The sequence below is a fragment of the Natrix helvetica genome, assembly GCF_964273705.1.
Source record: "Natrix helvetica genome assembly, chromosome: 1".
In the NCBI taxonomy this organism is placed as follows: Eukaryota; Metazoa; Chordata; class Lepidosauria; order Squamata; family Natricidae; genus Natrix; species Natrix helvetica.
The window spans coordinates 192763535-192907713 of NC_138548.1; the positions used below are offsets into that span (position 1 = coordinate 192763535).

General features: G+C 42.1%; 2 protein-coding genes and 1 long non-coding RNA gene across 9 annotated transcripts; 1 reads left to right on the plus strand and 2 right to left on the minus strand.

Annotated features, from left to right (window-relative positions):
* Nucleotides 1–6655: 6655 nt before the first annotated feature.
* QTRT1 (queuine tRNA-ribosyltransferase catalytic subunit 1) lies at nucleotides 6656–49991 on the minus strand. Of its 5 annotated transcripts, none has more exons than XM_081934239.1 (11): nucleotides 49637–49991; nucleotides 47356–47424; nucleotides 27821–27959; nucleotides 23071–23149; nucleotides 20821–20936; nucleotides 19243–19381; nucleotides 19069–19144; nucleotides 18765–18874; nucleotides 17899–17983; nucleotides 17684–17747; nucleotides 6656–7996 (listed from the first exon to the last, which is right to left on the minus strand). In XM_081934239.1, exons 1-11 carry the CDS (start codon nucleotides 49847–49849, stop codon nucleotides 7959–7961), a joined length of 1128 nt encoding a protein of 375 aa, XP_081790365.1. In that variant the 5' UTR covers nucleotides 49850–49991; the 3' UTR covers nucleotides 6656–7958. The 5 variants fall into 5 exon arrangements, with proteins under 5 accessions (XP_081790365.1, XP_081790363.1, XP_081790364.1 ...); XM_081934237.1 differs by lacking the exon at nucleotides 17684–17747 and adding an exon at nucleotides 10833–10928 and having other exon boundaries at nucleotides 6660–7996; XM_081934240.1 differs by lacking the exon at nucleotides 6656–7996 and adding an exon at nucleotides 10906–10928 and having other exon boundaries at nucleotides 49637–49990.
* Nucleotides 49992–63626: 13635 nt separating this feature from the next.
* LOC309389237 lies at nucleotides 63627–76081 on the plus strand. Its single transcript, XR_014174911.1, has 3 exons — nucleotides 63627–63672; nucleotides 74048–74182; nucleotides 75979–76081. It is a non-coding gene; the product is annotated as an uncharacterized lncRNA (long non-coding RNA).
* A 6378-nt stretch (nucleotides 76082–82459) lies between these two features.
* Nucleotides 82460–109396, minus strand: LOC309385187 (phospholipid phosphatase 3-like). 3 transcript variants are annotated; one of them, XM_081939334.1, is made up of 7 exons: nucleotides 108658–109392; nucleotides 108031–108257; nucleotides 97206–97363; nucleotides 96504–96784; nucleotides 94381–94438; nucleotides 91584–91760; nucleotides 82460–83481 (listed from the first exon to the last, which is right to left on the minus strand). In XM_081939334.1, the coding sequence occupies exons 2-7, from the start codon at nucleotides 108197–108199 to the stop codon at nucleotides 83380–83382; spliced, it is 945 nt and encodes a 314-aa protein (XP_081795460.1). In that variant the 5' UTR covers nucleotides 108200–108257; nucleotides 108658–109392; the 3' UTR covers nucleotides 82460–83379. The 3 variants fall into 3 exon arrangements, with proteins under 3 accessions (XP_081795460.1, XP_081795461.1, XP_081795462.1); XM_081939335.1 differs by having other exon boundaries at nucleotides 108381–109392; XM_081939336.1 differs by lacking the exon at nucleotides 82460–83481 and adding an exon at nucleotides 86220–86420 and having other exon boundaries at nucleotides 108031–109396.
* Nucleotides 109397–144179: the final 34783 nt, after the last annotated feature.

A 144179-nucleotide genomic window follows, 5' to 3' on the forward strand; every position in this document is an offset into this window, starting at 1 on the left:
AGAAAAAAATAGATAGCTTCACCACCAGATAGATTTGCAACTGGCTGACAAACTGTACTCAACTTGTAGTCCTTAATGAGTCTAAGTCTACATGGAGAGAAGTAAGCAGTGGCGTACCACAAGGTTCCATCTTAGGCCCAGTACTATTCAATATCTTCATAAATGATTTAGATGAGTGAATAGAAGGGAAACTTACCAAATTTGCAGATGATACTAAGGTGGCAGGAATAGCTAAACCGCTAGAAGATAAGCTCAAGATCCAGATGGATCTTGACAGACTTGAACACTTGGCCCAATCTAACAAAATGAAATTCAATGTAGAGAAAAGTATAATCCTACACCTAGGTAAGAAAAACCAAAAGTACACATATAAATTGGGTGAAACCAGGCTTAATAGCAGTGGCTGTGAGAGGGATCTTGGAGTCTTAGTGGACAACCAGCTAAATATGAGCCAGCAGTGTGCGGCAGCCAAAAAAGCCAATGCAGTCCTAAGTTTCATTAACAAAGGGATACAATCAAGATCAAGTGAGGTACTAATACCACTCTATAAAGCCCTAGTAAGACCACACCTAGAGTACTGCATCCAGTTTTGGTCACCACACTATAAAAAAGATGTTGAGACTCTAGAAAAAGTGCAGAGAAGAGCAAACAGGATGATTAGGGGACTGGAGACTAAGACATATGAAGAAAGGTTATGGGAACTGGGCATTGCTAGTGTAGTGAAGAGAAGGACCAGGCGAGACATGATTGCAGTGTTCCAATATTTGAGGGGCTGCCACAGAGAGGAGGGATTCAAGCTATTTTCCACCTGGCCAAACAAGAAATAATGGATGGAAATTGACCAAAGAGAGATTCAACCTAGAAATAAGGAAGAACTTTCTGTCAATGAGAACAATCAATCAATGGAACAGCTTGCATTCAGAAGTTGTGGGAGCTTCATCACTTGAGACTTTCACTGCCATTTGTCAGAAATTGTGTAGGGTCTCCTGCTTGAGCGGGGGGTTGGATTAGATGACCTACAAGGTCCCTTCCAACTCTGTTAATCTGTTAAACTCTGTTAAACTAATGCCATGAAAGCGAAGAGACAAAAATCCACTAACAATCCAAACTGTCAAGTTTGCAACAACAAAATGAAAACTGTTTCACATTTAATATGTGAATGTGCTCTTAACTAGGCTTCCCCAGCAGCACAAAGCTGAGCCCTCATCCCGATAAACCCCTTTTATTTAAATTACAGTGAATTCCTCTCCAGCAAAGTCCCGGTCCACAGTCTTTCAAGATAGTTCACAATTACTGACCTTTATCAGGCTTGGAGAGTGGCCAGGCCAATATCTTTCAGACGCCACAAAACTTGGCAAGAATGCAGGCATAAATTAATTGTCTCCTGCAAACACCCCTCCCCTTTCACTCCTCTTTTATTCCCTATGGGAGGGGCCATTCACCGTCTACTGTGGCTTTACTCCCAAATTGACCCTTGTTCCTTAGCTGTTCCCTTCATCTGGCAACTGTGGGCATGTGCACACTGGGAACAGGCTCTTGCTGTTTATCTGCCTCACTGATGTCTGACTCCGAAGGCAACTGTTAACTGTCAAGATGGCCCGGGTCCCATCTCTGCCTCTGATGTAGAGCACTCGTAAAAGCTTTCCCCAGACTCCAGGACTGGCCCATGTTCCTCCCCAACCTCCTCAGTATCCAAATCTGCTGCCAGCTCTGTTGGTGGGCCACAACAGAATGCAGCAAAATTGATTCTACTTCCGGTTTCTGTGGACGACGGACATGTTGTCTGCCGCTCGCCGTCCTGGTGGGGCCCCCCTGACTCACGGGGGGGGGGGCACAGGAAGCCTTGTAGGGGCGTCCTGCCGAGGGGGCAGCTTGCTGGAGCCCCCTGGAGCGGTGGCGGCCGCAGGGGGGCTGCCAGCTTTGCCCTAGGCATCGGGAGGCTTTTGGGGGGTGCCATGTGCACCTTCGTCCTGAGGAGATCGGAAGAAAACGCTCCATGTGAAGGCAACAGCAGAAATGCAGTGATCTGGGGATTCCCCCGGGGTCTTTTTCCTACCCCTTTGAACAACTGAGTAACAACTGATTCCTAGAGGAATCTCTTTATATAATCTTCCTTGGATTGGGGAAAATTGACTACAACTAGAGGGGAGCTGTATTGAAGACTGATATCCCACGCTGGATTTTGTGTGCCTTTAGACCCCGCCCGACAACACGCTCCTGTAGATGCCATCTTTTCTGTCCAGACTTATAAACTTTCTCTGAACTTCACAATGCCTGCGAAAAAGGCTCCTATTCCTAAACCAGCATCGGCTCCATCTTCTTCTGTTTCAAGTCCTGTTCCACAACAAACACAGCTATCTTCCTTTTTACAACCAAGGGCCCACGAGGGGGAACAGCAATCTCAAGAAATGTTCCAACAAATGTTCCAGTCAATCTTAAAGGGACAGGACAAAATAAAAAAACAGCTGGCTGACTTAAGGGAAGAACTCAGAGAGAATAAACAACAGACTTTACAAAATAGCCAGAAAATAGAGACTCTTGAGGAGGGGCTGTGGGGGTGGGAGAAGAAATGAAGGCTTTACAAAAAAAAAATGTTGGAATTGAGAATTATATGGAAAAAATGGAATTTGAAAGAATGTCTCTTTTTCTTAGATTTCAAAACATACCTGAAATGGAGGGTGAAGACTTAAGGGAGATTATGATAACAATGCTAGCCGATTATATTAAAAGAGATAAGCAACAGCTAGGGTGGGATATGGATTTGATATACAGAATCAATTCAGCATATGCTAGAACACACAATGTTCCAAGGGAAGTTCATGTTAAAATTTTTAGAAAGACTACAAGAGATGAGATTCTAGGAGTTCAAAGGGGGGAACCTTTAAGATATAAGGACAAAGAAATAACCATTCTGAAACAGATACCAAAAAGAATAAGAGATAAGAGGAAGAAATTCTTCTTTTTAACTAAGAAATTATATGAAAAGAATATCTGGTTTAGGTGGCTAATTCCAGAAGGCTTGTTGATTTTCTGGGAGGGGGGTAGAATGAGAATTAATACAGTAATGGAGGCAGAAGCCTTCATGGAAAAACATAAGAACCTCCTAGATGAAACAAGAGACACTGCACAAGACAGGAAGGGGGAAGGAGCCATGGCTCAGCCAACAGACAGGGGAGACTTAGGTCACAGAAATGATTTAAAAACACATCACAATTGTTAATATAATGAAATGGTTAGAAGTGATATAAAGTATGGTTGAAGATGTCAAAGAATTTGAAGTTAAACTGCTAATATGTATGTAATAATGATATTTTGATATATATAAAATAAGAGAGAGATGTAAGACTCCGGGGAGGTACCAGCTTCCGTATGATGTAGCTGTCAAAATTTTTCTCATTTATGTACCCTTTTCCCCAAAATATTTGAAAAAACCAAAAAAACTTTTTTATAAAAAAAAAAAGAATGCAGCAAAATTGCACAAACTGATTACAAAGCTAGACACGACCGAGTTGCTAAATTAATCCACTGGTCATCATGTAAAAATACAAATTACCTGTATTCAAAACGTCATGTGAACATAAAGTGGAAAAAGTTATCAAAAACGAAAAGGTGAAGATCTTGTGGGACTTTCAATTACAGACGAATCATTATTTGGAATACAACATGCCAGTTGTCGAAAACCAAAATGTACAATTTATTGATATCACGGTACCAGGAGACACTAAAGTTGAAGAAAAAGAACTGGAAAAAATAACGAAATATCGTGACCTGGCCATCAAAACTACGTGATTATGGATGAAACATGTAACAGTGATACCCATTGTCATCAGGACATTTGGTACCATGTCCAAGAATTTTATAGAATACATCAAGAAATTGCAGCTTCCTGCAATAACACCAACGGAACTGAGAAAAACTACTACTCGAAACATCGTACATCTTAAGAAGGTACTTGGTTGGTACCTAGGATGCTGGCAGCAACCCGTATCAACCATTAGCACCAGTCAATAGTTTTTGTGATACATTTTTTAATGTTCAGTTGACTGAGTTGCATGTTTAATGAATAAAGTAAATAATAACAACAACAAACAACAACAAGCAATTGTGGAGGAAGAAATCAATGGTTATACCAATAGTAATAGAAGCCCTTGGAACAATAACCAAAGGGTTGCCAAGATACATGGAAATTTTGAACTTTGCAAAACCCACCTTACTCGGAACTGCCTATATATTCAGACGTTACCTTAATAGTTCTTTTTTTTTTAAACAAAATTTTATTGGTTTTCAAATATATAGGGAAGGGTAAATAGGTATACAAAAATTTGGCAGCTTTCATACTGCTGGTAGAGATCCCAGCACGATACTCATTTATATAACATTGTACAACAAATTTATAGAAGAAAACAGTAAACCAAATTTTACTCTATATTGTTAGTCTTGTGTTCCTACATGTTTCCTTGTCGTTTTCTAATATATCACTAACTGCTATTGTTCCAAATAATTTTATTTTTGAGATCTGAGCCTTATTGATATTGCTTCTTCCTCCCTGTTGCCAGAGAGAGCCTCAGTGCCCCCCTCCTTCCCGTCTTGGATCTTACTGTCTTGTGTTTTACTGTCTCTTTCACTACTCCCACTCAGTTCCTCCTCTGAGAGTGGAATGAAGGCCTCCGCCTCCTGGACTGTATTGATTCTGATCCTATTTCCCTCCCAGGAGATTAACATCCCCTCCGGAATCAGCCATTTAAACCAGATCCCTTTTTCATATAATTTTTTTGCTAGGGAAGAAAATTTCCTCCTTCTATCTCTTATTTTTTTCGGGATCTGTTTGAGAATGGTGATCTCTTCACCCTTGCATTTCAATGGTCCCTTCCTTTGGGTTCCAAGTACCTCGTCCCTTGTGGATCTCCTGACAAACTAAACATGTATCTCCCTTGGAACATTGTGTCTTCTAGCATATGCTGAATTTATCCTATATGCTAGATCCATATCCCACCATATTTGTTTTTTAATCTCTCTTGAGATAATCTGCTAAAATTGTACTCATAATATCTTTAAGGTTTTCATTCTCTGTTTCTGGTAAGTTCTGGAATCTAAGAAAAAAGGACATTCTTTCAAATTCTACTTTTGTCTGAAATTTTTCCATATCTATGTTTCCCTTATGCATTGCTTTCACTTCTTCCCCCAGCCCCGCCATTCCGTCCTCTAACACCAAAATTTGTTGTGTATTTCCAGCTATATGTTCTTTAACCACTTTGAGTTCTTCTTTGATCTCAGCCCTCATTTCATCCTGTCCTTTCATAAGTTCTTTAAACATTTCCGTAACAGATAATTCCTTAGGATCCTTCCCAGCCACTGCTTTCTGCAACATTGACGATATCTTAGACTGTTGCATCGTGGGACTTGGGGCAGCCGATGAGGGGGCTGAGTGCGCTTTGCCGGTAGGGGGTTTCCTTGCCGCCATTTGTTTAAGTTCAGAGATGCAAATCCTTGCCAAGGGAAGTGGTGTCAGAGGGTTTCACAGCTACGCTGGTCTCCAAAGGAAAACAATCGCAACGGCACCCAATTTGCAGTTCCAAGAGTAAAATACACCAAGGTGAATGAAGAGAAAAGTCAGCCAAAGATCAGAAGATCCATACACAGGAGGAGGTCCCAGTTTCCCTTTGGGAGAGTAAACAAACAATCCACTTTTCTTTATTCTCTCTTTGGGAGTAACTTCAGAGGACAGACTTCATTTGCATAAAGACAAAGAAAGAGGGGCGAGCGCCATCTTGGCCCTCCCCTTCGCAGGGAAAGAAGTCGTCAAAAGTTTTTTGTTTTAAAACAACAGTTCAGAGTCATTTCCAGCAATTGTGAAAGTCATTTTCAATTAAGTCAAATAAATCAATCTTTTAACCTCTCTTCCCGAGGGTCCATTTTCAAAGCCTCTTAGTCCGAGGGGGGGAATGGTAACCCCCCCCTAATCTCTCTTCAAGGACAGAAACACAAAAGACTCACAAAGTGACTGTTGCTTTTCTCCTAAGTCCTCCAAGAGCATCGGTCAGGATCCCCACTTTCAGTCTCCAGCTGCACTTCTCCGACTTTTCTTTTAGCCTCCGGAGCCATCCGACGAGAGGGCGGGCAGCACGAAGCTGTCTCTCCCCCCCCCCTGCTCCCCAGCTCCTAGGCGAAGCCGAAAAGCACCCCAGCTGGCTGCCGCCACATGCGGGTTCCTCAGCCAGCCCCCTTCGGCAGGACCCCCTACAAGGGCTCCTGTGTCCCCTAAGGGACCCACCGGGGAGACGAGCGGCGGACAAACACGTCTGTCGTCGTCTGATCCCGGAAGTGACATCTATTACCTTAACAGTTCTGAGGTCCTTTGTTAAGATTTGAATTGTTACCAGTCCCAGACTATGAATCGAATTGAAGATTAAATCTATAACAACCACAACAACATTTTCCCACTATATTCTTATATTTTTCTTTTCGGTAGGTTTTTTAACTTTTAAATTTGTATTAGTTTGTTTTGTTTTTCTTGTAATTAGCATAAATATATAGTATAAAAAGATTCAATAACTTTTGATTATGATTTATTGCAGTAAAGAAGCCATTAGGAACTAGTGCCACTAATTAATTAATTAATTTATTAAATTTATAGACACTAGTTGTAGCAAGATGGCAAATGGAACATTGTAATACAAACACTGCTCTTTTGCAATGCTCTACCATTTTGCTGATATTAATTCACATTCTGGATTGCAAATGCAAGACTTTTTGGTAAAATAAAGAGTCAAATGCTCGTACTTCTTTCTCCTGTCTGCATAATATCATGGGCTACAAGTCAATTTCTTAGAGCAGTGGAGAGAGTTGTAGTAATGAGCTGATGTGGTATCAGGCTGTTTGTTTGGGTCCATGTGAGAAATGTATTTCAGTTTCCCTTGAAAATTCATTTTCTATAGATGCAGAGCTCTGGCTCCATTTTCTGTAAAGCACCAAAGACATTTAGACAAGACACTGGCTCTTATGTGCAAATCATGCTCATGGCCTGATAGCCAGCTTGAAAACAATTTCAGTGAAGGAATATGCATACCATATGCCCAGCATTTCTGAGGTGACAAGAAGGACGCAGGAGGCAATGCTAGCTGAGAATTCTGCTTTTGGTATCTGATGTCAGCAATAATCCTTTTCAAGTTTCAATTTTTCCATGTGAATTCCTTGCTTGTCTGTAACAATGATACCTATGTATCTCAGTGCTGTTCACCAATGCCAACCTCATATTTTTCCCCTCCCCTGGAAGAAGAAAACTGAAATGTTGATCAGGGATAAGGAGCATAGATGTAACTAGTGATTCTACTGAAATAACCGTAAATAGAAAAATCAGGGCAGACATGCTGTTACATATGTACTCATCTCTCCTCTTTATTTTTATCTTCCTTCTATTTCTATATTTCCCTTTGTTATTAAATAAAGCTTTTACAACAGCCCAAGGTCAATGATACAAAGTTAAGCTTATAAATTTTAAACAGTATGCACTGAGGTTATTTTACACATTCAAACAAACCATTTAGCCAGGATAAATTAATTTTAGAAAATTTAACGAGAAGTTTAAAATATCAGCTAGAACTACAAAAGAGATACACCAAAGAATTTCTAGACATATTTAATATAAACTCCAACTACTGTGACAAGACCATTGTGATAGATTACCAGAGAAAGGAACTCAACTTTTCTTCACAACTCCTTGGAAAGAAGTTTTCAAGTTTTATCACTACCCAAGTAATTGTTCGGGAAAGCAAGGCTGAGTCAGCCATGAAAGGGCAACCAAACCCAAGGGAAGTCTGGGATATGGAGTGTTTCTTGATGTCTTTCACTCCAGATTAATTCCAACTGAGGCCAGCGCCTCCATAGCCCACTGGGGATAGCTGCTGGAGTTCCCATACATAGTCTTCATGAAATTCTGAACAAACTGTGGAAACTTTTGGTCAGTTATACTCTTGCGGATCGAATGCATCAAGTTCATCTGGAGGGGAAAAAAACAGGTATTATACTTATTTATTTATTTATTTATTTATTTATTCTTCGCATTTCTAAACCGCCCCCTCTCCCAAAAAGGGACTCGGGGCGGTGTACAGTCCACACAATAAATAACAGATAAAATACAAATATAAATAGAACTATAAATATACGAATATATGTGGAGGAGGTTAAAATTAAGAGTACTGTACAGAAGAATAAATATAGGGCTAAAAGCCCTAAAAACAATTAAAATTAAAACATTGCCCTTAAAATAACCAGATGAGAGTATACTACCAGGAGTTCATAGATGTAACATTTATAATTATGCCAGGCCAGCTAATCGGAACAGGTGAGTCTTCAATTTTTGTCGGAAGGAGCGGAAGTCCAAGGTGGTTCTAATGTCGGGGGGGAGGTCGTTCCAGAGGGTTGGGCCCATCACAGAGAAGGCTCTACTCCTTGGCGCCGCCCGCTGGCATTGCCTAGTGGACGGCACCTGGAGAAGGCCCTCCCTGTGAGAGCGGAAAGAAATATGTTGAATGGGAAGAATAAACAATAATAAACCAATCCAATAGGTAAGTTAGAGACTAGAGCAGGGATCCCCCACCTGTAGTCCGTGGCCTAATGGCCACCATGCCGCATGACCAGCGCATGCATGCCCAAGCACACCCCCAGTTGTGCTAGCATTGTTGTGAGTGTTGTGCACGCGCTTGCGGCCCCATTCGCACATACGGGTGTAAAGGTGCCGGCCCCTCCCTTTTCCTCCAGCCGCCAATTTTTTATTTATTTTATTTTATTTATTTTCTTTGAATTTCTAGACCGCCCCCTCTCCCGAAAAGGACTCGGGGCGGTGTACAGTCCACACAACAAACAATAAGTATCAAATACAAATATAAATACAGATATAAATACACATAGGGAGGAGGTTAAAAATTTAAAAAGAACTGTACGGAAGAATATAAATCTGCTTCTAAAAACCCTAAAATCAGTTAAATTTAAAACCGTACCCTATAAATAACCAGGTAAGAATATGTTTCCAGGAGGTAACAGTTGTCACAATTATAATTATGCCAGGCCAGCTAATCGAAACAGGTGAGTCTTCAATTTTTGTCGGAAGGAGCGGAAGTCTGTGGTGGTTCTGATATCGGGGGGGAGGTCATTCCAGAGGGTTGGGCCCATCACAGAGAAGGCCCTACTCCTTGGCGTCGCCCGCTGGCATTGCCTAGTGGACGGCACCTGGAGAAGCCCCTCCCTGTGAGAGCGGATTGGCCGCAGGGATGTATGTGGGAGGATGCGATCCCGCAAGTAACTAGGTCCTGTGCCATGGAGCGCTTTAAAGATGGTAATCAGGACCTTGAAACGCACCCGAAAAACTACAGGTAGCCAGTGCAGCTCGCGCAGGAGAGGTGTTACATGGGAGTATCTAGAGCTCCCCATGACAACCCGCGCGGCCGCGTTCTGGACTAGCTGCAGTCTCCGGGCGCGTCCCAAGGGAAGCCCCATGTAGAGAGCGTTACAGTAGTCTAGGCGAGACGTCACCAGCGCATGAGTGACTGTGCGTAGGGCATCCCGATCCAGAAGGGGGCGCAATTGGCGCACCAGGCAAACCTGGTGGAACGCCCCCCTTGCCACGGCTGCCACATGGTCATCCATTGACAGCCGGGCATCTAGGAGGACGCCCAAATTGCGCGCCCGTTCCACAGGGGGCAATTGCTCGCCCCCTATGGCCAGCGATGGGGTCAGCTGGCTGAACCGAGGCGCCGGTAGCCACAGCCACTCAGTCTTGGAGGGGTTGAGTTTGAGTCTGTTGTCCCCCATCCAGACCCCGACGGCTTCCAAACACCGGGACATCACTTCAACAGCCTCGTTGGGGTTGCTCGGGGTTGAAATGTACAGCTGAGTGTCGTCAGCGTACAGATGGTATTCAACCCCAAAACCATGGATGATCTCGCCCAGCGGCTTCACATATGTATTGAACAGAAGGGGCGAGAGGACCGACCCCTGCGGCACTCCACAAGAGAGTGGCCTCAGGGTCGATCTCTGCCCCCCCAGAAAGGTTGGGGAACTCCATTGTAGAGCATAGATAAAGGCCTCTAAGAATCATTTGCTTTATATGGACAGCCCTTATTGCCTAATCTGATGTCTCTATCCTTCAAATCTTCAATAGTTTTTAGAGAAATCTCTTTCTCTGTTACCACTGGCTACTCATGTTGTGTTATCCAGTGCTATTCTCAAATGTATGTATCAGGATGTATTGGGCAATCTCTCTGAAGGAGAAGAATGCAAACAGAAGGCATATTCTATAATTACCTTGGCAATTTTAAGGTGTGAGAACTTCAGTTCCCAGAATTCCCTAGCCAGTGAAACCGAGAATCACTGCTAGAAGAAATGCTCAAGAAGCATCCCAACAGCACATTTTCTCTAGCAAGAAACATCCTGGCTACTGCCTATTCATCTGACTTATATCTCTACAGAGCCAGTTTGGTCTAGTGGTTAATTACCAGACTAGAAATCAGGAGACTCTGAGTTCTAGCCCCGCCTTAGGTATGAAAGTCAGCTGGGTGACTTAGGGTAAGTCACCGTCTCTTAGTCTAATCCACTCCACGATTGCTGTTGTGGGGAAAATAGGAAGATGGAATATTATCTTATATTCACCACCTTGAGTTTTTATAAAAATAATAAAGGATAACTATAAATAAATAAAGCATGACTTAATGGTGAAAGTACATGAATTGCTCCATCTCAAATGAAATACAGAGTAATTGCTTCCTGCTTTATCCTATATTATGCATTCATTGTCGTGAAAGGGAACATAGGGAGTAATGGTTTCCATCTTCTCTTACAGAAAAATAAGGATGATAATTTTTGCTTCTTAATTTCCCCCTGCTTTCCAGGGCAAGTACAGGATTCAGCCTCCGAGCAGATCCAGTTCTACATAACTGATGAGAACATCACATCATCTATCTTAATAATACAAACAAAACTGCTGATTTATACGGCAGAATCCTATGTGAGACTATAAGGTAGGCACCTCATCTCAAGGATTTATATTCTACCAGCAGGCACATACTAGCTTATAGATACAATTTGTTTGGATCAGAGTTTGTATGTTGTATGAATGTCCCAAAGGGACTTTTTCAAGAGGCAACAGGATTTTCTGGTTTTTTCTTTGAAGATGTTTCACTTCTCATCCAAGAAGCTTCTTCAGCTCTGATTGGATGGGGAGGAATGGAAGGATTTATACTCCTTGCAGACAGACGGTCATTTGCCTTCTTTTAGTGAGTCGTTCCCCTTCATGGATTACTTCCTTGTCGTGGCAAAGGGGCTTGTGTAGCTCAATTAAGCTATGAGCTATGCCTTGCACAGCCATTGAAGATGGACAGCTCATAGCAAAATGTGATCCACTGGAGAAGGAAATGGCAACCCACTCCAGTATCTTTGGTATGAAAACCCCATGGACAGTACCAAAAGGCAAAAATATATGATGCCAGAAGATGATCCCCTCAGGTCGGAAGGTGTCCAATATGCTACTGGGGAAGAGCAGAGGGCTAGTACTAGTAGTGCCAGAAATAGTGAAGCAGCTGGGCCAAAGCTGAAAGGACGCTCAGCTGTGGATGTATCTGGTGGTGAAAGGAAAGTCCGATACTGTAAAGATCTATACTCTATATATTTCTAAGATGGAATGTAAGATCCATGAATCAAGGCAAGCTAGACGTTGTCAAACAAGAGATGACAAAACTGAATATTGACATCTTAGGAATCAGCGAACTAAAATGGACAGGAATGGGTGAATATAATTCAGATGACCATCAGGTATACTACTGCGGGCAAGAATCCCTCAGAAGAAATGGAGTAGCCTTCATAGTCAATAAAAGAATAGGAAAAGCAATACTAGGATACAATCCCCAAAATGACAGAATGATCTCATTTGAATCCAAGGCAAACCATTCAACCTCACAGAAATCCAAGTCTAGGCCCCAACCACTGAAGAGGATGAAATTGACCGGTTCTATGAGGACCTACAGCACCTTATAGAATTAACACCAACAAGTAATGTCCTTATCATCATGGGGGATTGGAATGCTAAAGTAAGAAGCCAAAAGATAATCGGAATAACAGGCAAGTTTGGCCTTGGAGTACAAAATGAAGCAGGACACAGGCTGATATAATTTTGTCAAGAGAATACGATGGTCATAGGAAACACACTTTTCCAACAACCCAAGAGACTACTCTACACATGGACATCACCAGACGGTCAACACAGAAATCAGATTGACTACGTACTCTGCAGCCAAAGATGGAGAAGCTCTATACAATCAGTAAAAACAAGACCAGGAGCTGACTGTGGCTCAGATCATGAGCTTCTTGTTGCAAAATTTAGGCTTAAATTGAAGAAAGTAGGGAAAAGCACTACGCCACTCAGGGTATGAACTAAATCATATCCCTGGTAAATATACAGTAGAGGTGACAAATAGATTTAAGGAATTAGATCTGATAGAGTTCTTGAAGAACTACGGAGGGATTGCAACATTGTACAAGAGGTAGCAACTAAAACCATCCCAAAGAAAAAGAAATGCAAGAAAGCAAAATGGCTGTCTGAGGAAGCTTTGCAAATAGCTGAGGAAAGAAGGGAAGGAAAAGGCAAGGGAGAAAGAGAAAGATACACCCAATTGAATGCAGAATTCCAGAGAATAGCTAGAAGAGATAAGAATGCCTTCTTAAATGAACAGTGCAAAGAAATAGAAGAAAACAATAGAATAGGGAGGACCAGAGATCTTGTCAAGAAAATTGGAGATATGAAGGGAACGTTTCATGCAAAGGTGGGCATGATAAAAGACCAAAATGGTGGGGACCTAACAGAGGCAGAAGAGTTTAAGGTGAGGTGGCAAAATTATGCAGAAGAACTATACAAGAATGAGCTTAATGTCCCTGATAACCAAGATGGGGTGGTCACTGACCTCGAGCCAGACATTCTAGAATGTGAAGTCAAATGGGCCTTAGAAAATCTGAGCAACAAAAAAATTAGTGGAGGTGACAGTATTTCAGCTGAGCTAATCAAAAACTTAAAAGACGATGCAGTAAAAATGCTAACACTCAATTTGCCAGCAAATTTGGAAAATTCAACAGTAGCCACAGGATTGGAAAAGGTCAGTTTACATTCCAATTCCAAAGAAGGGCAATGCCAAAGAATGTTCAAACTACCATACCATTGCACTCTTCACATGCTGGTAAAGATATGCTCAAAATCCTACAAGCTAGGCTCCAGCAGTATGTGGATTGAGAACTACCAGAAGTACAGGCAGGATTTCAAAGAGGCAGAGGAACTTGAGATCAAATTGCCAACGTACGCTAGATCATGGAGAAAGCTAGGGAATGCCAGAAAAACATCTACTTTTGCTTCATTGATTATGCTAAAGCCTCTGTTTGTGTGGATCACAACAAATAGTAGGAAGTTCTTAAAGAGATGGGAGTATCAGACCATCTTGAGAAACCTATATGCAGATCAAGAAGCAACAGTGAGAACTGGACATGGAACCACTGATTGGTTCAAAATTGGGAAAGGAGTCCGGCAAGGCTGTATACTATCGCCCTGCCTATTTAACTTATATGCAGAGCACATCATGAGAAAGGCGGGGGTAGACGAATCAAAAGTTGGAATTAAGATTGCCAGGAGAAATATCAACAACCTCAGATATGCAGATGATACCACTCTAATGGCAGAAAGTGAAGAGGAACTAAGGAGCCTCTTGATGCCGGTGAAGAAGGAGAGTGCAAAAGTTGGCTTGAAACTCAACATTAAGAAAACTAAGATCATGGCATCCGGCTCTCTCAATTCCTGGCAAATAGAGGGGGAAGAAATTGAGGTAGTGACAGCTTTTATTTTCCTGGGCTCCAAAATCACCACAGATGGGAACTGCAGCCAAGAAATTAAAAGACGCTTGCTCCTGGGCAGGAAAGCTATGACAAATCTAGACAGCATACTAAAAAGCAGAGACATCACCCAACAAAAGTGCGTAGAGTCAAGGCTATGGTTTTTCCAGTTGCAATGTATGGCTGTGAAAGTTGGAGTATAAGAAAGGCTGAGCACCAAAGAATTGAAGCTTTTGAACTGTGGTGCTGGAGAAGATTCCTGCAAGTCCCTTGTACTGCAAGGCGATCAAACCGGTTAGTCCTACAGAAGATCAATCCTGACTGCTCTTTAGAAGGCCAGATCCTGAAGTTAAAACTCAAATATTTGGCCACCTAATGAGAAGGAAGGACTCACTGGAGAAGAGCCTAATGCTGGGAAAGATTGAGGGCAAAAAAAGGAGAGGACGCCAGAGAATGAGGTGGCTCGATGGAGTCACCGAAACAGTAGGTATGAGTTTAAATGAACTCCAGAGGATGGGAGAGAACAGGAAGACCTGGAGAAACATTGGGTTGGACACAACTTCACAACAACAACAAAGTGAGTCGTGGGAGATCACTTCTGGTTCCTGTAGGTGACGGATGTGTTGTCCGCTGCTCGTCTCCCTGTTGGGCTCCGTTCAGGAGCACAGGGGGCCCTGGAGGGGTCTTCTGCCGCAGGGCGGCTTGCTGGAACCCCCCAGACTTGGCGGCAGCCGGCGGGGGTGTTTTCAGCCTCGCCCCAGGAGCCAGGGAGCGGAGGGGGGGCATGAGGCAGCTACGGTCTGTCTGCCCTTTCACCGAATGGGCTCTGGGAGGAAAGAGTTAAGCGAAAGAAGAGCGACTGAAATGCCAGGGGGGGGGGAGAGATCCACCCTAATCTCCTTAATCATCGCTAACAGTTAAGCAGCAGACTGTTGTAAATTTCTGTTCAATCCATTTGAAACTGGAAGATTAGAGGGGGTTGTTTCCTTCTCTTTACCCCCCCTCGGACAAAGCGGCATTTGAACTATCTCTCTCTATATTGGAATGGAGAGAGAATAAAGGCTGACTTGTCACTTGTACTAACTATCTGAGAATGATTGATATCACAGCTGCAAGAGGTGACTGCTGAGCTGTTTTCTTAAAAGGAAAAAAACTTTATGGAACTCCTCGTTCTTTTCCCTGCGAAAGGAGGAGCCAAGATGGCGACCCTCCGTCTTTGTTTTTGTACCTATAAATGAAGCCTGCCTTTTGAAACTACCTTCGGGGAAAAAAAATCTCTGGTAATTGTCTTAATACCCCCTCTGAAGGCGCTCTGGACCTCTCCTGTTACGTGGTCTTCCTGATTAATTCTGACTATTTGACTTTTCCTCTTTCTGGTGTACCTTCATGCCTTGGAACTGTGAAGGAGAACTAACTTTTTACTTTTGGATTTGCCTGCCGCCTGGGACCGACACAGCTGCGCGCTCCACTGACGCCATTCTTTTTGTAAAAGACTTATCACCTCTGAGCGCAGATAAATGGGGCCCAAAAAAACCTCCAATGGGCAAGTCATTCTCAGCTCCTGCCTCTGCCACCTCCAGTCCAAGCATGCAGCAGACAAAGATTACTTCATTGTTACAACAAGAAGGGACTGGAGAGAGCTCAAAAGAACTATCTGTTAACCAAATGTTTCAGGAAATTATGAGGGGTCAAAATGAGTTGAAAAAAGAGGTGACAGATGTTAAATATGAACTCAGAGCTGTACAACAACATTTAACAGACAATAAACAAAGAATTGGGGTTTTGGTGGAGGGGGCAGCTGGATTGGGGGAGGAGGTTAAGGCAGTCCGGAAGGGAAATTTAGAATTGGAAAATTTTATGGCAAAAATAGAACTTGAAAGAATGTCCTTTTTTCTCAGATTCCAGAACCTACCAGAGACAGAAAATGAAGATCTTAAGGATATTATGAGTACAATTTTAGCAGATTATATTAAGAGAAATAAAGAACAGTTGTGGTAGGATATGGATCTGGTTTACAGGATTAATTCAGCATATGCACAATGTTCCAAGGGAGGTACATGTTAAGTTTCTTAGGAGGACCACGAGGGATGAGGTGCTAGGGGCCCAAAGGGAGGGACCATTAAAATATAAAGATAAAGAAATTACCATTCTTAAGCAAATTCCGAAAAAAATAAGGGAAAAAGGAGGAAGTATTCCTCCTTATCAAAGAAATTATATAATAAAGAAGTTTGGTTTAGATGGTTATTGCCAGAGGGAATGTTGATTTTTTGGGAGGGAAACAGAATTAGAATTAATACAGTGGAGGAGGCTTAAGCCTTCATTAAAAAACATAGTTCTCTCCTAGAGGACGAAAATAGGGGAGGTGATGAAAAAGGTAGTAATGTGCAAGATATGAAGGAGGGTGGGCTGTGGCTCCATCTGGGGACAGGGAGGAGGGAGCAATATCGAAAAGGCTCAGGTCACAAAAATAAATGTATTTGAAATACTATGGTAATTGTTGATATACTAGAAAGTGACAAAGAGATGATTGAACATATGGTTGATATAATGTAAAACAAGATTCTGTTTATGCTTATCTTTTATATGTTGTTTTTAACATTGCAAAAATTGTGAGATTTGGGGGGATTTCTACCACTAGCACGGGAGCTGCCAAAATTTTCTTTGTACCCTTTTTACCTTTCCCCATAAATGTTCAAAAACCAATAAAATTCTTTAAAAAAAACACACAAAGTGAGTCGTTAAGGTCACCTGGAGGTTCTCCACCATCCAGTGAGAGCTGAAGAAGCTTCTTGGATAAGAAGCAAAACATATTCAAAGAAAAAACCAGAAAGTACAGTTGCCTCTTTAAAAAGTACTTTTGGGACAACCGTGACCTGGATGACTGAGAATCTCCATAGACATGTATTAATTTAACTATTGTTGTTTATACACTGTGGCTTATGGCTTGGTGTGTTGTACAAATCCAGACATCTAGTGTTCTGCCTCAAGCGTTGCAGGCTTGCTTGGGGCATGCAGTTAACTTCATGCTTAGGAATCTCTTTCAGATCAAGTTTATTATCAGGCATTCTTAATAGCGAAGTTCAGTGTTAAGATACTTCTGACTTTCCATGATCTGTCCCATCATGTAGTGTAAAAAGATGATGATTTTATTCCCATGCTGAGCGGAAATGTAGAACGCTACTATTCCGGTTCACAAAAGCATTTAAACTGCCCAGCTATAAACTTTGCATGTGGGCAAGATGCCCCAGTGGCCAATCATAAACAGATGTGATCACATGTCACGGAACTACATTTCCCATAAGGCAGTCTCTGCCTACATTTCCCATGAGGTAGTTTCTTAACAATAAGCAAATCCCAGCTTACTATAGTTTCTTAACAGTAAGCAAATCCCAGCTTACTATAATGTGTAAGCCTAATTACAGCATGTACATAATAAATTTTATAAACTGTTAAAATTTTGCATAATATACTATACATTCCCTTTCATTGTAAACAATGATTGGCAAAGGATGGAAAAGAATAAACAAAACAAAGGATTAGATAAGGAAAAAAGTAAGAAAACATAACTAAATTGAACTTCCCACATTTAATTAAGAAAATTTTGATTATGATTGCATAGGCAGATGTCATGGAACTTAAGAGAAAATATAGAATTTTAAAAGTGAGCAAGAGAAAAAAGCTTTCTGCTCACTTTGATAAAAGTTATGGTAAAAGATAGAAAAGCAAAGTTAGCACTTATATACTGCTTCATAGTGCTTTATAGCACTCTCTAAGTGATTTACCGAGTCAGCATATAACTCCCAACAATCCTCATTTTACTGACCTTGGAAGGATGAGTCAACTTTGAGCTGGTCAAGATTGAACTCCTGGCAGTGGATAGTGTCAGCCTGCAATACAGCATTCTAACGACTGAACCACCTGAGCTCACCTATTGCACCCATTTTCTTATCCCTATTTCACAGCCCATATGCCACATGTCCCTACTATGAACTGCATTAGCTATTCTGCTGCCCATTTAGCAGATGTTTTATGACTGACCTGGTACGCAATATTATGGATGGTAATGTGGTGCTTGGCAGCTGAATCAATAGGATAAAGAGCATTCAAGAAAGCTCGACTATATCTGTTAAGACAAAAATAAACAAGGAGATTGATCCTCTTGTAACCCGAGGTTTATGGAAGACTCTTGATACATCAAGAGCTAGAGAATAAGGGGAAATGTTTTTGTTTTTTATAATACAAGATAAAATACACAAAATTAGACCTAGTATCAGCTGAGTGAAGTTATATCAGACAATTCAGATATCAGTACTTTTACAATCCATGGAGAATCCAGATGCACTCCTGTGGCCATTAGCAATAGCAATAATAGCACTTAGATTTATATACCGCTTCATAGTGTTTTTACAGCCCTCTTTAAGCGGTTTACTTAAAGCCGTCAGCATATTGCCCCCAACAATCTGGATCCTCATTTTACCCACCTCAGAAGGATGGAAGGCTGAGTCAAGCTAGAGCCGATGAGATTTGAACTGCTGAACTGGAGCTAGCAGTCAGCTGAAGTAGCCTGCAGTAGCTTGCATTAACTCAATAAAAGAAGAATGCAGATTGTTGTGTAGCATAGAGGTCAAATAAAATTTAAGATGCAGCTGGAATTGTCAAACTGAAGACAATTCTAAACTAAATGTTTTATTGCATTTTTATTCCATTCAGAAAGATGTCACGTCATTTTAACCTCACATCACTGAGATCAATTGGTTTGAGAAAGCACATGTAGCTGATAAAGATTATATATTGAGTTTTGTGACTAAATCAAGATCTGAATTTAATTTTTCCTTTAATTTAATTGAGATCTTTTTTGCCATTCCTATTTGTTTAAAAATCCACTCCAACCCAAGCACACAAACCTCTGGCAGGTAGGGCAAGTACAGTTTTCATCAATGGGCCCAAAATCCTTGGCATATTGCTTGTTCTTCAGCTGTAGGGAGCCCCAAGGGACTAAAGCTGAACCAAAGCGCTGGAAATGAAAAAAAGGCCCACATATTTCAGAGATACCACTGAAAACAACACTGGTTCCCTAGGGGGTGGGTATTTCAAATCCCTACAAAATCCCCCCCCCCCTTTACAGTCTTTCAATGCCAATCTGTTTCTTTAATCAACTGGTGAAACTGCATTCAACTTGCCACTCCATTTCCTCCCAGGTGTACTTACTGCTGTCCTTGTGGGATAGACACAGTCAAACATGTCACAGCCCAAGGCTACACACACCACCAGATCAGTAGCATAACTTTGAGCAGAACAAAGATAAGAAACATGCATCAGGTGAGGAACTGCAAAATGTGGCTATCCTTATCCCATTTAATAACACGGTTTGTTTGTTCCTACCCAACTCCCATAAGGTAGCGAGGCTTGTTCCTTGGGAGATGTTTTGTGCTGAGGGCTACCATCCTCCAGAAATGATCTTTGGCCTCACCACCACTCAGACCTCCAATAGCAAAACCTGGCACATCTCGTTTAGTCATCTCTAGCAGGTGGTAGGGGGTGGAAAGAAAAAGAGACAGATGAAGGACACTAGTGTATCTAAAACGTATTATCTATATATTGTTATAAGTTTTACAAACCGTTTTGGCAAACAAATGGCCAGAAGATAATTGAAAAGCTTCAGAGTTTAGCCAGGGGACCTCAAACTACAGCTCACTGACGCAATGTATCTGGCCCATGCACAGTAGTGATATAGCCCCTCCCCCCACCCCTCCCAGCCACTCCTTGTGTGCCTGGATGCGCTGCCCTCATTGCCCCTGCTCCAGCCCTCGCCCTTTTCTTTAGTCACAAAGGGCTGCCTTGAGTCTTCAAGTTTCAAGCAACAAGAAATGTATTACTTTTGGGGAGCCTGCAGGATTTTCCAAACCCCGCTAAGTGGCCAGGGCGGCGGGTAGACTGATGTGTGTGGGGAGGGAGGAGAGCACACTGGAGACAGTGTCATCAGAACCCTCCCTGGCTCTTCCCCAAAGAAGATGAGAAGGGGCAGGGCCAGCCTGATCTGAACTCTGCTTCTTGCAAGGAAAAGCTTGCAAATTTACACTCGTGAGCACACATGCACACACAGAAACTGGCTCTCGCCAGTGCTTTCCAGAAATTAAGAGAGACTAGACTTTTTTTTGGGAGGGGGAAATGTACATGTTGTACACCTTCCTACGCTTCCCGGCTTTTTCTTTTTTGCTATCCGCCAACCAGACCCACCACTTCCTCCGCCCTCCAAAATAACTGCCGCTGTTCACAGGGATGCCACACACTCCCTTCCACCAGCCCTTGTTCCCTTCTTCTCACTAAATCCTCAATTTAGGGCCATTTGTTTAGCGACTGAACAGTCCCAAGTAAGCAAAAGGTTGCTGCTGGGGGAGGGGGGGTGCCTGTTTCCAGGTTCTGGAGTAGACATAAACCTGCTCCTTTGCCTCTCTAAGGAGGCCCAGCCCTTGGGCTGAATCCCTTGCCTCCCACCCAAAAAAAGGAGAGGGAAATCCTGTTTGTTTTATTCTTTTTTTAATGGCCTATTTTAAGGAACCTGAAGCGGCTGTTGTAATAAAGTTAGGCAAGTGGCAAGAAACTTTGTGCTCTTTTTCCCTTCGGGGAGGGGGGGGTCTTATTAAATAAATAGATGCCTTGGGCTGAGCAAGTACAGCAAAGGAAGGACAAAGGCAAAATGGACTGCTAAATTGACCATGCCCACCCAGTCACATGACCACCTAGCCATGCCCACACAGCAGGTCTGGATCCCCAACAGTCTGAGGGATCGTGAATTGGCCCTCTGTTTAAAAATTTTGAGGACCCCTGGTTTAGCCTGTATCACAATCAGAATCACAGATGAAACTTTTAGGTCATCCCAATTCCCTTGTAGCATGTTCTGACATAGTGGCAGTTTAAAAGAGCTGGAATTGACCAGTTTTGAAATAAAAGTGACCTTACCTTCCAGACATTTGTTTCGGAAGGTAGGATCCAGCCCACCCTGAATAATAGCAAATAAATTCTGCTGGTGAGGTTTGCTGTGTGCTGCAATACATCTGTCCAACCAGCGAATAGACCTGCGACAAACATTTTATTAATTGCAATTGTTATTTCATTCTAATTATAGAACTTAAATTCAATCAAATTTGCAACTGGGTGCTTTATAGCAATTTATTTAAATAGATTTTATTTAACTCTTTGATTTGAATGCTGTTGCTGTAGATGAAGTTTCATATTCAATAACATTTTGAAAGTATTGAGATTTCTTTGCCTTTATAAATTTACATTTATAAAGAAGTTGAAAGGAAATAGATAAAGCTAGCATGATTTTATTTATCCAATAACTAGAATACTGTGCTTTAATATATTTTTGTGGACTAATGCCAGGTTGTTTTCAAATTAGTTATTGTTTAGTTATCGCCTAGCTGCCAATGCCAGCACCATATGCTCAATTGTAGCGTTGATGCATGGGGTTTGAGAGAAGGGCAGAAACCAAATGGCTTTAGGAAAGTCAAACGCTCCTTAGGTGAAGGAAAGGGAGAAGGGGTGGAAACTCCCCTGTACCTGATTGTGCTCCCTGATAAAGAGCAGGAAGCAGTTGGAGGGGTGGTAAGTATGCCAGCTTCATCCAAAGGGAGACAGAGAAAGAAAGAAAGAGAGAGAGAGAGAGAGAGACAAGGGAGATAAGAAAGAAAAAAAGAAAAAGAAAGAAAGAGGGTGGGAAGGGAGAAAGAAAAAAGAAAGATAGAGAAAGAAAGAAAGAGGGAGGGAGGGAAGGGAGAAAGAGGGAAGGGAAAGTGAACGAGATATGGATGGATGGATGGACAGAGGTCTTATTTTTTGGGTAGGTCTTATTTTTGGGGAAACATGTTATGTAGGTCATAAAAAATGCCACACATGATCCATGGGCTACCCATCTATTCTATTTATTATAAGGGATCTAAACATGTAGGAATAACCTTTTCAATACTGTCCTATACTACAACATATATGTCCTATAGCATGTAGGTCAATTCAGCCTTTCTGAACTGGAGTCCCACAAGAAATTGCTAAGGGTTCTGCATGGTTGAAAAAAAAAGCACACACACATTTTTGAACTTTGAGCATTGCACAATTTTAGCACAAATTTTGGGAATGTACGTTTTATTATTTATTAAATTTATATGCCACCAATTTTGCTATCAAAAGTGACTGAGTTGCAACTCAGCTGCCAACTTGCTGCTTTGCTGTTGCTGTAAATGTTGTAAAACATGGACTGTGTGGGTTAAAAATGAATTATATTATGAAGTTTTTATATTTTTTGTAATTTTTATGAAGGGGTTCTCAGAGACTGTTACATTGCTAATGGGAATGGAACCAAGCTATCTTGTTGGAAAAAGAGGAAACTATGACTTTCTCCTAACTTTGAATGGTAATTTTGCACTTACTATTTATTTCTTTTTTCAGGTGTTTTATTCTTTCCAACACAATACGTAGAATGTTGGAAATAAATTACATAAAGGGGCTTAGTGCTGTCATCAGGATAGCTCTCCAAAACTTGAACAAACCTGTATAAAATTTAGTGTCAGCAAAACAAAGTTTGAATTTGAAAATGAGTCAAATCCAATTTTCCAGAAAAAATAATCCCACAATGCCCTCAGTGGGAGAGGCCCTTGGTAAGAGTTACTAACTCCTCCATTCTAAGCTCATCTGGTGATATGACTGAATGTATGCAGCTGTCTTGTACTCTTCCATGCACACATACACACAAGAATGTACAAGAGAAGCTCAAAGAGGCAGCAAAAACCCACATAGAGATGCAACATGTAATTTCATATCACCGAAGAAAATATAGGTGCTTCTTATGGCTACTACCAATCAAGAAACTTGAAAGAATTCCTGAAGCCATGCACTGCATGATTTTCCTAATTTGTTTGATTCCACAGAAATCCAAAGATTGTCTCTCAACATTTTGCAACTGATGAGTTTTTTCTGAAGTCATTTCAGAAAAACGTATATGCTTAAAAACAAAATGAAGGGAACGTGTATGATTAAATGGCATAAAGATTATTTTATTGGCTAGCACTAAGAACACTAAGTTTCAAAGCTTCCTGGTAATAGACAAAGTTTACACCAAAAAGCCAAGTCTACAAGCTACACAGAAGCCAAGGATTGGGAGATGCTGAATGGAGCTGGCAATATAATCAAAGAGTTGATTGACACAGCACAAACCTTAACATGGCATCCTCCACACGTGGGCCACTGAGAGTGCTACTGATCACATCATCTAATTGCATTATAATGTCAGAGCCTGGGGGGAAAATACAAGTTAGCTGAGATCAGTCAATAGGGAAATAGAGGATAAAGTTGCCTGAATAAATTTTAACAATATTTAGTTTAGCTTTCTGTACTCTTTTATCTATGAGGCACATATAAGACCTATAATGAGAAAGCCACTAAACAAAAATAAAGCAATAAAATAGGGGGAAAATCTTGTTCTGGCTCATTTCCAGAAAACGTGGAATGAAGATATTAAAAAAAAAACACCCAAAGGAAATTTTACCTTTTATTTACAAATTTATTTTATTTATTTTGATAATTTATATACCATATGGTCCAAACTGGTTCACAGCAGAAAACAAATAGAACTGATAAATGTCAAATCGAACACAAATACAAGTAACCTATGTGATTCTAGGCCGATGCCACCAAGTCAGGAAAAGCTCCCCCAGGGAAAGGTAAAATTGTTAAGGAAACAAAAGGTCAAAAGTTGGGCCTGAGCACATGGCAAGCCCCTCCACAAGTCTCACCATCAAAGGAGCTGGGCCTGCATGGATTAGTTTAGATTAACAGTGTCAGAAGGGACCTTGTAGGTAATCTAGTCCACCTCCCTGCCCAACCCTACACCAGAGGTGGGTTCCTCCCAGTATGCATCAGTACGGCCGTACCGTTAGCAGAAATTGGCCATACGTTTGTGGTCCAGAAGTACAGCGACCTGGCCATGCCACCATACCGGTACGGTCCCCAGGCCTGCTCCCGCTCCCTTCCCCCACCCGCTTGCCACTCTCTCTCTCTCTTTCTTGGCCCGCCCGTTCGCACCATGCTTGCCCCACCCACCCACTTCCTTTGCCCACCCAGCTGGTGGGAGCAGCAGCGGCGCCGGTCATGGCTTAGAGCTTTCTTTGCCAGCTGGCCACCAAAAAGTTCTCCCTTTTAAAAGCATCCATTGATGGCACATTAGGATCCAACCCACACTTTAACCAACTGGGGCTTAGTTTGGAACAAGAAGAAAGAACCAGTGAGTGGCTGCGCCCAGGTGGGGGGTGGGAGGATGTTTGTGGGGGGGACTGGGTGGGTAGGAGCTAGGAGGTCTCTGAGCAAATGCTGGGCAGAAGGAGAATGCTGGGCAGAAGGACCTTGGGGTGGGGGGTGAGCCCAAATTGTGCCCCACTGTGAGTGTCTCTCAGCCATTGTGTGCAGGGAAAAATCTTGCACAGTAAAGAAAAAATTCTCGTGAGTGTGAGGCAATTAACAGCTTCTTGCATTTTTGGGAAGTTTTTCTTTTCTGTGCAAGCATTTTCCCTGCACACAACGGCTGAGAGACTCTCACAGTGGGATGCAATTTGAGGGTGGCAGGTGGGGAAGGGGATGGGGCGAGCCAGGCCGCGAAATGCGCATCTTACCGGAGACTGGCGGATCTGGATCTTGCAGCTTGAAAACCTGAGAGGTTGCTTTGGGAGGGGGCAAATGGGCAACATTAACCCCCCCTCCCTGGGTGCCTGCAGTCTCAGAGCCTGCAGCCTTGGAGCAAGCATTTGCATAGTAAAGAAAATCTTTTCATGAGTGTGAGAACTTCTTAATTGCTTTTACTATGCAAGTTGCTGCAGGCTCCGAGGCTGCAGATGCCCAGGGAGGGGGGGAATGCTACCTGTCTCCTGCCCCCTCCAGAAGCAACCTCGGAAGTTTTCAAGCTCATCTGGACAGCTTTTTAAAAAAAACACAACCCAAAAAAGCCGCATGATCCGGAGCGATGAGGTGCTGGGCAACCTGGTTCTGGAGATCCCCCTCCCAAAAAAAGACCGCCCGGCCCTCTCTCCGTATCTTGCGGCTTTGTGGGGGGGCTTTTTAAAAAACGTTTCTCCAGATGAATTTGAAAACCTGCATAGTTGGCTGGCTGGGCTCATGAACTCCGTTTGCAATTTCGTTTCGGATTTTGTTGTCAGCTGCAGTTGGCTTTCTCCTGGCGATCCTCTCTGTGGCAGCCCTGTCACTCTGGCTTCATGCAGGCGGGCCCTGAAACGGTCAGCAGCCTGCGCGCCGCTACCATGTGACCGCCATCATGTGAAAGCCAACTGAAGCCGTCAATGGGATGTGTGGGGCTGGAGGCAGCAGGGAGGTTGCGCCATGTGAAAGCCACCAAGAGAAAGCCATCAAGAGCCACCTGTCAGAAGGTCCAAATTTGGACCATAGCCACCCTGAAGGGGTGGTGAAGTAAAGGGTAGCCTGGCAGGTAGAGGAGAGCCGCAATTCTCCTCCCTGACTTGGAAAGCCCCCTCATCTGAAGACAAGGAGCAGCGGCAGCCAAAATGGCTGCTATGAAGCCTGAATACACAAGAGTGTGCTGGAGAAAGTGAATAAAGTGTGATCTGGGTGAGAAATATTTTTTATTGGAAGTTCACCCCAGAAATCGAAGGGGGAAGCATATTTAAAACTATTTGTTGAAGCGGCACCTGGGCACACAAAAAAAATACCCTAAATCATCTTGAAGAGATGGTGAAGAAGAGAGGTGACCCGCAGCTCCTTATCTGATCCGGGGGAAGCTCTCAATCCGGCAGGGGAGAAAAGGCAGCCAACTGCGTGCTACCCAAGGCTGTGACAGCTCCAAATGAAGATGTATGGAGAAAGAGTGAAGACAAACAGTGGGAAGGCTGGGTGAGAATTTAAAACTTTTAAACTTCTATTACAGTGATGGCGAACCTATGGCACGCATGCCACAGGTGGCACACGGAGCCATTTGTCAGGGCACGCGAGGTGTTGCCCTGTCAGCTGGCCAGCTGAGTTCACCCTTTTTTAAAGCCATTTTTCGCCCTCCCCAGGCTCCAGAGCCTTTATAGGAGCCTGGGGAGGGTGAAAAAGCTTCCCCGCCCCCCCGAAGGCCCTCCGGAGGCTTCATGAGCTTCCCTGAAGCCTCCGGAGTGCAAAAAAATGGCCCTACGGGCAAACCGGAAGTTCGGGAACGGACTTCCGGTTTGCTCTGAGGGTTGTTTTGACTGCTCCAGAGGCTTCAGGGAAGCGTCCTGAAAGTCCCTCAAGCCTCCAGAGGGCTTCCGGGGGGGGGGGGGGGAGGCTGTTTTCGCCCTCTCCAGGCTCCTATAAAGCCTCTGGAGCCTGGGGAGGGCAAAAAAGCATGCAAACAATGGGGGGTCGCGCCTGTAGTGCACGCATGTGCACTGGAGGGGGTCGCACATTGCATTATGGGTGCGGCACACCTGCACACTATCCCCCTGCGCTCCCCACACTTATGGCACGCAAGCCAAAAATGGTTCGCCATCGCTGTTCTATTAAGACTGCCCCTGTTTAAAAGAGACTGAGTGATAGTGGGGCTGAAAAAGAAAGGGGGTGCTTTGTCGATCTTTCACTCCATGAAATAGCAGCGGACGATTTAAATAAGAACTTTGAAGGGTTTTGCTTATTGGATGTTTTAAATGCCAAAGAAAACAATTGGATTGGCCACAGAGGAAGTTAACTAAGTGGAATTATTAATTTAAAATGTTGTTTTTGGACTTCAACTTGATTCCAGAATTTTAAAAGAGGGGGAAAAAACATGATGTAAGCAAAACAAGTTAAGCGAGACAAGTTTGTTTTCTTTTTCCTCTGTCTTTTTTTTTTGTATTCAGTTGTATATGTACTGTTTATATTATAACACAAATAATATAAACAGTTCATATACAACTGAATACAAAAAAAAGACAAAGGAAAAAGAAAAAAACCCACATATTACAATGCACCCCCCAACCCCTGGAGACCGTTCCCCCCCCTTATATTTCTTAGATATACAATATATTCCAATTGTGCCCTTATACCCTACAAAATAACATATTCTTGAGTAGGTTTATTCCCTTTGCCTTCCACCAACACTAATTTTATAAAATTCCCCCCCCCCCCATATTTCATTATAATTATTTACTTTAATCATCCCTTTTTAAAGTTGAATTTCTGTTGTTAATTTATCATTTTTGCCATACTCCAAATTTCATTAAGCCACACATTTCTTTGAATATCCCAATTTTGTCCCCAATATTTAGCCATCACTAATCTAGATACCATTATCAAATTTACAATCAATTCCTTTTTTGTTTCATTTATATCCCCTTTTTCCATCAGTAACAATAATGCAATCCTCAGTGATCTCTCTAGATTTACATTCAACAGTGCAGAATAGAGCTTTCAAGAATACTATATGGGGGAAGCAGTGACCTCAAGCAGGAGGTGCTTGAGCCATTTGAAGGAATAGATAGGTAACAAATAAAACACCTTGAATGATAGATCTAGAAGGCAAATAGCTTAGCTAAAAGTAGGTGCTGTGTGCTCCCAATGGAATATTCCAGACAGAACATTTTCAAATCATTATAATTTCAGTACCTCTTTCAAGAACTTTATTCCCATACAGATCTAATTGGAAGGCTAGCAGTGCACGGGCAATGGTAACCAGATCATATCTCGTCAAAAAGGAGCACAGTGGATAAATCATTCACTAACAGGAAAATAAGAAATGGGACTAAGTATGCAAATAGAGTCCGGTAGAATGTTTGTGAGCTACTGAATTATTTTCTGCAGTACTATTTTTTTAAAAAAAATTCCTAATCAGGTATTTCTGACATGATGGACAATCATGGAGGTAGAGAACTATTACTACCATTATAAAAACAAAAGGAAGCGTTGGTTTAGCCAGTCATATTATTATACAAAACAGAATAGTTACCAAGAGCATTCTGTATTTCAATGGATTTTTCTGGTGTTAACAGAATCGGCTTGCCATCATAAGGAGAACAGAAATGTACTCCCTCCTCTGTCACCTTGGAGAACTCCACCAGAGATACCATCTGAAAACCACCACTATCCTGCAGAAAAGACACTTTGAAAAGAACTGAGAAGTAAGGAAACTGGTACTGGTAATTATGTAATGGTAACAAGTATCTCTTCACACATGAGCTGCATTCACTACCAGCCCTATAGAAATACATTTACACATTGTACCAAATCAAAATCAAGCAAATTACACTATGGCTTAGCATAATACGTTAAACCAGATTCTTCTGCATACTACCATTATGGATTTTGTATGCCAGTAATATAAAAATGACTGGGTTCATGCATTTTGCTGAGGATATGTTTTTTCAATATTCTTATACAAGTTACAAATGGCTGGATTTGTAATTGCATTAAACAATAAATTATGTTTTATTTAACTTAATGGTTGGTTTAGGGCAAAAAAACACATATTACAACATTACACAGCATTATACAGACCTGGGCAATAGGTAAACAGCATCTCACAATAATCCTTTAACTTTCCAAACAGGTTAAAAACATTACAAAAGAGGAGGAGCTAGTGATGCAACGACACGACGTGCAATCTTGGAGCTCCATGATCGCTGTCAGTACTTTTGTCGCTGGACGGTCCTTTTGGACCTAAACCATCCCACAGAGACGGTGACAGGGAAGAGTACGTCCTGCTGATCTCAGGGACATCGCAAAGTCCCTGATTGATCCAGGAGAACCTCTTCTTGCCGGCAATAGAAGCGCAGCCACTGAAGCTGCTGAAGTTGGGAGGAAAGCGGGAAGAGAAAGTGTGCCGTTTGCTGAGGAAATTTTATTATTAGACAAGAGACTACCCCAAAAAATCGAAGTTAAATTAAATTTAAAAACAGAAGAAAGTAAGCGGCGAAATGAAGCTACGTTAGACAGTATGTTATCTTTGTTTTTTTAGATCTTGGATGGAACTTTTGCAAATGTTTCCTATTTTTTAAACTAAATGGATTAGTTTTTCTTCTTCTACTTTTGTTTGTTTGTTTATTGGATTTATATGCTGCCCTTCTCCCAAAGGACTCAGGGCGGTGTACAACATTAGAAAAAAACACATACTTTTATTTTATTTTATATACCAATGGATTAAGAATTTTTTCCTTTATTTATACAATGCTGGACTGGATGGGTTTTTTCTCCATTTAAGTAGGTTTTTTTTCCTTTTCTCTGTAAGTTTGGATTATAAAGAAGATAATAGAAGGAAAGAAAGTAACACTGCCACTTGGAGACTGGAGGCTGGAAATATTGTTTTTTTTTTTCCTCTTCCCTTTGATCATTTGTTTTACACTTCAAGGTCTCTTAGCTTGTTTACTGTGAGTGATAGCGGGAAGAGTACGGGTTGTTTATACAGGTGCTCTTCGGGAGCTCTTTCAATAACTGGAGTGGAGAGAGGAGAGACCTTGACTTTGAAAGATTATAAATGAACTCACTTCAAATCTTAACAAAAATAGCTGGCAGAACAGTTCAAGTGTAAAACTTAAAACAGTCCAGTCTTAAGTGAAGGTATTACAGTAAGATTCAAACTTACATTTCATAATACTGTGTTTCCCCGGAAATACGACCTGTCCTGAAACTAACGCCTTGCCACATTTTTTGCGTGGGCAAAAATATAAGCCCACCCCTGAAAATAAGCCCCCTGGACACACACCCCTCCGGCCAGGCAGAGCACCGCTCACCAACCTAGAGGTATTCCGAAGGCACCAAGCCGCGGGAGCCGGGGGGGGCACTCACATTGCTTGCCTCCTTCGGGATACTGCTAGGTTGGGGAGTAGCGTTCTGCCTGGCTGGAGTGGGGAGTTGCCGGGCAACTGCTCCCTTGTGAGAGGGCTCCCGAAGAGCCAGGCACAGCCTCAGGGGCGAAGCAGCCATGAGGTGATCACGCTCATGAGCAGTCGCCCGGCAAACCCCCTCTCCAGCCGGGCAGAGCACCATTCATTGATCTAGGGGGTATCGCTAAAGCACCAAGCCATGTGGCGCTCTGCTTGCTCCCCAGCTCCTGCAGCTTGGCACATTAGGGATACCCCCTCTGGATCTCTGCCCGGCTGGAGAAGGGGGTTGCGCGAGCGCCTGTTCCGCCCCCAGCAAGCATGCCTCCCAGCCTCACCATCCCCTGGCCCAGCTCTCCCTGCAGAGCCAGGTGCCGCCGCCACCACGCTCCAAGCATAACTTCTTCTCCGGCTTCCAATCTCCAAAACTCGGTTGCCGAGTCTTCCAGCACCAGTCACTCTAGGAGTGTGCTCTATGGTTGTGGGCTAGCTGCTGGAACATTCTCTGTCTGGAAGACTCTCTTTCCGGCAGCCGGCCCACAATCATAGAACGCACTCCTAGAGCGGCCCTTTTGGTATCAGGAAGGCAGGATCAGGTATGGGGTGGGGGAAGGAAAGCAGCTTATGTATAGTTGATGGTTTATCTTGCCATGTTGGCTTGAGATTTGATATCCTAGTTATGTGTTTCCTAGGATTCTTGTTGTTATTGTTGTTTTCACCGAAACAAGACCCAGTCTTATTTTCCTTTCGGCCCCCAAATAAGCACCAGGTCCTATTTTCAAGGGATGTCTGACCTGCTTACATTAGGACAGTGGCAGCTAGGCCTCCCATGCCTTGACACCTATCACACCGCTGCCCAACTTCTACTGTGACTAATCGTAGCCAGACACCATGTGGCTTATTGCACTGATGATGATGCTCATAGCATGAGGCAGCATGGCACGGTGTGCCAGTGCCACTGCTTGTTGCACCCTGCTGCGAGTGGTGGCACGGCGTGATGTGCCACACACCTCATCACCGGGTCAATAAGGGGCGTGTCAGATGCTATGGCTCCTGGACATCTGTCAAAAAAGGGGGTATAATGTATGTAACTGAACAAAGATTAATGGATCAAAGACGTTTCATCATCCATAATAAAATTTTCACAGATATGGAAATGCAACATCTAGAAATATTGGCTAAAAAGAAAACAGCTAGTATTGATGAACAAGCTGAAGAAACTGTTCTAACACCTGAACAAACTGACTAGCCAGCAGAAGAAACTAACATATAGGATGAAGATCTTCCTGTGCAACCTCGAAGGTGTAGAGTTAAGTGATCTAGTGAAAATGCTGAAAGAAAAGATTGAAAACCACATCAAAGAAAACATACAAAGAAAAAGACTGTCTGCCATTCGCGAAGTGCATAGCAAACGAGTGAAAGATCTATTAACTGCCATGAACAACATTTTAACTTCCATCCCATCCAGCATACTATATGAAACCAACCAACTAATCTATAGCACAGGCACAGCTGCTGTTATAAGTGCAGAACTGGGTTATAAAATGCCAAAAAAGAAACCCACTGGAACACCGAAGTGGAAAATTTGACTTGAAAATAAAATCAAGAAACTACTAGGAGATGTCAGCAATTTGAAGTATTTGAAAGAAGAAAAACTAAAGAACAAAAAGCTGAAAAATAGTTTACACAAAAATACAACCTGGAGGAAAAAAATAATAATGGAAATCGTAGGAGAACTAAAACATCTAATAGCAACAGCAAAAAAATAAATAATAATCAAAAGGTACAAAGAACGAAGAAAACAATATCATGAAAATGTCCCGTTCAGAAGAAACCAACACCTTTTCTACTGGTCCCTTGATGAAAATCGAGTCCAAACTAATGTTCACCTATGTAAAGAAATTTTTTTGACCTTTTGGAAAGAACTATGGGAAAACCCAGTGGAATACAAAAAACTGCCTCATGGATCAAAGACATTAAAAAACAAACAACATGGTGATAGGGGGAGAAGGAGCTGACATTGCGACGATACGGACGTGCATTCTCACAGCTCCGAGATCGCAGCCAATACTTTTACTGCTGGGTGGTCCATCTGGACCTAAACCGTCCTGAAGAGACGGTGATAGGGAAGAGTACGTCTTGCTGATCTTAGGGACATCGCAACATCCGATTGATCCAAGAGAATCTCTTCTAGCTGGCGATAGAAGCGTAGCCCCAAGCTGCTGAAGTCGGGACAGCTCCGCAACCGGAGGAAAGCGGAAAAGTGTGTCCATCTGGTGAGGAAATTTTATTTTTACAAAAGAGACTGCCCCAAAAAGATAAAAACCAAATTAAACTTGTAAAGAAAAGAAAAGAAAATAAGCGGCGAATTTAAGCTATTTTGGACAGTGTGTTATCCTTTTGTAAAATCATCTTCTATGGGTGGAAGTTTTGCAAACACTTCCTACTTTTTAAAGTGACAGTATTGGCTTTTCTTCTACTTTTTTTATACCTATGGATTAATTTTTTTTTTTTTTTTTACTTTCACAATACTGGCTTGGATGGGGTATTTTGTTCCATTTAAGATCCTTGTTTCTTTTAAGCTTGGAATATAAAGAGGATATAAAAGGAATATAAAGAGAGCAGTAACATTAGAAGGAAAAGAAGTTACACTGCCACCTGGAGGTTGGAGGCTGAGTTCTGGAAATATTTCTCTCTCTCTTTTCTCTGATCATTTTGACCTTGCACTTCAAAGGTATTAGCTTGCAAAGAGATAAGATGGGTTGTTTATGCAGGTGCCCTTTGGATGTCTCTTTGGCAGTGAGAGAGAAGTGAAAAACAAAGCTTTGTTTTCCAACTAGAGTGGCAGTGTTTATAAATTGGACAATGACACAATACCAAGAAGAAACCATAACATTACAACAGATTATGTTTGAAATTCAAAAATTATTAGAAACATCAGAGAGAATTGAGAAAAAATTGGAAAATATAGATGGTAATATAGCAAAATTTGATGAAATTAAAGATAGCCAACTAATGGAAAAAGTGGAGGAGGAGTCTCAAAAACCCAAAAGCAAAACAAAGAGGCAAAGTAACTGTGGATATTGACAGTGAACTGAGTGTGGTTGGAAATGGAAAGAATGGAAAGAATGGAACATGGAAAGGGGAGAAAGATAGAAAGGAGCCCTACCCCAGATTTCAAGGTATAGAAGGAGAAAAAAGAGAAGAATTGATGGATTTAAGGAGAGAAACTTTGACAAAAGCACTACTGATAACCAAAGATAAGGTGATTAAAGAAGCTGATGGAGGGTTTCAAGAATTTATAAGACATGTAACAAGCAACAAGGTGCGAAGAGAAGTCCACACAAAGTCGATTAAGGAAATAACCAGAAGATTAATTCCACATAAGGCAAAAGAAATAAGATTGTACTACTACTGGAAAGACACAGGTTGAGATATGAAAACTATTAACAAAATACTAGCTAGATAGTTAAAATTAGAGCATTATGTTAAAAATGAAGTGATAATGTATATAGCTAGATAGATAATTGATAATGATATAATGTATACATATGTATTGATTTGACAAGATAAAATTTGGTATAAATTTTTAAATGGTGACCATGAAAGGAAGTTTAGAAATTTTGTTATGTATGAAAGCCTATAATATCAAAATTGGATTGATCATGTATATAGTTAAATAATTGATAATGATATAATGTATACATATATATTGGTTCACCAAGAGGAAATTTGGTATAAATTTTAAATGGTGACTATGAAAGGAAGTTTTGAAACTTAGTTATGTATAAAAGCTTATAATATTGAAATTGGATATAAATTGCAAACAGTGATTAAGAAAGGAGGTTTAGAAACTTTATCAAACATAATTATTTTTTATTTAGAACGTTTCATAAAGATAGAATGTTGTTGGATGATATTGAAAATAGACAATGGAATGTCATTATGTGGTTTTGCTTTGAATTTTGGAATATTTGTTATAAAGGGATGTTAAAACAACTATAGTCATATGAAGGATGAGGTAAGATGATAGTAATATATATAAACATATTTGATGTAAAATATATAATTTGATATGGATTATAGGTGATGACTGTGGAAGGGATGCACGAAAGTTCTTTGTAACCAATTGACACACTTTTTATAATTTGGAATGGAATATGTTTTTATGGTTGTTGTGTCTTGTTTGTTTGTGTCTATTCAAAAATATTTTTTTAAAAAAACACAACATGAAACAAAATGGAAAATATTGTAATAACAACTGATACGGTTGCAAAACAAACAGAGATGGTCAAGGACTGGAGTGTACCTGGCCTGGACAAACTGATTGGGTACTGGCTAAAACACCTGACCAGACTCCATCACCGCATGGCCACTCAATTTGATGAAATGCTTCAAAATGCAACAAGCGAACAATGGTTAACAGCTGCCCAAACATATTTGATAATGAAAGATCCAGAAAAGGACACAGAACCAAGCAATTGCCCAATTACTTGTCTGCCAATAATGGTCACACTTTTAACAAGAATACTGGGACTTCCGGTTGACGTTGTGGCGAGAACGGCCGGAAAATAGTGGGGCTCTGCCGGGTTCCGTGAAATGCAGCCGGCAACTGCTTGCTGGGAGACCCTACAGGATTAAGACACCCTGGAAGGGTGGTGAAGAAAGGAGAGACGCTTTGTTGATTGTGAGGAAACCACAATTTCCTTGTTGATCCGAAGAAAGTTCTCCTGAACAGCAGCAAGGACGACAGTCATTTTTGGTCAGTCAAAAGCTTGGACAACCAGGACACTAAGATCTTATGCTGGAGTAGTGTGTGGACAGATCACTGAAACTGGGTGAGAAAATTTCCAACTGTCACCTTAGAGATTTAACCTATTAAAAGTTCCCAAAAAATCATCTCCAAATGTTAAAGAAGCAGCAATTGCGTTTATGGAGAAAGATTAGGGACTAAAGAGGAAGATTAAAGATTTAGAAGTAAAAGAAAAACCTAAAGGATGATTAAAATGTAGAAAGCCTGGAAAAGCCAAACATTGTGAAAAGTGACTATAGGGAGAAATTGCTTTTCTAAACTCTATTTCTAACTCCCCTGATTGGATGACAATCAGCTGTTTTTTTACTTTTACACTGTGGAATGCTGGAATTGGGAGCAGGGGAGCCATCTATTAGAGGAAGTGTGACGTATGTAAATCACATTTAATGATGTCTGACCTTTACCCCTGTGCCCCCTCCCCTCTGGCTGAAGTCATCAATCACATTCTCCAACAGGATGTTATGGCAGGGTTCTGGACATGCGCATTCAAATCCCAGTACAGAAATATGAAACTTTTACTCTGGCCAAAAGTATGCATGGAATTTCCCTCCCCTTCTCAAAGTGATAGTAGTCATGGAAACGCCTTAGGCATTGACAGGAAGATTACTGCAACATTTAAAATTCAAAGGAAAGTGATGAGAGAAAGTAAACAACATTTGGAAAGCTACTTGACCTTAACTTTATCTTAGTAGGCGATTCGGATGCTGGGTAATATTTATTGAGCTTTTTGAAGATTCAGAAGGCAAATTAAATTAAACATTAAAATTTTATTGTTACTGTACACTGAAAGGCGCATTTGAAACATTTGAAGAAACTTGGTGGGCTAAGTTGGACTTGGGTCATCATATGATAGATCATCTTACAAAGCAAAAGAAGAAAAGCAACAGAAGGGGGGAAGAAAAAGAAGAAAAGATAAATAAGACTTTAATATCAGGATAATTGGGAAGGTGCAAATTGGAAATTATAAAGACTGAAAAGCACAAATTTATAGCATCAAAGGATTAGAAATTTAGAGGATTTGGAGGAATAACTTGGGGATTGACCAAATCTTATTAACAATTGATTTTTTTCTGGAGTTTTCAGATATTGGGATACTGGGATATTAGAGGTATATTAACTTGCTACGAAGTGACCCAGCAGGAGACAATAAAGTTTTATGAAGAAATGTTAGAAGTAGCGACAAAGAAGTTGATGGGAGTATTTAAAAATAAAGACTTGAAAGTAGAAGGCTCCTAACAAATCAGATGTGGGTTGCTCCCGGTTCGGCCCGGATCAGGCTAACCGGTAGTAGCAGCGGTGGGAGGCTGTGCCCACCCACCCAGACGGTTCTGTGCATGCTCGCATGGGAGCACACCCGAATCGATAGTAAAAAATTGGCAACCCACCACTGCAACAAATGGTGGGAAAAGATGAATATAACACAGAGAAGACAGCTGAGAAATTAGAAGAAGTGCTGGAGGGAACAAAGCAAAATAAATTACAAAAAGATAAAAATAAATTAAAAGTAGATAAAAATACTGAAAAGACAGCAATAATAAATACTAAAAATCAAATAGACAATCCCTTAAGAGCTTATAATAGAGAGAAAAAAGGAAGACCTTTCAAAAATAATGCAAGGGGATGGATATTCAAAAGATGCAGCAGAAGGAGATAAAGGGTAATATAGAGGGAACAATCAGTCTGTGTAAAAATGCTAGAAAGACATATAGGATTCCAAGAGAGAAACATAAAAGAAACCAAAAAATCAATAAATGATGAAATTCTAAAAAGGCTGAGAGATGATGGATAGAAGAACAGTTGGTCTTACCTGAACTGTATTTCTTGGAGTCTTGTGGAAGGGTCCAGGATTGGGTTATTCTCACATCCAATCTGTCCAGAGGCTGAGTTAAATTTGAAGCCACCCCTCTCTGCTTCCTGTGCCTGGCTCCACTTTCAACGAGGTCGCAGCTCCATGGAAAACCTGATAACAAGTCAGAAGGGAAAGGACTCCACCTCCCGCAACCCAGGCGTACTACCCAGACAATCGCTACAGGATCTAGTAATAGGGTGGGACCTGGACACTTCCACAAGACTCCGAGAAATACAGTTCAGGTAAGACCAACTGTTCTTCTCTGGAGTAGCTTGTGAAAGGGTCCAGGATTGGGACATGCTAAAGCTGCAGTCCTAGGGAGGGAACTATGAAACAGGAGAAGGCTGGGATTCCAGCACCCTTTGTAATACCCTCTGGCCAAAGGAGGCCTCAGGGGATATGTAGGCATCACCCCAATAGTGTTTTATAAATGGCATTGGTAATGCCCAGGTAGCAGCCTGACATATTTCCTCAATCAGAGCCTAAGTAGATCAGACTGCCGAAGTTGTGGCACTTCTGGTAGAATGCGTTGTTATACCAGAAGGTACCGGGAGGCCTAGAGCCTCATAGGCCTTAGAGGTAGCTGACCTGATCCAGTGGCCTATTGTTGAAGGAGTAACTCCAGCCCCCAAGGAAGAAGGTTGAAAGGAGACAAATAACACCTCTGTCCACCGGATGAAGGAGATACGTCTCATGTAAATGCGCAACACCCGCCTGACATCTAATTGATGCCACAAGTGTTCCCTATCCCTGGAGGGAGCCGGGCAGAAATCGGGAAGCACCACTTCCTGGCCTCTGTGGAAGGGGGAATTAATTTTAGACAGAAAGGAAGGATTTAAACAAAGATCGACCCGATTGGGGTGGAAGATGCATAAATCCACCCAGGAGGACAAGGCAGTTAATTCCGAGAAGCACCTGGGGAAGTGACCACCACTAGGAAGACCACCGTGAGTGCTAGATACTGCATGCTAAGAGTTCTCAATGGTTCATAGGGTTCCCCCATCAGGGCCTGGAGTACCTGAGGCAAATCCCATGTGGGAAACCTATGAACCACCGGGGGCCTGAGATTAGCAGCCCCTCTAAGGAACTGTTTGATCACCTGATGCTGAGCCAAGGATCGGTTCCCTTCTCCCCCAAGCACGAAAGGGCAGCCAGCTGCCTGCGGATGGTGTTGTGAGAAAGGCCTTTCTCCAACCCATCCTGCAGGAATTCCAGGATTTGAGGAATGAAAGCTAAGGTAGGAGCCATATGTGCTCCCCAGCACCAGTCAGTGAAGGTAGAGCAGGTGGATTGCCTACACGAAGGGAGTGGAAATCGAGAGGTCTACTAGGTCCACAAACCAGGGTCCTTTTGGTCTGCATGGCCAAAAGGGTGCTACCATGATAATCTCCACCCTCTCTGTGACTACCTTCCTGAGGACCCTGGGAATGAGGGGAAGGCGGGGGGAAGCGTAAAGGAGACCTTTCAGCACCAGCAATGGAGAGCATCGATGTCCTCTGCTCCCAAAGCTGGGAATTGGGAGATGAAACTGGGGAGCTGTTTGTTTTTCGGTGATGTGAAGAAATCTACCAGCGGCTGACTGAACCTCTGGCAAATCATGTGGAAGAGTCCAGGGTGCAACTGCCACTCCCCGTGGTTGATGGTGGCCCAACTGAGCCAATCGGCCTGCTTGTTGTCCACTCCTAAGATGTGCTCTGCCATCAGAGATAGGAGACGTCATTCCGCCCAGGACCCCAGCTTGAATGCCTCGTGCCAGAGGGCCAGTGAGTGAGTGCCCCCTTGTTTGTTTATGTGGGACTTGGTGGCCACATTGTGTGTCAGCACTAACACATGACGGTCGGTGATTTGCGAGGCAAAGTGTTGGAGGGCTAAGTGGACTGCTCTGAGTTCCAGCCAATTGATATTGTGTCTCAAGTCCGACGGTGACCACTGACCTTGTGCTAGCTGTAAGTCAAGCAGAGCCTCGCAGCCAAAAAGGCTCCTCCAATGGCAAAGATAAACTGCCACAGCATTAGAAGGCTCAGGAGAAGTAAGGAGGGTAGAAGGGCCCAGGAATGAGGTTTTTGAAGAACAACTCACAGGAGACAAAAAAGGTGTTTCTCTTGAGCAAGACTGAGTTGAAAGTGGGGCCAGGCACAGGAAGCAGAGAGGTGTGGCTTCAAATTTAACTCAGTCTCTGGGCAGATTGGACATGAGAATAACCCAATCTTGGATCTTTCCACAAGCTACTCTGGAGAAATATAATATTTTACAATTTAATAACAATATTGAAAACCAATAAAAACAAATGGAAGGTTTAAATTTGGAAAATAGTAGCACAAATATAGATATATAATAGAATTTATTATAAATACAAATATATTAAGATTAGGAGGTGGAAGACTAGGACTAGGTATATCTAAATGTATTATTTGATTAACAGGATGTAAAAATATTGGAAAATATAGTTTTCAAGGACTATAAATTCAGGAGACTTTGAGATAATTTCGGACTGATTAAATCTTATTTACAAGTGGTTTTATAGGTGTTTGTAGAAAGTTAAGATACTGAAATTTTGGTGGAACACTGAGTGATATTTATAATATTAAATGTTAGGAGTTAATTATATTGTATAAAGAAAGGTTATTGATGTTCACATATACTTATGGACAGTGTGTTATATTATCCATGCAGCAAGGAAAAACGGAAAAAACAGAAGGAATAGAACTGGGAAATGGAAACATAGTGAAAGCATTAGCAAAGAATGATGGCTACAAGTACCTAGGCATATTGGAAGCAGATAACATCTTGAATGGAAAAGTCAGAGACAACACAAAAGGAATACATCAGGAGGGTCCCCAAAATATTAAAATCAAAGCTGAATGCTGGAAACATAATTAAAGCCATTAATACATGGGCAGATCTAATGATACGCTACTCAGCTGGAATTATCAACTGGACTTTGGCTGAACTGGAAAACCTGGAGCAGAAAAGAGACAAACTTTTGAATATGTACCACACTTTACATCCACAAAATGACATCGACAGGTTATACCTGACAAGAAAAATAGGCAGCAGGATGCTTATTGTAGATATATCAAACTGTAGAAGAAGAAAAATGAAGTTTGAATGATTATGTGAACCAAAGTACAGAAAAATTGCTGGAGGCTGTGAAAACAGAGATCATTATAAAAACAACAGAAACAAAGGCAGAATATAAGGAAAAACAGCTGGATGACAAATTAAACAGGTGGAAAACCAAACCTTTGCATGGACAGCACGTGAAAAACATTGAAGGAAAATGTGATGACAACCTTACAAGGGCATGGCTTATGATGGGAAACATCAAGAAAGAAATGGAAGGTTTAATACTCGCTGCTCAAGTACAAGCAATACAAACTAATGCCATGAAAGCAAAGATACAAAAATCCACCGACAATCCAAACAACAACAAAGTCGAAACTGTTTCACACTTAATACATGAATGCAGCAAAATCGCACAAACTGATTACAAAGCTAGACATGACCAAGTTGCTAAATTAATCCATTGGTCATTATGTAAAAAATACGATTTACCTGTATCCAGAAAGTCATGGGAACATAAAGTGGAAAAAGTTACCGAAAATGAGACAGTGAAGATCTTGTGGGACTTTCAAATACAGACAGATCGTTATTTAGAACACAAGGGTGTGTGTTAGGGTTCTAAATACCATGCAGAAATAAATCATTGTCCAAGGCAAAACATCCTTAATGGTGCAATTTATTCCACAGGCATGTTAGTACAGCTATGGAAATTTCAACTCTGAATTACATCCTGTAAGTTCACCAGTTTAAAGTTCATGATCTCTCCCCACACCCACAAATCCATCACATGTTCCAATCATCATCTTCCACGCTGGCATGTACACCCATCTTCTTCCGGCCAGGTGTCGATGTGCGGAGACAAAAGATGACCTTGGCTTCTACAAAAGAATGTCAACAATCCATTCTACAATTCTACTCCTTTCTATTCCCTCCTCCCAACTACTACACTATTGAAACAGCATAGAAAATTATTAAAAAGTGTGGCAGGCCAAAGATCCTAAAAAGAATATAATTACAGGCCTGACAGGCGGCCTCTCCTCAAAAGAAAAACGTTTCCTGCAAAGAGAATAACATAAAAGTTAACATAACAAAATTAACCACCTCTTCTCCACCCAGGGGAACCCCTTGACTTCTCGGAAAACTTCCCATTGAATTGCTTTACTAACTTCTCCACTTTTAGGTTCCCACTGTTCACCCAATTAGCTTCAGACCAAGGGTAACCCTTCCAATGCACTAAGTACTGTAAGCAACCCCTATTCAGCCTGAAATCTACAATTTTTTCCACCTCAGATTGTGTTTCCCCTTCCATCACTAAAGGAGGAGATTGAGCTTGGGTGGATGCTCTTCTGTTAAACCCAATTACTGGTTTCAACAAACTACAATGAAATTCTGGGTCAATTTCCCCTAGACTTCTGGGTAGACTGAGTTGAACTGTAACTGAGTTAACTATCTTCACTATTGGGAATGGACCTAGAAATTTTGGACCCAATTCCTTGCTAAGCATTTCTAATCTTATGTATTTGGTAGATACAAAAACATTGTCCCCCACACGGTAGGGGTTTAGGAGTGAGCGACGTTGATCATCTTGCTTCTGGTAGGCTTCTGCTGCAACTGCTAGAGCCTTCTTCGTATTCTCCCATCCTTTCTTTAGCATGTCCATCCATTCACTCAAAGACATGAAAGAAGGAGGTTCTCTAGGCAACTCAGGCATGGCAACAACTCCCATGCCACTGGTAATCTGTAAACCCGCTAATCCTCTGCTGCTGTGGACCGCATCGTTGTACGCCACTTCGGCGAAGGGTAGCAAGTCCGACCAGTTGTCTCGCTGATAGTCCACAAAACACTGGATGTATTGTTCCACCACCGCATTGGCTCCCTCTGCTGCGCCGTTCATGCTGGGATGAACCTCTGAGCTCAGTTCTTGTGTGGACCCAATGGATCTCAGGACCTCTCTCCAGAACTTGGTTGTGAACTGGACTCCGCGGTCTGAAATGATCCTCTTGGGTACTCCATGCAGGCGATAAATGTGTTTCACAAACATTTTCGCTAATTCGTTTGCGGATGGCAATCCTGAGCAAGCAATGAAGTGTGCCTGCTTAGAAACCAAATCAATAACCGTCCAAATTACTTTATGCCCACTGCTGTCTGGGAGTTCCATGATGAAGTCCATTGCGACCTCTTCCCAAGGCCGTTTCGGGCTCTCTGCTGCAGGTGCTGTAGGTTCTGGGCTCTTGGATTCAATCATCCACGGCTGGCCTTGTTCCTCCTCCGAGGCCTCCCCCTTGGTAGGACTCTTCGTCACCTGAAGTTGGGGGTTCTCTTCCAGAGGTTGGTTGGGCATTTCCCCCTCCGAGGCCTCCCCCTTAGTTGGACTCTTTGTCACCTTCAGTTGGGGATCCTCCTCCGGAGATTGTTTGCCCTTTTCCTCTTCCAAGGCCTCCCTCTTGGTAGGACACTTCGTCACTTTAAGTTGGGGATCCTCTTCCAGAGGTTGTTGGCCCAGATGACTTTTCTGTGCAGGCATCTGGGGCCCTCTCTTAACCACCGTGGCAATTGGTACACACGTTTGTTCTTCGGCAATTCCCTCCTCCGAGGCCTCCCCCTTGGTAGGACTCTTCGCCACCTGAAGTTGGGGATCCTCTTCCAGAGGTCGTTTAGGCTTTTCCCCCTCCGAGGCCTCCCCCTTAGTTGGACTCTTTGTCACCTTAAGTTGGGGATCCTCCTCCGGAGATTGTCTGCCCTTTTCCTCTTCCGAGGCCTCCCTCTTGGTAGGACACTTCCTCACCTTAAGTTGGGGATCCTCTTCCAGAGGTTGTTGGCCCAGATGACTCTTCTGTGGTGGCATCTGGGACCCTCTCTTTACCGCCGTGGTGGTTGGTGCGCACGTTTGTGGCATTGGGGCTGGAGCCAAACACTCTGACGCTCTGTGGCCAAGTTGACAACAATGGTGGCATTTAATTGGCCCCCACGAGGAATGGAACCTAGTTACATCTCTAAACTTAGGAACCGTTTCATCACACTGCCTTGCTCTCCAACTTGCAGCTGCCCCCTTGGTAAACCCTTCTTCCATGGTGGAGATTGCTTCTCTGTAGGAAGGTGGAGTAAGAACCTTTTGGGGCATTGCAGATGCACCTTGTCCCGCTTCCCATCTTGCAGGCCTGGCTTTGGTAATCCCTTCTTCCATGTTGGTGATTGCTACTCTGTAGGAAGGTGGGGTAAGAACCACTTGGGGCCTTACAGGCGCACAATTTCCCGCCATCCATCCCGCAGGCCTCCCTTTGATAATACCTTCTTCCATGGAGATTTCTTCTCTGTAGGAAGGTCTGGTAAGAACCTTTTGGGGCCTTTCAGGGGAGACTGGAACCGGTGGGGAGGTCAATCCCTCGGTTGGCCACTGCCCAGCTTTCTGCCATGGTGCCATCTGCTGAGGGAGGGCAGGTGCCCACTGGCATCCCTCCCATCCATGACCTGGGGTTAAGACCCATCCCGGGGTTGCCTGCTTCACAGGTTGCAGCTCAACCAATGATGGCTGGCTAGGGGGTTTTACGTGCCAAGGACCCTCCTGCTGGCTTGGAGGAGTTATGGGCCAAGTAGGTGCCCTTTGCTGGCTTGGATGAGTTATGGGCCAAGTAGGTGCCCTCTGCTGGCTTGGAGCATTTCCCCATGCTGATGGCAAAGGAGTTTGTAAGTAGCATCTTTTCCATCCAAGTCCTGGGAGGAAAGCCCAATTTACTGCCCAATTTGCTTCATTTACTGGTTGCAGCCCCATTTGTGGTGGCTTGCAAGTGACAGATGCTGGAAAAAATTCCTTCTTCCTGCCTCCTTTGAAATTCCCATTTTGAAAGGGAATCTCTCTCCCATCTAGTTGCAGGGTGATATGCCATTTCATTTATTGCCGTCTGGAAGGAGCCCAAACCTCCGTTCTAAGGGTGTTTTTTTTTTTCCAATCTTGCTTCTAAGCTGGGGGGGAAGGAGGGGGAGCATGCACTCACAATTTTGCTGAAGAAGTCCGTCTGAGATTTCCTTCGTCTTGTCGCGTCTCCTCCTGCATTCCTCCAGATGCAATTAAACTGGAAACAGCATTCCATTGCCTTTGAAGTTCCGTACTCCTCTTCTTATCACCAAAAGCTTCTCATTAATTCTTCGCTGATATTTACGCTGTCCCGGTCAGCATTGGGAATGCCGAGACCCACATCACCAGATCTTCCATCACCAGCCCTTCCCCCTTGGTAGGGGGAGGGAGCTAGTGAAATATTTTTAAAGTAGAGAGTTGAAATAATGTTAGGGTTCTAAATACCATGCAGAAATAAATCATTGTCCAAGGCAAAACATCCTTAATGGTGCAATTTATTCCACAGGCATGTTAGTACAGCTATGGAAATTTCAACTCTGAATTACATCCTGTAAGTTCACCAGTTTAAAGTTCATGATCTCTCCCCACACCCACAAATCCATCACATGTTCCAATCATCATCTTCCACGCTGGCATGTACACCCATCTTCTTCCGGCCAGGTGTCGATGTGCGGAGACAAAAGATGACCTTGGCTTCTACAAAAGAATGTCAACAATCCATTCTACAATTCTACTCCTTTCTATTCCCTCCTCCCAACTACTACACTATTGAAACAGCATAGAAAATTATTAAAAAGTGTGGCAGGCCAAAGATCCTAAAAAGAATATAATTACAGGCCTGACAGTGTGTTTAGAACACAACACAGTTGTCGAGGGCCAAAGAGTACAGTTTATTGATATTGTTGTACTAGGAGACGCCAGAGTAAAAGAAAAAGAATTGGAAAAAATCACAAAATATCGCGACCTGGCCATCGAAACTGCATGATTATGGATTAAACATATAACAGTGATACCCATTGTCATTGGGACACTTGGTACCATGTCCAAGAATTTTACAAAACACATCAACAAATTGCAGCTTTCTGTAATAACACCAGCAGAACTGCAAAAAACTGCGCTACTCAGAACACCATATATTTTAAGAAGATACTTGGTTGAATTGCTGTGGTGGCGCAGCAATTTCCACGTCGCCTTGATGAATCCGTATATCTAGACCCACGCCAGTCCGGCTTCCGACCCGGGCACAGCACAGAGACAGCCTTGGTCGCGTTGGTTGATGATCTCTGGAGGGCCAGAGATAGGGGTTGTTCCTCTATCCTGGTCCTATTAGACCTCTCAGCGGCTTTTGATACCATCGACCATGGTATCCTACTGCGCCGGCTGGAGGGGATGGGAGTCGGAGGCACCGTTTTACGATGGTTCGGCTCCTACCTCTCCGGCCGGATGCAATGTGTGTTGACTGGGGGGCAGAGGTCGACCCTGAGGCCACTCTCTTGTGGGGTGCCGCAAGGGTCGGTCCTCTCGCCCCTTTTGTTCAACGCATATGTGAAGCCGCTGGGTGAGATCATCCGTGGCTTTGGGGTTGAGTACCATCTGTACGCTGACGATACTCAGTTGTACATCTCAACCCCAGGCCACCCCAACGAGGCTGTCGATGTGATGTCCCGGTGTTTGGAAGCCGTCGGGGTCTGGATTGGGGACAACAGACTCAAACTCAACCCCTCCAAGACCGAGTGGCTGTGGCTACCGGCACCTCGGTTCAGCCAGTTAACTCCATCACTGGCCATAGGGGGCGAACAATTGCCCCCTGTGGAACGGGTGCGCAATTTGGGCGTCCTCCTAGATGCCCGGCTGTCAATGGATGACCATGTGGCAGCCGTGGCAAGGGGGGCGTTCCACCAGGTTCGCCTGGTGCGCCAATTGCACCCCCTTCTGGACCGGGATGCCCTACGCACGGTCACTCATGCACTGGTGACGTCTCGCCTGGACTACTGTAACACTCTCTACATGGGGCTTCCCTTGGGACGCGCCCGAAGACTGCAGCTAGTTCAGAACGCAGCCGCGCGGGTAGTCATGGGGAGTACCAGGTACTCCCATGTAACACCTCTCCTGCGCAAGCTGCACTGGCTGCCTGTGGTCTTTCGGGTGCGTTTCAAGGTTCTGGTTACCATCTTTAAAGCGCTCCATGGCACAGGGCCTAGCTACCTGCGGGATCGCATCCTCCCACACACATCCCTGCGGCCAATTCGCTCTCACAGAGAGGGGCTTCTCCTGGTGCCGTCCACTAGGCAATGCCAACGGGCGACACCGAGGAGTAGGGCCTTCTCTGTGATGGGCCCAACCCTCTGGAATGACCTCCCCCCCGACATTAGAACCACTACTGACCTCCACTCCTTCCGACAGAAATTGAAGACTCACCTGTTCCGACTGGCTGGTCTGGCATAATTACGTTTTCCTCCTGGCATACACACTTTTATTGGTTTTTAGAGGGATTGTCTCTTTTAAATTTAATTTTACAGGATATTGGGATTTTAAATTTTGTATATCCTGATTTATTTATTTAGCTGTACAGTTTGGCATATCTTTTATCCTCCTCACATATCTATTTATTTAATAATTTTAACTTGTTGTATTTTTGCTACGGACTGTACACCGCCCCGAGTCCCTTTTGGGAGAGGGGGCGGTCTATAAGCGCTAATAAATAATAAATAATAAATAATAAATAATAATACCTAGGACGCTGGCAGCAACCCATATCAACCATTAGCACCCGTCAATGGTACTTGTGACACATTTTAAATGTTCACTTGACTGAGTTTACTATTTAATGAATAAAAGAGATAATAATAATAGTAATAAAAAATCCTCAGTGAGCGCTACCTTGATGTGGTTGTGGGGCTTGTGTGCTCTGAGGAAGATGAAAGCTTTGCCAGAGGTTAAATAATACTGGACCATAGCAGGAGACAATGAGTGTCTCTCCCATAAAAAAATATGGTGAGACATAAATTACACAAATCCATACTGGCTCGATTATTCCCTGAATTAAAAGGACTGTACTAGGTGTTGGAGTTCCTGGACATCTTGTTAAAACAGGCTACAGGACCAAGGACTATTGGCTAAGTAAACAGAGTCAGTAGCTGCAGATCTACTGGAAGAAAAGCAATACCAAGGATTATTGCTGGTTATTATTGCCGACAGGGTTTGGAAATGGGGCACAATGATTAAATATTGTGGCCACTGGTTTTCTTCAAGCAGTGCATTTTGCTTATCTTCTCTGCTCAACATGATGTAGCACATCTTTCAGTTTATGGGTAATAAGGGTAAATCTCTCCCCATACGCACCTCTCACATTTACTTACTAAGATTCCAATTTCTCCGGTCAGATATGCAACTAATGGCTGAGGCTGAAATTCTATATACACTGCTTAAGGCAACAAGTTAAAAAGCCAGAGATTCTGAGTTCTAGTCCTGCCTTAGCCATGAAAGCCAGCTGAATGATCTTCGGCCAGTCATTTTCTCTCAGTCCAACCCATCTCACAGACTTGTAGGGAAAGTAGGAAGAGGAAGGTATATTGGGTATGTTTGTTGCCTTGAGTTGTTTGTAAAAATAATAAAAGCTGGATTCAAATAAATAAATAAATCCCTCTGAAAGGAATATTTGCTTTTAAGGAAATCAGGATCAGGATGTATGCCCAATCAGGATCAGGGTGTAGGCCCAAGACCTCCATTTATAAAACACAATATGTATTTATTTATCAAGAACTTAAATGAATGCATAAGCTTTTCATGTAACTACTGTACATGATGAACAAAATTTTGCCAGTTCTGTTTTCCTGCGTTTTTTATTGGATGCAGAGTGTACTAAAAATCTTTTCACCACTTGGAAAGACAAAAGAATTACGTGGTTTATCAAGCACTGTAACAATACAATTCCATATGCATGTGCTTACCATCTCTCACACCCTGCTTTTAATTCCATACCTGTGATATAGGTCACTGTTTTCTATTTTTCGTAACTATAACAAAGCTCAATTATAGCAAAATGATTGATTTTCCAGGTAAAAACAACTTCCTCAGTCATACTCACTGTGAGCAGGTTTCTTGGCCAGTTCATAAAGCTATGGAGTCCATTAGCTTTTTTGATAAGCTCTGGTCCCTGGAACAGCATGAAAGATTGTCATGAGTGCCCATCACATTACTAGTGCCAAGATCTTTAGCATGTTGCATGAACCGATCCATTATTGCTTACAAACTATGAATTATGATTTAGTATGTTGGGTGTTATCAATAAATTATAGCTAAGCTATACTAAATGCAATATTGAGCTGTTTTGCCAATCTTGGCAAGTTCACACTAAACTAGTTCCATGATAGATGCATTATACATTGTGATTTTAATGCAAACCCAAAAGGGCAAGGGAATAAACACAAATCTCTGGTTATTTGTGCCACTATAACATCTGTGTGTATGCTTTAGAGGCCAAACACAGGCAGGCTACTTGGGATAAATGATAAAGTAATTATCAAGCTAAACTAGAAACTAAGAAATTTCTGGTTATATTTGTTACCTTTTCTATATTCTTACTACGAATCCTGGGTAAGTAATTCTGAAATGCTCATAATCAGTTGCAATAAAATGATTCTACTTTAAAGAGGAGATATAGCATAAGATGCTTATAAAGTGTTTGAAACTACAATATACAAATTAATTATTTCTTTAACTGAGTTATAATCTATCCATGTAACTGTAATTGGAAGCAAAAGCCATAATCAGAACAGGGATATATACTGATGGGATGTACAAACAGACAATTTAACTTAATCAAATCCAAAACATTTTAAGAATAGAAATCTGATGAAGACAAGTATCTTGCTGGCTATGCTGTTGTAAGAGAAGTGGCAGAATTTGGGAGTAGGGTTAGAAAAGGAATCAGCTTAGAATCATTATGTACATTCCCACCTTGAATTATATGGGTCCTTAACTAACTCCAAGCAGGTGCTCACTGTTAGTTGTGAAGATTCCTGTGCATAGGTGTTTAGCAATAAATAAACCAGTTTCTTTATTTTATTATATTTGTGTGCAGCCCATCTTGTCTAGAGGCAATATTTAATTAGACCTTTACATGAAGACCTGGTCCTTCACACCAGACAATTGTATACACTAGATATTTCAGTCATTAGTGATGTTTTTGCTCAATCTTTTAGGCATAAACCCCATAAACCAAATCCAAGACAGTGAACAAGCAGCAAATAGAGGAATTAGCACTTTTTTGTCGTTTTAATTTATTATAATAGTTCTACTATTACTGTATTTCATCAACTTCATATTCCACAGAGAAAGTGGAAAGAGAATGGCTGTCTATTCATATAAAATACTTATCCCATGATAACTTTGACACAAGTTATCAAATATCCTGGATTCTTGAATAAACCATAAACTAGCTACAATAGGTATACAGCAAACTAACAACTCAAACACCACCAGAACTTTTGGTTTCACCTTATTATTTAAGTATAGCCAAGTTATGGGTAGCTAATTTATGGTTCCGGGACACGATGGCTCAGTGGCTAAGATGCTGATCAACAAGATCAGAAGGTCAGCAGTTCAGTGATCTGAATCCCTAGCGCCGCATAATGGAGTAAGCCTCCCGTTACCTGTCCCAACTTCTGCCAACCTAGCAGTTCCAAAGCACGTAAAAAATGCAAGTAGAAAAATAGGGACCACTTTGGTGGGAAGTTAACAGGCCTCTGGCGTTTATTCATGCCGGCCACATGATCACAAAACATCTTCGGACAGCGCTGGCTCTTCGGCTTAGGTAAACGGAGATGAGCTGGAAACAACTAGTATGCATGTGCAGAATAACCTTTACCTTAACTTATGGTTCAGTGTGTTGCAAAACCCAGGGAAATTTGATTTGTAACAAGCATTAATTTCAGATTGAAGCTCAGATTAAGACCAAAAAAAACCCATGCTGCATTCAAAGAACATAACAAGCCATGGTTTGAATAACCATGATTTTAATAACAAATAGTTGAATGATTCTGTAAAATGTAAAACACATAAATAAGCAAAGTACAGTATGATTTGATTGTGCATGTCTATGTTGAAAATCCAGTCCCAGCTAAAGTTCAATCTTCCAAATCAAAGTACTGAGGATTGGTTTGGGTTGTCCTCTAGAACAAATACTGTAGATGTCCTGGGAACACTGTCACATATCACACTTCTAAAAAAGTTATATAGTACATGTGTTAAAACTTTCTCATACTAAGTCCCAGTAATCAGTTGTCCAAGACAACTACATTAAAACTCTAGTTTTCTCCCTAAGACTGTTTGGTACAACTGTAGTCTATGCGGGAGGCTCGACTTACGGGTCGCATGCCCAGGTGGTAGGTGTTGCCTAAGCACAGGCGGCATCCCAGCGCATCTAGCTGCAGGGCGGTGAGCCCTTTCATGGTTCCCTGCGTGCCGACAGGCATGAAGACCGGGCAATCAACGACACCATGCGGCAGTCGCAGCTCACAAGCACGAGCCCTACTCTGCCCACATTCCGCTACCACGCGGAGATTGAGCGTTGCCGACATAGCAATAACGAGATCTGCCGCCAGATATCATATGACGCCACTGCCGGAGGCGTGGTTGCGGTGGCGCAAAAGCTGAAAAGCCACTTCTCCCCTGCAATAGGAATAAAAAATATTCCGCCCTCTTTTCCTTGCCCTTTGGCTCAAAACGTCATTGGTCTAAGTCAAGACTATAGAACTATAAAAAAATAGAGAGACAACTGTTAACTATGATCCCTTCACCAATAAGCACTCGAAACTGCTTACATTGCAAACAAAACAACAACTTCCGTGGGAAGAGCCATGCACTGCTATACACTATAACTTTGGCAACTCTATGGGAACTTAGTCCTATTGGTGTTTGGTGTCTGACTCTAACAGAGTTTGGCGTGGAGGTCTGCTTCTCTGAGGTCCCTTGCTAGGTTTAGTGTAGTTCTGTGGTTTTTCTTCTGAATATTTCACATCTTGGTTGCTTTGTCAGTTGTTATTTATTATTTGTTATTTATTTATAACAATAGATACAAATACAAATAATTGCAATTTATTTAATCATGCACATTTAGATAAGCCAAGGCTTTTTGTGATTTATGAAGATCTGAATGAAGAGGATATCAATAAGGTAACTCTAACTTTCTGAGGCAAAATCAGTTTTCTGAAGGAAGAGACACTATAGTGTGGAAACCCTCCTAGAAGAATGAAATATTTTGAGGAATATTTAAAAATACAGAATATTATATTTCCCTAAAAGAGAAACAGGCAGGAAGTAGCCCCCAAGTCTTCCTTAATTGCCCACAGCATCACTTAAAAGATAAAGAGCTTATTGAAAGAAGTCAGCTATCTAGATGGCTCTATTCATAAGCAAAGTAAATGCAGGCGGAAATCCAGGATATTTCAAAACTGCTTGCAGTAAAGTTTGACAGCTAACAAAAGCATAGGATTAGAAGCAGCCCCCCCCCCCAGCCTCCCCCCCGAGGCTTCAGGGACCGTCCGGAGGCTTCCCTGAAGTGACTTCCGAGTTGCTCGGAGGGTGGTTTTAAGCGTCCCGGAGGCTTCAGGGACCATCCAGAGGCTTCCCTGACGCCTTTGGAGCACTTAAAACGACCCTCCAAGCAACCCGGAAGTCACGTCCAGTTTGCTCGGAGGGTGGTTTTAAGCACTCCGAAGGCTTCAGGGAAGCCTCCGGACGGTCCCTGAAGCCTCCGGGGGGCGGGGGAGGCTCTTTTCACCCTCCCCAGGCTCCTATAAAGCCTCTGGAGCCTGGGGAGGGCGAAAAAAGCATCTAAAAATGGGGGGGTCGCGCGTTGTGCGTGCATGCGCATGGGGGGTCACCCGTTGCATTATGGGTGTGGCACGCCCGCACACGCCCCCCCTGCGCTCCCCCCCTTTGTGGCACGCGAGCCAAAAAAGGTTCGCCATCACTGATATAGAGGGACAATAGAGTTTCTAAGATATTTTTTCTATAGCCATAGAAACTTGTCACTTGACTAATAAAAGAATTATAATGTTGCATGAAAGGACCCATGAAGGATTAGAGCATACACAGAGTGTACCCTAATTCAGCTTTTGTTAAATTGCTATTGAGAGAAGTGTGAAGGAGGGGGAGTCCCCCCCCCCCCGAATTAATGAGGCGCTGGATCTTGGCATTCCTTGTAGCATATTTCCGAATAAGCAGAAAATAAACCCGGGGCATGTTCTAAAAAACAACTTTAATATAAAATAAAATAATAATACAAATCTTAACTATCTAAATCTTACATTTTGGCAAGAGCTATGTTGCCCACCTCCTTCGGCAGGCGAACGGAAGATCAGAAGGAAAATAAAGAATGTGTGACGTATTATGAGACATGCGCATTAATCATTGTCAGATAAGAAACAATCCAGTCTACTGTATAACTCAGAATATAAGCACAAGTTGACAAACAAATTAACGCAGTGACACCCCTTCTTTTGTCACTTGGGCTGATATCATCAAATCATCAAATAAGGCACATCTTCTTTAGCAGATACTCATGTTGAGCTGCTGGAAGTGGTTTGTTGAGCATGTCAGCAATTCGATCATGTGTAGATACATATTGCAATTTAACAAAACCTTGCTTAACTAATTGTTTTGTGTTTTGATAACGAATGTCAATGTGTCTGGACCTAGAACCTGTAAAATGTGACTCAGAAATGTAAACCACTGATTCATTATCTTCCATCACGGTGATTGGTCGAATCGGACGTGTCCAGATATCTGCGATCAAATCATCAAACCATGTTAGAGAATTACATGCATCTGAAACACAAGCATATTCAGCTTCAATAGATGAACACGAAACAAAACTCTGTTTTCTCACTTGCCAGTAAACAGGACATCCATTCAGGAACATCATGTAACCTGAAGTACTTTTGCATGATTTCTTATCACTTGCCCAATCAGAATCTGCATAACAACATAATTCTGCATAATCAGTATGTGTTGGTTCTAGCAATAACTTCATGTGTTTAGTGTGTTTCAGGTATTTCAATAATTTCTTAATACATGTCCAATGAAATTGTGTTGCCTTACCTATGTGTCGTGACAAGAGATTAACACTAAGTGCAATGTCGAGTCTGGTCCAACTACTAATGTACAACACTGACCCAATGACTGAACGATAAAGTGTTTGGTCCTCGAATTCAGGACTTGGTTCATGTGTTAAGTTGTGAAAATCTGTTTGTCAGGCCTGTAGTTTTATTCTTTTTAGGATCTTTGGCCTGCCACACTTTCTTATAATTTTCTATGCTGTTTCATTAGTGTAGTAGTTGGGAGGGGGGAATAGAAAGGAGTAGGATTGTGGAATGTATTGTTATGGATTTTCTTAGAAGCTCAAGGTCGTCTTTTGTCTCTGTACCTCAACACCTGGCCGGAAGAAGACAGGTGTACATGCCAGCGTGGAAGATGAAGATTGGACCATGTGATGAATTATGGGGTGTGGGGTTAGATGATGAACTTTTAACTGGGTGAACTCACAGGATGTACGTTAGAGTTGAAATTTCACAGCATAATGCCAAAATGTCTGTCTTATTAAATTGGAGTTTTAAGGATAACTTTGCCTTGGACAATGATTTAATTCTGCATGATATTTGGAACGCTGACACTGTTTGCATGGGTGTCTTTGTTGTGTTAGCATCTTTCATGTTGCAATTATGCAGAATGTGGTCAATTTTCTCTTCTTGTGAAAGACTAAATCCCTTCTGTGTTTTGTCAATCTGAACACCTAAGTAAGTGTTAATGTGACCTAAAGATTTCAATGTGAAGTATCTCTGCAAACTTTTAGCAAAAATCTCCCTCATTTTCTTATTTGGACCAATATAAACAATATCATCAACATAAACAAGAAGATGAAGATTGGACCATGTGATGGATTGTGGGTGTGGGGATAGGATCATGAACTTTCAACTGGGTGGAATTCCAGGAAGAGAATCAGAGTTGGAATTCCATAGATATGCTAACATGCCTGTATGATTAAATTGGAACTTTAAGGATGATTCTGCCTTTGATTCTGATTGATTTCATGCATGGTATTTAGAACGCTGACACCTGGAACTTTAACTCTCTAGACAAGAGACTTTGACTAAGCAAATTACTGGTTGCTGAAGGTATGTAATAAACATCAGGGATGAATGTATCGAGCTCTTCAACATAAACAGTTCCTTTTCCCATCACCTTACAAGGGTGGTTGGAGAAGGAGTACATTTCTTGATATTCAGGTTCCGGCTTGCGCATCTCTGTGAAAAGTTCCTTTCTGTAGGTAACATGTAAAGCTGCGCCACTGTCCAAAGTCCACAAAAGACATCTTTCATACTCTGGATCAGGTTGTGGATCGTTGGTTTTGGCCAATGTTGCGAGTGGAGCTTGTGGATCACGTCTTGGACCACAACGACCTTGTCTTCCGCCTCTACCTCTGCCTCTGGAGTCTGTTCCTCTAGGCTGGTATGTGACGGGAGCTGGAACTCGTTGGGGACAATCCCGGGTGTCATGTCCCATACGGTTGCAGATGTAGCATCTTGGCATCCTTGGAGGTAGACTCTTCTACGGGACGTCTAGCTGGAGCTCTTGATGCTGGCGGCCGTTGCAAATGTGGTGTGGCAAATTTGATAGCTTCCTCCTCAATTAAAAGTCTGCATACATTATTAACACTGTGTTGAGCAATAGGCACATGGTTAATCTTTGCAATGGCATCTCTCCATTCATAATTCAATGAGTTAATGATGATGCCGATCATTTGGATATAATCAATAACATGGCCTCTTTCTCTCAATTCACTTCTTATTCCTTTCAGTTTGGTCAAATGTCCACCAATTTGTTCACCAGGTTTCACCTTCGAACCATGGAACTCAGACATGAACAAACATGAAGATTCAATTGAAATGGGCCTATAGCAATCTTCCAAAATGGCCCAAATTTGTTGGGCTGTTGCATCAGGCGGGAAAGTAACCTGCAATTCAGTATCCATGGACATCAATAATGTTGTGCAAGCCCTAGTCTCTAGGTCTCTTATTGCAGGAGTCCATGGTTGGGCAGGAGGATTAAACACCATACAATGGGTACCTTCTCTGTGAAGCAAGAGTGCAACCTCACTGACCCAGGCTTTATAATTCTGTCCTGACATTTTTAATTTGGACTCACCAGTCAAAGGAGTGACAGAAAATGCCTGTTGAGGAATATGAATTTGAGCAACTTGCTGTGCAAGTTGTTGTTGTGCCAGGGGGCGCTGTAATTGGACCTGTGGTCTCTGTATTACAGGTGCAGTTGATGCTTGAGCAGCAAAATTAACTTGGCTTGCTTGGGGGGGGGGGGCAGACACCTGCCTTTGCTGCATTAAGTATTGCCTTGTTCCATCTGGAAAAATGCGTGCACCATCAGGAGGTGCTGAAAATTGGGCCAGGGAATGCATTTGATATTTTGCACCCTGAATACTTGAATAGTCTACAGACATTTCTGAAAGAGTCTGTTGCATTGCCTGAAAATGCTTGTTAATTTTAAAATGCATGCCGGTTCCTTTTAGTAAATTATTTCTGCCAGGAGATGGCGGAGCAGCTTCACTTCTTGGCTGCAATATTTCTGCCTGTGTGGCATATATTGGAGAACAAAGGAGATCACTTGGCAATTGTGATGTGTGCACATCTCTCTGTTCTGATTTGCCTGACACAGTATCCACCAGAGGGTGTGTCTTAGGCTTTGGAGAAGAAGGCAATATGGCGTTTTCAGAAATTTGAAAAACATGGGAGTCTCTCTTCTCTGACTTGAGCATGGGAAAAGCTCTTTTGGCTTGCAGAAGCTCATTTTCAAAAAAAATCTATTTTATTACGATAGCTTTCCATATCTTGCTCAGAAGCCTGGGGAGATTCATAAGTTTCTCTTTCTGCTTGGGAGTGAATTTGCTCTAGAGGCAATGAACGCTTTGGTTTAGCCCCGAGCATTTCAAAATCTCTTGGAGATATTTGGGAGCATGCATAATCAGAAGGGAGTATCACTGATCTCGGTCGGAACACGTCTCCTTCAAAAGCAGCTTTATCTTCTTGAGATTTTTCTCCCATAGCTGGTTTCTCATCCAGCCCGATCGGCGTTTGGAAACCTGGAAGCCAGCGTGAAAAGTTTTCTGTCTCCTCTATCAGAGGGGAGGGAATCATCGGAATGTGTTGAAGAGGAATCTCTGCTTTTCTTTTTCGGCATTGTTAGAAAGTGATTTAATCGGTCCTGAGTTGATCGTAAATCATTCTCTCTAATTAGCCTATTACTCTTATCTCTTGGAGATAGCTAACAAGGAAAAAGCCATAAATCAGATAAACTATCCTCTGCTACCATTTGTGAAGAAGGGAGAGTTCCCCCTCCCCCTGAATTAATGAGGTGCTGGATCTTGGCATTCCTTGTAGCATATTTCTGAATAAGCAGAAAATAAATCCGGGTCATGTTCTAATAAACAACTTTAATATAAAATAAAATAATAATACAAATCTTACTATCTAAATCTTACATTTTGGCAAGAGCTATGTTGCCCACCTCTTTCGGCAGGCGAACGGAAGATCAGAAGGAAAGGAAAGAATGTGTGACGTATTATGAGACATGTGCATTAATCATTATCAGATAAGAAACAATCCAGTCTACTGTATAACTCAGAATATAAGCACAAGTTGACAAACAAATTAACGCAGTGACAAGAAGCTCCATTGTAACCTAACCTGCCAACTTCATAGATAAAACTTCTAGGCGAATTGCCAAGCTTAGCCTAGTAAAGTAACTATTTGTGAAAGTAAAAAAAAAAGTGGATTCAGTAAAGTAATTTTGCTTGCAACTTGAAATGTGTGTTCAGCATTCCCTAACAAAGCTCTCTCTTATATGCCAGAAAATGTATTTCTTTCCTCTTCTAAAGTCTCTTGTTTTCATTGCACTGAGAAAAATCATGACGTTTGTGTAACATGAAATAATGTTTCTAACACTATGAAGATCTGTACAAGCTATACAAAGACTATAAGAAGTTGGACAAAAAGTTTTTTTCACAACTGGACGGTGAGGCTCACACCTGTTTTTCTCTCTCTCTATCCCTGCTCTATTAAGGTGGGAGACAAAAATGCGGTCAAGTCTTTTTGCTTTCTGCAGAAAATAAAAAGTAGCCTCGTGTTCAGAGTTTAATTGAAATTATCAGATTCTGAGTTTGAATTCAAAAACCTTACATATTTGCCTGGCACCCAAATGCGGGGCATCTTATCTCGAGGGCAACATTTCCTTGGGGCGACTCCATTGAGCCCCACGAGCTGTTGTCATCTTTATTTTTTTTTATTGTTTAAATTTTATTGATTTTAAAAGTTTTACAGGGAAAAAGGGTTAAAAAGTTATAGAACATTTTGACAGCTACATCGTGCGGGGGGGGGGGGGAAGCCCCGCCAGTCTCTCAACTTTTACAAACAAAAATAGAAAAATATCAACATTTACATAGATATTAGCAGTTTTGAGTTTAACACAAAATCATCAGTATGTTTCAATCATTTTGTTTTGTATCACTTCCATAAGGGTACATTGTAACAACAATTGCAATAATGTTTCAAATCACTTTTGTGATCTGAGTCTTCTAGTTGTCGCATCCTCCCCCCCCCGTCCACTGGCAGAGCCTCAGCCCCTCCCTCCTTTGTTTCTTGTGTAACATCCCCCATTTCACCTAAGAGAGCACTGTGTTTTTTAGTGAAAGCCTCTGCTTCCACTACTGTGTTGATTCTAATTCTACTGCCCTCCCAGAAAATCAACATGCCTTCTGGTAACAGCCACCTAAACCAGACTCCATTATTGTATAATTTTTTTGCTAAGAAGGAATATTTCCTTCTCTTATCTCTTACTTTCTTTGGGATCTGTTTAAGAATAGTTATTTCTTTATCCTTATATTTTAATGGTCCTCCCCTTTGAGCTCCTAGAACCTCATCTCTTGTAGTTTTTCTAAGAAATTTAACATGAACTTCCCTTGGAATATTGTGTGTTCTTTCATAGGCTGAATTAATCCTATAGATCAGGTCAATATCCCACCAAAGCTGTTGTTTATCTCTGTTAATATATTCTGCTAGTATTGTGGTCATGATCTCCTTAAGATCTTCATTCTCAACTTCTGGCAACTTTTGGAACCTAAGGAAAAAAGACATCCTTTCAAATTCCATTTTTATCATATGATTTCCAAATTCTACATTCCCCCTTTGGATTGTCTTCATCTCGTCTCTCATCTCAACCGCACCGTCCTCCAGTACACCTATCCTCTGTTCATTCCGTATGGTTTGTTGTTTCGTCTCTCTGAGCTTTTCATTTAAGTCTTGCAGTTGTTTTTTTATTTCGTCCTGTCCCTTTAAGATGGATTGAAGCATCTGATGAATAGACAAATCCTTTGCACTCTCTTCAGAGGCTTTAGGTTGTAAAAAAGATCCCAGTTGTGACTGGTGAGCAATGGGGCTGGACGTGGAAAATGTTGGGGCCGATGAGGCCTTACCAGGCGGTAACTTCTTGAGGCTCAGAGATAGTTATTGTTCTATACAAAGAAATGGCATCTGTGGGAAAGCACAGCCGGTAGGGATCACCAGGCAAGCAAGTCCAAAGGAGAATAAATCGTCTGATATAAAACTAGAGCAAATAGGTGGGTCAAAATATTCCAAATCCAGGGGGAAAACGTATTTGAAGAGGCTCCTGGAGGTCTCTGGGGTGGAAATTAGTTGAAAGCCGTAAAGTTTTCCAAGGGAGGAGTCTCATTCATAAAGACAAAGAAGAAGGAGGAAGTTGGCCATATTGGCTCAGCCAGTACAGGTGGTCAGGAAACAACAAAATCAAAGTTCCCATGCATAGTTTAGAGAAGAATCAGTTCAGCCATCCTTTCTCTCGCAGTTGTAGTCAAGAAAAAAAAAATTCCCCCATTATTTAAGGGAAGTGAAAGCGGATTTTAAACTTTCTCTCTCCCCCCTAAAAGGGAGAGATTTTCCAAGTGCCGCTTTTCCAAGGGGGGTGGAATTCCCCCCCTCCAATCTGAACTCCTCCAGAGGTTGAAACAAAGCCCCCCCCAAAAAACTGCAGAACAGTCAAAAGAGTAAAGACAGTAAAAGACCTGCGGAGACCCCTCACCTCACCGTGCTTCAGCTGTTTCATTCGAATTGATTGTTTCCTTCCAGGCTGCGTTTGGCGAAGTGCGTGGTGGCATTCCGCGCGCTCCCTATGCTCTCAGCTCCTGGGGCAAGGCTGGAGACCCCCCACGGCCGCCACCATTCCAGGGGGTCCCAGCAAGCCACCCCTATGGCAGGGCGCCCCTCCAAGGCACCCTGTGCTCCCCCTAAGACTTCGGGGGAGCCCACCGAAGCAGCAATTGCAACCTTCGGCTGCCGGAAGTCATCTCGGCAGTTCAATATGTTAATGTAGGACCAGATAGCCACTAATTTTTTATACGCTAAACATAACACTTTTTGTAATGCCAATAAACCAGGTCGATGGTTAGCATATATGTTAAGGAAAAAACAAAGATCCCGTAATATAGAGAAAGTAGAATATAAAGGGAAAGAAGTTTTTCAACAGGATATGATTAAAAAGACTTTTTTAGAATTTTACACCAGATTGTATGCTGGTGACAAAATGCAAGGTTCAGACATAGACCGATATTTGGAGAAAGAGAAAATTCCTATACTTACACATGAACAAAGGGGAAGATTGAATCAACTTGTAACTACAGAGGAAATCTTCCTGGCAATTAAGCAGTTAAAAATCGGCAAAGTGCCTGGCACAGATGGCTTGACAGCAGTTTATTATAAAAAGTTACAACTAGAAATGATGGAACCTCTTAGGGAACTATTTAATAAAATTCAAATGGAAGGCAGGGTCCCACCATCTTGGAAAACAGCTTTTATTTCATTGATTCCAAAAGAAGAACAGGATCTTACCCAGCCAAAAAACTACAGACCCATTTCATTACTTAATACAGACTACAAAATCTTTGCTAAAATATTGGTAAACAGGTTAATGCCAATTGCGGAACAAACGATTCACAATGATTAGTCTGGTTTTATACAGGGAAGGCAAATGAAAAGTAATGTAAGACAAATCATTAATATAATGGAATATTTGGGAAAGTATAATAAAGTCCCTGCAGTGCTTCTATTCTTAGATGTGGAGAAAGCATTCAATCAAGTCAATTGGCAATTTTTAATAAAAATACTACAAAAGATGCAGTTCGGAGAGCATTTCATGCAATCTATCAAAGCAATATACCAGAAACAGACAGCACAAATTATAGTTAATGGAGGCTTAACAGAATCTTTTAAAATTGAAAAAGGAACAAGACAGGGGTGTCCCTTGTCTCCATTATTGTTTATCTTAACCCTGGAATTGTTATTGAACAGAATACGTGGGTCTGACGAACTACAAGGAATTAAGATTAGGCACTACGAATATAGAGTAAGAGCATTTGCGGATGACTTGGTTGTAACTTTAACCCAGCTGGGGGAATCAGTTATAGGTCTAATGAATATAATTAACCAATATGGTGAAGTATCTAGGTTCAAAGTAAATCTAGGGAAGACAAAGATGATAGCTAAAAATATGACTACGAACCCCCCCCCCCCAAAAAAAAGAATTAGAAAGAGTAACAGGATGTGAGATAGTAAAAAAGGTTAAATATTTAGGAATTTATATTACAACTTCAAATGGGAAATTATATAAGTACAATTATGAACCATTATGGAATAAAATACAGATAGAAATGAATAATTGGAAAAAATTACAATTGTCTTTGTTGGGACGTCTCTGTACATTTTTTGATTCACCCAAATATTGATATTAAATTAATTTTTACAATAACCTCCTAATAAAGGGCTTAAGAACCAACCTCTTGCATTTCATCTTCTTGTTCTTTCAAACTAAATTGAATGTGACACATCCAGATTGCCCCTTAGTGCTACACAATGCCTGCATTTAGGTGCCAAAAATGGACATGCTATGCAATAGTTAAAACATTCCTATTTCAATTTCACTTGTGTCTGTCATCTGAATTATTCACAGTCCTGTTGAAAACAGAGTATAGCAAGCTAGTCAATCCCCAAACGAAACAAAGCATGTAGCAATAATACAGCCATTTAAATGGTTGCTTCCAGCTACACTCAACAGATCAGGCTTTCGTTCAAAATCAGTCAGTGGAATACAGTTTTGATGCATTTGTTTCTGTTCATTGGCATCCAGATACATTGTACTTAAAAAAAAAAAACCCTCTCATTTTATTGACAGGAAGAGACCAAAAGCATATGTGCATTTGAACGTTATTATTAACTCTCCTTTGGCTAGCATAAAGCAACAAGGTCAGCTAGTTTTCCATTTGAAAAAGAATAATAGTTAAGGATGCTAAACAAATGTCCTTTTAAAGGATGATGCCTTTTAAATAATTTAAGATGCTTGAAAGATGCTTCAGCAACAGAAGCAGTAAGTTCTTGTAGGGAATATCCAGTTATTTCATCTACTAGAACACATGTTTATTTACTTTTCTCTAATATCCCCCTCCCCTCTTTTCAGGACACATTTTGTAAAAGGGTAGGTGGTTACATGTGATATAAACGTCCTGTAAAAAAGTATCCACTAGTATAGGTAACAAATGCTGCTATTTTATCCTTTAGAGCCTCTATGATTTTAGACCTATGTATTTTATATTAAAAAATATTCCAAGTCTGAAATACGGGGAAGCTTCTTGGATGAGAATGGGGAACCTTTGAAGAACACATTCCTTTATTAAGCTAGATCTCTAGATAGAAAAGATGTGTTTTATTTGGAAAAGGAAAATATAGGAAAAAACAAGGGAAAATAACAACCACACAGAATTCAAAGTAAAATAGATATAAATAGTCCTCAACTTATGATTGTAATTGAGCCCATAATTATGGTTGTAAGTTTTGAAGGTTGAAAAGCGAGTCATCATATATCTGCGTCCAATTTTATGATCATTTGTGGCAGTTATTAAGGGAACCTATTGTTTGCTATGGCATGTCTTTTGCCAGAAACTGGAAGTGACCGTGGGATGTTGCAAGTGGCCATAAATTAGGCCAGTGGCCGAATAGCTCAAATTTGGTCATGTGACTGCAGTGTAGTGCAGTGGTGGGATTCAAATTTTTTACTATCTGTTCTGTGGCTTGGTGGGTGTGTCAGGGGAAGGTTACTGTAAAATCCCCATTGCCTTCTGATCAGCTGAGACTCAGGAGGCAAAGAATAGATGGGGGCAGGGCCAGTCAGAGGCGGTATTTACTGATTCTCCGAACTACTCAAAATTTCCGCTACCGGTTCTCCAGTACTGGTGAGAACCTGCTGAATACCACCGCTGGTGTGGTGGCAGCGGCCATCAGAACTTTGAATCTGGGTTGTAAGTACCTTTTGGATAGTTTGTTGTAATTGTGAATGATCAGTAAGCAATACAATCATTTTATAAAATTTGGAGGATATGTGAGGACCAACCTCTAGATTCTTGTTTTGCCCAATAAATGAAAATGCTCCATCTCTGATGCCTTAGATCTATTTTTTTGTATTTATATATTCAATAATTTATATCCCGCCTTCATTATTTTCACAAATAATTCAAGGTGATGAACATATCCAGCACACCTTTCTCCTCCTATTTTCCCCACCAAAACCACTGTGTGAGGTGAGCTGAAAGTGAGTGTCCAAGACTACCCAGTTGGCTTCCATGGCTAAGGTGGGACTTGAACTCACAGTCTCCCGCTTTTAGGCTTGGTGCTTTAACCCACTAGACAAATTGGCTATCTAAGCAGAAAATCAGAAACTATCTAGTGACTGAAGTCACCTTCCCACTTATGTCTAGTTTTTTCCCAGTTGTGCCTTTGGATATAAAGCCTCTGAAGAGGCTTTCTGAGGAAACAAAAGCTAGCAGGATTTGCCAACAGACGGTCAGTTTACCAAATGCTTTAGGGGGCACTGTTGTACCACATTTAAAAGCCAGGAGATGCTTCTGTGCTTTCTGACCACAGACCAGGCAGCTTGCATGTTTGGTTTCATGCTGAGTCTCTTTTCCCAAGTTCCCAGATTATTCTTCTCATGAGTCTTTTTTCAGCAATTCTCTTGAGGAAAGTGCCTCAAAGGACAGAGATTCTTTCCTCAGCAAAAGAACCAATAGCAGAAAAAATAAAAGAAAAATAAACATCCAGACCCAAGTCCGTGTTATGGGTTACTTAGCAGTTCTTCTTTTTCTCTGCAGACTTTCCCTTGCTCTATTTTTGAATTTCTACATTTGTCTCCTTCCTGTTTTTTGCACTCAGTGCCATCTTCCAGGTGAAACTCCTGGTAGTAGCATTGTAGCATTAACAAGAGACAAGTTTGTAGTTTGATCAAGCAAATGCCTGATGAGCTTTTATTCTGCAATAGCAGGTTGCCAACACAGCCTGGAGGTTTATGAAACCACTGGTATCTATCATGCTGGTTGGCTGCATTCATTTTGATTGTGTCAGAGGGTCTATCAGTCTTCCAAGTCTAGCCAAATACACTTCTACCTGAACTATCACAGGCATGTTTCCACATGTTATCTCTTGGGCAAAAGATCTTATGAATGAGAGGAGCTTGCCCTATGGTACAATTTACTTCCCTACTACCCTTCTGTTGGGAAATGCTTAATGAGCCATTAAAAACCCTCACTTGGTGGCAATAATAGAAAAATTGCTCTAAAACATTCACCCCATAATTTAAAAAAGGAACAATTTAAGAGACACACTTGAGAAAATATTATTTTTTTGTTGAAAACTAAGGGAAGGATTGCCGATTACAGCTCTCAAGCAGTGGTGGCCGGCTGCAGGTTCGGACCAGTTCAGGCGAATCGGTAGTTGCGACCTGTGGGTTGCCGCCCTTGCCCACCCATCCGCCCTGGCACTATGCTGTCCTATTTAGCCTTGTTTTTTATGCCACACACATGCGTAGAAGGCACGTGAGTGAGCGAAGTGCATGTGTGGAAGGCTGCACGCATGCGTGGATGGCATGTGCTCACAACCAGCGAACTGGTTGTTAAGGTAAGTGTAGTCCACCTCTGCTCTCAAGTGGGAGCAATCCTGTGGGTGTGGCCTGAATCTCAGCAACAGGACGTGTTCTCCGGGGGGGCTCTCCGAAGAATCGTCAGATTTCCTGCTATGTTGAGGAATGTTAAATCATAGCTGCCTTGTGGGGGCAGTGAAGAGGAGGAGCACAGGTAGGTGTGGTTGGGGAACCCACAACTCCCCCAAAACACCTGCAAATTGCTATGCAATTGCTCCTGGACCTAAAGCAGGAAAGGCACACATTGTGAGCTTCCATGGCTGAGCAGTTTGGAAAATCAGCGAAGTGCTTCGTCTGGGTGAGATAACAAGATTGCATGAAAGTACAACATTCCTGTAATTAATCTTTTTAAAAGAAAGAGTGGCAGGAGATAGGGGTGGGTGGGACGGGCATTAGAAAGCTCTCCCACCCTCGGACCAGCAGCGAACAGACAGACGGAGCCATTAACAGAATAAAATAAACAATAGATATTGAGAACTGTTTAATTGTTGAAGGGCTAGAAAGCAAATTTAACTTTGACTTTAACTTTACTCTTTACTTTTTACAGACTTTTACAAACATTTACCTTGCACATTTGTTTTTCTAGTAATACTAATAATTTTTGACAATCTGTTTTCAAGCAGTGAACTTAAAAGATAGAGATGATGAATTATTTGTTTGCACTGCCATCTAGTGGTAACTAAAAGCTGGTTGAACAAATTTGGCAGTAGAAAAAAAAAGAAGAAAAGAACTACCTAGGAAAATGACCTTGAAGTAGGGCTGATAACAATATGGGAAAGAGTGAGTTCCGGTTCCGGCGGCGGCGGCAACGGGCAGCTCTTTGCCCGCTCCGGCTCCCCGGTGGGCTTCCCCACTCCTTGGGGGGCACAGGACACCCCGCAGAGGGGTCCTGCCGGAGGGGCGGCATCGCGGGGGTCTCCTGCAGCGGCGGCGGCCGGCGGGAGGTCTCTCGCGCGCCCAAGGCACCGGGGAGCAAGATCGGAGGGCGCTTTGCGTTTCTGCGCCTCGCGCCTCGCTAAAGCCGACCGGAGAATGCAACAATAGAAGGACGCAGCTGCGGTGCGGTGAGGTTGCTTCTCTCTTCACTCCCTATTCTGCACGAAGGATTATTCAGCTTTCTTTAAAACAACTTTCGGAGCAAGTTGGAGGCGTGGCTGGAGGGAGGGGGGTTTCCCCCCCCCCCTTGGATAAGCGGTGAGGAACAATTTTGCTCTCAGCCCCCGGGGGAGGAGGAGGGGGGAGAGCCAACGAATGAAGCCTCACCCAGGTTGAGATGATTTTCTTTTCAATTTAATTTTATATATTACTGTGATTTGAGGACTTCTGGAACTTTTTTAAAAACTTTGTTATGCCTCTGTGCCCAAAACTGGCAGGGCAAGATGGCACACTTCCGTTGTCTTTATGAACTGTGAAACCTGACTCCACCTTTAAAATTCAGGCTTCCGGTCTTTGTCTCCGTGTCTCCCAGAGGAAACTCTTGTGGATTGGTATTTTTTGAACTTTCTAGGGGAAACTTTTCATCTATTGCCAGACTTATTAGAGAGATTCTCTTCTGCCTGGTTCTCCTGCTCCCGGAATTCACCTGGCTACCCTTCTTTTCTAACTGTTTATCTTATATATGGACTGAACTTTTAACGTTATAAAGGATGGCATCCAAAAGACCACCTCCTGGAAAACCTGGCTTTGCCACGTCTGCTCCAACATCTGCAACATCCAGTCCAGCCACACAGTCAAAGATAACAGATCTGATGCAACCCAAGACTACAGAGATGGACTTTCAACAAATGCTTCAACAAATTTTACAGGGCCAGGAGGAAATCAAGAAAAAGCTAAGGGAAATGAAAGATGAAATTAAAGAAAATCAAGCCCAAATTTATAAGAACTCACAAAGACTGAACCTTGTGGAAGGGGGGGGGGGTGGAGGAGGTGAAGGGGGTGGTAGAAGCTGTGCAGAAAGGGAACAAAGATCTTGACATCCAACAGATGAAATTAGAATTTGAGAGAATGTCCTATTATCTTAGATTTCAAAATGTTATAGAAGAAGATGGGGAAAACATAAGGGACATCATGACAAACATCCTGGCTGACTACACACACAAAGAAAAACAACAGATGGGGTGGGATATAGACCTGGTTTATAGAGTGAACTCAGCTTATGCTAGAACACACAATGTACCCAGGGAGGTTCACATTAAATTTCTTAGAAAAAGCACAAGAGATGAAATTCTGGGTGTACAAAGGGGGCAAGCATTGACATATCATGATATGGAGATAACCATTCTGAAGCAGATCCCTAAGAAGATTAGAGAAAAAAGGAAGAATTATTCGCAATTAGTGAATAAATTATACCAGAAAGGGGTGTGGTTTAGATGGTTGATGCCTGAAGGTATGCTGATATTCTGGGAGGAGACAAGAATCAGAATCAATTCACCCATAGAGGCGCAGGCCTTTATGGAAAAAAATAAAACACTCCTAGAGAAAACACCAGACATTACAACGGACACGCAGGACATGGGAGGGGCCAGAGCTCTGCCAGTGGAGGGAGATGGGGCAATAGCAAGAAGACTCAGATCACAAAAATAAACAAGAAAATCATATTATTATAAATTGACCGAAAGTGATAATGGAATTATACTTGGATTTTATACTGTAATGTTTAATCTGATTGAATTTAGTAATAGAACTAATATGCTGATTGTAATCAATTATATATCAATGCATTATATATAAATGTATACTATGGGTTTGGAGGGAGGGGCGCTTTTCACATTTTGCAACTGCCAAAATTTGTAGACCTGTCCATTTACCCTTTTTCCTATAAATGTTGAAAACCCAATAAAATTTTATTATAAAAAAAAACAATATGGGAAAGAGTGAAAGGGGAATACTATTTAGAAATACCAATGTGGCTTTCAACAATGGAAGCATTGACACATCCAAATATTAGTAGTACAAAAAAAAATCATTAGATATAAAGATATTTTAACAGAAAGGGGGGAATGAAAACAAAAACAAGAATTAGAAAAACAAGGGATTGATATAGGATGGTTTCCACAATTGCAGATACAAGCAAGATATGAAAAAGATAAAAGGGAATACGGTTTTAACTTAGGAACTTCGGAGCAGGATAAGATATTTATGGGAATGGAAGAAAAAATAATTAAGAAACTATATAGCTACCTACCGTGTTTCCCCCAAAATACGACATGTCCTGATAATAAGGCCATGCTACATTTTTCTGGTGGGCAAAAATATAAGCCCTCCCCTGCAAATAAGCCCCTGGACAACCCCCCACCTCTGGCCAGGAAGAGCGCCGCTCACCAACGTAGCGGTATCCCGAAGGTGCCAAGCCACGGGAACCGGAGGGGAGGCAAAGGTGATCTCGTTGCTTGGTGCCAGCGGGATACTGCTAGGTTGGTGAGCAGCACTGTGCCCAGCTGAAGAGGGGGGTTGCCGGGTGGCTGCTCTCTTGCGAGCGGGTTCCCAAATAGCTGGCACAGCCTCAAGGGCGAATGGCTAAGTTGCGCTGTTGCAGCAGTGCAACATAGCAGCTATGAAGCGACCACGCTCATGAGCAGCCACCCGGCAAACTCCCTTTTCAGCCTGGCACAGCGCCATTCACTGACCTAGGGGCATTGCCAAGCCGCGTGAGCACCTGTTCGCCACCGCCCGGCTCCCACCTGTTTGGCGACTTTGAAATGCCAGTGAATGGTGCTCTGCATGTCTGGAGAGGGGAGTTACATGAGCGGCTGTTCCGCTCTCGCCCGCACACCTCCCAGCCTCACGATGCTCTGGCCCAGCTCTCCCTGCAGAGCCAGGGCACCTCTGCTGCCAGCACCGCCGCTGCATGGCTTTTGCGGCGGCTTCCAAACCAAGATTTCTGGCAGTGGCCACTCTTGGCATACGCTCTATGGTTGTGGGTCAGCTGCCGGCAGAGCATACAACCATAGAGCATATGCCCAGAGCGGCCACTGCCAGAAGACTCGATTTGGAAGCTGCAGAAAGTGCCATGGGGCAGCGGCAGTGGAGGTGCCCTGGCTCTGCAGAGAGAGCTAGGCCAGGGCATTGTGAGGCTGGGAGGCGTGCAGGCAAAAGCGGAACAGCCGCCTGTGCAACCCCCCTCTCCAGCCGTGCAGAGCACCATTCACTGGCATTTCGAAGGCGCCAAGCTACTGGAGCCGGGCGGTGGCGAACTGGTGCTCACGTGACTTGGCGATACCCTTAGGTCAGTGAATGGTGCTGTGCCCGGCTGGAAAGGGGGTTTGCCAGGTGGCTGCTCATGAGCGTGGTCGTTTCATTGCTGCTGTGTTGCACTGCTGCGACAGCGCAACACAGCCATTTGCCCATGAGGCTGTGCCAGGCTCTTTGGGAGCCCACTTGGAAGAGAGCAGCCGCCCAGCAACCCCAAAACAATAAACCCTCCCTGATAATAAAGCCCAAGCCATATTTTGTGGGTAAAAAGAAAATAAGACCCTGTCTTATATTCAGGGAAACATGGTATTAAGAACTATGTTAGAAAAAGAAGTGGTTAAAGATACAATGTTAACTTGGGCAAAGAATTTTGGCCACACGATTGAGCTAGAAAAGTGGCAACAACTATGGGAAAGGAACTATAAATTAACCATGTGTCAACCTCTGTTTCGCTATTTGCTTTCCGCTGCCAATGAAACAAGAAGGGGGAGGCTGGTATTTGGGAGGGGAATTTAAGTACAGGAGAGATTGTAAAAAGGGAGTTTTGTTCTCAATGTCTACTGCGCATGCTGGAGATTAGTGCTTGGTGTCGGTCAAGGCCAACCGTCCTGTATACCAACCTGATGATACTCCTTGAAAATGGAACTCACATGACACCTAAGGGATTTGACAATTGGATACTGGGATGAGGGTTACCAAGGGAAGGGGTCACATATTGATATGTATGATTTCACGCGCTTTTGCCTCAGATTTTGCTTTGCTTAGCTGCTATCTTTTCATAACCAGTAAAAGTACTCTTAATTCTGCAAAATGGAGTTAAGTGGTTTCTTTCTTGGTTGCTGTGGGAGGCCGGCTTGACATTAAGCAAGATCTCACTTTCGCACTCATCCCGGAGCTAACACCTTCCGAGGGGAGTGTAAACCAAATCAAAACCTTCAAAGGAATGTCTTACCCAGGCAACGACTAGGAGGACGACATGGGGGCGGCTGCATCCTCGTGTCCCTTGGAGGTGGAGCGGATGGCGGATCTGAATTTGGAGGAACGATCCGTCCACCCCAGGTGGCCGTTGGGAGTGGGACAGAAGTATGACCCTGAGGAAATTCTGGCTGGGGGCAGACAGTGGAGCTCATCAGGATGGGGAAGCCCTGGCAGCAGCAGCAGCAGTCGCGAGAGCCCTTTCAAGAGGAGGAGGCCCCCCCTGCAGTCGCCGGATGGCAAAAGTTCCTCCGCTTGGTGTGAAATTTGGAAGTGACCCACTTCCTTCCTAGTTCCTTCTAGGATTTTTCCTGGTCCAAGTCTGGAATTTCATGCAACAGTTCAGAGAGGATCTCCCCACAGAAGAAGCCAAGGTAAGAGTTGTTACCACGGCGCTGGAGAACAAGGCAGCGGCATGGATGGTTGCCCTGCATAATGATGACTCCCCCTGCTGAGAGACTATAATAGGTTTATGGCCACCCTGAGGAAACGCTTTGATGACCTGCTCACGGAGCGGAAGGCCAGAACCAGAATGAAAACCCTTACCCAGGGGAAGAACCCAGTGGCTGATTACATACAAGAGTTTCGTTTATGTGTGGGGGTTTGGTTGGAAGAAGCTTTAATGGACAGTTTTATGGATGACTTAAACAAAGATATATACCAAAACTGTGTAAACAGCCCCCCCTGTAACTTGCAACGCTGGTACGAATTGGCAGCAGATGTGGAGATCGATCTATCCAGAGACAAGTGCCGCAAAGACAGTGAGAAAGAGAAAGCTACCCCTCCCAACCCCCCCAAAGGAACTCCGAAAGGAGGAAAAAGTTGTTCTACAAGCAAGCCCCGGTCTACCACCTGCTTCCGTTGCAGAAAGGAGGGGTACCGGGCAGCAAATTGTCGCTCCAAGATTGGTCCAAAGCACTCTGCCGGGGGAGGGGGGAGAGGAAGCCAGATAAACAACCTGGGAAGAGAAGGGACACCGCCATGAAAGGGGTGGAACCTGTTGTGCAATTCCCTCCCATCCCAAGAGAAGAAGAACCGTCCTTCTCATCGGGGGAAAGTGAAACCGAATCCGATGATGACCATCTGGTAAGTTCCCGATCGGGCCCCATGACCATCCCAGTAGAACTTAAAGTGCATTCTACTGGCGCCCAAGCAAAAATGCTGGCTCTTTTAGACTCGGGATGCACACGTTGCATTGTTAGCCCAGAAGTGGTGGAAAAAATGGGTTTGAAACTGAGAACTTTGAAAATCCCCATTGCTTTTTGCCAGCTAGATGGGTCTATAGCTGGGGGGGGGGGGCTCCTGCCCATTTTGTGACTGAACCTATAGACATGTGGATGGGAGATCACCAGGAAACATTAAGTTTCATTGTAGCACCAGGGATGGACCGGCCTCTCATACTGGGCTTATCCTGGTTACGTAAATGGAACCCACACATCAACTGGAAGAAAGGGTGGTTGTGCATCCGATCTGCTAAACCCCCTGAGGGAGATGGGAGGGTTTCCAATATTACCAACACTGAACCTAACCTAGCAGCCGCGGTGCAGGAAAAAATTGAGGGGGAGGAGAAAATCCCAAAGGAATATTGGGTCCTAAAGGACGTTTTCAGTGAAAAATCCTCTGATAAATTACCCCTTCACTGCGCAACGGATTGCAGCATGGAGATCCTCCCAGGAGTAAAACTTCCAAACCCCCAGATTTACTCAATGACCCCAGGCGAAATGGAGGAATTACGGAAGTTTATTGACAAAATTTTGAAAAGGGGGTTTATTGAACCTGCTAGGCCATGTGTGGCCGCCCCTGTGTTGTTTAGAGAAAAGAAAGATGGCTCCTTTCGTCTCTGTGTTAACTACAAAAATGTTAATAGTGTGTGCGTGGAAAATGTATACCCCTCCCTCTGATATGTTGGCCCAATTGGGTAAAGGGAAGATCTTCATGAAATTGGACCTAAGAGAGGTCTACTACAGAATCAGAATAAAAGAGGAAGATGAATGGAAAACTGCTTTCAACTGCCCACTCGGGTGCTTTCAATTCAGAGTACTCCCATTTGGCCTACAGGGGGCACCAGCTGTTTTCATGCAATTAATAAATGAAATGTTACATGAACACCTGTACAAGGGCATGATGGTCTACTTTGACGACACCCTTATCTACATGGAAACACGTGATGAACATGTGACTTTAGTATGATCAGTACTCAAGAAACTCCGGGCCGCAGAACTTTATGCCAAATTGTCTAAATGTGAATTTCATCAAGAGAAAATTGATTACTTGGGCTACTGCATCTCCCACAATGGCATTGAGATGGACCCAGCGAAAGTCCAGGCTGTAATTGAATCAGCACCTCCTCGCACCCACAAACAATTACAAAGTTTTTTGGGATTTGCAAATTTTTATCGTCAATTTATCCCCTCGTTCACCAGCATTGCTCTGCCCATTACAAATCTCCTAAAGTCAAAAGGGGAGGCCAAGCGTAGACTGGGTAAGCCTTTGAATTGGACTATGGAGTGTCAAGCCGCTTTCGAGAAATTAAAGTGACTCTTTGCAGCTGAACCCATTTTGAAACACCCAGATATGGAGGCACCATTTATCGTTCAAGCCAGTGATGTGGCGGTGAGGGCAGTATTACTTCAAACGAACGCTGATGGAAAATTGCAGCCATGCGCTTACACCTCTCGTAAACTGACAGAGACAGAGAGATGATGGGCTATATGGGAAAAGGAAGCTTTTGTGGTCAGATGGGCTTTAATGACCTGGCGACATTTCCTAGAAAGGGCGAAACACCGTTTTGAAGTATGGACTGATCATAAAAATTTGGAGGCATTGAAATAAGCTATCTCCTAAACAGGTGCGTTGGGCGCAACATTTCAACCGTTTCAACTTTTCAACTTTTCAACTACAGCAGCAAGAATTGTATTTACCCAAAATTGGAAATCAAATAAGCTACCAACAGATGAAGAGATAATAAAAAAGATATTAGATTGTGCAGAGATGAATAGATTGACAATGAAAATAAAGGATAAAGAGGAACTGGAGTACTTCAAGACATGGGGAAGATTCCAAGATTGGCTAGAGAAAGGAAACTAGAAAAGAAAATAGGGAGAAGATATAGAACCCAGAAGAGGCATTGTTAAATGGAAAAGGGAGGGGGGAAGAAGGGGAAAACAGAAAAGAAAATATTAAATATATAAGTATACATCCAAGAGGGAGATATAAGGGGGAGGAAAATAGAGCTAGGATAGATTAGCAAAGGTAAGGGAATAAGAAATGATATTAAATTATATTTGGGTCTGCGGAAATACCATCCCAAGGAAATATAAACTGAGGTGAGAAAGAGACACCTACAATAATAGAAAAGAAAGAGAGAAAGGAGGAGAACATGAAAGGAAGATGGGGGAAAGAAAAAAGAGGTGAGGAGAGGATGATGGAAGGGAGAGGAAGAGAAGGAGAGAGAGTAGGAAGAGGAGGAGTGGGAGAAAGGTAAGGGAAGAAGGAAAGGGAAGGAGAGGAAGAAGAAAGAAAGTAGAGAAGGGAGGGAGGGAGAAAAGAAAGGGAAAATGAGGTGGTGTTACAACAGGAAGAAGGGATGGTAAATAACCCAAATTGTATATTATAATTATTAAATGAAATAACAAATGTACAAGAATGATAAATGGTATAGAAGAATAACAACTATGTGAATGTATACTTAAAATGCTATGTAAGAGAATAAAAAATAAAAAATTTTCTGGGGAAAAATAAATAAATAAAGAGAAAGTGGAAGCAACCCACAGCTAGCAAGACACACAGGAGAAGAGATTCTCTTAGGTATAGGGCCAAGAGCCTTCAGTGAGTTGTCCTCCATCAGGTCTCTCTTGCAGATCTTAGTGTCTGGATAAGTCTAGGGAAGGATAACTAGCACTTTAACTCAGTCAGGTTTTAGAACTACTTTAGATATACAGGTAGTCGTGGAATTACGACCACAATTGAGCCCCAAATTTATGTTACTAAGCTCAATTTGTTAAGTGAATTTTACCCCATTTTATGACTTTACTTGCCACATTTGTTAAGTGAATCACTGCAGTTGTTAAATTAGTAACACTATTTTTAAATTAATCTGGATTTCCCTTTGCTTTTCATGAACCCAGGACACTGCAACTGTCATAAATATGAACCAGTTATCAAGCCTCCAAATGTAAATCACATGGCCATCGGGATTGCTTGTATAATCTTTTTGAAATGCAAAAAGACTAATTTGAACTGCCCAGCCATTTAACAGCCAAGCCATTATGTAGTATTACAGTTGTAAGGCAAGTAGGAAAACCATAGGCATAAAAAAGGTTTAATCTCAACAAGTAGCTTTTCAGATCCAGGGTTAGGATTACAGTTAACTCTGGGCTTGGCTCCTTCCAGGCAGGCTTCTGTGAGGCAAGTAATCTTACTAAGTCTGCCTTGGGAATGACTGACAGATGTAAGTTAACGCTACCTGCTGTTGAAGGAGATCACCTTGCCTCTTGCGCCTTGGCAAAAATCAATATCATAGGCAAAACGCTTTTAGTCCATAGCAGTGCCTTCTTAAAGCATCAATTCATTGATACAACTGGTGGTGGGCAATCCAGTTGCCATAGAGTGCAAAAAAAATGGGGGAGTCTTTTAGAGTAGTGCATATCTCAAATTTTAACACAGAAAGATGGTATGTTCCACTAACCAAAATATTAAGAAGCCTTGTGTCATATAACGCATAACCTTTTAACCAAATGTGTTTTACAAATTCATACTGTCTTATAGTTTATGGCTTAGTGTATCAAGTGAACTTGGAAAACTGGTTAAAACTGATTTTGAACCATGGGCCCGAGTGTCTTGGGAATGTACCTATAAGATAAAGCATTTTTTAAAAAAATTGGAAGTGAAAATTATTTGATAGTCCTTTTGAATATTGTGAATATACACTCACCATCATTGCTAGCCAAATAGGTTTTCAGATTTCTGAAGGACTACAAAAGCCTGTCAAGCCTGTTTGAGAAGACATGACAATGGGAGGAACAAAAGAAGCAAAAAAAACCCTCAAATTGTAGACATTATCTGACCTTAATTTCATTGCTTTGTGTTTGACATTTTCTGGGGGATGTTCATTTATTGCCACAGCAATGGGAAAAATAAGAACCAAGCAGAAAGGTCAAGAGCTGATTACCACCTCCAGGAAGCTGCCCAGCAGAAGATCTCTTTAAAATGAATGGGAAAGTTCTTAAAATTGCTCTGGGATAATGGTGATTACTCAGACATCCCAAAGAACTTGTATTATTGGTATCAGAGATAATCTTTTCCCAAGGCGTCAACTTCACCCCAGTTATGAGTCTTCCCTGTCTCTACAGGGATATATCCCAAGCAGCTCTCTGTGCCCGAGAGGTAAATGAGTGGAAGGCCAATTCTAGAAGACTTTATGGGTTGATGATGATGATGATAATAATAAGGCAGATTATGCGACCAACCACAGTGCTCTGGAACTCCAGCTCATTTTCTCTACACAGGCACTGGCAAGGTTTGAAAATTCCCCCGAAGTTGGCTGGTTTTGGCTGGTTTCAAGATGGGCCTGAGCAAATAAGGGCAGTGGAACCCAGAACAATGCCAGGCTGCTTGGGTTAAAGTTAATCACTATTGGTCAGGTAGGTTCGGGTGTTTGTATCACATGCTAAACCCATTCTTAAGCCTTTTGTGCAAATATAGCTGATATGTATTTGACCTGGAACTTTGCTGGCAACCTTTTTTTGCATATAGTGTGGTCTCATTTCCCTGAGCACAGACTGTATTTGACAATGGTGCAGTTGACTTGCATTTCAAAACTCCTTATGCTGCATTTTGGAACTGTAGATTCAGGACCCTATTTCACACTTCCCTTCAATTCAATGAGGCTATCTGAAAAAAGAAAGATCTTGGGGAGATGTTTTTAAAAGGAGTTATTTTTCTGGCAGGCTGGGCTATTTCTTCGTCACCTTCCCAATCTGTACTGGTGGTTCCATTCTGGCTTCACGAGGCAGGTTTCAAATGATACTGCAGAACGACTAATCTTTTGTATTTTTGCTGAATCCTGATGCCTCCCGCACATTTCCTCCAACTAAGAAGGCAGAAGGAGGTGCCTTCCTAATCAGCCTCTGGAGTTTTGCTGAGCTTGTCAAAGCAGTCCAAAAAAACAGTGACAAAGAAAAGGCTCATCTTCTTAACCTGGATGGAACATAGTCTGTTTTCCCGGTTTCTTTCTTCACAAAGCGGTAGGGCAATGCACAATCAACCAATGGAACTCATTGCCAGTGGCTAGTATAGAAGAGGCAGTGGTGCCAGTAAACTTAGAAAGGCTTCTGTGAAATAAATATTTCCAGTTAGAGATGATTGCTGGAATCTTTAGTTATGAATACCATTTCACTTAAGCAAATAACACAGTCAAGTATTAAGGGGATACAAAATTTATACTGTACCACAAGAGGTTTTAGAAACAAAGCAAATGGTATGTGTGAAAAAAGGGGTAGGATTCAGAGGTAGGTTGCTCCCAGTTCGGCCCGGATCAGGCAAACCGATAGTGGCAGCGGCAGGAGGCTCCGCCCACCCACCCGGATGCTTCTGCGCATGAGCAAACCATAAAAAAAATGGAAGCCCACCACTGGTGGTATTCTATGGTGTGAGATGGGAAATTCAGTGGAATGAATATAACACAACTGAGCTGCAAGAAATCCAGACAATTGCTAGGTAGCTCTCCTGCCATCTAACAGTAACTATTGCAGCCAGATACAATAGGTCAAAAGCAGGTCTATAATTGTCACAAAGCCCCTTCTAAATAATATTTATGTCAAATCATAGACCAGTATTTCTTAAACTGTTTGATCTCAAGATGACTCCCAACTTTTAGAAATTATGGAAGAACCTCAAAAGGGTTTTGTTAGTGTGAGTTATATCTATTGTTATTTTGATGTTGTTCAGTCGCTAAATCATGTCTGATTCTTCGTGACCCCATGGATCATTAATTGTACGCCGCCCCGAGTCCTTCGGGAGAGGGTTGCGGCTAATCAAATAAAATTATTATTATTATTATTATTATTCATAGCACATCAGTCCCCCTCCCCCCATTCTTCACTGACCCCCAGGCATCTCATCCTCTGTTGTCCCCTTCTCCTTTGGCCTTTAATCTTTCCCAACATCAGAGCCTCTTCCATTGTCTCCTCTCTTCTCGTAATGTGACCAAAGTATTGGAGCTTCTGCTTCAGTATCTACATTGATATTTACCACATTAAAAATTAAATTGATGCATTCCTAATAGAATCATGTAAAATGACAATATTGTCCATTAGATATTAACATAAATATATTCCATGATTAAAACCTATATTTTTAGAATAAAAATGTGAAGAGTGTCATTATTTTAAATTTTTGCAAATATCTTCAATATCTAGTAAAAAAATTTTTTTTTCAGACTGGAGATGATCTTGGACAACTCACAGGGGTCCTCAGACCACACTTTAAAAAACACGATTGTAGACAATCTCCTGGTTTATTTCTGGTGATTCTCAGTGGCTTTTCTACAATTCCTGACTAGTTGCTTTTCGTGTTGCCAGTCCAAGAATAAAAGTGCCTCATCCATTATATATTTCCTCTTCCACCTCGTCTATTGTGTTTCAGTGCTCATCCTGAATCTACTCCCAATTTACTTCCTGAGGCAGCTTCTGGGTTTTATAACCAATTCTTTCTCCCCTCATAGTTTCCATTTCAGGCTGAGTTTTCAGTTTTCAGTATTGGAAGTGCATTAGACTGATAGGTTGGCTGGGAGACTAGTTGAAGCAACATCAAAACTCTATGTTACCAAGACACTAGCATTGGGGGGTGGGGGGAGGATTTTGAGAAAACCTGCTTTCCTTAGAATGGAAATGAACTGGAGAGGGCAAGACCTTGTGTCCCTTATTTTAAAAACTGGGAAAAGTATTATATGAAAGAGGCAAGGAGTCCCACAGAACTCTTCCTTGCTGCCAACCCGGATTCCAGAAGTTTCTTAGCTTTTTCAAGAGGACAAAAAACAAAAAGTCAATACTACCTGCTAAGATGAAAGAAGTAGCACCGATGGGAAAACTTTCTTTCAAATCCCCGCAGCTCTGTTTTTTTCTGGTGCTTCTTAGCTGGACTCTGTGCTTTGCCTATGAAAAGGCCTATGTAAATGACTATAACAAAAGCAAACATCAGTGTTTGTCCCTACAATGAAACAGTAGCTGTGCTCAATGCTCAGATGGACTTGGCAGTGCCAGCTTGGATCTATTTCTACTCCCATCTTGGCCCCAGAGATCCCATGCCTCTCCTTCCCCCAACAGCCTCAATCTGTAGATAAAGGAACCATTCAGCATGATCTTAAATGGAGGCCAAAGTTCTCCCAGAAGAGAAGATTGCGATGAAGAATGAAAAATTGGGGGTTGAGAGAGGCAGGCATCTTGGCTATGCTATTCAATTCCCTTGTGAGGGAGGCACAGGCTGGCTTGTGCTTTGCCAGGACTTGCTGTGGGTATTATCTGAATGGCTGATATATACATAGGTCATGGAAATGGCACTTCGCCTGAATTATACAAGTGTGGAAAACAACAGCTGATTGTCGTTTTCTACACTTGTATATTGCAGAAGGCGAAGATTAAGGTTCCTGAGTCTGATGTCTTCCATATGTTGGATAACTCTCTTAATCATCCAGCAGACTGGCTAAAGGGTGATTGACTTGGTCCAACCTATTTGTAGGACATTTGGCTGGGGAAGGGTGGAAAAATGGAAATTCAAGAAAATATAACATTTCATTCTGAATCAATCTATTATTTTTGTTTGTCTATCTATCTCTATTTTGCGGGGGGGGGGGGAGAAGCGAGAGACTGAGAGGGAGGGAGAGGGAGGAAGGGAGGGAGGCACGGAGAGAGAGAGAGTGTGTTTTATTGCTTCAGACTGTGAACAACTTTCATGGCATTCTCCCCACTTAAAAAAACAAATCTGCTAGGGAAAGGGTAGTAGAGCGCTCTGTCATCAGGTTTTGCTGTTGCAAGAAGTGTGATAAGAACATGTTAATAAGAAAAGTTCTTTTTGGATAGGCTCTCTTTCTCTTGGAATCAGAAGGAAAATAATTTAAGCATTGTTGTAGATTCCAAAAGCTTAAATGCTGATTTCCTTTTATGAAGATACAAAGTCGTTCTTCACCAAGTTAAATTTTATGACTCTAGAAGAGCTGATAAAGTCATCAGTGAGAATCACTTTTCAAGCTGATTCCCCTGAGCCACACAGAGTAACAAAAATCCTCATTCCGGTCTCATAAAAAGGAAGCAAACTGCTCACATGCATTTTCTTGAGATTTGCAAGAAAGCTGACAACCTTTTGTGATGGCAAGTGATCTGAGGGAAGGTCAGTTATAGTAAAAAAAAAAAAAGTGAACAAAAACACTGACTGCTTCTAAAAGATCCCTGACCGATTTTCTGTCAACCTTTTGTTGCTTTTTAAAGCTCCTGTGATTTGTGGTGAAAGGACAGCAAGTCAGCCATTGTGCAACAAGGGTGCCTTCCCCATTTACTGTGATCAGGGTTGCATATTGCTGGGTTGGTTAGATTGGGAGAGAAGGGATATGTTAGAAACAGAAACAAGCTTTGGAAACAGGATACTGAAACCCTGTGGAAAGAGGAGACAGATAAATGTGGCTCGGAGGCAGGATGAGGTAAAATATCACATCAGTAGAAACAAGGGGTAGTCCATAGGTTCTGTAGAACCAGACAAATTTAAAACAAAATGCTGGCTTTGTTGCAGTTTCATATGGACGAGGATATTCAGCAGTCAGTAGGAAGAAGTACATCTTCGGAAAAAGAAATAAATGACAAAGCGACAAAGTGTTCTTTGTATATATATTTGTGTGTGTGTGTGTGTGTGTGTGTGTGTGTGTGTGTATGTATGTACAGTATGTATGTATGTGCCTCTCTATCTTTCTTTCTGAGTGTTAGTTTATGTGTAAAACAATAAATTATTCTTTAAAAAGGCAGTACATATCTGCCTTCCCAAGGAAGCTCATAATATTGTAATAACCTTTTATTAAAAAAACAAATAGTCCTCAAGTGAGGAATGTAATGGTCTGCCAATTACAATTGTAACCTGAGAATTTGTTGCAGTGAATTATGTAAAATGAACGTGAAAACTCCCTGCTTTAGCCCACATGTTCGCTAATTGAATGGGGGGGGCATGAGGGTGCTCAATATCCTTGTCGGGGAGGGGGGGGAGGCCATGAGGGTGCTAGTGCTTCGGACCACACAAGGCATCTCCCAACCCACTGAAATACCTCATGCTCCCCACAATTGCTTCCCCCCCCCCCATCCTGCTGCGCCAGGTCTTCACAGGCACTGGGCCTGTGGAGATTCACTGTCTCCTCTCTGCTGTGGTTTCTTTGCCTGCACTTGGTGCTCCAAAAGTGGAGTGGTGAGAGCAGAGGGAGAGCGGGTCAAATGCACCTTGCTCGGCTTTGCTGACTCACCGAGGCTGCCCACTGCTTCTGGAGTGGCGGGCTGCCAAGGTGAGTCTCCCCCAAAGGTTTCCAGTCTCAGGGCAAAACTTGTTTGCAAGCCGATGGGACCCTTTGAGGCAGTGCAATTTCGCTGCCTCAAAGCCTCCTGTCAGCTTGCAAAGCCTTTCGCCACAAATCCAGGTCTTGGTTCTCTGTGAATGGAGGCCTGGATGAGATCCACGGCAAAAGACTTTGCAAACGGAGCTTTCCCTCCCTTTGCAAAACCTTTTGCCACGGATCTCATCCAGGCCTCTGTTCACAGAGAGCCAAAGCCTAAAGTACTGTGAGATCACACAACATGAGCTACTGATCTTTGCGTGATCCTGTGGTACTTTAGGCCTCGGTTCTCTGCGAATGCACCAAACCAGGCAAAGAAACGGAAGGCTCCAGTATGATTCATGCTACAAAGGATTTGTAACCATAGCTTGGCTTCAGGCAGAGAATAATTAGCCTCATTCCATTCTCATCTAGGTAATGAATAGGTGTGCTGTAAATTACAAGTAATTGTGTCTATCCTTGCCACTGTAGTGGCCTGTCTGTTTCTATATTTGACAGCCGAAACAATATGACAGTATTTTTGAATTGATCCGTTTACACTCAGTGAAAATTGAGATATTCTGGACCAGGGGTGTTCAACATTGGCAACTTTAAGACTTGTGGACTTCAACTCCCAGAATTCCTCATGCTGGCTGGCCTCTCCAAGGATATCTGGGGAACTTGTTCTTCTAAACCACAATGAAGTCAGCCCCCAAACAAACCTGAGTTTGCCTTTCCTATCATGTTAGATTTTTTTTCCAGCATAGTTCTTTCTCCCCTGATTTGTATGTTTTAAACTGGCATTGGTTTCTTCCAGCTACCAGTACTTCTCAAGCTCAGTAGCCCACAGATCAGGAATGACAAAGCTCTCTCAAATCTCAAGGTAAAAACATCACTTTCTATCTAGCCAATTTACTGTTAGGTTAGGATAAGATCATTTTAAATCAAGGTCTGAGGCTTGAAAACCTTTTGAGTATATTTTGAAACATCTGATTTCAGAGCAGAATTGCTGCTCTCAACCTGAAGCACTGAATTACAGGCTTCAACATTTCTAGCCAAAATAGCCCTTGATGGTTGGAGAAGAAAAGAATTACAATTCATATTAGGAGGGCAGCAGGTGGTTTAACGCTTGAGTAAATAGCTTATGTCCAAGCTGAAACTCCTTTCATCTCAGAATGTTTCTCATTCAATTTTTGTCCAGAAGGTTATCATGAATCTATAACAAACTAAGCACATCAGTGAAAAAACAAGAACTGTAACTTCATTTGTTTTCCAAAGTTCCATAGCAGTGCATCTTGTGTTATGTTGGCTACATATAATACCATAATCTTTTTTCCAATAGCCTATGGTCTCCAACTCAGGCAGCACAACCTGCAGTCCATCTGTTACAGACCACAATCTCCCAGTACTCGGACACCCCTTTTCCTTTGTGCTGGTTTATTAAGTAAGAAATAGACATGCAATCAGGGCCCAATTGACCCTCAGCTGGACTGCATTTGTTTTAATGGGTCCCCATCACAAACTGATTCCATTTCATATTTTCTGCATCCCCGCTTGAATTGCTCCACCTTCCTTACTCTGTTCCAGAGTTTGCTTCCACTCAGGGCTTGATTAATAATTAAGCTAAATACACAGAAACACAAGGCTAACTCAAGGTCCTATCATTCAGCAGTTCCACAGTAGCTTCTCCTAGCTCTCTTTTTCATGTAGGCAAAGAACAGCCCTTCTCAATATGGGCTTCTCCAGTATCCAGTGTTTACCCGCTAGGTAAAGACTTGCATGGGGAAGAATTACAGATAGTCCTCAACTTATGACAACAAATGGGACTGGAAAAATTGTTAAGTGGTTCCATCATTAAACAAGGTATCACATAACTGCACCTGATTATATGATCTGTTTTGCTGCAATCATTAAGCAAGTCTCTGTTTGTGATCTTCCCTGCCAGCTTCTCCACTGAGTTTACTTTTTGGAAGCTGGCTTGGACAGTCACAAACGGTGATTATGTGACCATAGGATGCTGTAACTCCTGTAAATATGAACTAGTTGCCAAGCACCTGGATTGTCATCACCTGACTGCTATGACATTTGTCATGTGTGAAGACAGTCCCTTTTTTCAGTGCCATCATAACTTTGAACAGTCACTAAAAAAATGGTTGTACTAGTCTCTGCTCTCCTCCACAACTTGTGGTTCCAATAATATTTTGCCTGCTTTGAGTCATGCTCAAGGCAATATAGCACAGGCCTTACCTGAGTAACTCACTGGAATCAGTGGTGCTTGTTTTTGAGTAGACATACGGTATATAGCAGGTTTTAGGAAAAATTGAAGTGGACAAGCAGCAACAGTCGTGGGGTTTGGTAGGATAAATATTGGGGATCCAAGATTTTTCAAGGGTTTTCAGGGTATTTGTTTTAATGAAAAAAACCATAGTATTTGTGTTCTTCCTCTCCTCATGCCTCTGAGTTCAAAAATTGGTGGCTGTTAAAGAAATCTGTTGATTCTTTTGAGTGTTTTTGGTGACGCAATTTCCCTTTTGTGCTGCTTCTGTAGAGCAGAAGCAAACAAGTCATACCTGGACTGCATTCAGTGCATTTAAAAATACTTACTTTCAAGTAGATTTAGTAGTGCAATTAAAGAGGTATTTTGTAAACATTCTTTGGTAGGTTGTAACTATTTCCCAGTTTTAAGTGTAGTTCAAAACCAAACTTCAGGCACCCAGAATAAGAATTTAATGGATAAAAACATTGTTCCTCCCCTTTTTTGCTTTCTCTTAAGCAATCAATTTATTTTGTAAGAGCTAACACCAATGTTGAAGCATCATTGAACTAGATAAATCTTTCAACTCTTATCTCTCAATTATTTCTTAGTTTCTCTGCCATCCACCCTTGTCTACTAACAATTAGTGAGCCTACTCAATCATTGCTAGGCAATGTTGTGAATACCCATCCTTTCTCTTTTTCTTTTCTACATTTTTATCTTAAATTTGTGAGTCCTTGTGCAAAGATTCTGCAAATGCTGCTCTCTTAAGTACGGAGACTGCTTCTATGCTTTCCTGCTTGCTTCATTGAAATTGCTAATTAGCAAGATTCTGTTCATAAAAATCTCTTCTGAGACCCAGGTTCTTCTTTGGCCAGCACTGCAGTTGTTTTCAGTGGAAAGTGTGATTAGAGGGAATCATGGCTGGAAAGAGATTACATATCCTTAGAACACAAAGTTGTCTTCAATGAAAGCTATGTATGTTAGGAATGTATCTTATGTCAGATACCAAAAATACTACATATATCAATACTAAACAAAAAGAGATTTGCTCTATTTCAGCACTCTACACACTTGGCTGACAGTAATACTCTGAAGTCCAGAAAAGGTTATTTCAGGCTTATAAACTCTTTTAACCAGTTGCAACCATTAAATTATGTGATTCTCAGTACCATTTATTACAAAAACACCTTTCACATTATAAGGGGTGGAAGAGATCAGGTTTAGAAGAGAGGAAGGTCTCATCAGGTCTTTCATGACTTTTTCTATACCAGTTTGTTTTGCAATCATGAGGTAGATGAGATCTGTAACGCCTTGAATTTTTTAAATTTGGCCACACAGTTAAGAGATGCTATCCCAACATAATTGGAAGATGCCTAGAATGGCTAGGTTTCTTCCCATCCAATACTTTCAAAATTGTGATTAATTCCTTCTCTATAGTAGTACATTTCTGCAAGACACTCAATTGACTTTCAAAGCAGTAGAAATGCCCCACAAAAACAACAGGTACTAAATATTCCAGAGTTGTCATCCTACTCCAAGCAACATCATCTGACTGCATAATACTTCAGGGATGAGATCATCTCAATATCAGTGAAGAGGAAGGGCGAGTCTTCCTGAATAATACCGGTTTGTAAAAAGTGGATTTTTGTGTTCTGAAGGAAAGCCCAACAGGAGCAGCGATGTGGGCATGGTGTTTTCCAGTAGGAGAGAGGCTCAAGAAGTGTAGAGTGATCTAATTTTTTCCCATCCCAATGAAAACAAGGCTGCCCTACAACACTCAGAGGAAGGGGAGATCGTCAGTGCACCACTTGCTGTTCCTCCTGGTGCTTCCAGCAATTGATGAGGCAGTGGCTGTTGATACAACAGTGATCAAATACTTCCAAGGAGCCCCAAACTGGCTGTGACTATGCCACTGTGCCAATGCAGTTTGTTTAGCAGTGAATGTCTAGCCAGTGGCTCAGTTGGTTGAGGTTCTGGAACTAACAAAACAGAAGTAGTCTCTGCCTATCTTTGAGTCTTTCCTAGCAATCCGTCTGATGGTCTGAGCTGGGGCTGTCCAAGATGCTTGAGGGCACAGGATGAGGCTGCTGCTTGCAGTGAAACATGCTGGAAATATAGAAAGCCTGCAAAGGAAAATATGAGAAAAATGGCATAAGTGAGCCAAACACTTTGAACAGTTACTACTAAGAAGGTCAGTTAAGAGACAACATCCAACTCTACTATTATGCACTGAGTCTACAGTTTAAATCTTTGGCCAAATTGGCCCTTTCCAATTTTCAGATACAGTTATTAAATATATCCATTTTCTGATTTACTGGCTAGACTATTAATATCAGAAATAGAAGACACTGGTCAAAATGTTATGAATTTCAAATTCCCATAAATTTGCTTTCAGTTTGTGTCTTCCTAAAATATACATAATTTACTGAATTTCAGCACATCTCAGCCTTATGCTCCCTTTGTTGTGCTGGAGGCAGAGGGGAGGGGCTGGAATCACACAACCTGGCTAGGAAATGGAATGAGTTCCTCCAGGCTGTCTACAGACAATACTTACAAGGGTGTGTGTTTCCTGGCAGCTTGTGCTAAGCCCTGTGTCTTTGCTCACTTCCCAGACCAGTTCCTTCTAACTGAGCTAACCTTCATCAATTTCCTCCACATCACAGCAACAGAATCCTTATGGGTTTTAAAAAGCAGGAAAAGGCTAATGAAAAAGGGCAAGTGAAAGAATTAAAGAATTGGAGCACCTCTCTTACAAAGGACAGTGAAGGCATTGAGGGATATTTGAGCCAGAGGGGAAATGGATAATAAAAGAGGGAGCTTGATCAAATTTTATGAAATGATACCTATCTGCTATAGGTTAAATATTCAGTCCCCCTCTCACAAAGTTTAGAGCAGACCTCATGCAGATTATATTCAAATAATGCTATTGGTACTACAACTAGGACAGGCAGAAGAACCTTGTTTTCCCTTATATTTAATAGCTAAAGATTCACTGCCACAATGTTCACTAGCACCGACAGCTTGAAAAGTGAGGAAAGACAATAGCAGGCCCATCAATAGCAATTTTCTATGACACTATAGCCAAATGAAACCTTCACACTGAGAATCCACTGTTGGGCAAACGGGAACATAGGTCAGTGGCCTTTGAGCTGAGCTTGTGAGTGTCTAGAAACACCAGACAGATGTCTGACCTTTGAAACAGGATACCAAACCGGATGAGCCTTTGCTGCACTATATAGTTGCCCAATCAGCATGTAATTATGTATTTAGTGCGTAAAAGTATTTATTAGCTGGTTCAAAATAAGGACTATCTGTTGCACAACCCTGCAAACCAGAAGCATCCCTGTGGGCTTTCCAATGAGAGCAGAACTAACACATGAACGGCAATTAGTTGAAGAATCAGTTCAACTGCAAATTAGGAGTTGCCGTATCTGGGCTGCAAACATCCAGCAACTATTAAGATTGCAGGAAAAGCTTAGAATTCTTGGAGAATCTTTGCTATAGTTTTGTGGTCATCCAGATATTTGTAACCCAAATACCAATAGCCTTACCTGAAACAATTTCAAGCTTGCTTGATCAAATAGGTTTGTGTACTTAAGAGCATAAGCAGTGTCCTGTTGGATCGGCCAGCAGCCTTTTCTCACAGCAGCCAACCACCTGCAGAAACAAGCCCACCAGTCTCCCAGCAGATGGCCATCAGAGGCAACCCCACAGCTTTGGAGCCTAATAGCCATTGATCCCCATTGACTGGTCCAACCCTTTTTTGAAGCTAGCCAAACTGGTAGTCAGCACCGCATTTTGTAGTGAATATCAAAGTTTAAATACATGTAATGTAATTCCCCTGCATTTATCTGCCACAAATCTTTCAGGATTCAGTTTAATTGGGTGACATCTCATTCTAGTATGGGGAAATCTCCTGTCCTCTTTTTCCAAACCATGCATAATCCTTTAAACTCCAATCTTGTCCCCTCCTAGTTCCTTCCTTGCTAGATTAAAAGGCCACAAATACTTGCAACCTTTGCTCATAGGGAAACTGCTCCATCCCCTTAATCAATTTAGGTGCCCTCCTCTGAACTTCCCAGATATTCTAGGTGTGGTTGCACCATTTATTTATATAAGGCACTAGCTGATAACCTGGCATTACCTGGGTATTTATAGACATTGAAGCATTTGTCTGACAGAGACCATTGAGAAGGGCTTTCCTTCCCCCTACTCCCATGCCCATCATCCCTGCCCTCTCTCTTCCCACTCCCATGTGCTTCTCTTTCCTGCCCTGTCTACAATTGGCACTCCAGAGTTATGCTGGAACACACACACACACACACACACACACACACACACACACAAAGACACAGACACATACACACCAGGGGTGTCTTACCTCCCCCAATATTTGTTTTCAGAGGGTAAGTCATCTGTGTACCAGGTTTGGTTGATATTGCTCAAGGCGTCCCAGAGTTATGCTGCAACACCCCACCCCCACACCAGGGGTGTCTCCCCCCTCAGTATTTGTTTCTAGAGGGTGTCATCTGTGTACCAAGTTTGGTTGAAAATGCTCAAGGCGCACCAGATTTATGCTTGAAAATAGATAGATAGATAGATAGATGATAGATAGATAGATAGATAGATAGATAGATAGATACTGTAGATAGATAGATAGATAGATAGATAGATAGATAGATAGATATAGATACACACACACACACATACATATACATACATACATACATACATACATACATACATACATACATACATACATATATATCTTTATTATATATATATAATAAAGAAAGATTAATATATTTGGTTCTCTATTTTCAATATTGTTTTTTATTATCACTAATATGCTGTTCTCCTTTATTTTATTGTAGAGGCACACCCTTGACTACGGGTAAGATTTTCTTATATGTCTTTCTTCCACCAAATGCATGCCTCCACTGGAAGATGAATTAGGATGGGGAAAAAAGGGATTGGGCCCAATTCTTCCAGATAGCTTCATAGACAAATTGAGAGTTAATCCTGGGTTTCTGATCTTAATATCCTAGAACACTTGGATTCTCTAGAAAAATAGAACATGCAAAATAAGAAGGAAATTATAACACTTACTTAACTTGTACAATCTGCAAAAATTCATTTTAGCTTGGATTGAATAGAATTAGAACAGTACAGAATTTAGTATAGAATTAAAATAAGTAAAGCCAGTCTTTGCATATAAGAACATAAAACAATAGAGGTTAGAGATCAGCTTTCCCCATCTGTTCACTTTCAGATCAGTTGGGCTCTACCCAGTGGTGTATTACCATTAAGCAGACTTAGCACATGCTTAGGACACCAGGCCCAAAGGGGGCACCACAGAGTTGAGAAAGAAGAAAAAACCAATGAAAATTTGTACAGTATGCACAAAGCAGGGGCACCAAGATTTGTCAGTGATTAGGGCACCTTAATCCGCCACTGGCGATACTTTCCATTATACCAAAACCATCCTGGCCTATTATTTCCTAGTTTCTTATCCTGACCCACCCTGTCTCGCCCTGCTCTTCTTTTAGCTTCCGAAAGGAAGCCCTTATCTCATGCTTTATTTTGGCAATAGCCCCAGTTGAAGTTAAGGGAAGTTGTTCTTAAGTATCATCACCATACAGGGCCCCTACTGCCCAATACGGCTCACCTGGGCACTTCTTCTCTTCCAGTGAGACAGTCAACAATATTTAGTCAAATAGGAATGACCAATTTTCACCATCATCACAGTTGCTGCAAAAGTGGCTGGAACACTGTCGCTCCCTGCCTTTTCTTTTGTTTGACTGTGAACATTGTTTGACAAAAAACTTTTCTTTGTGTGTGAATTATAATACACCATTTCTACAGAAGTCTCCTTTGGATGGGCAGTGGTGGGATTCAAACAATTACCAACCGGTTCTCTGCCCTAATGACCATCTGGGTAGGTGGGGCTCAGTGGTCATGTGACTGGGTGGGCATGGCCAACTCAAGGTCACTCAGGTCAATGGGCACTTCGCCTTAGCTGTTACAATGTAATAAGGGTTAACCGGAGAGGCAGTTTCTGTGAGCAGATCAATAAAGATTAGGCTAGAAACAACACTAGTGTCAGGCCTGTAGTTATGTTCCTTTTAGGATCTTTGGCCTGCCACACTTTCCATTATTTTCCCAAATCTCCCTTTAAAATAAATCACCAGCAACCCCCCCCTCACACGGGGGGGGGGGCTGGAGAAGGGTGCTGAATTTCCAACGCTGACTGACCCGGTGAGCGTAAAATATCAGTGAACAATTATGAGTAAGCTTTTGGAGATAAGAAGCTGAGATGAGACACTTCTCTGCAAATCTTCAAAGGGAAAGGAATTTCTGCTTCAAGATTTATTGCATCTAGCAAGAGGCACAGCCTGAGGGGGATGGAATGGTGGGCACTGGAAAGCTTATTCTCCACACGACTAGAGGATGGCCAGAAGATCTGATGAATGGAGATTCCAGCCATCCCCACGCAGTCATCTCTGATGGGCTTCCCGGACCATTTCGGACAACTAAATGTGAGTGCATGCTCCCCCTCCTTCCCCCCAGCTTGGAAGCAAGGCTTGGAAAAAAAACTGGAGTGGAGATAATTACTCCTTCCAAACAGCGATAAATGAAATGACATATTACCCTGCAACTGAGTTGAAGACAGATTCCCTATTAAAATGGGAAATTCAACCCAGAAAGCAAGAAGAGATTTGGCCAGCATCTTTCACTTGCCAGCCACCGCAAATTGGGCTGCAGCTTGCGAATGAAGCACCACCAAATTGGGCTTTCTTCCCAGGGCATGGATGTAAAAGATTCCAGTGGGCAAATCTGTGGCCATCAGCATCGGAAAATCCTCCAAGCCAGCAGAGGGCACCTACTTGGCCCCAAACTCCTCCAAGCCAGCAGAGGGGTCCTTGGCACATAAACCCCCCTAGCCACCCATCGTTGGTTGAACTGAAACCTGTGAATCAGGAACCCCCGGGATGGGTCTTAACCCCAGGTCATGGATGGGAGGGATGCCAGTGGGCACCTGCCCTCCCTCAGCAGATGGCACCATGGCAGAAAACTGGGCAGTGGCCAACCGAGGGATTGACCTCCCCACCGGTTCCAGTCTCCCCTGCAATGCCCCAACAGGTTCTTACCCCACTTTCCTACAGAGAAGCAATCTCCACAATGGAAGAAGGGTTTACCAAGGGGGAAGCTGCAAGATGGATAGCAGTCCAATGTGATGAGATGGTTCCGAAGTTTAGAGATGTAACTAGGTTCCTTTCCTCGCGGGGGCCAATAAAATGCCAATGTTGCTGTCAACTTGGCCACAGAGCATCAGAGTGCTTAGCTCCAGCCTCAATGCCACAAACGTGTGCACAAACCACCACGGCGGTAAAGAGAAGACCCCAGATGCTACCACAGAAAAGTCATCTGGGCCAACTACCTCTGGAAGAGGATCCCCAACTTAAGGTGATGAAGAGTCCTACCAAGGGAGAGGCCTCGGAGAAGGAAAAGGGCAAACAACCTCTGGAGGAGGATCCCCAACTTAAAGTGACAAAGAGTCCTACCAAGGGGGAGGCCTCGGAGAAGGAAAAGTCCAAACGACCTCTGGAAGAGGATCCCCAACTTAAGGTGACAAAGAGTCCTACCAAGGGGGAGGCCTCGGAGGAGGAAAAGGGCCAGCCATTGATGATTGAATCCAAGAGCCCAGAACCTGCAACACCTGCAGCAGAGAGCCCTAACCGGCCATGGGAAGAGGTCACAATGGACTTCATCGTGGAACTCCCAGACAGCAGTGGGAACAGAGTAATCTGGACAGTTATTGATTTGTTTTCCAAGCAGGCGCACTTCATTGCATGCTCAGGATTGCCGTCTGCAAAGAAATTAGCGAAAATGTTTGTGAAACACATTTATCGCCTGCACGACCCAAGAGGATCATTTCAGACCACGGAGTCTAGTTCACAGCCAGGTTCTGGAGAGAGGTCCTGAGATCCATTGGGTCCACACAAGAACTGAGCTCAGAAGTTCATCCCAGCATGAACTGCGCAGCAAAGAGTGCCAATGCGGTGGCGGAACAATACATCCGGTGTTTTGTGGACTATCAGCAAGAAAACTGGTCGGACTTGCTACCCTTTGCCGAAGTGGCATACAACGACGCGGTCCACAGCAGCACTGAATTGTCACACTTTCTATTATTTTCCTATGCTGTTTCATTAGTGTAGTAGTTGGAAGGGGAGAACAGAAAGGAGTAGATTTGTGGAATGTGTTGTTGTCATTCTTTCTAGAAGCTCAAGGTCATCTTTTGTCTCCGCACCTTGACACCTGACCGGAAGCAGAGGGGTGTAGATGCCAGCGTGGAAGAAGAAGATTGGACCATGTGATGGATTATGGGTGTGGGGATAAGATCATGAACTTTCAACTGGGTGGAATCCCAGGGAGCAAATCAGATTTGGAATTTCATAGCACAATGCCAACATGTCTGTCTTATTAAATTGGAGTTTTAAGGATAACTTTGCCTTGGACTTTGATTTAATTCTGCATGATATTTGGAACGCTGACAACTAGAATGTTTCCTTCCTGCCTTCCTTACAGGATTAGCCCTGTAAAGTGGAAAAAAAACAAAAGGAGATTTCTTCCAACAATCGGTTCTCTGAACCACTTAGAAAGTTATCAACCGGTTCTCCTGAATAGGTGTGAACTGGCTGAATCCCACCACTGGGGATGGGGGATTATTTTACAATTTGTTTCAACAGCCAAATCAGAGGCCTCTCAGCAGCCCTCAGTCTGGATATCAAAGCTGACATAAGACCTAAAAAATGCTTAAAAACTAAATCTTTTAAATCCAATGCTGATTAGGCCTAGCTGTGTGCAAGACATGCTTCCCCGCAGCTCCCACCCGCATTAAACATGTTGGGCAAACAAGCCCAGAGTTTATGTTAAGGGAGGAATAGGTCAACCAGCCTTTTAGAGTTGGATTGGTGTCCACCACACAAATGAAATTCAGCTCCCGAAAGACTCATGCTCGATGGGGACGTCTGAGAACTATAAGATGAAAAAATTCTAATAAACAGGACTTTCTAGAGAACACACTTTAATTCATTTTAGATCACTCTCCTCCTCCATGACAGCAAGAACATAGAATAACAGGATTGGAAGAGGCCGGCGAGGTCTTCTAGCCCAACCCTCCACTTGAGCAGGAGACTCTATACCAATGATGGAGAAACTTTTTGTAAACGCATGCCAAAATTGTGTGTGCGCGTGAGATATTGTGCATGTGCGTGCCCACACCCACAATGTAGTTCACCCCACCCAGCTGCACATGTGTGTCCGACCCCCTGTCATACATGCATGACACACACACCTATGCAGGGGGGGGGGAGTTTTCGCCCTCCCCAGGCTACAGAGGCTTTCCTGAAGCCTAGGGAGAAAATGGCTTCCCCTGGCCCTCCGGAAGGCCAAAAATCAGCTGGCCGATACACACTTGTGGCATGCGTGCCACAGGTTTGCCATCACAACTCTATACCATTCAGGACAAATGGTTGTCAAACATCTTTTTGAAAACCTCCAATGAAGGAACACCTACAACCTCTGGAGGCAAGTCATTCCACTGAGTGATTGTTCTCACTGTCAGGAAATTTCTCCTTAGTTTCAGGTTGGATCTCTCTTATATAATCTTTCACCTATTACTTCTTGTCCTATCCTTGAGGTGTTTGGAGAACAGGCTATCCCCCTCCTCTCTATGACAGCTCCTCAAATATTGGAAGACTGCTATCATGTTATTTCTAATCCTTCTTTTGTTGGACTAGACATACTTAGTTCCTGCAACTAACATACAGTTTAGCCTCAGTCAACCATTTGCAAATCCATCTGGTGGCGATGGTGTCTACCTTACCAAGGAGTAAGTTGTGGTCTACTTTGCCAAATACCTTAATGAAGTCTAGGTAAACTATGTTCACATTATTCCAAGATCCACTAATTTAATCACTTTGTCAAAGAGGGCAATAAGTTTTTTCTGGTATAATCTGTTTTAATACACTCCTGTTGGCTTCTAGTAATAGCTTTGCTAGTTTCTAGGTGCTTGCAAACCTGCTGCTTGATTATATTTTCTAGGATTTTTCCCAGGTACTAATGTCACATATTAATCAACTAATTCCTTCTCACTCTCGGAAATGCAGGCAGAGAGGCAAAAGAGGGTCAGGCAGACTGACAAACACAGGTTGTAACTTACCACCCAATAGGCTACAAGTGCTCCTTGCAGCAGTCCCACAATCACATCAGATGGATGGTGCCGATAGTCTGAAATGCGAGTCAGTCCCGTGTATAGGGCTAGCATGAATAACACAAATTGGACCAGTGGGCGTAGCAGTCGAGCGCCTCGCCAGGTGAATCGGGCCTGCAGGTAGAGCTGGGGAACAAGCAGTGGAAACAGATTATAAAGCAAACAGTAACTCACAGAAAGTGAGTTTTCAATCTGTTTAAATCTGCACTCTGGCAGAAGCAATGATAATGATCCAGGAATCTCAGAGCAATACTCCAGAGAAATTGGAGAATTAAAGGAAGGGGCTGGATAGATTCAGCATGGAAAGGCAAATAAATGGAGCTTTTTGCTTAGGACAATAGATTAACCAATTGATGCCTTATGTGGGCAATTAGAAATCTTTCAATTATGAGAAAGGAAAGCAGGGATGAGAGCAACAGCTTTAACACTTTTCACCTTTATATTTTCCAGCTGTAAAAACGATTAATGGCAACATTTTTTAAAACAAAGTTAGACAATTTATGCAGAATTGAAAAATTTTCCAGATTTCATATTGGGCTGAAAATTAGTTGTTCATAACTCCGTGTCTTATGCAACACAGATGTGAGGCAGAGGTGGGTTGCTAATCTTTTCACTACTGGTTTGGGCACGCTCGTGCATGCGCGCAATGGCTCTGCACATGCACAGAAGTGTCCGGGCAGGTAGGCGGAATCTCCTGCCGTTGCTACTACCAGTTTGTCTGATCTGGGCCGAAACAGCAGCAACCCACTTCTGATGTGAGGTGAATAGAGAGAGAGTAGTAGACACTTGTCCTCACTTGCCCTCTTTCTTACATACTGTAAGTGTGCTACATTTTGTAGATCCTCTGCTTAGGATGACAACAGTGACAGTAACAGATTTCAGAAAAGTGTATGCTGGACCTATCGGGAAGATTCTTTTCCAATAGCAGAGATGAGGCATCCCTCTTTGCCACTCACTCCAGATGAAGGGCTTAGAATCTGAATCTGTTTCTTTGTGAGGAGAGAGGCCCTTTCTCAGTTTTAGAAAAAAGGTCTCATGCTCACAGTCTGGTCCATTTCCTCTGCAATTTCTACAAACAACTTACATTTCAACTTGAACATGAATTCACTACAAATGGCTGGGCTCACTTAAATGGGCCGAACTCAAATAAATCTATAGTACTGCTGTTTTGTTTCATATTATGTTTAACCCCTTCTCCATTTATAATGCAAATTCATACAATAAATCAGATAGTTTTTCTCCATAATGGAAATGGCAATTTGAGAGGAGTATTAAGTTCTGCATGCCTAGCTTTCCATCCAAATTTCAATTCCAAAGTTTTTTGGGAGGAGACAATGAATATTAAAATCAAGGAAGTTTGTGGAAAGATCTGCCTCAAGACAAGGGCTCAGTGGTCATCTGGAACCCCAACCTTTCCGGCTCCACAGACCGGCAGCACAGCAGTGGTCTGCAGGGGAGAGGGGATGGTTTTGCATGTGTAACTGCTGCTTGCAGAAATGGAGCTTTGTAGGCTCACCCACAGCTTGTGCAATTCAGTTCCCAATGGGCTGCGGACCAGTCCTGGTCCATGGACCAGAGTTTGGGGACCCCTGCTCTAGAAAACCCATCTCCAAGCTCTTTAAACTTATGCTGGAAATGTAATTAACAAGAGGGACATTTTATCATGCTTGGTGAATGGCTAAGATTTTGGACTCAATTACATCTAATAATACACAAGATTTTAAAGACTCATATACAATTAAAGCCAGAGACTTTTATTTTGGGATAGAAGGATAAGCAGCTGGGGAAAAAATTAGACCGTTGTTTTATATATAATGATGGAAACAAGATTATTATATGCATAAAGGAGGAAAGGTTCGATTTTACCAACAATGAAGGAATGGATGGTGAAGATGATGTAATTTGTTGAGATGGCCAAACTGACTGCTTTAAATTTAAATGTCTAAATTTAATGATGATTGGATACCCTTTATTTATGGGAAATAGGAAAAAATGTTATATGGTATTGAAGGTTAGAATAAAAAAAATATACAAAAATGTAAATAATGCTGTAAACACAGAGTAAGAGGTTATTTTATGTTTTGTATCAGATCATTCTTTATAATTCTTTTTTCATTACTGCACCATTGTTTCTGCTCTTTTCTTCTTTCATTTCTCCTTCATTTTAAATATTCGTTCTTGTTAATTTTTATTCTGTATTATTTTTTTTAATAACAATTATTTTAAAAAAGCATAGAATACCTATCTCCCTTCTCTGGAAGAACAATGAAAATATCCTTTCAATGTATTTAGACAGCGAAAGTTCAGAAACTAAAATCAGAATCTGAAGCAAGAAGAGGGCAGACAAAAACACACTTCAGGATGCCTGCTAACTCAGCACCAAACATTCTTTTCCGACTAGTCTCTAGAAATTTCTGTATCTAGAAGGGTTGTGTTGCTATGAAGGCTGCCATTCACATAGGCAAAAACTAAACAAGCTCTGCGGAGATTACCCCATAAAGCAAACTCTTCATATGATATATCTTCCAACTGCATTTTGCACAGGGTGTTTGTTTTAATTAATAATTTTGAAGAGAACACCTTGCACCTGTGTCATAAGGCTGTTCCTCCACTGGGTTATGCTTAAGCAGCTACCACATAGGGCTGCTGCCTCCATACTTCCCTCCCCCCTGTGGTTCATGTAGTGTGGCGATGATCTGCTCTCTTCCCAAACATTACGTCTATGAACCTGAAGAGGGGAACTTACCACTAAGTACATCGTGGTATACATGGCAAAGGAGGCATGGCCAGAGTAAAAGGATTTTCTGGAAGAGAAAATAAGATATTTCCCTGAAGATAATATGTACTGCTTAGGTAGGTATACCTATATATAGGTTGGCTCCAGCCACAAATGACATTTGATCATTACATAACCTTACTCTGACTACACTAAACCATTTTCTTATGATATCCTTTTCATGGTTTTATGGCTATCCTGAAAGGCTCCAATCCCACCAACATTAATCATAAGTACCCCAGGACTCAACGTAGTTAACTATTTCATTAAAATCCATTATTTTAGGGAGATTTACATGCCCATAAATTTTCATTGGGCTGAATGTTTGGAGAACAGATTAATTTGATTATACAGAAAAAAAAAGATTATTTGATTACACAGCAAAGACTTCAGAAAGTTCTCTTGGCTGCCATTTAGTGGCTATTCAGATTTCTGTAGTCCAGATAGGATAGCTTTAGTGTGTTGGAATGTTTAACAGTCCCTGGGAACATACAGAGAAAGGGGAAATATGAGAGAGAGATTCTCAGAGTAACTCCATCTTAATTATGCTAGGTTTAAGTTGATCTAGAGAAGTGATTTGATAGACCTCTGAAAATTTGATACATTACCCCTCTAGCAATAAAGGCTTTTTCCAGAAATCCAAGAGATTCTTGAGTTTGTCAGCCTTGAAAGGCTTGATACCCAGTGAAGGCTGAGATCAGCTTTGACTGTAGCTTTTGGGTCAAGCTAATAATAAGACTGCAATACAATAAATGCATTATTCCTTTGAGACTGGGATAATGACAGACTGAAGTGCATAAATCTCCCCACCATTTCCTCTAGTTCTGGCTGGATTAACTGCTCCTCTCGTTCCAATTTATATCTCCTCAGTCCAGATACTCTCCAGATCTTAGATGAAACACATTTGCTGGAGTGTTTCGCCAGAAAGAACCAGAAGAGATGAATGGAAATGACAGAGGAGTAGGTTGGATGTCAGGAGAAACATATAATGGTAAAACAAAAGAAAAAAGAGATTTCCTACTCCCCAAAGATAATGCAAGCCTTGGATGGCATAAGAATTGCCTTATACCCTGCTGGGTGGAGCTTGCAGGACTGAGTATGGCAGAATGGGAAATCCAAGGTTTTTTCTATCTATTTCCTCTGATTTGTGTCTCTTGCAAGGGATACCACTTACATCCTTCTCCATGGGCATGGACAAACATTTTGCCACTCCTTGAGATTGTCCATTCAATTCAGTAGTCTGATTGAACAAAACTTGCCATTGGGGCAAGAAAGTGGGTGCCTATTTCACTTCTAATGTTCCTTGTGAGCAAGCTTTTTTTTTAAAAAAAAACCCCAAACTCCTATTTATTACACCAAAATTGTTTTCTTTCTTTGGTTTAGAGATGTACCCTAATATATTGGCTTCACTTTCTCAATTTTGAGATTTCCATGTTATAGTCTGTGATAAAATGATAAAAGCTAATGGGACCCTCCATACCTAATCCAACTTGAGAGATGAACCTGCAACCTGAGTGGCAGAAGCGAGTAAGTTGAATTCAGGTTCATACCCAGCACTGATGCCTACAGTTAGACGACTTCTTGACATCTCTTTGGAAGTTGGAGCCTATTTGTTCTCCTTCACAGTGCAGATCAATCATGGACACATTTTTGTGGCCGATAGTCATGCTTTTTAGAAGCGTTTGAGTCTGCAGTTCATTCCATTGCACACATTAATAGATTTTTTTGTTTCTGTTGGGGAACTTTTTGGTGGCTCTAGGGCTTACTAAAAGGTACTTCGGACCTGCAGGTTGCTCTCACTTTACACACCTTTGAGCTAGACTTGCACAATTCTTATCTTTTCTGGCTAGTGTGTCCCACTGCCTGGGTTGTAAACTAACTTAGTTGGAGGCCATCAGATCAAGGCAAGTTGCTGCATGCAGCATCAGAAGGAAAACAGGAAACAAAGATTCGGCCCTTTTTCATAAGCAATTTGGCTATGATGCATGTGAAATAACAGGAATAAAAAATATCTACGCACTATCACTTTCCTGTGAATCATTGTCAATATGCCATTGCGGGGCTGGGCATCAAGAGACTGTCATAATACATACCTGGCCTCCTTTTCCTTAGAGCGGCTACCAGTGCAAACATAGTCCTCCAGGTATCCAGCAGAGCAGACAATGTGAGTGAAATTCGGTTGACAGACAGCCAGAAAATGTGGACGGAGGCGACCTACAGCAACTTTTGCCATGTTCGTGAGTGACTGACCCACGCAGCAGCCGAAAAGGAAGGCCCCAATTTCTTTATAGAGGGCGGCCACATAAGGATTGGAGATTGTAGAGCGTAATCTGTGAGGCAGATGATGCACATGGAAGATTTCGCCTACAGTGATCTGCAAGAAAGAATAGAGATGTTGGTCTATAAGCAATTCTGAAATTTGGGAGTAGCGATAGGATAAATGTTTCTTAAATAATGGGATATGGGATATGCACTGTGAAAGAGAAAATGGGGACGCATCCTTAATGAAAAAAGTAGAGAGCATAAAGACCCTTAGATCAGAGAACATAGAATAATAGGGTTGGAAGGGACCTTGGACGTCTTTTAGTCCAACCTCTTGCTCAAGCAGGAGACCCTATACTATTCCAGACATATGGCTGTCCAATCTTTCTTGAAAACCTCCAGATGCCATTATGCTTAGATCTTGGTGAAGGAAATGCGTCCAATTACACAGTTCATTCTTTGATCATTTGGCTATGGGAATTCCGTAGTCATGAGCCTAGCATTCCTTCCCCCTTGCCTCCCTCCTGACTCACTGCTAGGAAGGAGATCAGGGTGCCTGCTGAAATGAGCACTGTGTCGGTGATGGTCTCAGGATGCTTCAGGGGGTAGCTGATGCTACTGTCATTGCAGAAGAAGCCACGATGCACTGGAGAAACGAGGCCGAATTCACAGATGAAGAATGGGACGGAGACTACAGAAACAGGACAAATTTTTTATTTTTATTTTCTTTGTTACTTATTAAGTATTTTAATTTTAAATTTGCTTTATCTTTTTTTCTTTTATCAGCAAAACACACACACACACAACAGAGTAACAATTCAATGGAGATTTGAATATTAAGTAATTAGCTTAAGACTGAAACCATTAGCATCTATTTGATAATTTGATATGAGTTGCAGTTCTTCTTTAGTGTTATTTTTACATTTGGATGGGAAAAAACCAAATAATTTTATTCTTGTAATATTGAATCCTTAATGATAATTAACATTGATATATTTTCCCTTTCCTTTCTCTACACGCCAGTAACTAATACAATGTTAATAATCTCTAATCATATCATATAAACATCACAAAGCAATGTATAGGAAAATGTAAACAATGCTGTAAACATAGAATACGAAACTAGCTAACATCATCAATGCTAGTAAGGTGTGGAGCTTGCCCTCAATTTAAATTCTAGTGGCTTGCCCTCAGTGAGGATGAGAGTTGTCTTGTAGGGTTCTTTGGTCAGGCCACTTACTGTTAACTTACTAGGACTGATGATGATATCTAGCTTAGTAATAAAACATCTGCAAGAAAACAACCAAGCTCAGAGAGCAGCAAGGACTCCTCACAAAGGGAAAAAGAACACAACACGTGTACTTTCCCAGCTTGGTGCCTTCCAGAAGTATTAATATTAACTGTCATGTATTGAGGGCAATTCTAGTCCTTACGTTTTATTAAAGTATATTTTCTTATGACAAGAATAAAACATAGATCCATATAAATACAAAACTGGCCTAGTTCTCGGGGGCCAGGCTGATCCCCAGTAAGCAGAGAGATATAGTCCCTGTCTAGGTTAAATTCCTCCTGTAGAAAAAAACAGCCAGCATGTATCCCTTGCTCTGAGAAATGCAAAATGCTGCCGTGCGGGGGGGGGGGGGGGGAATACACACTGAGACAGTGTCTACATGGATAGGAAATATATCCAACAATGTTCTTGCAACTCACAGGATCTTCCTCCCAAGTATGCAGCACCTGTAGCCATTATGGACTTTTTGCTAATAAATAATACATATACGAGTTTTAGAATACAGAATAAGCATAGCAGACTGAGAAAGGACCTTGGACGACTTCTAGTCCAATACCCTGCTCATGCAGGATTTTCCTTTGGAACGTTAAAGTAAGTCTCTCTATATATGTTACATTGTAGTTTACTCATTTCTGTCCTATTCCTTCTGTTGAGACCCATCTACTATTTAAACCTGGATTAGATTTGAGGACAAGCACTTCTGCAACTTAAATTCTCCTCCCTCCATGAATCCAATTGCAAAGGAATTTAAAAAATACAGTTTTGATTTACTAAAGATGTCATCTGATATTAATCTGAGACAACTCTCAATGTATACATTTTACCATGGTTTATTTCAACCAACCACAGCTTAAGACTAACAACAGTTTATCTGGGATGAGATGGTAAGGCAAACCATAGTTTAAGAAAAGCAAAACTTCTGATTTTTTTTCCTGGGCTTCATTGGAAAAAAGGGAGCAATACGTCTGTGGCTCACTATCATAAAATGCAAATGCACTTTTCATCTCAGTAATTAAGTGTACATAAGGTAGGCTATTATTATTAGAGTGAGGGAATGAAATTGAAGTTGTGGTTTGTTGAACCACAGTGACTGGATTTACATGGTATGTAAGACCAAATCAAACCAACCACATTGTAGTTGTAATTTGTCTCTCTAGGTCTCACATGTTTTTCCTCACTTGCAGATAACTAAACAAAGTGGTGAATGCATCTCTGCCTCATTCGCCAAAATCTTTTTGCTTTCAAGTTCAATGCTGAACAAAAACAAAGTGAGTTTGAGGAATGGGTTACACTTGTGGGAAAAAGTAGCTCTAATTGATGCCCATTGGTTAACATCCACTGGTTATGTTCAGGTTAGCTAGGTCAGATACAAGCCTAGCATGCTGCACTTTGTTTTCTCTTTGATTAGCTTTCTATTGGCACTGAATCTTGAACATGATTTAAGGGATTGTATGTACAAACCAATAAAATGGCCTTATTTAGTAATCTAATTAAGTGTATTGTCTGAGTGCAGCCATAATATTACCAAGAAGCCTACCCACAATTCCAAATCACATTTTTTAAAAAGGAACAAACGAGTGGTTGGATGCATCGAAAACGAAATTAGGTAGGTGGGAAGCTAACCGAAACCACAGGGAAAGAAATAAGAATTATAGAAGGAAAATTTGCCACTGAAAGGATGGTGGTTTTATAGTCTTTGTCCTGGTTCACACCGTGTACTAAGCCATTTTTTTAAAAAAATCATGATTTGTCAAATAAGGCTTGCCCAACATGCTATGCATAAACAATCCTCATGAAATGTTAAACTAACCAGTACTTTTATTTTATAATTAATTGCCTATTAGTACACTTCTATGAGAAGAAGCTTTTTTTCACTCTTGAAGACACCCTTCTCATAGAGCAGACTTGTGCTTCTCAACCTTGGGGACTTGGAAGATGTGTGGACTTTAACTCCCAGAATTCTGGGAGTTAAAGTCCACATACCTTGCAATTTGCCAAGGTTGAGAAATGCTGTCATAGAGCATAGAATTTATCATGCAAGGCTTCTCTTTTACCAGCAGCTACCTTGAGAATGATCTTATGACATTCTTGTCAGGGGGATTTGGATGAAGAGAAATGGGGAGGACAGGAAAAATGTGCTTAACATTATGAAGGTTCCTCAGCATCAGCAACGGGAATGGGTAGAGCCGAAGAGAGAAGGATTATGTTCCTCAAAGCCACTGCAACATCTCTGAACTGAAATGGCCACAGAGAACCAGCTGCTGCTACCACCTCGGCCTCCATTCCCCCCTCCCTGGTTCTTCTTTCAACTGTCATCAGATTCCCTGGGAAGGGCTGTTGAATTCTGCTTGCCACACAGAAGGAAGTGGAATATGAAACCAAGCAGATAAACCTTGAGGCTTGAGCCAAGGTGCCTTGTGGCTCTTTCTGCTCAGGAACCTTGGAATGGATGTCACTTATCCCACCTCTGGGCTTTTGGCACAAAGAATCTCCATCCCAGTCTGAGGGATATGCTAGCTGCCACACCCGAGATCAATTTCTATACGACTCTACCACATTTAGCAATCAGAGTAGGATTTTGGAAGCCTGGGCATATAAAGCAGCCACCCCCAAACCGACTGCTCATTCCCCCCCCCCAATACTAACAGGAGCTGAAACGCATCATTTGACAATTGCTGCTCCTATTGGGTATTTGGAGTCATACTATCTTGTCTAATGTTGCTAAGAACACATTTCTCTAATCACTGAACCACACTTTAAAAGGATTGTATAGTTCAGAGTCTGGATAATCTTGACATTTTTGTAATGGATTGGACTTATACCTCAATATAATAAGGAAAAACATTGCATTTTGGATAATCAACACATTAACAGGGTTTTTTTTAAAAAATGAAAATGATATTTCCCCAACTTTGGGTTCTCCAGATAAATTAGGGCTATTCCTAGACTCTCAACATGGCTCAAGATGGTTCCAACATGGGGCTAGGCACATGGAGAAATTCTTATTTGGAGGCAGCAGATCAAACTCTCTTATGCTGCCACCAGTCACGTAAGTAGAACAGGATCATCCTCTACCTATACCATTGGCTTTCAGTGCAATGGATGCATATATAGCAATAGCTTCTAAGCTAGCATTTCTCAACCCTGGCAACTTTATGATGTTTAGTCTTCAATTCCTAGAATTTTCCAGCCAGTCATGCTGGTTGGGAAATTTGCGAGTTGAAATCCACACATCTTAAAGTCACCAAGATTGAAACTTATTGTTCTAAACCACTGTGTTGCTATTTCAGCAAGGAGAATTGGAAGAACAGCAAAGGCAGGGCATGTGAGGCAGCCACAAGGGCATACAGCATTTGTACAGCCATGTTGTCCGGTTATAACCATAGGCCACCTGTCCGCCCACCATTTCTGGAGGGTAGAAAAAGATGACATCATCTTCAAATACAACTCCTCTTGGTGTTTCTGGTGTTACACATTAAACATGGTTTTTTTCTGGCTTGTGCCTGTTGGACTGATGAGGTCCAGATTGCTTGGTCCACTTTCATTTCTTCTAAGCAAGCCCTTGCATTTTTATTGGTTGTTGTGTGTAGTGGCAGGAATGCGGGGGCACCATTTTGGATCTGCATGCTACTCTCATAAGGGTAACTTCCTTTCCCCCATTTTCGAAATAACTTTTTGCTTCTTTAATTATATAAATTTTTGAAAAACTATTTTCAAAGTTAAAGTATCAGAAAGCACACCTATACAGTGATTTGGTAAAATAATAGTTTCTTTCTTGCATTTCTTGCAGCTTTTGTTTGCTTTTCCCCTCCCCCTCCAAGGAAAATAAAGCAATTGGCAATGGCTTTCCTGGCATGGGAAGCTGGGAGGGCACAGCAACAGGGGAACTGTCTGGGGAGAGAGTGTGCATAGCAGCCAAGCAGTCCAATCTGAATTCCTGGCAAGTTGCTGCTGAATTGTCCCAACCTGCATAGAATTTCTTCAAATTAGCTTACAGTTCAGCTGGCATCAGCACAGGACAACGGTAGTGCAGAACTGCCTCTAGACTTGAACTTGGGAGACAGTTTCCCAAATGTATGGTTTTATCACAAGATTTAATAGACAAGGCCTGCCCTACCCCCTTGAGAGCTCCTGAGCATATTCCTTCATTGAAATGCAATGGAATCTAGCCCCTTCCCCAGCTGCTGAGTGAGGTGGAATAGCTAGCAGTAGGGTTTCAGGGATGACATGTTGATTATCTGGGGCGACGCTAATAACAGCCCTAGATCCTTTGAGGTCATACAAAAGCTTGTTTCACATGTTTCAGTTATGCCAATATGTGTCTTTTCAATCTTCCTATTTTATTTGATATGTATTTCTAAGAAGCTACATATTCCCAAGCATCCAAATTTTCCTCCTATGCCCTTTTCTAATTTTCTGAAGGTCTTGTTTGCTAGCTCACAATAACTTTTCCAGGTTTCCACAATAGTCATCTCTTGCAATCATCTCCCCCTCCCTCCAAGCTCACCTTATATGGTGCCCCAGTGCTGCCATGCATGTAGATCTTCACTGGCACTTGGAAGGAGCTATTAATATCCACTTCTCTTGGCGCCCTGAGGTATTCCCATTGCCTCTCTTGGCCAACTGCCCAGGTGCAGCCCTAGCAAACAGTGAGACTGGCCAAGCAGTTACACCAGGTTGAAGGTCCCCGTTTGAAGAACTGGTTGGATTCACACATTAATATAAGGCACAATGTATTACATTTTCTGCTCAGAACAAAGCAGATGGGGGACATGGTTTGCTTGTTTGTGGGTTTTGCTCTCCTTTAATAGACTCACTAGAAGTAAAAAAAGTAAGCAAAACAAGCCATGACTGTTTTGCTTCTTTGCAAGACAGATTCTAGCTTCCTCAACAAACCATGATAGAAACAATTTGTGGCTTAGCACAATGCATGAAACCAGCCTTCAATTGCAAAGCAACTATCTCCTAACAGTTCAACAGCTTGACAAAGAGGGACTTGCTCTGAGCCATGAGTGACACTCTTTTGACATTATTTGGCAGGGTGTTACTCCTGGTCTCTGAAAACAGGCAGCAGCCTGTCTGGCCCCGTCACAGCAACACCCAGGAGAGCAAGATTCAGACTGTGATGTTTTCCGAGTTCAGGGAAGGAGGAGAAGGTTCATGAAAAACTGAAAGTAGGAAAACAGTGGAGGGAGGCTGGAGGATGCTCATAAAACTGTGTTGGGATCAGCTGCCAAAACAGAAGCAGTCTGGAGTTCCAGCTGAGGATAAAACCAGAATCTTCCTTTCTGGGAACAGATTTTGCCTACCTACAACTTGAACTCTCTTTGTCCCAAGTTAACCTGAGCTTTGCTAGCTACCAGTACTTCTGGGTCAGCATCTGAAGGACAATCCAATTCTTATCTGAGATACTTTCTGAATGCCTCTTCCTGCCCACCACTACTGAGCCAACTTTTTTACCTGCCAAATTGCCTGCAATCTGAACCCTTGCTCCTTCCAGATCGCTGTCAAATTCTGCAGATGGAGTAGTGGCTTGAACAAGTCAGCTCCTTAGTAGCCATCCATGTCAGTCCACCTAGATAACCTTTGTGCAAATTTTCTTCTTACGTTCTGGCCATATTTCCCAACAACCTGGCTCTAGCATATATCGAAGGCTAGGCTAAAATTGTATACAGTCAAAAAAGGATTATTGATACAACATGATGGATGAAAAGACCCCCAATTTCCTAATATTCCAGGTTATAGGAAAGATTACCCAAACTTTTAAACTGACCTACTTTATAGACAAAGTTTAATTCTGCCTTTCACCCAGAGCTGTCCCAAAGGCATTATCTTATCTGCCTCTGACTATAGATATGCACTTGCCTGGGATTAATAGACATTTATAAAATTGTGAACTATGAAGAAACTGGATGGAAATTTTATAATATTCTTTTCAAATATTAAAATTCTAGAACCAATGGAATATATCAAAAAGATTCTGCACTAACTTCTACAAATATTATATCATATGGTACACATTATTATGTTGAATTCCTGCTTTATTATTTGATAATGGACACAGAACAACTGTCCATCACAGAGGTTAGCAGCAATAGCTAAAAATGTATCCTCCTTATTCAACGTGTTCCTTGACATTTCAGATACTGGATGGCAGCAGTTGCCTTGTAGGGTTTTTTTTAAAGCGACCATTGCTGAACAATTTCCAATTTTTTAAAATAAATGTTTGCACATGCTAATAGTTTGACAGTATACTTACCACACATAAGAACTATTTCTGAATGAAATCTAAAACCAGTGTGCCTATTTCCATCTGACATATGGTAGACAATATATCATTTTCTATCTCTGTGCTGTTTATGAAGGTTCCATTCCTAATAACTACACAAGGAGAACCAGCATGGTGAATACCTTTAGTACAAAAACTGGGCTATATATTGGGGACAGGGGACTCTTAAAGAAGCATTGGCACTTAAGACTAGTTTCTACAGTCTATATCCCATCTCTTGTGAACAAGTATAGTCTTCTAGGAAATTCATCTGCAAATATCTAATTCAAAGTTGTTACAAAGACAATAGCTACTCTGCCTAGGGACAAATCAGACAGATCACCCTTTAAGCTGTGATTAAATATGCCTAGAATCGGTTAACTTCCTTTATTTCATTTCTGCAGACATTCTCTTCTATAGACTGCTTGTTTAGATTTCTTGTATACTTATTAAAATGCTTCCGGAATTCCCACATAGAATTCCTAATTATGAAACTATATTGAAAAATAAGGCTATATAGTGTGCAGTTCTCTCATTCAGAGACCTGGTCCTGTTCACAGCTAATTCTATGGGAGAAAAAACGGGCATTTTTCTAGCATCCATTTTTTTCTGCTTCACTTGTAAACAGAGAGTCACATTTCAAATGTGGTCACATACTTTATAGCTTGTTCTGCTGCAGTTGTGAACTGAAGTGATACCTTTGATCTCCCAAACCTACAACTAGCCACTAAAAATTCATATCTGCCAGGAACTCATTAGGTGACCTCAGGCAATTTCTTCTCTTAGCCTTATCTGCATGATGGGGATAACAAGATTGTTCTAAGAATTACAAGATAAAAGATCTGAAGGTCTTTGAATACTTCAAAGCAGCCTCACAACCTGCTGCATCCATGATAGCTTGGAGCATCTTTCCCTTACTTAAAGTGTGGTTAGCATGGGTGTGTGTGCTGGTTGGAGAACACAGGAGTTGTCCTTATCTGTACAACATTCTATACTTGCTTGTGATTATTATTAAAAAGGGACTGCCTTGAAGAGGTTAAAGCTTCCTTGAAGTCAGTGAATACTGATATCACTACAGTAGCAGCAAACAGTGAAAACAATTCTTTCCCTTTGCTCCAGTCTGCCTTTCTTGTCTGTCCTCTTTGCTTTCACAGGCTCCATGTCAACTTGGAACATCCAGTTTGGGCTATGTTTTCATATCAGAACTTTTTACTTAAAAAATAAAATAAAAATACAACTTCTTTGGAAACCAATCAGGTCACTTTCTAAGGAATTTTTTTCAAGGTTTTCAGTAACATAAGGACACCACACACACACACACACACACACACACACACACACACACACACACCCCATCCTCATCAGGACTGTAGCTGGCCTCAGCTTTTATGTTGTGAAACACAACTCTTTAGCTTTCAAAAATGTACAACCCAGTTTGGAAAGAAAAAAAAGTAACTTATTGAAGTGCAAAAATGGAATATCCCCCTGGAATGAGGACATAAGAATTTAAATAAGGTCTCCTGCCTTAGGCAGGGGACTGGACAAGAAGGCCTCCAAGGTCCCACCCAGCCCTAGGATTCTGTCTTTCTATTTCTATAATTCTCTTGTGCCATTCTGATGAATGCCCTTTCTGATGGTCGTACATCTGTCTCCAAGCACCAAACACATCTCTTTGTACCGAGCACACTCTTGTCCTTCTCATGGCTGAAACCCTACCAGAAGGTGACTGAAAAAGGAAAAAGCCAAAATTTACTGATGGGCTGGATTTAAACTGAGCTTTTCCTCCTCATCAGTTCTGTCTGAAAGTTTCCTTATTATTCCGAATCATCTAGCATAAAATTGAGGCTGTTTGTGAGCACAAAACCTGGTACAAGGGTATAGAATTTAACTTCCTGGAAAATGCCACATTCATCTTAAAAAGCAGCCTCTAGGGTTGGAGGCAATAATAAACTTTGCATGTGCATGTGGGTAGAGCCTTAGGAAATATCAGAAGGCAGAAATATGACTGAACTGAGTTGACTGGAGTCTGGACTTGAGTGGTACCATATGGTTAGCAGAAGTAGAAACCTGATCTTTGCTGCCATGATCAGCAAAAGTGGGTTATCTTAAATTATTGTCTGCAGCTCCCTTTTTTTTAAGTCTATGGAGATTCTCAGTCATCCAGGTCACGGTTGCCCCAAAGGTGCTTTTTCAAAAGGCAACTGGACTTCAAGAGGAGGTGGTCGTTTGGCAGCTTTCTTCAGAAGCAAAATATCTTCAAGGAAAAATAAAGCCCAGTTCCTTTTTTTAAAAGGACCTGTCTCCTGCAATAATGGCTCCAAAAAATTCATCCAACCCAGATCCTAGGCTTAATTCTGATGGGATTCAAGTAGCCCTTTGTTTTGACCCAAAACCTCTCCAGATATTCTGTCATATATTATAACCAAGATTTACTTCCACAGGGCAGAATCAGATGTTACCAACAGGTTTGTTTTTGTTTGTTATTAATATCCACCTGGTTTTGTGGATAGGTTTGTTGAGAGCGACCTGTGGAAAAAGTTTTCAAACTTCTTCCCTAGGTGTTTTCCCCCCTGATAACTAGGCTTAACTATATGAAGAGTCCAGCAGGAGGTGAGGGCAAGTGCCTAGGGGAGAAGCGAATCACTGGATAGAGTGCAGAATTAAAGTTCTGCTTGCTGTGATTGCCCATTCTTCTCAAGAATTTGTTCTCATCTCTATACAATTATTAACCAGCAAGCAGAAGATCATTAACCAGGAAGCACAAATGTGCAGAAATATGTGTTGTTCTGACTTCCAAATGGTCATCTCCCCTTGAATAAAGGAAAAGGTGCCTGTGCCTGAAGGTTCTTAGTACTCCTAAAAGTGCCATGCTTACCAATGGATATACAGCTGGCCTCCCTGACAGACCTCCTCAGGGAGCCATTCTATAGGCGGTTTCTGTGTTGGCGAGAAGGCAATTACTTATTGGATGTTTATCCCATTGGAGGGGTGAGTGGGCAAAGTGACATCCATTGCAATCTCTCCTGATACTGCCACGTGGTCTCCACATATCTTGTAGGAAGTGACACCCGCTCACTGTTACTGCTTTTCCAACAGCAACCTCTATAGCAGAGCACTTGCAGAGCAAGAAAGTGGAAGTGAACCTGATAACTGAGTGTCATACATTTAACACCCTATCAGAAAGCTATTCCAGAAGACTTGACTTTGCTCAAGAGCTGTCTGCTCCATCCCAGCCATGGACCACTATGATTCGTAGTGACATAATTTCCACAGCAGATGTTAAGGACTAAAAGTCCTCTGTGGAGGATTAAATGAATATCTGAGCAGCGGTTTCAGCTGCATGTTTCAACTCAGAACAGCCTTGGACTGATGCAGACATAACAAATGGGTATGCCCACTTGGAGCACCCAGTACTGGTTACTCTGATTCTTCCATATGATAATAAGTTTGGTCCTGTATTACCAGATTCCCAATTATCCAAACCTGAAATAAAATGGACTGCCACATAAATTAATTAGTAAATTAAATAAATTATTCAGTAAATGATACCAGAGTCTGGGAAGCTGGAGATTCCCAGGTCCTTTTGGTTCAGACAAGAAACATGATAGATGCAAGAATTCCCAGTTATATGCGTAAGGAGGTAGCAGTAGGAGCATAAAATAAGTTGGTCCATCACCTCTATTGCAGAGAGAAGTTGACTATTTAATTCCTTCTCATCCCTCTGTGGCAAAACGTCTCTTGATAAACAATTGTCATGTACTAGTATGTAGAAATTGCAGAGCCCCCATCCTTCACTCACCCACAAGTAAACACACAACATCCACGGCCACCAAGGTCTTCCTCAGCAATGTTTGTGGAGGAGCAAAGGCAGTGGATTGAATTGCTGAGCTCCGCACAGTCACCCTGACCTCTCTATGTTCACTCTGCCACTGTAAAGGCTGCAGGGCCTGATTAAGATTGTTTTGCATCGTCTGTTCAGGTCAGCTTGCCTTCTGCAGGATCAAGTTGGATCCAATTTCTTAGCCCCTGCAAGGAAAACAGAAGCCAGAGCTTTGGTTCCAGGTGGAGAGATGATTAACTGGGATCCGGTCAGTAGCTCTTGGTAGAAAAATAAGGAACGCGATGTCGGGTTCGGAAAAGAAAGCAAACCTGGCTTCTGAGTGTCTTCGGGCGATTCTGTCCGACCTTCCAAGGGGCCTGGCGGCGGGGTGGGCTGGGCTAGGGCGAGGTTAAACTACAACCAGTAACTTTTCGCTGCAAGTTATTAGCCCAGCGCGCCTCGTCGCGAGGGAGGCGTTTTGCAAGGCTCTTCTTACGTTAGCTCCCCTGCCACGAGATGGCAGATCCCGAGTAATCGAGCTAACCGAACTTTGTGAGGGAATGGGGCAACTTCTGAGGAAGTAGCTGCTTCGGGGCAGAGACCCACCTGGCGCCTTCGCTTTCTCCTTCAAACCACGCGCGTCCGGGTGGGCGACTGCAGAGTTAGGACGGGGGAGGGAGGAGGACTATTCTTTCCCGGCGGGGCTGAATCTCGGCTCAGCTCTACTCCGTCTCTGTTGGTCTTTCGTCGGTTTCTTTCCTTTCCCTTCCTGACGCGCCCGCCCCCGCTTCTCCTCGGCTGAGTTGCCGGAGAGCCCGAGCGGGAAAGGAAGTCGCGAAGCGGCTGCGATCCAATTCACGTCATAGAACCATCGAATTGGATCGCACGTGCACTTGCGCGTAAGCCCCTCGGCTTACTTCCGAGTCGATCTGCCGCCGAACTCTTGGGAAGCAGCAGAAATTAACAGGGAGGGGCGAAGGACGAGAGATCGGGCGGCGCGCGGTGGGTCCCCGAGCCAACCCTCTGCCCCTCGTCCCTATGGGCCATCGTCGGAAGCGTCCCGTGCCCAGAGCCGCCGAAAGATTCCCGGGATGGGAAAAACCGCATCGGCCACCAACTCCCCTCTGGCAGCAGACGCACTCCTCACGCCTAGATCCGAGGGCGGTCCCTGTCATGAGGCACGGTCAGGTGGCAGTTCTGGGAGTTTAAATCGAAGAATAGCCCCAATCTTCATCGATCTTACTCAACTCTTTCTTCCCCTTCCCCTTCTCAAAACTCATTCTTGCTTCACCATTTCACTGCGTGGGAGGCAAGGGCACAGCTTGCGTTCTGCTATCTGAGAATCTTTGCTCCATCTGAGCAAAGATCAGGTGTATCCAATCAAATTATCTGAAGGGGAAGGGAAATGTAATTTAACCCATAAAGCGCACCACGGAGAAAAAACTTATGGGTCTTCTGCACTACCCAATCAAAGCACAATCCTCCCCCCACCCTCCAGTAATCTGATGTACACTTTAGTTTGTTCCCAACCCGTAAGTGACATGGCTCATAAGTCGTCTTTAAGGTACTTGCATTTCAATAGTATTTTCTTCAATTTTGACAAGGTTGTTAGATCGGGTAATGAAAGGCACAAAAGGCTAGCGATAAAAACAGCTCTTTATTGGTATAAGGACAGGCATCCACTGAATGCATGGTCAGGCAGCACTCCAGCCAATCAGGGGCCTCTCTGTTCCCATACAAAAGAGAGGACCTGAGTGGAAACTACTGTTGTCTTGCTGCAACACCAGGGGGGGGAGGGAGTATCTAACACCCCTCCCCTCTAGGATGGAACATTCTAACAGGTGACACAGTCTTTGTGTCGTCCTGCTGGACCTGCGCAGTTCAGTTGGTTGGTTCCCCTTGCGCTGATTGGTCGGACCTGCTGCCTCTCTGAACCCGTCCAATGGAACCCTCTGGAAACTTTCGGAGGCCTCGGCTGGAACTTCTGGAGTTGGATCTTCCTGGGCCCTGTCGGAATCAGATAAGTCCCCTGACGTTTCCTGCTCGGTTTGGGGTTGGTGCGGCTCAGCTTGCGGTGGTGTCGTTGGCGTTTGCCGGAGTGGGGAGTTTTCCACTCATCCCCGGAGTTGGTCGATGTGCCTCCTCCAATGTCGTCCGTCCTCGAGCTGGACGGAGTAGGACCACGGGCCTGAAACCACGACAGATGGTTGCGGGTATCCACAGGGTCTCCCCCGTGTAATTATGTGCATAGACCGGGTCGTCTATGTTGAAAGTCCAAATTTTGCTCGTGGAATCAGGGCTTGGAATCATGAGTAGTTGGGGTGTAGCCGGTCTAGATGAGACCTGAGCCGGCGCCCCATGAGGAGTTTGGCCGGGCTTCTGACGGTGGTGGCGCTGGGTGTGATGTGCTGTATAAGCAGGTAGTGATCTATTCGCATTTGCCAGTCACCCGAGCCCATTCTGTTTAGGGCTTCCTTGGTAGACCTTACCATCTGTTCCGCCTTGCCATTTGATGCTGGATGGAATGGAGCAACTAGGTCATGTCGGATTCCCTGTGCTGCTAAGAATTCTTCAAATGATTTGGCCATGAATTGTGGGCCGTTATCTGATACCAGCACATCGGGAAATCCGTGGGTTGCGAATAGCCTGTGTAGCGTCTTGATGACTGCATCCATGGTGGTGGATGTCATCAGGGCTACCTCCAGCCAGTTTGAGAAAGCGTCCACGATTATGAAGAATGTCTGACTGTGAACTGGGCCAGCGAAATCTATGTGGACCCTGGACCACGGTGCTTGGGATCGCTCCCATTCTTTTGTGGGCGCCTCTGGGGGAGCCGGTCTGGAGTCTTGGCAGGGTGTGCATGTGGCTACCCACTCCTGTATGTCACTGTCCAAATTGGGCCACCACACATAACTCCTTGCCAATGCTTTCATCCTCACAATTTCCGGGTGACCCATGTGCAGAGCCTTTAACATGGCTACTCGTAGTTGCTTGGGAATGACTACCCTGTCCCCCCACAGTAGACAAGCCCTGATGGCTGACAGTTCGTCCCACTTTGCAAAATACGGTTTGAATTCAGCTCCCCTTGGTCCACCCCCAATTCAATGTTTGTTTGATGATGGGGTCCTTTGAGGAGTGGCGTGCGATGTCGCTGGAGGAGATGGGGCCCGAGTCTAGGCAGTCGAGCAGGAGTACCACAGCCTCGGGGGCGGGGGCAGCGAGCAGGTCTGGTAGTGGGCATCGGCTTAGTGCGTCGGCATGTCCCAGTGTGGTGCCTGGACGGTGGATGAGCCGGTAGGAATATGCCACCAGGAAGATGTCCATTGGGTCATGCGGGGGGAAAGTGATACTGGTGTTGGGCAGTCCCCAGCCAACAGTCCCAACAGGGGCTTGTGGTCAGTCACCAATTCGAAATCCCTGCCATACAAGTACTCATGGAACCACTTGACTCCTGCCACTGCAGCCAGGGCTTCACGGTCCAACTGGCTGTAGTTCCATTCGGTGGCGGACAACGTCCTCAAGTAAAATGCGATGGGGGCTTCTGTGCCGTTCGGCATCCGGTAGCTCAGGACCGTGCCGACGCCGAAAGGGGAGGCGTCGCAGGTCAGCAAAAGGGGCAGGGTCTGGCTGTATTGCACCAAGAAAGAGTCCGCCGATAACAATCCCTTCACGGCAGCGAATGCATCCTCCCCCATGTCCACTCCGTGTTTTTCGCTAGTAGGTGGTGGAGCGGTTCAGCAACCGTCGCTTTCTGCTTGAGGAACACACTATAAAAGTTAAGTAGCCCTAGGAATGCCTGGAGTTCGATCTGATTCCTCGGAGTAGGGGCTTCCCTAATAGCTCTGATTTTCTGGTTAGTCGGATGGATCCCGGATCCATCGACATGTAGCCCAGAAATTCTACCCTGGGTACATTTATTCTGCACTTTTCCTTTTTTAGGCGGAGGCCCTTGTCTAGTACAGCGTGAACTCGTTTTAAAAGTTGCACTTCGTTTGCAGCTGATACCAATATGTTGTCGAAATAGGGGATGACCCCTGGTATCCCCTGCAAAAGTTGTTCCATAATACTTTGGAACAGCCCAGGGGTGATACTAATGTCAAATTGCAGGCGATTACATTTGAACGCCCCCCTGTGCGTCACGATTGTTTGGGCCTCCATAGTGGCGCCATCTACTGCAGCTGCTGGTACGCCTGCGCCAAGTGGGAACTGAGAATGGCCATAGTACCCAGAGGTGAGTGACGATCATTACAGCAAATGGGAGGAAAGAGCCTTTATTGGAGTTAAGCAGTTCAGGGCTGAAATGGGATAAAACAAAGCATGAGGGAAATTTTGATCCCCAAGAATGGGTTAATTTCAATAAAATTTCCAACCTGTAGATCAATTATTCACCAAAGGAAAAGTCCATTGAATTTACTATTGAAATGCATTATTTTATAACTGAAAAGGACTTCTGGGCAACTTAATCCCAGACTTACTAATCATCATAGTTGTTCTTAGTTGCGAAGTTGTGTCCGACCCATTGCAACGCCATGGACAATGTTCCTCCAGACCTTCCTGTCCTTTATCATCCCCTGGAGTCCATTTAAGCTCATGTCTACTGCTTCAGTGACTCCATCCAGCCACCTTATTCTCTGTCATCCTCTTCTTTTTTTGCCCTCAGTCTTTCCCAGCATTAGGCTCTTCTCCAGTGAGTCCTTCCTTCTCATTAGGTGGCCAAAGTATTTGAGTTTCATGATCAGGATCTGGCCTTCTAAAGAGCAATCAGGGTTGATCTCCTTTAGGACTGACCAGTTTGATCACCTTGCAGTCCAAGAGACTCCCAGGAATCTTCTCCAGCACCATATTCCCAATTCTTTGGCACTCAATCTTTCTTATGGTCCAACTTTCACAGCCATACATTGCAACTGGGAAAACCATAGCCTTGTCTATACACACTTTTGTTGTCAGGGTGATGTCTCTGCTATAGTATATCATGGATATACTATAAAACTTCCACATGCTATTGTGGTACTGGGGGTGGATGTGTTGGAAGGGATAAGTTGGGAATATAGGGTCACCCAACACTTATTATTGGGCAGCAACGACATAGGCACTACCAGAGGCAGATGATTGGTTTTGTGAAGATATTTAGTAAAGATATCATTCATATTGCATAGGAGAAGGCAAGGGTAAACCACTCTTGTACTTTAAAAAAACCACATAGATAGAAAGTATAAAACAATTGATAAAATGGTACTGGATGGTGGCCCCAAAGTTTGAATGGCACTCAACATGCTACTGAGAAACACCTAAACAGCCTTTGGAATATTAATGGTGTTTATGATGTGGCTAGATTAGGGGACATCCAGTTGCTGATGTTGCCATGCAGGAAAAGAAAATCTGAAGTTGCAAAGATGGAATTACAATGGAAACATGTCATATAAGAAACATGAACATAGTAAAATTATACAGTGAAAAATGAAATGAATTCCCTGTTTGAGAAAGATTGGCAGAGGTGTGGTGGCTCAGTAGCTTAATGAGATGGGTTTTGTTCTAGCACCACATGGTGGGGTGAGCGCCTTTCACTTGCCTCAGCTTTTGTCCACCTAGCACTTTGAAAGCATGTTATATGCAGATAGATAAATAGGAACCCCTTTGGTGGGAAGATGAGCTAGCGCTTCTTACCATGATCCTGTAGGTGCTGGACCTTCCCAGATGAGACACCCATTTGGGAGGCTACTTCAAAGGAGGGAGAAGGCCCTGGATGCTGCTGCAGGATGCCTTGCCTTTTTTTTGTGTGTGTCTTGCTTTCTGGTGGAGCTAGCTTGTCCCTGTGCTGCATTTTGGAAAGTGCACAAGCATGAACTGAATGGACCACCATGTTAGGCAATCAAAACACTGTATTAGCACTGTAGTCTCCTGGCTAGTGTAACATTGGTGTATAGTAAATAAATAAAATAAATTGTCAGAGCCAGGGGAGGACTAGAAAAAGAGGGACTAATTTAGAATCCTTAGTCACCACAAATGAACAAAGTCCAACCCTCTTTGATTGCTGTTGACCCTTATTTAATTCTAACCAGGTTCTGACCATTAGTTGAGAAGATACCTGTGCATAGTCTTTGAGCAACAAATCAGCTAATTTGAACCTTCATATGCGGACCTGGTTTTTCATGCCTGACATCAACTATACATTGACATCTTGGATACCATTGTGTTGATTGATGGATATGTTTGAGATTGGTTGAATTGGACTCTTTCAGTCGTGTACTATTTAGGAATGAAAAACAAGAAATGGCATTGTTTTCATAGTGAAGAAAGAGCAGAACTTTGTTCTCCCACCACTAATACAGAAGATGAGGATAATGAATCTTATGATTAAGTTCAATTTGAAATTGAAAGAACATGCAGGCAAAATGTGTTGCTTGTGGTTGGAGACTGCAATGCCAAATTTGGGAAAAAAAAACATTTGGACCATATGACCTAGGAAATTGAAATTAATCATGATAATTTACCCATTTCTGCAATCCACTTCTTTCTTCATTGCCAACATAATCTTCAAACAATGCCTATATACATGGATATCAATAGATGGGGTATGCAGAAATAAAATGATTATATTATTAATAGGAGGAGGTGAAGGAGCTCAGTTATAGCATCCAAGACATGGGCAGGGACTGACGGTGGAATAGATCATTAATTGCTCCTGTGCAAATTCCCAGTTAAGCTGAAGTAAAAAAAAGAAAAAGAAATATACCATCTGTTGTCAATGAGAACATAAGGAATCATTTATATAGTAAAACAGAGGACCTGTGCAATGAATTTAAAGATGTTAAGGATGAATGTGAAAAGAACTAGTCGTTTTAACTATTCAGTCATGCCTGATTCTTGGTGAAGTTATAGGCAAGTCCTCTCCATTTCACCCTGTCATGCACAGCTTCTTTCAGTTGTGAATGTGAAAACAGATTACAAAAAAAAAATCAAGAAATATATAAAAAATAAACAATGTCCAAACAAATGGTGGAAATTGCCAAGAAAAGAAGAAAAGCCAGAGCCAAAGTAGACCTTATCTAACAACATGAAATTTAATGTAGATCAAAGTAAGGTTTTACACTTAGCAAGAAAAACCAAATGTACTGATATACAGATTAGGTGAAAACCTGGCTCATTAGCAGTAATTGTGTAGGAAGTTAGCACTCTCCCCACTCTTAGAAAAATGAAATATCCTAGGAAATATTGAAAAGGCAGGATATTACATTTCCCTGGATCAGAAATGGAGAAACCTGTTTTTAGGCAGAAAACAGGCTCACTGTCAGCGTTCCAAATACCATGCAAAAGTAAATCAGAGTCCAAGGCAGAATCATCCTTAAAGTTCCAATTTAATAATACAGGCATGTTGGCACACCTATGGAATTCCAAATCTGATTTGCTTCCTGGAATTCCACCCAGTTGAAAGTTCATAATCTTATGCCCACTCCCATAATCCATCGGTCCAATCTTCTTCGACCCCGACAACTCCATCTCGCTGGTTCCGGTCAGGTGTCAAGGTGTGGAGACAAAAGATGACCTTGGGCTTCTGGAAAGAATAACAAGAACACATTCCACAAATCTACTCCTTTCTATTCCCCCCTCCCAACTACTACACTAATGAAACAGCATAGGAAAAATAATAGAAAGTGTGGCAGGCCAAAGATCTTAAAAGAAACATAACTACAGGCCTGACACTCACTCTTAATAGCCCCCACTTTTCTTAATGGTCTATTAAGATGCCCAAGCCAGTCTATTCTATATAATAAAGAGTTCTCCCCTTCAGCTCCAGAGTGATGGGATTAAGGCATGATAGTATTCGCCCTTTACCCCATTCATCACATGGCATCTGGAAACTCAAACTTGGACTCAAAACAAAGCCTATAGAGTTGCCCCTGCATGGCCCAATGGGAGTCTGACAACCAATCAGAATACATTTCTTACACAGGAACAGGAAACAGAGAGGTGGGGCTGAACAGAGAGTATAAAGCCAGAAACTTTCAGCCCTTTTTTCTCTTCTCTTCTTCTTCCCCCAACATTGAAGCATGTGATCACCTTTTCTGTTCAGGACTCAAACCATGTAGTCCTGCCCACCATTAAACCATCTTTCCAAGCAGCCTCCATGTCTCCAGTGTCTTTTTTCCCCTCTTGGAGCCGAACCCAGAAGGACATTTCTTCCAACAATTCTAACAGAAATTTTGGTGTTCTAATGGAGAATCACTTAAATATGAGCCAGAAGTGTGTGGCAGTGGCCAAAAAACTAATGCAATTCTAGGTTGCATTAACAGAGGGATAGAATCAAGATCATGTGAAGTGTTAGTACCACTTTATAAAGCCTTAGTAAGACCACACTTAGAACACTGCGTCCAGTTTTGGTCACCATATTATAAAAAAGGCGTAATGACCTTGGAAAGAATGCAGAAAAGAGCAACAAAAATGATTAGGAGGCTGAAGGCTAAAACAATACAATACAATACAATACAACAGTAGAGTTGGAAGGGACCTTGGAGGTCTTCTAGTCCAACCCCCTGCCTAGGCAGGAAACCCTATACCAGCGATGGCGAACCTTTTTTGGCTCGCGTGCCACAAGTGGGGGGAGCGCAGAGGGGTCGTGTGCGGGCGTGCCGTACCCATAATGCAACGCGCCCCCAGTGCACATGCGCGCACAACGCGCCCATTTTTGCATGATTTTTTCGCCCTCCCCAGGCTCCAGAGGCTTTATAGGAGCCTGGGGAGGGCGAAAAGAGCCTCCCCCGCCCCCCGGAGGCTTCAGGGAACATCCGGAGGCTTCCCTGAAGCCTTCGGAACACTTAAAACCACCCTCCGAGCAACCCGGAAGTGACTTCCGGGTTGCTCGGTTGGTCGTTTTAAGCGCTCTGAAGGCTTCATGGAAGCCTCGGGACGGTCCCTGAACAGGCACGAGACGTGCGTCTCCATTGCCCGGGCCCAGATCGCCTCTGCCGCGTGGCGCCTCAGGCTCGGCGTCCTTGCGCCCTGCCTTCACATCGCTGCCGCCGCCGCCACCGCCGCTAGGATGGGCTCGGCTGAAGGGAAGTCCGTCGGGCCTCGGCCGCGCCGCACTCACCTCCTCCTCCTCCTCCTCTAGCCGCGCCATCGCAAGGATTAAGGCGAAAGGGGGGGGGACGGGGAAAGCGAAGGGGGCTTTGTTGTCCTCCTTCTCCTTCTCCTCCTTTCCCCCTCCGGCTCGAATGCAGCGCCGGGGCCCGGCAGGCAGCGAACGAGTCGGAGCCTGCCGACTGGAGGAAGAGGGTGAGAGGCGGGTGCTGTGAACGGCGGCAGCAGCGGCGACAATAGTCGCAACTCGGCTGCCTGCTGCCTTTCCCCTCCTTTGTCTCCCAGCTGGGGCGGCCCGCCGCCGAATTACGACTATTGCCGCCGCTGCTGCCGCCGTTCACAGCACCCGCCTCTCACCCTCTTCCTCCAGTCGGCAGGCTCCTGCCGGGCCCCGCGCCGCGTTCGAGACGGAGGGGGAAAGGAGGAGGAGAAGGAGGACAACAAAGCCCCCTTCGCTTTCCCCGTCCCCCCCTTTCGCCTTAATCCTTGTGATGGCGCGGCTAGAGGAGGAGGAGGAGGAGGCGAGGGCGGCGTGGCCGAGGCCCGACGGACTTCCCTTCGGCCGAGCCCGTCCTAGCGGTGGCGGCGGCGGCAGCGATGTGAAGGCCGGGTGCAAGGGCGATGGAGACGCACGTCTCGTGCCTGTTCAGGGACCGTCCCGAGGCTTCCCTGAAGCCTTCAGAGCGCTTAAAACGACCATCCGAGCAACCCGGAAGTCACTTCCAGGTTGCTCGGAGGGTGGTTTTAAGTGTTCCAAAGGCTTCAGGGAAGCCTCCGGACGTTCCCTGAAGCCTCCGGGGGGGCGGGCGGGCGGGGGAGGCTCTTTTCGCCCTCCCCAGGCTCCTATAAAGCCTCTGGAGCCTGGGGAAGGCGAAAAATAGCTTTTAAAAAGGTGAATTCAGCTGGGCAGCGTGCGCATGCGCGCTGGCCAGCTGACAGGGCAGCGCCTCGCGTGCCCTGACAAATGGCTCTGCGTGCCACTTGTGGCACGCGTGCCATAGGTTCGCCATCACGGCCCTATACCGTTTCAGACAGATGGCTATCCAACATCTTCTTAAAGACTTCCAGTGTTGGGGCATTTACAACTTCTAGAGGCAAGCTGTTCCACTGATTAATTGTTCTAACTGTCAGGAAGTTTCTCCTCAGTTCTAAGTTGCTTCTCTCCTTGATTAGTTTCCACCCATTGCTTCTTGTTCTACCCTCAGGTGCCTTGGAGAATAGTTTGACTCCCTCTTCTTTATGGCAACCCCTGAGATATTGGAACAATGCTATCATGTCTCCCCTAGTCCTTCTTTCTCTTAAGCTAAACATACCCAGTTCCTGCAACCATTCTTCATATGACAAGAACAGTTGTAAGAATTGGGTATGTCTAGTCTAATGAAAAGAAGGACTGGGGTGACATGATAGCAGTGTTCCAACATTTGAGGGGCTGCCACAAAGAAGGAGGGGTGTCAACCTGTTTTCCAAAGCACCAGAAGGACAAGAATCAATGGATGGAAACTAATGATGGAGAAAAGCAACCTAGAGAACAATTAAATAATGAGTGGCTTGTCTTCAGAAATTGCGAGTGCCCCATCACTGGAGGCTTTTAAGAAGAGATTGGACAGCCATTGTCTGAAATGGTATAGGTCTCCTGCTCCAAGGTTCCTTCCAACTCTGTTATTCAGGAAAGACAAAGATCTCAGGAAGCAACTTAACAAAGAATTTCAGACAGCTGTTTGAAGAGACAATAAACGGTATTGCAACATCTCTGAAGGTATTGAAAATAGAAACAGGCATGGAAAAACAAAGGAAATCTTCCCCTTAAAATCCCTAAACTCAAAAGGAAACTCCAACTTTAAGAAGGTATGCTAGAGGATACCAATAAACAGATCATAACTGATTTAAATAAATAAAAATGGAAGGAGTATACAGAAACTCTGGACGGTAAAGATATCAACATTCAAGATGCTTCACAAGATATTCCCTACTTTACAAAAGTTTCTAGTATGAAAAGATGAAGATAGGTCAAGCACTCTGGTCATTCCCAAGTTAGAAGGCTATAGGAATTGATGCCATATTCAAAGAAATATATCATGCAATGAAGAAAAATCAGTGAAGGTTCTCACTAATCTATGCTAGCAAATCTGGAGACACAGTGGCAAAGAGATTGGAAGAGATACACATATCTATGTATCAATATATATCCGGAAAAGGAGATATATCAGCATAAGCAATTATTAGAGAATATATCTGGAATTTTACCAGCTATCAAAATAATACTTAGGATCATCCAACACCAATTAGAACCCCACATGGGAAAGGGAGATACTAGATCAGTGGTTCTCAACCTTCCTAATGCCGCAACCATTTAATACAGTTCCTCATGTTGTGGTGACCCCCAACCATAAAAAAAAATCATTGCTACTCTATAACTGTACTTTTGCTACTGTTATGAATTGTAATTTAGATATTGATATTGGAAGACTGCTATCTTATCACCCGTAAGTCCTTCTTTTCATTCAACCGGACATACACAATTCCTGCAACTGTTCTTCATATGTTTGAGCTTCCAGTTCCCTAATCCTCTTGGTTGCTCTTCTTTGGACTTTTTCTAGACTAGAGTCTCCACATCTTTTTTATAGAGGCAGCAAACATCTTGTCTGCTCCTAAATTTTGGGTCTGAAAAGAATCACATCCTGGAGACTGGACAACCTTAGCTGCTATACAATCATACACACACATACACAGAGACACACAGTGGCTTTATTCCCACAGCCTCCATAACTAAGTTGCCTGCAGTTGCATTCACAAACTTGCTTACCCTGCCTGGATGGATCTCCAACCTGGTTTGGGGTTGTTTGCAGGAGAGCTCTTAACCTTGGTGGTGGTGGTAAGCTTAACCTTAATTTATTAGGCAAACGTCGTGCATTGTTTATTTTTAATTTTTTTTAAAAAATAAAGTTTTTTACTTTCTCTTTCAAGTTCATTCACAAATATACACTCTTATAATTACCATTAATTATATCATTATCATTAATCATTTATTGTTATTTTCTTACAAATATATAGAATACAGTTTGGGTCACTTTCTTGCCACCCCATTTTATTTTGCAACAACCTTCCTCCTTCTATCTTCTCTACCTCCCTTCTCTGCCTTCTTCTTTCCTCCTCTCCTTCCTCCCTTCTTCTTCCCCTCTCTTTCCTCCCCTCCTCCTCTTCTCCTCCTTCTTACCCTCTCTCCTACTCGTACTTCCCCTCCTTTGCTTCCTCTGCTTTACCCTTTCTTCCTTTCCCTCCTCCTCCTTCCTCCCTTCTTCTTCCCCTTTCTTTCCTCCCCTCCTCCTGTCTTCTCCTCCCTTACCCTCTCTCCTACTCTTACTTCCCCTCCTTTGCTTTCTCTGCTTTACCCTTTCTTCCTTTCCCTCCTCCTTCTTCCCTTCTTCTTCCCCTCTCTTTCCTCCCCTCCTCCTCTCTTCTCCTCCCCCTTTCTTCCTTTCCCTCCTCAACTTTCCTCCTTTCCGTTATTGTCCTTGCTTATTTAGTTTCTCTGATGGGTTCTCGGGGTGGCATTTCAGGAAACCCAAATTTATATTTTCATACATACCATTTTCTCTGTTACATTTTACTTCTAATAATAATTCCACTTGCATCATTTTTAAGTTGTTTACTTGCATTGCATTTTTTTTGCTCTTTTCCTTTGTGCATGGTTTATGGTAGTTTTAGCAAGCAGGTTTTCATTGTGTGAATAGGGCCAATTCGGGCTCCTGAGCTTGGCTCTTGATGACAGGTCTGGTTGTGGATTTAGATATAGTTAAAAGTACCTGGCAGCGGCGTGGAAAACATACCCGCGCGCACGCCCCACACAATTACAGTCCCGAGCAGGACCTAAGCCCCTTCCTCCCTCGCAGGAACACTTTCCCTCCATTACAAAGTCTCCAAGGCTAATTGTATGGGGTGCGCGCGCGCACCTATGTTTTTTATGGTGTGGAGCCATGGCGACACGCTGCACAGCCACTCTGGAGCCCATCCACGGGGATTTCAAGGAACGCGAGGTGGAATCTAAACTTTAGACTTGCGCTGGTCTCAGCGACCCCCGTGAAACGGTCGTTCGACCCCAAAGGGGTCACGACCCACAGGTTGAGAACCGCTGTACTAGATGTTAAAGATGGCTTTAGAAAAGATTGAGCAACAAGAGCCATTAATAATGATTCACAGTGGATAATTAAGAAACGCAAAGAATACCCAAGATGTCAATACGTATTTCATTAATTCTAGAAAGGTATTCGATTGTGTGAAATATATCAATCCCTGAACATCTTATTATTCTATATACAAGCTGGGAAGCCACAGTATGAACAGAAGAAACATGATGAAACAATAAAGTAAGGCAAGGCTGTGAACTCTCTTATTTATTCAGACTCTATATGGAATGTACATATATTGAAGAAAATGAGACTGAAAGAAGATGAGTATGACTTTAAAACTGGAGGAGGAAATCTCAAATCCTGTGCTGTGTTGGTGACACTACTTTTATTGCTGAAAATGCAAATGATTTGCAGATTTTAACACTGAAATTCAAGGAGCACAGTGGAAAAAAATGGATCTAAGATTAAATATAAAGAAGATCAAACTAATAACAGGCATAGTAAGCAGTTAAGAATAAACAATGAAAATACTGAAGGAGTGGGTAGTTTTTGCTTTTTAGGATCAATCAACAAAAAATAAGGAGCCAAGGCATGTAGATTAGTACTTGAGTAGCAGTGAAAGCCTTAGAAGATACATTTAGGTGCTGTAATTTATTTATACCTAAAAAGATCAGAATAATAAATAAATGCACTGTAATATTTATGGAAATAAAATATAGACTTTAAAAATAGGCTTTAAAGAAACAACTTAGAAAAGAGTATCAACACTTTTGAACTATAGTGTTAGAGGAGACTTTTGAGAATATCATGGTAGCCCCGTCAAAAAACCCAAAAACAAATGCATACTCAAACACATCAGCCCATTTAAGTCTCAAACAATCATGCTGAATTTATCATACTTTGGGTGTATCATGCAAAGAACTAGCTACCAATGGAAGATACGGTAATATATAGCTCAAGGTTGAACTGTGGGATCCTTGGTGCTCTCTGAACTTGACTTGTTTTTTTTTTCTTTTGCAGTCATTTCATTACCAAATGATGTTACCTAGTTTGGTAATGAAACATGCAAGAAAACAACCAACCTCAGAGAGCACCAAGGACCCCAAAGAACTAGCTGCCTGGAGACTTCTAGGCAAGGTGAAAGGAAAGAGAAGAAGGGGACAACCAGCAGCAAGGTTAAAGTTGCAATTACATAGGCAATAGGTACACTGATTGAAGATCTGAAGGATCAGGTAAGAGACAAATCTTGGAGGAAAAAAAATCTATGTACTGGTATATCATTATTAGGAGTTGCTGATACTTAATCAATTGTTTTTGCTGACTCAAGAATGGGCGACGCTTAGTGAAACTACCATTCCCACCTAAACATTTCTGACAATGAAAACCAGGACTTGTTGACAAGTGTTTTGGGCTATATCCCTGAAATAATACTTTGCTTTGTGCTGATGGTATAGACATGTTTCTTTAGAAGTGAGTCAAAGTTAGCTGAGCTTTTGTAACTTTATGTCTACTGTTACAATATAAGAAACAGGCACAGATTGAATATAAATAAAGGAACTATTTGGTTTCTTGAATGAATACTTAAGACTGGTGCCACTGAAAGAGAAGGGGCCTCCCCCTACTGCTGAGTTAAAGTGATATCCACCCTTCCTTGAGTCAGCAGAAAAATACGCCAGAATAAATTTTGCTGGTGCCACTACAAGCACTACTTTTATTTAGAATTTTTCTCCTCTTCTTTATAATGACAAGAAATGTAACTTTCTCCAGAATCCTCCAGGTTGTATTAGGGAGACAATTGGTGTGGGGGTGAGAATCCACATTTTCACTGTTACACTACTTCACCCTTGTCCAAATCAGAGACAATCCATCAAGTTAAAATGCTTACAGTACTGTTGACTGAGCAGTCATGCCCTATTGCACAATTCTGGTAAATCATCAGCATAGCTCTGTTGTGTCCTGTTTTGTCACTAATAAGTTTGCCTTCTTCAGGACTGAGGACAAGATAAAAATTATATTCCAGGGATGCCGGAGAAAAGGATGCTGACCAGGTCAAATATGTTTGGGATATACACATGTCCATCATCTGACAAAAAATTAAAAATAGAAATAAAATACAAGTATCCACAGTTACTATAGCCAATCTTAATAAAAGTAGATTTAGCTTTCCTGTGGAGTTGATTTCTTGCTCTGGTCACATCTTGGGGCTGATGTATACCTGAAAATAAATTTAAGCTCCAGCTCAGACACCTGCCTGGAGTTGTCAGGTAAATACTCACCTGTATGTCTCGTCTAGGAAACAGAAGTGATTTACATTCTCTGGGCCAAGGCCATTGATCACTCCTTCCCTTTTTCTCTCAAGAACTATACTGTATACTCTACAATGATCCGTGTATACATATATAGATGCTCCTTTACATGACACAAGATTCACCTGGAGATGCTCCTATGCAAATAAGGACCCATCTTGCTGAAGCATTTCCTATTCAACTGCATGTCTCATTTGCTTGTCTTCCAGACACCACCCCGAATATTATGGCTGAAGCAGTTGTCTCATCTTCTTTTATGCCAAGAAAGCCCTCTAGATAGTCCTCTTGAATATAAGCTGTTAAATGTAAGATCATGCACGAAGGGAAAAAAGAATCCTCTGGCAGGGCACAATATTGGAGGAACTGTGTAAGACAGAACAATTAAGAAAAGGATTTAAGTGTGCTCATAGCAGATGTCTGCAAAATGAACAGTGTGGGCAGGCAGCTGTGAAAGCGAACAAAATTCTGGGATGGATCTACTAGCACGAGAAAAGAGGTCCTAATTCTGCAATATAGGGCATTAGTCAGGCCCCATTTAGAATATTGTGAACAATTCTGGAGACTTTACTTAAAAATAATGATAATATTGAGTGATTGGCAACAAAAATGGTGCAAGATCTGAGGGACAAAAAACAGATCAGGAGAGATTGGAGGAATTGACTCTGTACAGTGCGAGGACAGAAGAGAAAGGGAGGACATGAATAAAACCTTTCACTATATTAATGGTGCAAATAGAAGACAGTATTTTCAATATTAGGCAAAAATCAAGAACACGGGAACATAATCTCAACCTGTCCTTGAGGGATGTTCAAAATAACAGTAGAAAGTATTACTTCACAGAAAAACTAGTGGGAACTTGAAACAACTTCCAGCAGAGGTAGTGGGCCAATCTGAGTTTAAAATGCTTTGAATAACCCTAATCCTAAACCTCTTTAAGTGGTTTACAGAGTCAGCATATTGCCTCCATCAATCTGGGTCCTCATTTTACTGACCTTGAAAGCATGGAAGGCTGAGTCAACCCTGAGCCAAACTCCTGGCTGTGGGCAGAGTCAGCCTGCAATACTGCATTGTAACCACTGTGCCACCAGGGCAAACCAACCAACCAACAATCATAAATAAGAAAAATTTAAAAATCTCAAAGGCAGACTCAATGGCCTTTTTCAACCCCCAGTTCTCTATGTTTTTCTCTAAATAGTTCACATATTTTGCTAGATTTTCAATCTTTCCTGAACATTACTGATATTCTGAATTTTAAAAACTCTGAAATATTAGTACTTAAACTCCAGTTGTGTGGGGCAAGTGTAATTTTGTAATTAAAATAATAGTAAACCTACTAAAGTGATTAGACAAGAATTCTTGCCTAGACTTTAGAAAGAATATTAGCAGAGTAGCAGATTTTGAAGCTACAGTATCAAATTTACATAGTTTTAACAAGAAAATGGCTTTAAAGTACTTGGTAATTATATAAAAGTAAAAAGTAGAGATTGTAAATTTACTATGTAATTTATGGCATCAATTTTTTTGGGGAAGTCACTGCTTTCCCCCCTTCCTCCCCCTTTCCCCCTTCCCTTTTCCTATTTATTTCAATTTATATTTTATTTTAAGAAAAATTCTAATAAACATTTAAAAACTAAAAAAAAATGATTTCCCATTTCTGATACATTTTGTCACTTTAATGACTTTACAGACACTCCTTTTTTTCTTTTCCTCTTTTTTTTTGTTCCTGTCAAGAGTAATTTACTTTACCTCTCTAACCAAGATGTTATGATCAGTGCAGCTGCCCTCAAATCTGCAAGAGGGAATCTTAATATATAAAGAAATATATAGCGAAAAAGAATGTCAGTCTGAAACCCATTTGGCTAGGAAAAAGAAATCTCTTCTATCATAGATAGTTTTCCTCTCTCTTTTTGTTTAAGTCCAAGCATTCCCAATCTTTGAACATTTGCAATTCTGAGAGCATATGATATGTGCTGTCACAGAATAACATTGCACATTAACTATGAAAATAGAAAAATGAGTGTTATTGCCCCCTATGGCCTCTCAGGATGCTAATCTACTATTTCAACGTTCTTTTTCCTGGACAAGAATGGGGCATTTCCAAGCAAAGAAGTGATCTGTAGGTATGCTGGTCACATTGGTGCTCCAGCTGTCGCCCAGGGATTAGATACATACAAACGGGAACTTGTAAGGAATTGTAGAAAATTCATGTGCACGCAATTCATGTATATGTCTAAGTGTGTGACATACACACAGAGTTCCTGTTTACAAATCTTGAATGAACTGGCATGATTGTGATGTCACTAAGATTTTTTAAAACAAGTAAATAGTTCTAATAGCATGGATCTCTGGATAGAGGGGAAAGTCCAATCTTCCTTGTCTGCAAGAAGAGCAGATTTCAACTGGCAGTCCAACTCTACCCTTCGTTTGCTCTGAAGCAACAAAGCTTGGTGGTATTTGGCTAAATAAATAAAATGATCTGCAAAGAAGCTGAAGAAGCAACAAATATTTCAAAGAAAACAATTTTATATAGTGTGTAGAAAATATTTACAATTTTAAAACAATGTCTTAATTAATCATAATATTTTGCTTCTGAATTCTTTAATCTCTCCACATATCCACCTGCTATTTCCTCAGTTTGCTCCATGGCTGATGAGCTAGGCATCCACCTTGCAAGTATAGGATGGCCCACTCTATCTTCCACATAGCTGATTAAACAAAACACAGCCACAACTCTGTTCTGTAATGATTTACTCAACAGATGCAACTGGTTCAGCCCATGTTAGTTGCAGTTTGAACCAGTTAGTGCTGATTTTCAACTTTGTTTTGGCTGCTGCCAGAAGTTTTTCTTAAGGGCATAATTCTGTGGTTCCTGCTACAGGATATATCAGATTTCCTTCTCACCTCTATAATTGGAAGGAAATTTCAGATTTGGAAGTGGGGGGAACTCTACACCTTTGCTTGTTTTTCAAGTCCTCCCCTTCCTGAAATTAGGAAATCACCACCTGTATTGTGAGAAGGGCTGACGTTATGTAGTCTTCCAATTGCTTGGAAAAACTGCCAAGACATAACATTGAATGGATTTTATTCTCTCACCATACTCAAAATGAAAAACCTTATTATTTTTCTGGCCAACATCCAGCTACATTCTAAGAACAACAGCAAACACTGATTGCAGTTTGCTGCTTTTTTCATTGGTCCGGAGCTCCTATATTCCAAAGAGCTGTGGGCAGAGCATGACACTGCTGCCTTTAGCTGCAAACTGTGTCTTAACTGTGACAGTTTTATGGAGTGTGCAATTATTGGGTTTCTTTAGTTCTCCACTCATGTTTTACTTCTTTTGCTTTAATTTTTGTCTGCTGATGGAGACAATCCATTTAGACATAAAGACTCGGCCAAAGAATATAGTTTGCAAAAAATGAACTTCGTTGCTGGAGAGTTTTGAGAATGTTGACCTCACCTTCTCATCTGCTGATTCCCCTAAATCAATGTTTTTCTACCTTGGTAACTTTTAAGATATGCTAACTGAGGAATTCTGGGAGTTGTAGTCCACATATCTTAAAATTACTAAGGTTGAGAAACACTGCCCTAAATGCTCCAGTGTAGTTTCAGTGACATGATATTATTCTTGCTTCTTACAGTAGAGGCAAGAAAAAAATGCCAACAGTAAGGAATGCAGATTATATTATGCAAAATTGGAATAATATATATGTATATATAGTTTCTTCTATGAGTTCAGACAATTACCATTTATTCAACAAATCATAATTAAGGAATTAACAAGTGTGAACTCTGTCATAGAGCAGTCTAGGGCAATTTATTTTAATATATATAATACATAATAATTAAATCTCACTTATTTCAGTATGCTTCATTATAATAATCTCTTGTGTTTAAAGTTTTAATTTACTTGCATCTACTGTCTGATTTGAGATCAATAGTTACACAGTGCCACCTACTGATAAACCTAGCAAAAATAATGTTCTGGTCAGAAAAAGTTGGAAGTAACTGAATCAGTGAACCTCAACAACAATGGTAAGAAGCAGTCTGAGCAAAATTCCAGCACCACATCTTTGCTGTTGTGGTCTGAGCTGGAAAAACAATGAGGGTTCATAGTGAATTTTTTCCACTATTCACATGGCGGAAGTGAAAAAGACAAATTCCATCCTATCATTATAAAAGAGATTGAAAATTAAAATGCCAACATAGTAATGCCCTTATACAAAAGTACAGTATGGTGTACAGTTGTACAGTTTGGGATATAACATAATGCTAGCATAATCATGAGGGCAAACAGCTTTCTTAGAAGAAAAAGTAAACTGTTTGGGATGCTTTAAACCAGAGTTTTCAGCCTTGTCAACTTTAAGATGTGACTTTAAGATGTGACTTCAGCTCCTAGAATTTGGAATTGAAGTCCACACATCTTACAGCTGCAGGGGTTAAAACTGCTTTAAGCTAACATGGGGGCAGGGGGAACATGACCAAGGAGTGTATGAGTTAGAGCCAATAGACAGGATTTCCCCTCTTCTCTTAAAAATTTAGGACAAGGGACTATTAAATGAAGCTGAAGTTCACATATGCCCAGCAGTTTGATTGGGAGATTGCCCTCTAAAAATTACAAAATGTGATCCTTGAAAATATACCAGTTGTGATTAGTCCCCCCCCCCCCTTTTGTAAGTCTCTGTGAATAAGCAAAGAATTTCTCACAGCAGCTGATAACTGAAAAGCCTTCTATAACTTTCTGTTAGACACAAGTAACCAGACCTAATGAAGAAGATTCAAGCTCATTATTATATTCTGCTTATTATATAGAAATCTCCCTAGAGCACCAGCCTTAGCCTGGAAACAGATAGATAAGGATATATATGTAGAGAGAGATTCAGGTGGTAGGGTGGGTGGGGGTGGGTGGGTGGTGTCAGTTCCGGTCGTCTTGTGACTATGCAAGGACTCAAGACTAATTCTGCTCTTGAGGCTTTCCTCCTGCCAGGCTGGGTGTTTCCCAATACTTTCTCAGTGATAGAAATAAATATTCCGGTCACTTAATTCTATTTCTCCAGTCAAGCTGAAACTAAGTTAATCAATTAAAAATAGCAAATGGGAGTGTGGAAAGTTATCACCCAGCCCTCTCCCAGAAAAATGAAATATCCTAGGAAATATTGAAAAGGCAGAATATTATATTTTCCTGGATGTGAAAAAGGGAGAAACACATTTTAAACACAAAGTAAATTCCTGCAGTTTCCTGCCCATCTCCACTTTGTCAATGGGCCATTAAGAAGGCCAATCTAGTCCACTTTACAAAATAAAGAATTCTCCCCATCAGCTCCAGGGGGATGGGTGTCAGGCCTGTAATTCTGTTCCTTTTAGGATCTTTGGCCTGCCACATAATTAAAACATATATATATATTATGCTGTTTCATTGGTATAGTAGTTGGGAGGGGGGAATAGAAAGGAGTAGGATTGTGGAATGTATTGTTATGGATTTCTTAGAAGCTCAAGGTCGTCTTTTGTCTCCGCACCTCGACACCTGGCCGGAAGAAGAGGGGTGTACATGCCAGCGTGGAAGATGAAGATTGGACCATGTGATGAATTATGGGGTGTGGGGATAAATGATGAACTTTTAACTGGGTGAATTCACCGGATGTACATTAGAGTTGAAATTTCAACAGCATAATGCCAACATGCCTGTCTTATTAAATTGGAGTTTTAAGGACTACTTTGCCTTGGACAATGATTTAATTCTGCATGATATTTGGAACGCTGACATTATTTCAACTCTCCCTTAAAAAATTTTCTTTCATCGGGGTACTGAATCCCAGCTCTGACCCAACCCTGGGCAGGACGAAATTTCAGTGAAGATGGAGGAAGGAAAGAATGCAGCAGAGAAAGCTAAGGATGATGGATCGCTTATTTTTGTCGAAACCATCTATGCACCTTCTAAAGAAATAGTTCAACAGGCAGAGGCGAAGCAAAGGGGGCTTCAGCAGGGCGCCCGGCGAAAGGAACCGAAACCAAGATTTCCCTCACAGACGGAGTTGGACCTGCGGGAGAAAGTTTCGGGATTTATTGCTTCTCAGGAATGCTTGCTAGAAGGAGAGGGCCCCCCCAAGGGGGCTCTGACAGACGACTGGAGCATGGGGAGAAGAGCAAATGAATGGAGATCTCAGTCGCTCTCACGCAGCCAGTCTTTGATGGGCCTTCCGGACCAATTCCGACGCCTAAATGTGAGTGAACAAAAACCCCTGGGGCCCCCAGAACCACCCGGGTGGAGCCTAGCAAAGCCCACATTATCCTTTCCCAGCAGAGAAAACCACCAGAAAAAAGTCGTCTGGCACAACAGCCAGCAGGGGCAGAGAGCGGAGCCACTGAAAACGCCCTGGCCACCTCAGAGGAGGAAGAGGAAGGAAACCCAGAGGACGACCCAATGGTGAGTGCACCTATCCGCCCCTTCCAAATAAAAGCCAAACTCCAAATACCGAAAACGGGGGTAGAAGGGGAAGTTGGGGTGATTATAGATACCGGCTGCACCCGATGCTTAATAAGCATGTCAATAGTGGAGCAACTAGGTATACGCACCAGACCCCTGAAACAACCCATTCCGTTTGAGCAAGTGGATGGAACCCTAATTGGGGGAGCTCCGGCTACAAAGATCACTGAGTTAGTAAAACTGGTAATAGGCCGCCACTATGAGTTCCTCAGATTCATCGTGGCCCTTGGAATGCAGGAGTCAGTTATCCTAGGGCTTGCATGGTTGGACAAGTGGGAACCTACCATAAAGTGGGAGGATGGCATTAGAAAGGTGACTATTGGACTTGGGCCGTTACCACCAGTGGAACCAAAAGGCCACCCAGGAACATTGGAACCTAACAGCCCAACCCATCCAGAACCTGCAGCAACCGCAGCAGACACTAAACTTCCGGGAATCCAACGAGTCCCAAAGATCTATTGGGATCTGGCGGAGGTGTTCAGTGAGGAAGACGGAAACTACCTTCCACCTCACCGCGCCACAGATTGTGCCATAGAGTTCAAACCTGGGGTAACCTTACCAAAGCCCAAAATGTACTCTATGACGCCTAAAGAGATGATAGAATTGAGGAAGTACATCGGCACCAATTTGAAAAGAGGGTTTATTGAACCAGCAAAATCAAAAGTAGCGGCCCCAGTGCTCTTCAGGGAAAAGAAAGATGGGGGGGGGGGGTTCGCCTCTGTGTGGACTTATGAGCTTTGAATGCGGTATGCGAAAAGAATACCTATCCCCTCCCTCTCATGAAAGATATGTTGAACCACTTGGCTAAGGGCAAGATCTTCACCAAGCTGGATTTGAGAGAGGCGTATTACCGTATACGAATCCAGAAAGGGGATGAGTGGAAGACCGCTTTTAATACTCCCTTAGGCAGCTTCCAATATAAAGTCATGCCTTTCGGACTACAAGGAGCACCCGCAGTATTCATGCAGTACATAAATGAAGTGCTACACGACCACCTGTACCGCGGAGTACTTGTTTATTTAGATGACATCTTGATCTTCTCTGAGACCATGGAAGAACATGTGAAACTGGTATGGCAAGTCCTGAAAAAACTTCTAGCTGCCAAACTTTATGCAAAATTGTCAAAGTGTGAATTCCACAAGACCTCGCTAGATTATCTGGGATATCGTATCTCCAATGAAGGAGTAGAAATGGACCCAGAAAAAGTGAAAGCGGTGTTAGATTGGAAACCTCCAAGCACTCGCAAACAATTACAAAGCTTCCTTGGATTTGCAAACTTTTATAGGCAGTTTATTCCAACCTTTGCTGAAATTGCCCTACCATTGACTGACCTATTAAGAACGGGGCCTTCTCCTACTAAACCAAAAGCAAACCAACCATTAAAATGGACAATCGACTGTCAAAAGGCTTTTGAGAAATTAAAACGGCTCTTTGCCCAAGAACCCATATTGCAACACCCCGATCCAGAGCGACCTTTCATAATCCAAATGGATGCCAGTGATGTCGCGATAGCCGCGGTGCTACTACAAAAGAATAAAGAAGGCCACCTCTTACCATGCGCTTACATCTCCAAGAAACTCACCACTACGGAAAGAAGGTGGCCTATTTGGGAGAAGGAGGCATTCGCGATCAGGTGGAGCATGCTCACCTGGAGGCATCTCCTGGAAGGGGGGGATATACCGTTCGAGGTATGGACTGATCATAAAAACCTCGAAACTCTCCTTGCCCATCGAAAGTTATCCCCCAAACAGGTCCGTTGGGCCCAATATTTCCAAAGGTTCAAATTTGAAATTAAACACATCCCCGCAGGGAAGAACTTGTTAGCAGATGTACTGTCGAGAAAACCCCAGTTTGACAGTAAGAAGGAAGAAATTTTCCACCCCATCATATCTCCTTCTCACCAAAAGGCAGCTCAAGTCACCAGTCGAAGCCAAGATAAACTGAGAACCGAACTGAAAGCAGCCCTCCAGACAGACCCATGGTTCAACAACAACAAAGACATCCTAACGATTAATGATGGCGTAGCCTGGAAGGGATCCAAACTGTACGTCCCTGCAGAGATGAGATTGCAAGTGCTACAGCGGAGTCATGATGTGAAACTAGGAGGTCATTTCGGATTCCTGAAAACTCTCCACCTCGCTAGACATCAATTTTGGTGGCCAAAGATGAGGTCGGAGGTGGAAGATTATGTAAAAAGCTGTGCTACTTGTGCAACAATGAAAACCCGTCCGGGAAAGCCCCCTGGACTACTACAACAAGTGGCCAACCCTAGCCGACCATGGGAAGAGATAGCAATGGACTTCATTGTCGAACTTCCAGATAGCAGTGGTAATAAAGTAATCTGGACAGTTATTGATTTGTTTTCCAAGCAAGCACACTTTATCGCTTGTTCAAGCCTACCATCCGCAAAGAAATTAGCGAAAATGTTTGTGAAACACATTTATCGCCTACATGGAGTTCCAAAAAGGATCATTTCAGATCGCGGAGTTCAATTCACCGCCAAGTTCTGGAGAGAATTCCTAAAATCGATCGGGTCCACGCAGGGACTCAGCTCAGCATTTCATCCCAGCACAAATGGGGCAGCAGAGAGGGCCAATGCGATGGTGGAACAGTATATCCGGTGTTATGTGGACTATCAGCAAGACAATTGGTCGGACTTGCTACCTTTCGCTGAAGTAGCATATAATAATGCGGTTCACAGCAGTACCGGATTAACTCCTTTCCAGATTACCAGTGGCATGGAATTCGTTCCCATGCCTGAACTACCTAAGGAACCTCCCTCATCCATGTCCCTGAATGAATGGCTGGAGGCACTAAAGAAGGATGGGAGAATACCAAAAAGGCGCTAACAGATGCGGCAGAAGCCTACAAGAAGCAAGCTGATAAACATCGTTCCCTACAACCCCCCTTTCGAGTGGGGGACAAAGTTTTTTTGTCTACTAAATACATAAGATTAAAGATGCCTAGTAAGAAATTAGGTCCAAAATTTCTAGGTCCTTTCCCAATAGAAAAGATAATTAACCCAGTTACAGTTCGACTCAGCCTACCCAGACTCTTAGGGAAAATTTACCCGGTATTCCATTGTAGCTTATTGAAGCCGGTAAGGGAGTCTAGCACGAGACCATCCAACCAAACTCCACCTCCTCCCGTAGTGGTAGAAGGGGAAACACATTATGAAGTGAAAAAAATATTAGATTCCAGGCTGTATAGAGGTCATTTACAATATTTAGTGCATTGGAAGGGATACCCTTTGTCAGAAGCTACGTGGGTGAAAAGTTGGGATCTGAAAGCAGATAAATCAGTGAAGCAATTCCATGAGAAATTCCCTGATAAGCCAAAGGGTCCCCCTGGGGGAGGAAGAGGTGGTTAAATTTTGATGGTTAACAATTATGTTATTCTCTTTTCAGGAAACGTTTTTCTCTTGAGGAGAGGCCGCCTGTCAGGCCTGTAATTCTGTTCCTTTTAGGATCTTCTGTTCAGGACTCAAGCCATGTGGTCCTGTCTACCAATAAACCATCTTTCCAAGCAGCCTCCATGTCTCCAGTGTCTTTTTCCCCACTTGGAGCTGAACCCAGAAGGACATTTCTTTCAACAGGAGAAAATACTTTACTCAAACTTTCTTAATCTCCCGCTTCCCCAAATAAGTTACTCAGACCTATTCCACGTATAAAAGGAGAAGGTCTATAAAAACAAATAGAGTTAATTAAAATGGTCTCCCAAGGAAATTGCATGTTCACAAGAATAAACATCATGGATGACATGTACTTACGCACACTTGTGCTTCTCAAGTGTCACCCTAGAATCAGTACGTGCACACTTCCACACCTAGGACAAGCTCCCCTATAAAACAACCCTTTTGTACCCCAGTCTCTCTGCAGCTATTTGGCTTTCATTTTATTTATTCTTGCCCAACTCTGGCTTGAGTTGGAACCCCAAATTATTCTGACACAGACACACCAGCATCCTATTCATTCATAGTAACTCACAATTTTTCAGAATCCTCTAATTCAAAAGCTTTAGCTGTTAAACATATTGTTCTTAACAAAGATTTTTTTTCCACCAAATATTATAACACAGTTTCCTCCTGCCTTTGATACATTTTCTGTTGTGTGTGGAGGGCCAGAGCACTTCTTCTGAATTATTTATAAAGCAAGCACCATAATGGAAATAATTTACTTTCAGTCCCTTTGTAAACCTAGCCACACGGCTGCCTTAAAATGCTATACAGAAGATATGGTGGTATAAAATTGTCTATCATGGTTAGGGTTGCAAAGAAAGGCAAAGAAAGACAGACAATTGGAAAGGAGGACAAATGGGAAGAGAAGGAGAACATACTGACTGTTTCTTTACATCTGCAACAAAAATTATAGTAAAAAACTGCAAAAAAATCCATTTATCAAATTTAAACATGCCCATCTCACTATCCAGGGAGTCTGAGTGGTTTACAGATACAAACCACGACATCATAAAAAGAGGTATAATTAAAAATAGAATTAAAACAAAGTGAATAAAATAAGTTAAAAATGCAAATTAAAAGGCAGAGGGAGTGCCCTCAAGCCACCAACCAACCCCGGGGTTACATGGAACGTTTCAATCTTCTTGTCACTTGGCACAACCAGGCCTCCATACTCTTCCAGAAGGCTGAACATTTTGGGGCAAAATATTCCAGCAACCGAAAAGAAGCCTCTCTTTCTAGACTCTGCCAGTTGAAATTCTTTAACCAACAGGGTCCATAATATACCCTCCTTGCCTGACTGAGTGGTGTGGGTCAATGTAAAAGGAACAAGATGGTACTTCAAGCAACCTGTTCCCATGCTATGAAGGACTTTAAAGGTGATAATCAAAATTTAGGCCCAAATGCATATGAAATTATCTTTACCAACTTCAAAAGACTGGGTTTTCAATTTCAATATTTTCCAAGAATATTTATTTTCAAGAATATTGGCTAGCCATAATGTAAATTGATGGCAATTTAGGCAACATAACCATTACCAAATACAGTATAGCTTTTAATAGGATGGAGCTTGTACACAATATAACAAGCCAAATCTTTTAAAAATTGTTTTAATCTGGTTTTTAACTTTGTTGTTAACTATGGCTTTTATATGATTTTACTGTTTTATTTGTATACTTCCCAAAGGCATGCAAGTGTGATAGGCAGTACAGAAATGTGATAAATAAATAAATTGTAATTGTAACAGCCAAGCTCCCATCTTTCTAGATTTTGTTGGACTTGTCTGTAGTTGTGAACAAGGAAGATAGTGGTCACCAACTGAAATTAATGCTTACAATTAGTAAGACATATAACATCCACTGGGAACCTTCCTTGATACAGTTATTTCAGAATATAAAACTGGGGGACATGGTATTAAGGAGTTCACATGTAAGTCTAAATCTAGAAAGAAGGGCTCTATCTGGGTACACAAGGTAACAAGGGTTCTTTCCAAAGTAGTCTAACATAGGAGAGGAATGGCATGAAATATTCAGAAGAGACAGACTATTGGTCTTCAGAAAATAGCAGAGTTCTTTAAAGAAGCAACTGCTATTAATTGCTGCCATGAACTTTTTTTTATGGAGCCGCTGCTTATACCTCCACTTCAATCTTAGCAATTCTGAAAGTAGAATTCCCTTACGCAGTAGAAAATTATAGGAACACAAATTGAAATAGGGAAGAAAATGGTAAGTGAGCACCTGTCAGAGTCACCTCATCAGTAAGGTAATTTCATATCCTGCAGTTGAAAATGGAGAGATGATATCAGAAAGCTATCAAATGTTATTAAAAAGAAAATATTTACAAAATGGTCACTGTCAGCTCGATTGGCAACTGTATAAGAACATGATGTATTAGACACTGCAGCACTATGTATAATCAGTGATGGGTTAGTATATATCAGCCTAGTGAGTATATTTGGTTGAATAATCATTGCCAATGGATCCAAAATATTACCAAATTCAATTTGAAAAGGGTAGAACTTCTGATGTCCACTGTTCCCTCTAAGGTGCGTGCCTGCGCGGCTGCACACATGCCTGGAATACGCCGTGCAGTGCCGCGCAGCGTCACATATTTGCTTGACACGGACTACAGAGCGGCTAGGGAATTGCAATCAAAACACCCTCCAGCCTTCAGCTAAACCTTTCCTACCACAATACATTGCCGCCTGACTTCAGGATTCTCCCTAATTAGTGGGAGAAAAGAAAAAAGGGAAAGGGGTGCTTAAAGGTTCAAAACAAGCGCCCCTTTCCCTTTCTTCTTTTCGACCCACAATGATTAGGGAGAATCCTGAAGTCGGGTGGGGCCAAGAAGCGAGGAGGGAGAAAAAGAGACGGGGGGGGGGGGGAAGCTCCTTGGCCTCCATTTCTTTTTCTCCCTCCTTGCTTCTCGGCCCCGCCCGACTTCAGGATTCTCCCTAATCATTGTGGGTCGAAAAGAAAAAAGGGAAAGGGGCGCTTAAAGGTTCAAAACGCTTCAGAGGCAACAGTTTTCACGGGGAATTAGAACAGAGAGCCCTGGAGTTTCGCTGCTCACCCAGTCAGACGTCGCTTTCCACGCGTGCCACATGATTGGCTAATTTGCTACTGCCCGGCTCCCCAGTTAGATTTTTGCTGGGGGGGGGAGCTCTTTTTTTCCCCCTCCTTGCTTCTCGGGGCTCCACCAATGGGGAGCAAGGCCCAGCTCCAGGCTTTGGGCTAACACAGGAGTCTGCAAAGTTGGCTGTTTTAAGACTGGTGGACTTCAACTCTCAGAATTCTGGAACTTGAAGTCCACCAGTCTTAAAACAGCCAACTTTGCAGACCCCTGGGCTAACATGATTGATGCCCTTGGAGTTGGAAAGAGGCGAGAGAGAGCCTGGTCACATGACATGACATCATGCTTTGTGACCACATTGCTGAGTAATAAAAATTCCAGTCCCACGTTGTAATGAAGGAGTACCTATATTTGATAACTCATTAGGATTTTCAAAGTCATTGAGAATATTTTTGCTTTTAATCTAATTAAACTTCCTATCTGTCAGCTTAAAATAGTGACTTCCATAGTTAAATCATTTGGAACAAACTAAAATCACTACTTTATAAACAAAAGGGAGGTGGTTTTTTTCCTCTTATTTGTTATGATAGATCCATTTTAACAATCTATTTATATTTGCAAGTAGTATGGAGTTTAGAAATTTTTTAGAATTAAAACCTTAACTACAATATAAGTACTTTAAAGTCATCCACACAGTTCACTGGGTTGTAGGCGGAGTAAGATTTGAAAAAAATGTGGCTAAAATATTTTTCACTTCATTTTTTTAGAGTTTTGGATAATGCAATTTCCTATTCTGTTTAGCTATTCATTATTAGAATGTACTTTTTCTAATAGCAAGCAACTTCTGTGTGAGCAATCATGAAAAAAATAACATTTTATGAGTCAAATTATTTTTCATATTAACAATAATAAAATTTAATGTTTTGCAATTAGTTTTGCAGTAGTAGTAGGTTACTGAAACCACCTGTATAGAGAGGAACAAATTCCCACAAATTTTTAAACAATCAGCAAGCATTGTTGAACATGCAGGCAATAAATCCTTGAATTTACAAATTAATGATGGAAGAAAACTTTTAGATGTGAATGAGACTTTATGTATGGGGATTTTAATAATGTTACTCATTTAAAATAGCAAATTGCATATAATACATTCACAGAAGCATACAGTGTATAGACAACTTTTGCAATTGAATGTGAACTCATTAAAATGAAGTATATCAAATGAAATTCATTAAAATGAAGTATATCAAACACTTACTATTTTAATATTACTGGTATTAAGTGCCATTTATATATTCATTTCAAAGCTCTTTTTTATTTAATCCAAAATGAATTTGAAAAGATAATTGTAATAACCCTATAGGTACATCATCAGTCAGTGCTGATGTCGAAACGTAAAGCTGGAGTAAACGTTGTTACCGTAAACACTATACAAGTATTTTAATATTGCAGACTTGCAGTTATAAGTAATACTGATATATAACACTTTTATAAGATACAACACATGTATCTTGAATAAATATAACTTTTGAGTTTCAAATAACGCTGATTTCATTGTTTTCTTGGGTGACATCTGTGAAAAAAATTCAGGGGCTCAGGCATGAAAATGTGCCGCTCAAACACTATACTTTTCCGCCCATACTGAAAAAAAATTAGAGGGAACATTACTGATGTCCCTAAACTTGTCCTTAGATTGTCATTATAGCAGTAGTGATATTATTTGAGGTTAGTTACAACATTTGGCAAAAATCTATTAATCCCATTGAGTTCCAATGAAATCTCCATACTCTAGTCTAGTGGAAAAGAAATCAGGAAACCTTCCAAGTGATAATATGTTTATTATTTCATCTGATATGTCTGATATTTCATCTGTTGTGAATTAGAAAGGCTTCTTGCATTATTTAGTTTCACTTTGCATGGATTCCTCCTCTCATGAAATTTCTTTTTATAGTGTTGGCATCTAGATTCATTGTAATGTGATTGTAATTACACACATTAATGTGCAATGTGAGGCAGCTAAATTTTTAAAATTTATTCATCCAAGATCAAGGCTGGATCCAGAAGTGCTCCCAAACTAGAACAACTGTTTATTTCATTTATCACAGTTTTGCATTCTGTTTTCATGGTAACACAGTACCCAAGATCAATAGCTAAGGCTCAGTTTAGGCAACATGTTGGTACACATTTCTTATAAATAATGTCTCTCTGTGTGTGTGTTTGTGTGTAAAAGCAGAGTGTGGAGGGATGGGAAGAGATTATGTTTCTTTGATTTTCCTCTATCAGCTTTCTCCTGAATTTCCTTGATGAGTTGTGACTTGGAAACCAGGAAATGCAGCACCTATTGTTTCTATTTACTAAATGAAAATATATGTGTGTGTGTGTGTGTGTGTGTGTGTGTGTGTGTGTGTTGTATTTGTGCTGATAAAATAAAGGGAGACTAGTATGGATCCATTTCAAGCTGTTTAGCTCTCATCAGCTAGCCATACCCTTACTGGGATTTGAACCTGAGATGTGTTACATATTAGGCAGACTTGCTAGCCACTACACCACCGGTTCTCCTCCTTTATCAGCTGAGCCAGGGAAATAAGTATGTGTTTGTGTTACAAATATAAAAAGGCAACATTAAAAATAACAATATGGGTTTCTGCCTGGATGGTTTTCTGTGATGAGCCGAAAGGACAGAAAGAGGGAGGAGTGAGCTCCCTCCCATATTTGGTCATACCAGGGGTTGTAACACAAACACACACACACACACACACACACACACACATACATATATTTCATGAATGCATGACACTAAAGGAAAAAAACAGATCACATGCTTACATTTCCATGCGTGTGAAGTCATGAGTGTTATTGAGAAACATATTCAGTTGAGCTATTTTAGAAATTACCACTATTTTGTGAAGTTTTTGTCACACAACAGGCATGTATGGAAAGAAATGCCAAAATAAAACCCTGGTAATGCAGAAGGATGTGTTTGTCCAGTTGAAGAAAAATCGTAAAACTGTTTTCAGAAGACAAAATAGCTTTTATGCAAAAGAGAAACAGTTTCAGATGAATCTGCAGTGAAACAACTGTAAAATGACCTTTAATGCATACTTTTGCACTTTTAGTAATAATTGTAGTCGCAGATGTGTGTAATTTGAAATCTACAAAACTTTATAATGAACAACTCGAGTCACCAGACTCAGATGACAAACGAGAGCTGCATCTCCTCTCTCCTCACATCCTGCCGTTTTCCTTTGCCTCACAGGAATTTGATTTTCTTGGCTCCTGATTCCTTTTCTCTACTTGCTACAATGGTGCTTACAAGTCAAAGGAGCGCTATAATTGATATGGAGGTATATTCTGATGGAAGAACCTGACTAGCAGTTTAGTGGCATCAGAGAAGCAGCGAGCAATATTTTTTCCTTATGCAGAACCCTAATGTCCTGCTCAGTCCCTTTCTGGCAGGGATGTCAAACTCAAGGCCCGGGGCCCAGACCTGACCCGTGGGGTGCTTAGATGTGGCCCATGGGGCTGCTCTGGAAACAGCGAAGGACTGGCCCATGGTGACTCTGCCAGCAAAAATGGGCTTCCAAGCTCTGTTTCCAGCTGCAGTGACCTCTTGCAACCCTCTGCCAGTACAAACGGAGTTCGGGTGGGCCGCATATGACTTTTTTTGAGTGTATGATTTAAAAACCTTTCAAAATCATACACTCAAAAAAAGTCATATGCGGCCCACCCGAACTCCGTTTGTACTGGCAGAGGGTTGCAAGGTAAGCTAGGCTGGGAATTTTAATGGAAGAGTAATATTAGATTGCAACGAATATCACACTTAGAGGAAAATGGCATAAAGTGTTTATTAATGACATATTATTCCAGTATGTATTGCTAAAACTATTATTTTGCTGTTCTTTTTTTTTTTAAGAATAGAAATGTAATTATCAGATTAGATGATATTTTCATATTTTGTAAAACCGGAGAATTACATTTTTTTAAATAATTAAGGTAGTCCTCAACTTATGACAAAAACTGAGCCCAACATTTCCATTGCTAAGCCAGGCACTTATTAAGTGAGATGTGCCTCATTTTCTGACTTTTTTTTTGCCACAGTTCTTCAATGTATCACTACAGTTGCTAAATGAATCACGCGGTCATTAAGCAAATCTGGCTTCTTCTATCGACTTTGCTTATTGGAAGCTGGCCTGGAAGGTTACACATAGTGATGGAATGACCCTGGGACAGTACAACTGTCACAAATATGTAAAAGCTGCCAAGCATCAGAATTTTAATCACATGACCATGGGGATGCTACAAAGGTTGTAACTGTAAAATGGTCATAAGTCATTTTTTAAATTGCTGTTGTAACTTTGAACAGTCACTAAACAAACGGTTGTAACTTAAGGACTACCTGTTGAATGAAACAAATTACCTTAGCATTATTCTAAAGATTTGTACTGAGGTAATTGTGATGGTCGCAAATCTGTTATTTAATTTACATTTTTCCCCTTTTTCTTGCTTTTTTCTTTTAAATTGATAAATATTTTTAAAAATGCACACACACACAAACATAATAATGTAAAAAGAAAAAAAGAAAAGAAAAATCTAATACTATATATAGGAATTTGTGGTTGTTATCCTCAAACTCATATTGAACAGTTAGCTTTCATACTTACATTTGATCTTGGCCAAATGATTGAGAAACCATTTTATTCTGTGTTTGTTACTTTTTGATTTGTCCCTCAAGTAATTAATTAAACAGTAAAAAATGAAAATAGAAACAAAAAAAGTAACAGCTGTTTACATATAATACCATGTGTATTGAATGTATAAGAATGTATGGTATGTATACAAAAATTATACACAACATTTTCAATGAAATGTAATTCATCTTTCTAAATTTGAAGAGCAAGTTTCTTAGTAATTGGAGAGGTGTAGAGAATGTTGTAGTGTCACTTTTTTTTTAAAAAAACAAAGTTTTATTGGTTTTTTAATATTTTACAAAGGAAAAAGGTAAGGGAAAGGTTACAAATTTTGGCAGCTGCGAAATGCGGTAGGTGCACCCCCCCTCCAAACTCATAGTATACATTTGCATAAAATTCAATATTCAGTAGTAACATATAATCAGTGTGGTAAATTCAATTGGTAGTTTCGATCAGTTTATATCAGGTGGTTTTCTTACTCATTTGTGTGATCTGAGTTTTCTTGATGTCGCCCCATCTCCCCCCGCTGGCAGAGCTCCGGCCCCTCCCGTGTCCTGTATGTCTGTTGAGGAGTCTTCTGGTTTTTCTAAGAGAGCTTTGTTTTTTTCCATAAAGGCCTGCGCCTCTATGGGTGTATTAATTCTAACTCTTGTCTCCTCCCAGAATATTAACATACCTTCAGGCATCAACCATCTAAACCACACCCCCTTCTGGTATAATTTATTCGCCAATTGCGAATAATGTTTTCTTTTTTTCCCTTACTTTCTTGGGGATCTCTTTCAGAATGGTTATCTCCTTATCTTTGTATGTCAAAGCTTGTCCCCTTTGTGCATTCAGAATTTCATCTCTTGTGCTTTTCTATAGAAATTTAATGTGTACCTCCCTGGGAACATTGTGTGTTCTAGCGTAAGCTGAGTTCACTCTATACGCCAGGTCTATTTCCCACCCCATCTGTTGTTTCTCCTTCTGAATATACTCAGCCAAAATGTTTGTCATGATGTCCCTTATATTTTCATCATCTGTCTCCATCACATTTTGAAATCTAAGATAAAAAGACATTCTCTCAAACTCTATTTTCATTTGTTGGGTGTTAAGTTCTTTGTTTCCCTTCTGCACCCCCTCTATCCCCTCCCTCATCTCAGCCGCCCCACCCTCCAAAAGATCCAGTCTCTGTGAGTTCTTATTAATTTTATCCTGGTTCTCTTTAATTTCTTCTTTCATCTCCTTCAGTTGTCTCTTTATTTCCTCTTGTCCCTGTAGAATTTGCTGAAACATTTGATGGAACTCCAGCTCCGTAGATTTAGGTTGCTTTAAGGCTGTTATTGTTGATTGTGTACTAGGACTGGAGGTTGTAGATGTCGGGGCAGAGGCAGCAAAGCCTGACTTTCCAGGAGGTGGTCTTTTGGATGACATTGTTTATAAAGTAAAGAGTCCAGTCAGTATAGGGAAGGATCAATCAGGGGGGTAGAACAGCCAGGAGAGTCCAAGAGACAGAAGGTTCAGGCAGAAGAGAGCTTTTGTTTCCACTGGCCCTGGCAATAGAGCCAAATTTCCACTCCAGGGAGTTCAAAGAACAGCAATCCACAAGAGATTTGTCTGAATAGCACGGAGACAAAGACCGGAAGCCTGAAGTTTTAAAGGTGGAGTCAGATTTCACATTTCATAAAGACAACGGAAGTGTGCCATCTTGCCCTGCCAGCTTCGGGTTTAGAGGCAACAAATAAAGTTTTCAAAGTTCAAAAGTTCAAAGTTCCCAAAGCTTCTAGATCCTCATTGTATTATAAGTTTAAGTCCAAAAATCCACTTAGTAAGGGTGTGACATCATTGGTTTGGCTCTCCCCCTCCTCCTTCCCTTGGGGCTGAGAGGACACTTGTTTCCAGCCACTTGTCCGAGGGGGGGAAATCCCCCTCCCTCCAGCCGCGCCTCTCCAAGTCAAGCCGAAAAGTAAAGTTTACACAACTGACAAGTTTTAAAGTTAGTAATGGGAATGGAGGAAGTCTACGCCTCACCGCACCACCGCCGCGTCCTTCAGCTTTCTTTATCTCCGCACGGCATCCCAGCGAAGATGCCGGAGCGTCTCCCCATTGTGCTCCCCGGTGCCTGGAGCAAGGCGGGGGACCTCCCGCCGCCCGCCGCCGATCCAGGGATCCCCCACGGTGCCGCCCCTTCGGCAGGACGCCTCTACGGGGCGTCCTGTGCCCCCCAAGGAGTGGGAAGCCCACCGGGGAAGCGGGGGGCGAGCAAGGCTTGCTCGTTGCCGTCGGCCGCTGGAACCGGAAGTCCGAGAATGTTGTAGTGTCACTTTTAGGAAAAATATTCTTGTTGCAGCTTCAACAATATGACGGTTTACACATTTACTCATTCAAGTGCAACAGGGTGCCACAAATCATGAATATTATTTGTTGTTGAATAAGCTGTAGTTAAGATCTCTTTAAATTTTTAATAATGTTAATTCTTCCTCCTGTTTAGATAAAAACGGAAACTGCAAATCTTTATTCCATTCAGTTGTTAATATTTGCTATAAGAAAAATACATCAACAAGTATTTTTATAATACTAATTTTGACTTCTGTAATCTCATAAATTTGGTGATTATTTTTAATAGCCTAGCATCCCTGAAGCTGAAAATGCTGCTGAAGTCCAAACTGAGGGCAGTAAATGATGTAGTTGTAACTCCTGCCAGTGGGTGGCAAAAGACATATGATACTTATTTCTTAATATAGGCAACAAACCACTTCGTTATTATTGAGTGCTCTGAGAAAGATGGCAGAATTTGAAATAGTTCTACAGAATCAAGATCACTTATTAGGATATATTTACAAATTGTTATTTAAATATGAAATAGGAACCAAATAAATAAAAAGTATGATAAAATGGATGCAACATTTCAAAGAAATAATTCCAGTACATCAATAAGAAAAG

What these genes read in the sequence shown, in the direction of transcription:
- QTRT1 (XM_081934237.1), bottom strand. Translation starts at nt 49,849, where the DNA reads ATGTCGGCAACGCTCAATCTCCGCGTGGTAGCGGAATGTGGGCAGAGT. An exon ending in GGCCAAGAAACCTGCTCACA is followed by an intron (nt 27,960 to 47,355) that starts GTGAGTATGACT and finishes TCTTTTCTGCAG; the next exon opens with GATAGTGGTGGTTTTCAGAT. An exon ending in TCTATCCCACAAGGACAGCA is followed by an intron (nt 18,875 to 19,068) that starts GTAAGTACACCT and finishes TTTCATTTCCAG; the next exon opens with CGCTTTGGTTCAGCTTTAGT.
- LOC309385187 (XM_081939334.1), bottom strand. Translation starts at nt 108,199, where the DNA reads ATGCAAAACAATCTTAATCAGGCCCTGCAGCCTTTACAGTGGCAGAGT. An exon ending in TGTTGTGTGTTTACTTGTGG is followed by an intron (nt 97,364 to 108,030) that starts GTGAGTGAAGGA and finishes CTGTTTCTGTAG; the next exon opens with TCTCCGTCCCATTCTTCATC. An exon ending in CCCTGATCTCCTTCCTAGCA is followed by an intron (nt 96,785 to 97,205) that starts GTGAGTCAGGAG and finishes TCTTTCTTGCAG; the next exon opens with ATCACTGTAGGCGAAATCTT.